Consider the following 130,976-nt stretch of genomic DNA (forward strand, 5'->3'; position numbering starts at 1 on the left):
CGCACACGTGTTTCTAGTTTCCTTCAAGCCCCATTAAAATGTCTAACCCGTCTCCCAGGCTACCGGTTCTTTCTCTTTCGAAACTGTTCTGAGTTGAGGGGTGGGAGGAATGAACACGCATGTTACATTGTTACACGGAACACATGTATGTAACTCGTAAGTGATAGAAGTTACTTCGTCGCCTTGTAAAAGCCTTTGTCTCACAGTGACTTTGTCCCATTGCCCGGTTTTACGGCCAAGGCCAGCTACTTGCCGACGGCTCCACAACTTAACCTCGAGCCCCGTCCTTTTCCTCGACACCGCTCGAAACGCAGGTCCTGAAGAGAAGGGACCTACTGGGGGTGGCGCGCATTAGGCTCATTTAAGAAAGTTGCTTCCCCGGAACCTGGTCCTAATTCTACCTTCACTGTCTCCCTTCTGATTGATGCTGACCCCCTTTCTCTTGAATTCTCCCGCCTCGTCCTTTCAGGGTGCCTTGGGAAACGGTCTCTTTTCATAGAGCTCTGGCGCTCTCTCCTGGTTGGAGGGGGCATAACTAAACTGCTCTGTGATTTCCCTAAGCCCTTAAGAGGGGAGAAGGGATATTACTCTTACTTCAGGTTCCTCAAAGCCTGACTACTATCCCCACCTCTACTTTGGCCCCCAAAGGCATGAAAACTCTTACTCCACTTTCCAGGAGGAATGAGAAGCTCCCTGCACAGGATTCCCCATTAACAAGATTATAAAACCTTGAACTTTCACTCAATCCACAGATTATTGCATACCTACTCATTTGTGGCAGGGCCTTAGAGGGAACAACCCTGGATCTGGAGTCAGAAAACTGTGCTAGCTCTGCTACTTATTAATTGTGTGACTTTGGTAAGGGGTCACTTCAACTCTCTGTGCCTCAGTTTCCTTATTTGTAAAAATAGGTTTTTCTAGACCATTTCTAAGATCTCTTTCTACTCAAAATCCTATGAAGTTGACCCTTGGGGCTTATATTGTTCACTCTGCTTCACTGCCTTGCCAGTTGGGTGGGCTACTTCTCTCATAATGCCCTTTCCACCCAATTTTTTAAAAAGCTGTTCTAAGGAAAGCTTTGGTATGTGCATTCACATGATATGTAAAATACTTAAAGTGTCTTATGGTAAGAGGAGAGTTGCATTTTGAGGAGAGATAAAGATATTATATTATTTATACTATTAAATTTCAGGGCCAACTGAATGCTGAATTGGATGTTGTGAGACTGGGAAGGTATTGGGTGGAGGTAGGGGAGAGAAAACATACTTAGCTCTGAAATCACATTGTTCCTCATTCTCTTGTTCCTCAGCACTCTTTTCTCCCTTCTGCTTAATATCACTCTGTTCAATTTTATGAGCCAAGCACTCTGCTAAGTTACAAAGAAAATCAAAAATATGGTCATTGCCTCGAAGACTCTCACATTCTGGAAGAGGGGTGGGGAGCAACATGAAAATGACAATGCATTTCAGATATATAAAGTGTAAATAAGTGAAAAGTAATCTTGATAATAATGTATAATATATAACCTTCTGGAGGGACAGAAGGTCACAATATGTTGCAAAGAACTTGAGAAAGAAGGCTACCTAATTTAGTAGAAAGAACCTTCGCCTGAAATCTGAAGACCACTAGCCCTGGCCCTAGAGGAGACTCAGCTAGTTTGATGTCCCTTTGGAAAGAGAGCTCTGCTGAAGGGCCTCCAGGATAGGATGCTTGCCTCATACAAACACTGTTTTTTGGTCACTTGGATAAAAGAACAGAGGGTTTGCCTCTCAGATTGGCAGAAGACACAATGATGGGAGGGTTGACTTTTTGTAGCAGAGAATGATGATAACAATCTAGATAGAGAGGACTGGTCTAAATCTAATGAGATGAAATTTAATAAGGAAAATATAAATTGTTTTTCTTTATTTCTATTTTCCCCCAGATACATGTAAAAACAATTGTTAACATTCATTTTTAAAACTTTGAGTCTCAAATTTTCTCCCTTCCTTGCTCCCCAACCCTTCCTCCATTGAAAAACCAAGCAGTTAATTATAGGTTATACATCTGTTGTCATGAAAAACATTTCCATAGTAGTCAGTCATATTGTGAAAGAAAATGTAGTCCAAAAAATACTCAAAAAGTAAAGTAAAAAGTATGCTTAAGGGGTGGCTAGGTGGCGCAGTGGATAGAGCACTGGCCCTGGAGTCAGGAGTGCCTGACACTTAATAATTACCTAGCTGTGTGGCTTTGGGCAAGCCCACTTAACCCCATTTGCCTTGCACAAAACTAAAAAAAAAAGTATGCCTCAATCTATATTCAGATACCATCAGTTCTTTCTCTGAGAATGGAAAGCATTTTTCATCATTGTCTTGGAGCACTGTATTACTGAGGATACCAAAGTCATTCACAAATGATCACCTTCAAGAAAATATAAATGTTTACACTAGGTTTTTTTTAATCTAGGGAAGAATGGTTAGACAATAGTTTATCTATAAAAGATTGGTGACATTCAGTGGACTACAAGCACCATATGAGTCGACAATATGAATTGGTAACCAAAAAGCTAATGGGATCTTGGGTCACATGGAGGTAAAGAAGCAACATGATCATAGTTAAGGGGTGATGATACAGAGTTCTGCTGTTCTAGTCATACCACTTATGTCATATAGTGCTTATCCGCTTCTACATGCCAGATTTTAGGAGAATACTGATAAATTGGAGAATGTTCAGATTGGGGAATCAGAATGGTGAGTAATCAGTGCAAGCCAACAGCTAACTGTGTTGGAATGGGGGTGGGGTGGGGTGCTATAATGTTTGGTCATTAGAGTTGTGTTTTCACACTTTGTGACTCCATTTGGGCTTTTCTTGGCAAAGTTAATAAAGTGGTTTTTTCATTTCCTTCTCCAGGCCATTTTATTGATGAGGAAACAAGGGAAACAGGCCTAAGTGACTTGCCTAAGTTATACAGCTAGAAAGTGTCTGAGACCAAGTTTGAATTGAGGAACATGAGTCTTACTGATTCCAGGGCCAGTGCTCTAATTACCATACCGCCTAACTACCCTACTGTGCTGGACACTGTTAAGTGCTAGGGATACAAAGAAAGACAAAAATTCACACAAAAACAGCCTCTGCCCTAAAGGTACTCACAGTCCAAATGAGGAGGCAACATACAAATAACTATATACAAACATCTATACAGTAACAATTGTAGGTAGGCTCAGTTGGAAGGCATTATAAAATAGAGGAGAGCTAGGAAAAGCTTTTGGAAGAAGAGACGACTTTAGCTGAGACTTAAAGGAAGCCAGGGAAGCCAAGAGGTGGAAATGAGAAGAGAGTTCTGGACATAGAAAGTCAGTGAAAATAGTCTAAAGATGGAGTGTTAGGTCTGAGAAACTGAAAGATGCCAGTGTTACTGAATCACAGAATAAGGTTTAAGAAGACTGGAAAGGTAGGAAGGTTATGAAGAATTTTTAAAAACCACAAAGTTTTATATTTGATCTTGGAAGCAATAGGGAACCACTAGAGTTTCTGAACTGTAGGTTGCTATGGTCAGGGAGGAGAATGGTTTGAAATGGCAAAAGACTTGAGATGTGGAAACCAACCAATGGGCTTTTGTAATAGTTCATCTATGAAGGGAGTTGGCAGTGTTATAGGAGAGAAAAGCACACATATAAAAGCTGTTACAAAAATATAGCAGAACTTGGCATCTGAATTGATATTGGGAGAAAAGGGATGAGATAGGGAGGAATTAGAAAGACACATGGGTTAGGAATTCAGAAGACTTTGAGAATAATGGGATCCTTGAAAGTAATAGAGAAACTACAAAAAAAGAAGGAGGTTTGGGGAGGGGAGGGAAGGAAGATAAGTTCCATTTTGGACATTTTGACTTTAATTTGTCTGTGGGATATCCAGTTTGAGATATCAACATAAGCCATTGAAGATTCAAGCTGGGCAAGCAGATCATCTTTTGCAAAGATGATAATTAAAACCATGGGCACTGATAGGCTCACCAAGCAAAATAGTCTGGAGCATGGGTATCTAAACTTTTAGCTCTTCTGGGTCATATGGCCCAACAAAAACTTGTCAAGGGTCACATATAGAATTTAATATTTATGACTACAATGTAACCCATATTGCCAATGTCCGTAATAATAATAATAATAATAATAATAATAATAATAATAAAATATTATAATGCCACATGAATGAACTTTGAAGGCCACATGCAGTTCAGTGAGCTTCTAGTTGGACACACCTGTCTAGAGAGAGAAAAGAAGAGGTCCTCGAATGGAGCCTTCATTTGAGGGACCTGGTCAATATTCAGTCTAGGGAAGAGAAAATTTGGGGGGAAAGATGCCTACTAAGCTGTCCTGAAATATCTGAAGTATACTTTCATATAGAACAGGGATTTCACCTGTTGTTTGACCTCAAAGTGAAAAATGGGCAGAGGTTACAAAGAAATCAAATTAGTTGGTATAAGGAAAATCTTCTCAAAGATTCTAACAGGAAATGGATTTTCTTGGGAGCTTGTGGATATGCCATCAATGGACTCATTGATGTCTTCTTCAGAGACACATTGACTAACCACTTATCAGGTGTACTGTATCAGGAATTCTTGTTCACAAAGGTCTTAAACCATATTATCTATGAGATCTCCTTTAAATTTCAGCTACTGTGACTGACGAATCAGATGATCTTGGCCATTTGACTTTATCTCTTTAGATCTCAGTTTTCTTGTCTGTAAATTGAGAGTATTGGACTAGTTCAAGGGTTGACAAATTATCAACCTTGCACTAAACCCATTCCCTATTCTGTTTTTTCTAGGGGTGCTAAATTTTTTAAGTAAAGTAGTTTATTGACCTCTTAACCAGATTTAGGTCTTCTTTCCAGCTCCAGTTCTTTCAATCTATTTGTCTTCCTCATCCTTCAGCATTGATAATCATCTTATTTCTTTTTTGTGGTTTAAGCCTGGAGTACAATGTGCATCCCAGGGAAGAGGGAATGTAGAGAATTCCAGGGCCTACATTTTGCTTTCATTGGGGCTTTATTTTTATTTTTATACTTTATATTTTATTTATATTTATATTTTATATTTTATTTCTCCATTTTCTGCCTCCCAGATTTTTGTTTCTTCCTAATTGTGCTAGCCTGTTCTCACTGACCTTCACCCCCTTTGCTGTTGTTTGCTCTTACTTAACATGGCCATATTATTGGATTCTTTCCCTAATTGATGTTGGCAATCAATCAATCAAATGGTATTATTTTCTCTTCCCAACAACTACTTTTCAGAAATCCCTTGCCTCTACCAAGGCTGTTGTCCTTTACAAATTCTGAGGTAGTCAGGCATCAGGTAGTGTTTTAAAGTAGTTGAACCCTCAAGTCTATTCCAACTCTGCAATCCCATGATGATGATGTGAATTCATCCAGGTTGTTAATAATGACAACTGCTACTGAGAATCTCTTTTACTGGGTCACAAAGCACGTTCATATCTCATTTGATTCTTACAACAGGCTTGTAGGTGCTGAAAAGCTAGCAATGATGTCATCTTACAGATAAAGATATTCAGACTCAGAGAGGCTATGTGACTTTCTCCAAAATTAAGAAGCTAGCAAGTACAAGACTAAGTCTTCTTCTGATTCCTAGGGCAGCATTCTTTTCACTGTATATTTGCTCACCTGGGCTCCCTCCAGCTTTTAAGGATCCCTCCCACAAAGACCACTGTCATAGTTAAATAAGGAATATTTAAATCTATCAGGCAAGGTGTACTTTCACCTTCTTTAAGTCCAGTAAAGTGGAATTTAAAACTATATCTAAATTTAATGCAATTATATCTCTTTATCCTTGCTTCCTATTCCCACTGGATTTTACATTTTTTAACCTTCACAAAACTCTTTGCTCTTCCCTCAGACTTCCTTGACCTTTCTCTCATGACTTCATAAAATTATCTTCATCAGCTTCAACCCATTCTCCAAGTATTTTACAGTATATATATGAGGAAATGAGGTCTCAGGCAGGAAAGGAAGTAGACAGATACAGTCCTATTTTCAGTAGTCTTCCTATGCTCCTCATGGAATAGTAGGTAGAAGGCTAGTCTCTAAGTCAGGAATATCTGGGTTCAAGATGAACTTTTGATTTTAACAGGCTCTGAAGCCTTGGACAAGTCACTTAATCTCTCATTGCCTCAGGAAATGCACTGAGAGTGTTTCCAAATAGGTACCAATCTATGTGGTAAAGCAAGTTCTTACACTGATAAAATCAAAAGTCCAGTCAAAAATATAGTGTGAGGAAATGGGATCCTAAGAAGAAAAGAAACCAAAAAAGATATATTCTAACCTGCAGGTGTTTTTCTTTTCTGTGCTTGCCTCCATCACTACTACTGCTGGTTCCTCTGAGTACCTTATATGAGAGCACCTTCATTTTCTAATTAGGCCACCATTTTGTGCTTGACTTCAGCATGGATGAATCCTTTATTCCCTCTAGAGTTCCCAGGATAAAAGTTCAAATTTTCAAATAAGGTTTACCAGCATTTAAGGAAATTATGTAAAATAAAAGCACGTTACAGAGCACAGAATTGTCCAGTCACAAAACATTGGAATTTTTCCTAAAACAATTCCTTTATGGTCAGGATCCCTGCCCCAACCTAACTAAGCACTTGCTGATTTGCCTTCCTATGTGGCCAACTGCTAAACTGCTTTGGAAGAAGATGATAGATTCCCTTCCCAGAATTCTAGATCATCCAATTACCTCTCTTTATTCCAAGTCAACCAAAAACCATATATAAATGCCAGTCATTGTGTTACATGCTGGGACAAAAGTCACCACCATCAATATTATGCATTAGCAAGACTTTATCCATGAAAGGAAAGGAAAGTATTATTTCTGTCCTGTATATCATCTAACACAGCTGTTCTGAACACATTCAATTCAGCTGAGTCATCTTCAATGAGTTCCTTTATAATATCAGCATGACTTTCTGCCCTCCCATTTCTAGAATGAATATTCAAAAATATTCAAATGTGTTTTGGGGAGAAGATAGCATTGTATATAATTATATAATACACCTATAGACTAAGCACCCATGGACTGACTCCCCAGGTGGACAGAGGGTCAGAAGGAGGAGAAAAAGAAGAAATAGCAACATTGTCAAACTTCAATTGATCAATTGGATGGCCAAGGAAAGATACCACTACTGACAAATTGTTGTCTGTCTTTCATTCTCAGGGAGGACCAATGACATCATGAGAGTGATGTCTTGATTTGTAAGTGAATTGGAATAAAGTGAGGAAGAGCTGAGCAGAATCATCAGCCTCACTCTCTTCTCTGGAGTCATCAAGTCTAGTGATAAGTTCTAAGACTATACAACTAGCAACGGACCAAAGAAATATAATTTTTGATCACTTATACTTTACAAAGTATCTTGGAGTTTAGGGGACTAGATTTCCCCCTTATTTATTTTATTATTTTTTTCCAAAACACTGAGACAGTGAATTCTTTGTGTCCTGTTATTTTCATTTATTATTTCTCGAAATATAGCTTTGAAAAAAACAGACATTGAAAACATCCCTTTGGTTCAAATGGAACTACTTGACCATGCCTTTAAACTCAAATTATTTGCTCAAAGTGAGTGTAAATTATTTTTATTCTGGTCAGAAACACTGAGGATCTTCCAGATTGATTCCTTTGTGATGGTAAACTCTTACCTAGCCCTTACTCACTGAATAGGCATTGTCTCACACTGCATTCTAGGTCATTGCCAGTTGTCTTGATTTATGTCTTACCACTGAACTCTGATGATTCTGAAGGAGAGACAGAGGCTGATGATTTTGCTTAGCTCTGCCTCATACAAATTCAATTCACTCACAAGTCAAGACATCACCCTCATGATGTCATTGATCCTCTTTGGGAACAAAGGATGAACAACAAAAATATTAATAACAACAACAATAAGAACTGACAAGATTTGCAAAATGCCTTATTTTTTCTTTCATTTGATCCTCACAATTCTGTGAAGTAAGTACAATTATTATCTCCATTTAACAGATGAATCCACTGAGGTTAAGAAAGTCTGAGTAACTTTCTCAGGCTCAAAGAAGTAGGTATCTGAAGCAATAGTCAAATGTAGGCCTTCCTGAGTCCAAATCCTTAAGAATGTCTTATGTTATGCTTCTGGGAAGAAAAATTATGGGTTTTTTTACCTTGATCTTTCTCTTAAAAACAAAATTTTTATTACTTTGTACTTTGCAGACTTTGGCTTTTCCATTTTTGTCCTTCAAACTCTTGCCATTTTACTGCTGAAGAAACTGAGGTTCATAGAGTACACTCAGATGGGCTCTTATTTGAGCCTATAGCATGTGGTATAATGCACCTAGGATGCTAATGAGATATCCAGTGACTGCTTAGTCATTCAAAAGTATTTATGAATCATTTCAAGCTAAAATTTCCAGGTGTTACTCTTTTTCCCAGGGTTACATTCCCTTTCAACACCACTTCCTCCCACCTACCACAAAATGTTCCATGACACAATAGTTAATATAGTGAAAAAGCTTTAAATTTCAATTCAGCTACTTGCTACCCATGTGATCCAAGGTCTCGGTTTCAGCCATTACAAAATGAAGGGATCATAGATTTTGAATTAGAAAGGGACCTTTGAAATCAAAGAGAGCAATCCCCTTCATTCTACAGAGCAGGAAATTGGGGCATAGTGAATTTAAATTACTTTCTTGGGGCGGCTGGGCAATGCAGTGGATAGAGCACTGGCCCTGGAGTCAGGAGTACCTGAGTTCAAATCTGGCCTCAGACACTTAATAATTACCTAGCTGTGTGGCCTTGGGCAAGCCACTTAACCCCATTGCCTTGAAAAATATTAAAAAAAATTCTAAAACAAAAACTCAGGAGAATATTATATAATTTTTTTGCACATAAGAACAGAAAAGGCAGAATCAGTATCATTGAGTTAGAGATGAAGTAGCCATCCTTATCACTAATCATCCAACTATACTTCAACCTATCCATGTACATTAGGGTTTCAAAATAAATCAGACTGGAAACCCTGAGATTCATTCCTATAATTATTCTGTATCCCAGTCTAACCCTCTTTTATTTTGTACATTACTCACTGGACCCCAGGAAATAGACATTGTGAAATGTGGGAGAAGAGAATTGTAAAGATCATATATAAAACCCATCCACCAACAAATGCCAATTTTTGCAAAATGGTAGCAATTTAAGTGTAAAAACCCAATGCTGATTAGATGGAAAAATCCCAGACCAAGATGGGTTGGCTGATTTGAAATTGGAAAGTTTTGGTGTAGGCCCTAACAAGAAGATTGTTTAGGGGAGAGTTGTAGCTAAATTTCCAGCTCCTAAATGATTACTATCTCTTGTAGGTTGTACTATGGGAGAGTTTGTTGGAGGGATAAAATTGTAAGAGACCTCAGTGGACAGTTGGTCCAACCTATACCTGAAAGAATTCCCATTGCAATACACCTGACAAATGGTTACCCAACCTCTGATTGAAGATGGCTAATAAGGGGAAACCCATTCTCTCTTTGGGGTCTAGTGCTCTTGACACTATTATTGAACCTTCTTGTCCACTTCCACTCCTATCCTAATTCCTACCCCACAGAAGAAAAATCATATTGGATACTCTGGGACAACCAGACCTAGAAACAGGTATATTCTTTATGAATCACTTGTAGAATTGCATCCTGAGCCTAATTCCCACCATCAGATTTAATCTCAGCTTTTAGAAAAAAATAAAATATTTTTAAATTTTTGACAGGAGACTCAAAACAAAGCTTTTACCTTATTTTAAAAAGGTTTGTGGCAAATTTATCTATATCTTGAGCATATCCTGTCCAAGAAAAGATATAAATTGTCTATGTTGCTACTCCCTTTCTCATTAGGATGCATCTCCTGAGCTATCAATGCCTTTTCCATCTCTTTGCCCCACTGCTACCCCTTTCTGGATCAGGTATACTAATGAAAAACTCACTGATGTGAGTCTCTGAGGAAGAGGAAGGAGCCAAGAGCAGGGTGACCAAGGCCCCAAGCATCTGGCTCTTTTTTTCTGAGAAGTGAGAGGAGACCAAGTCGCTTAGCAACATAACAGGAGGTTGTCAGGGAAGCTGTGAGCAGCTTTGTACTTCTCAATCCTGCAATATGGAGAGAGTTGGGGGAGGGGTGTTGTACCAGAAAGGCAATGGGAGAATGGGGGGAGGAGGAGATCAGAAAGCTTGGAGAGTCACAAAATGTCAGAGCTGGAAAAGACTTTGAGGTCACCCAGTCAAACTGGGTTGCTCATACATGGACAATAATTACCTTCATTACATGTTCCACAAATTTTGGGGAATCAAAGCTTCCTTCAGAAGAGGAGGAAGAAGAATAGACTGACATGATAACCTAGCCTTGAGAAATGTGGCACTTGTAGAATCTGGAATTAGCATTCATGATTAGGTGGGCTTCAAAAGCTAAAGACCCTAATAAAGGACAATGACAAAGGTGTTCTCAGCCATAGGCAGAAGGAAGATGACCACTTCTTAGGTACACATACATAGAATATAAACACAGTAGGATGTATCTGAAGCTCTATGAAATTATCTACACTCCAGGAACTAGAAAATGAAGAGGACCATAGATTTAAAGCTAGAAGGGACCTTATTTGACCCCTGACATTCCACTTTATAGATGAGGGGACTGAGACCTAGAAAATAGAATGCTTTACTTAAGTAGATAGTAAGTGGCAGAACAAGGATTTAAACCAAGATTATTTTCTTTAAAGTCCAATAGACTTTTCACCATATTTAGCTATTTCAGTTAAAAATGTTGAAGTTTTGTCTTCTTTTCCTTCACTTATATTCTCTCCAGTTTCTCCAGCCCTTTTACCTTCAGTTTTGCCTTATGCACACTCATGTATGTATGATCAAATAGGAGAAATCTAAAGTGAACATATAGGGGAAGATCTGAGTTCTAATTCCTATCTCAGACACTTTCCACCTGTGTGACCCATCACATATTTAACCTGTTTGTTTCAGTTTTTCTCATCTGTTAAATGAGGATAATACTATCAACTCCCTCTCAGGGTTGTTGTGAGGATCAAATAAAATAATATTTGCAAAGTGCTGTGTAAAACTTAAGATACTACATAAATAACACTAGTTATACAGTGATATTCCAAGATCCATTTTTTTTACAGACATAGATAGTGCTCTTCTACCCACAACAGCCCTGTGAAGTAGTTGATACAAATATTATGATTCAGTTTTGCAGATGAGGAAACAGGAAAGTTAGGCACATAGAAATGCCTATGCTAATGAAGCTCGTAAGAGTTGCAACCAAGACTAGAACCAGGCATTGACTTCAAGTTGTTTTCCTGTTCTACTGCTGTACCCATCGGTCCGTGGCTAGATGCGCTTAATTAGATACACACATACACGCACATGCTCGGGCATTTAGGGTCATGAAATCCTACTGACACAGGCACAGATTCAGTCTTATGTTCTAGCAAACCTGAGTACTTGTAGGTTCTCAGGCATGGGATTCTAGTAACCCATACTGATCCTGGATTCTATCTATATATTCCATTTTACTAGTCCTGGAGCCTTTCAAGACTAGTCCTGGTGATTGGTTAGGGATTGCACTATGTCCTTCCTAGGATAGAAGTCTGAGTCAATTAGGGAATCCCAGAATCTCTTTTCCATTGGACAGAGCCAGAGTCAAAATATGTACCCTGACAGCTGAGGTAGATTTCATGTCTAGTCTAATAGTGAGAGACTCTTGGGCTCTGCTGGGACTGAAGGCCTGAAAGGAGAATGTTCTAGCAGCTGAGGCACAAACAAACATCACCCAGGACACAAGATGACTCAGGGGAGGTCTGTGTTCCCAGGAGCTTTTAGTGTGCCAAAGTCAGGTATAGATAGGCAGGTTAGCCTTTAGTCTCATTCTAGGTTCTGCTTTTAAACCCTAAGATCAGAGACATCTGTTCCAGAATTGATGGATCCCTTCCCTCACTGGCACTTAGGCACTTGGATTCCTGAAGATTCTTTTTTAGATATAGAAAGACCTAGTCTAATCTGAGAACTCCTCTCAGGAAGACAACCTGCCTGGGTTTTCTTGGTTAACTTCTGCTCTGGTGTCAGTACTTCTCACTAACTCTCTCAAGACAAGCCAGAGTAACTAATCATAGAAAACTTGGGGAGTGGGTGATATTAGTGAGTGACATTTCCTTTCCTTTCCTTCCTCAAAGATCCTGAGGCTATTGTGTATAGCTGGGTAAGATAGGACAGAAAGGACAAAATGGCTTAGGATCATTGGATCATAGATTTAAAGCTGGAAGAAACTTTAGAGGACACTGTAATCCAATTCCTTCATTTTAAGATGAGAAAACTGAGACTGAGAGAAGTCCTACCTTGCTTAGGATCTCAGAGTTATTGTTTAAGACAGGATTTGAACTCAGATCATCCTGACTCCACAACAAATGCTCTCTTTTCATTGAGACAATTATTCTGAGATGCCCAGTCCAATCTGGTGTGATTAATGGGAGAGCCTGGATTTTGTGTGTCTAGAGGAGGATGTCCTGCTTTGTACATTCTTCATCCCCCCATCCAGAAAGCGTCAGTGTATGGACCTGGAAGATGTAGAACAAAGTGTGGTAAATGGACCTTGGGGATGGGAGTGAAAGGTTAACTTTCTTTAACTTTCCTCATAATTCACTTTTCTGTGGTTCTTTAAGTTTACAAAGCACTCTTCTTTCTGTGAAGTGGATGATGCAAATGATGTTATTTTTATTTTAGAAATAAGAAATCAGACTCAGAGAGGTTTAATGACTTACCCACAGTTGCACAATTAGAAAGTATTGACAATAGGACAGAAATTCAGCTTTACTGATTCTCTTGCAACTACACACATGATGTCTTTCTTCAAGGACATCTTCAATCATAGAGTAGCAAAGGCATAAGAAGCCCCTAAACTGTTGACTCTGTGGCCCAACTTAATTGTCCCTATTTGAAAAGTCAGATGAGAAGCATAGTATATGGGAATATAGTTTATGAAATGTGATCAAAGAGAAATATACAGAAGGATCATGAATAAAATCCACATACCACATCAGCAATTCAAGGGAAGATAGAACTTCTAGGTGGTGTCTCAAATGAGTGGTCATTCCATGAGTCTAACAAAAAGGACTGAGATGAAGAGTTAGCCAAATTAAGAATGGGGAAAGCAGAGAGACAACTCTAAGAGCCTGGTCATTGAATAAAGTCAGAGCATAATTATTTTAGAAATAAGCCTATGTACCTCGAGTATATCTACAAATAATTTATAACCTCAAGTTTTCTTGCAGTTTACTGTCTGAACTTATATTGTGCCAAAGACTCATGGATGAGAGACATAGAAAAGAAATAAAAAACAAAGACTGTATTGTCCCCAGGTTTGTGTCTTTGGAAAGGAAATATCAGAGATTCTGGGGGTGTATATGGGGGCGTGTTCTGACCTATTTTATATGTGACACTGATCAAATATTGAGGTGTTGGGTAGGCAGGGACTATATGTTACATGCCCTGTAGAGCAAGGTACAAAATGCATTAAAGGAGTTTAAGCCTACTCTAGTTGTTGGTTGGTCCTTGGGACTTTTTAACATTGTCTTTATTATGGAAATCTTCCTGGATTGTCCATATGGATGACCCACAGCAGGTGCCCACCGGGTAAGAGCTCACAGGACAGCTTCATGACTGCTGCCAGATGCTCTGGTTGCCAGGCACCTTGACAAAGTGGTTACCATGGCAACTTCTGGGACACGTCTGCAGTTTTTACAGACTTTCCCCTCCCTGCCATTCCCAATAGCTCATTCCTGATATTAGGATGCCTTTGTGCAACACCTGTTCCAGGTGGGTGGTGAGGATATCAAAAGAGTAGGACAGGACAGTCTCCACCCTAGAAAACATGTTTCCCCCCATATTGAAATAATCTGTTTGTCAGTGTAAATAGGTAATACATATGTAATTTGTTCCTGTACATATTTCTATATTTGATGACACAGCATTAGTTTCCATGAACTTTCTGTGTCTCTCTTTGTGTCTCTGTCTCTCTGTCCCTTTCTCTCTTTCTTTGCATCTATCTGTGTCTCTCTGTCTCTGTCTCTGTCTCTGTCTCTGTCTCTGTCTCTGTCTCTCTCTCTCTCTCTCTCTCTCTCTCTCTCTCTCTCCCCTTCCCCTTCCAGGGAAGAAGAAGAGCTATATACCTTTGTTTTGAGGAATGCTGAGTCATGGCTGAGACAGTGTGTCTGATGCAGATTGCAGCCCCATCCTATTCACTCTTCCCCTGGTTCCATTAATGTTCTCCTGCCTCCTCCCCAACCCTCATCACACCCCTCTTTCCTTACCCTATCTCTGAGTTGAGTTCTGGTAGAATAGTGGGAAAGACTCCTATCCCCAATCCCACCCAATCCAGGGTGCTGATCATCAGTCCGGGCTACTTTGCTCTTCAGTACAGGATTTTGTTGCTTTCCCCTCTCTATTTCTCTCAACTATGCTCCAGAAATACAGGAATCTAGATTTGCACTCTTTCCTGAGTCTCTGAGAGATTAACCAGCTTTCAGGATACCTTCTCCATCCTCATGCTGATTCCTAGCATTTGCCTCACCCTTGCTAATCTGATTAGGGAGGGCACAGGGGACAGTTGCTTCTCTCCTAGACAGCCTTTGTGACATGGCGAAGAGAAAAAGATTTGACCTTCCACTTGGGCCTAGGAACTTAATGTCATTGAATGGGTCACACAGACAGTTAAAGAGAATGGGGGGAGAAGTATGGAAGTCTAGGTGCCTTGGTTACAGTCTCAATCACTGAAGCTGAGTAGGGTCTCTCATTAACTGAAACTATCCAGGGATATTTTAGGGATTATAACTGTTCTTTGACGTGTGCTGGAAGCAGGTGAGCTGAGGAGAACAGGCAGGTGCAGTTACAGGACTGGAACTCAGTTATCGTGCCTCCTCATTGAAGCTTCTTCTGCTCCAGCCCTCTTCGTTGCAGCCAGACATTTGGCTTCTTCTTGGTGGACCAGGCCGAGGACCTCCCTCCGCCTCCCCCAAACCCCTCCCCACCCACCCCCACACTAACCCTCACAATGGCAATCCAGGACAGTGGCTCGCGCAGCCTAGCCACCTAGAGGGATAGGAGGGCAAGCCACGCCCAGCCCCGTCTGGTTACCATGGTGACAGCCGCAGGGTGACCCGAGTGTTCTTCTCCTCCTCCTGACCACTCCCCCCTCCCCCTCGACTCGGGCTTGGTAAAGAAGATGACGGCGCGCTGCTGACTGCGCCAAAATCCAACCAATGGGCGCTTGCGCCCGTCTCTCCTCCCTCTCCCCCTTCTCCCAAGATAACTCCCCTAGGAACTTGATTCACAAATCTGTGCTAGGGATTTCCGGCTCCGGGGAGGTGGTGCTGTGGGGGATGTGGGATTGTTGTAGATGGGGAAAGCTTGCAAGTTGGGGAGGAGCAGCTCCTTTTTTCTCCAGGGATAGAGAGCTGAGGGATGGGGAGCTAGGAGTCGGAGTTCAGGGTTCTCTCGGTTGGCCTTGATCCCACCTCGAGCCCCCAATTTCACGAGAATACCAAGACAGAGAAAACAGGTTCCCGTTGATACAATCACACACACACACACACACACACACACACACACACACACACAAACACAAACCGCGGGGCTCTCTAGGGCTCTCTAGGTCTCGCCTGATATTTGGTACCATGGACAGCGGTGCCAGCTTCCAGTACCTTGCAGACCCCATCTCCCAGAATAGGCAAACCAGTCCTAGACTTGAAAGGGTGGGGCCCGGGAGGGTTGTTAGACAAAGAGAATGACATAGCGTTGACTGAGGTCAGAGATGTGGATGTTTTCCCGAACCAGTTTTCCAAGGTCAAGGGAAATGGATAATAGAGACACCCTCTGGGCAACTGAATCGAAAATGACAATTGAACTCCTCCTGTCTGGATGTGTGTCTCTGACTACTTTCTTCTTCTTCTTCTTGTCATTTTCGATTATATATATATATATATGACTGAGTGGCCCTCATAGCTTGAAGGGTCTTGGCAAAAAGGATGGGGACTCAAATAGTGGGCCGGATAATTCTACTCTTCTCTTGACCGTATGTAAAGGCCAATAATGAGGGTGGAGGAAAGGGGAGAGGGAGTTAGAAACTGGTCAATCTGAGTCTCATTTTTCCCCTAACCTAAAATGCCAATGTTCTATTTTCTAACCTCTCTTAACAGGGAGTATGGAGCCAAATGAGCTAGAGGGGATCTTTTCAGGGCTATTGGATTAGGAGTCTCCTCTTATCTACACCTCCCCCATCTACACGTTCTGCTGCTTCCCCATATGACCTAGGCCTTTGACCAACTTTAGTTTCCTCTGTGAAAAATAGGGGTAAGATGGAGGATTTAAAAGGACATTGATTTGTAGATTTCTCTCCCACCTCGGGTTTCAATTTGTTTCTCTCTACGAGTGCGGATCGCCTCACTCTCTCCCCCACTCCCACCCAGTCCCCAAAGAAAGGCAGTCGCAGAGCCTTCTGCAGGCGCTTCCAGCGCTTTATAGCTCCCTCAGGGACAGACAGACAGTTCAGCCCGCGCCTTCGGTACGCAACATTGGCACGTTGGACACGGCCCCCAGGCCCAATCCGGCCTTAGGCCCCCTCCCCAGGGAGCTAGGCCCCGGCTCAGCACCTCGGACAGCTCCCGGCCCACCAGCCCTCTCCCTCCCTTTCCCTCCCTCAGGGATCACTTCCTGAAAACATCCAAATAAATAAAAAAGGGAAAATAAGGTGGTAAGGGGGATCTGAGAAGGGGGAAGACCTCTTCTAAAATAAGAAGAGTTTTCTTTCTCTCCCCCGCTTCTGCTGAGCTGTCGCCGGGGCCTCTCCCAATCCACCCTTTTTCAGGACTCAGGGCGGAATTTCTCCCCCCCGCCCGCTTTACCAGCACAACCCCCTCAGCCCGCAGCACCTCCCCCTCTCCCGGCATGCACCGCGTCAGAAAAGGTGGGGAGAGAACAAGGGGCATCCTGGTGGTTGAGCTCCCAAGACCGCAACTTTCTGCTGCAGGAGAGATAGCCCCCAACCACAGTCAATCCAACCTTCTTCCAGGGGAAAGGGGGGGAGGAAACGGGGCGAAGGGGATGTAGAGAGAATAGAGAATCAGAGATTCACAGACATGAGAAAAGGCAGACAGAGAAAAATACATGTAGAAAAGGCGAAGAGATAATCAGAGAGGACAGCGATACATCCAGGAAAAAAATGGACTGGGGGGGGCACACAGTGTGAGAGAAGGAGAGAGAGAGGGAGAGGGAGGGAGGGAGGGAGAGAGAGAGAGAGAGAGAAGAAGAAGAAGAAGAAGAAGAAGAAGAAGAAGAAGAAGAAGAAGAAGAAGAAGAAGAAGAAGAAGAAGAAGAAAGTAGTCAGAGACACACATCCAGACAGGAGGAGAAACAACAAAACAGGAGAGATGGGCATTCTTACTTCCAGACAGAATAGATGGACAGAGACGTGTTTCCAGATAAGAGGAGAGATGGGAAGACAAAAGCATCTTTCCAGACAGAAAGAGAGAGGAGATATGGATAGAAACCACACATCCAAACAGAAGAAAAGGGCAGAGATAGATACAAGTAGAAGGAGAGATGGATAGACACGAACACATAGAGGAGAAAAGAGACATAGACAGGAGAGGTAGACAACAGACACATAGCCAGGAGAGATGGTCAGAGACATAGAGACAGGAGAAAGGGGCAGAGAAACATACTGGCAGGAGAAATGGGCAAATAGGTACAAAAAGGAGGAGAGAGAAAAGACACAGAACAGGATGACAGGCACTCATACAGCCAGAAATGGACAGACACACTCAAATAGACGAGAGAGGAGGACAGAGACTAAAGCATGTAGGTAAGAGGAAAAATGGAGAGCTACAAATAGGAGGAGAGCTGGGCCGAGAAAGAGATGGAGAGACCCATAGGTAGAAGAAGAGAGAATTCAGGCCCCTCTCCCATTTCCTCTCCTCCACTCTTCCTCTCCCCCCCCCCCCGCCACTGCTCAGCTCTCGCCCCCCCCCAAATCCAAGACCAGCAGGACCCAGGTGTCCCATCCGCCATACTCCAATGGGTGGTGGCATCTCCTCAGTGGAGGGAGGCAGTTGGGTGGAGAAGCAGCAACAGCAGCAACAGCGGCGGCGGCGTCCCAGGGGCTCCGTGTACGTGTCCGGGGGAGGGGGGAGGGCACCCGGTCATCCCCTGTCTCCGGCCCAGGTGCCCCTTGGCGGTGGTGGCGGCAGCATCGCCTCCTAGCGGTCCAGATTCATAGTCCAGTGCTTGGCTCCGGCGTTGCTGTCCCTGGCGTTGGTAGCGCCACCGCCCGCGGGACCCCCAGCCCCCATACCGACCTCGCCCTCGTTCTTGAGGTCCTGGAAGACCTGGGTGAAGAAGTGGGGGTCGGCGTTGAGCCGTAGCATCTGCGCGCTGAGCCTCTGGATGAGCCGCAGGCAACGCTGCCAGAAGCGCTCCTTGTCCGGCTCCACTAGGAAAGGTTTGAGCGGGTAGGAGATCTCGTTCCCCATGTAGGAATAGGCGAGGTAGAGGCAGGTGAGGAAGGCGGCCTGCAGCTCGGCGGCCGAGCCCAGCTCGTCCCCGCGCAGCGCCTCCCGGCACAGCAGATACACGAACACCAGGTTGGCCGGGGTGATGAAGGCCTGGTCTTGCCAGCCCTGCAGCAGAAGGGACCGGTCCACCCCTCGGAACCAGCCCACCAGCTCCCCGGGGCTCAGCTCCTTCAGCCGGTAGCAGCGCCGGCACACAAAGTCGCCCAGGCAGCGGAGCAGCTCGCCGGTGGAGGCCTGCACGATGACCCGTCTAGGAGAACCCCCGGGGACCGAGGGGGCCTGGGGGGCCGCAGGCGGCGGCGGCGGCGGCGGCGGCTTCCCTCCTCCCCCTCCCGAGCCTGGCGGGGCCGAGGTGCTGACTCCGGAGGACGGCTCGACGGCGGTGGGCACGGTGGGCACGGGCACAGGCAGGGGCTTGGCGCCGCCGCCATCGGGGGGTTCCCGGCCCTTGCGGAGGAGGTTCTCCCGGTTGCGCTGCTGGACCAGCAAGTCGGGGCCGGCCTGAGAAGGTTTGGGCGTCACCTTCTTGCCGCCCTTCTTCTTCTTGGCGGACGCGGCCACCAGGCGCTTCCAGGTGAGCGCCGAGATGAGCACGGACGGCCGCTTCAGCCGGCTCTCGCCCTTGCCCCCTTTGCCCGACGGCAGCTGCCCGTAGCCTCCCAGCGACTCCTCCCCCGAGGACGGCTGCGGCTTCTTCTTTTCGTCGGGCAGCCCGCCTGGCCGCCGGCCCTTGGCCGAGGAGGCAGGCGACAGAGACAGCACCGTGCCCATCCTGTGGGGCAGAAAGAGCTCACGGGGCCCCGAGCGACGCTCCCCGTGGGGGAACCAGGAAAGACACCGCCGCGGCTGCAGCACCCGGGGCCCGGGGCCCGAGGAAGGGAGGAGACCCCGGGCTCGGGGAGGGAGGGGGGGAAGAGGAGGGGGAAAGGTAGCGGCACCGCGGCGGCGGTGGCGGCTGCTCTCCGGGTCTGAGCTGCGCCAGCTGCTGCGCCAGCCCCACCCCTCGGGCCCCCTCCCACTGGGCGCCGCGCCCCGCCCCACGCAGCCAATCCGAGCCTGGGCTCCCCCCAAGACTGGCAACCCCTCGGACCAATAAGGGCTCGCCTCGGGATTCCAAGTCCCACCCTTTCCCCCCCACCTCCCATCCTTCCCCCCACCACCTTGTTCCCTTCGCTCTGTGGGGGGGCGGTTGGGAACCTGGGGGTTTAGAGATGCTATTTGTAGGAAGCCGAGGCAAGGCCGGGGGGTTGGGGCTGGCCGTAGTGGAGGGTGGGAAAACGGTTCTCCAAGTACCCGGCGGCCGTCTCCGTCTTCCCACTCCTCTGCGGTCCGTCTTCGGCCTGGCTTGTTTTGGTGCAGTGGGGCCGAGTTTGCGAGGAGGCTGAGGGGGAGCCCGCGCTGGGGGCCCCAAGGCTTGGGGTAGGGGAGAAGAGTAAAGGGCTGGCGCTCCTTTCCTAATAATGCCCTGCCCCCCCAAGGTGCGGAGAGGCAGGTCTCTGAGGACCATCCCTCTCCCTTACCTCCTCCAACCTTCCCTCTCTTCCTCTTCCCTCCCGCCATGAGAGCCGCTGCAGAGGTTGGGAGGGATATGAATTGTGAGACTCGGTGTGTGTGTGCGTGTGTGTGAGTGAGGGTGGGTGTGTGTGAGCGCGCGTGTGTGTATCCTCGCTTGTGTTGTGCAAAAATAAGTGTATGTGTGTGCATAGGTGTGCATTGCGGCCACGAATGCAGGTCTACGGATTCTTGCATGAGTTTTTGTTCCCCCGCTTTTCTTCCCCATATCAGAGGATTGTACTTTGAGGCTGATAACTGATTCCTTATCTAATGCAGGTACTTCCTTTAGGGCTTGCTGAAAGATGGCTCAGCAGCCTAGAGAAACAGTGGGTTTCTCCAGCGGGGTGGAGATGAAGTTTGACTGCTCCATGTTGTGGCCCCAATTTTTTGACTCCAGAGGCTATGGGTCTAGGACTCCATATCTCCAGGAGGTCACTATACTAGTCTCTAATCATCTCTTCCCTGAAAAACCAAGAAATTGTCAATTCATGATACCTCTCCCAAACATGCATCTACTGTCATATAAAGCACACACTTGGGGATGAGTTGCATGACCATTTCCCCCCCATTCCCTCCTCACCACACTGGGTTGGGGTATACCTTTATGATAGTTTTAGTAACGAATCTCTGATCAATGCTGTCAGCATCACTGTCTCACAGCATTCTTCTTCAGCCATGTCTATGATCATGCCATTTCTATCATTAGGGTCCCATTGATCAACTGTCAAGGGCCAAGAACTCTATCCTGATTCATGGCTCTCTAATTCTTTTCCTTCCTCTATCCCCACCTCTGTTCCTTTCCATATTAGGGCTTTCTGCTCCCTTTCCCCAATTATGTCCCTTCTAGTTAGGAGTCTTCTACATTGAATCTACCTGAGATATCTTATTTTCCACAGTTGGCCAAGCAATTCCTGAAATTTCAGCTCCTCCAAGAAACCTAATTTCAATAGATTTACCCTTATTTTGACATTGTCACCTCCAAAAGAAAGCTTATATTTTATGTTTATTTTGCATAGCTGTTTTTGTTACTGAACAAAGAGCTTTTAAAGTATTTCTATGTTTTCGAGTCATAGGATTTAGAGTGAGAAGGCACCTCAAAGATCATCTAATCCAACCCCATAATTTTACAAATGTTGAAATTGAGACTGAGATGAATTAAATGTCTTGCCCAAGGTCATTCAGTTGGCAAGTAGAAGAGACAGATTTTGAATTCAGGGTCTCTGACTAATCTGTGCTGTTTCCATAAGACTACACTAATTAATATCTCAGGAAGAATGGAACTTTTAGTAGACACAATTCTTTTTTTAAAGGAAAATTAACCACAGAAAATTTATTTCTATTATATGCATGGCAAAATGAAAGCTTTTGGGAGCCATTAGGTATTCCATGCACATGTAGAGTAAGGGGCTAGGGGAACTATTTTTTTTAACAAGTTAGGAAGGTTTTATGAAGGATGGAAGATTTCATGAAATAGTCAGGAAACTTCCATTACTTACCATTCCTCTGTTTCCTTTCAATTTGTGTGTAATTTTAAATGTCTGTTGCCTATTTATAGGTTCACTTAATCAACACCAAATATTTATTTGATTTTTGTGAGGAATTATTTTTTAGGTTCTGGAGATGCAAAGACATCAGTCAGTGGCTGACCTCAAGGAGCTTGCATTTCATTAGGAGAAACATGTGTAATCTAAATATAAAATATATGCAAAGAAAATTCTAGTTAATTTTGTAAAAGAAGGCACTAGTGATTGGGAGGATCTGGAAAGGCCTCAGGAAGGACGTGGTGCTAGCACTGAGTTCTGAAAGAAGCTAGGGATTCAAAAAGATGGAGGTAAGAAAATGGGATATTTCAGGCAAGAAAATCATGAAAAGTAATGGGATAGAATGTTGCCTGTGAGAGAGGGGGAAGCAGGGGAAGTGATTTGTAATAAGTCTGAACAAAAGACTAGACTATGAACAGAGGAGCTTGGATATGATCCTTCCACAGGAAGCAATGGAATTTATTGAACAAGGAGAATGGCATGGCCATACCTATACTATAAGAATAATAATTTGACAGCTGTATGGAGAATGATTGAAGAGGGGAGAGACTGGAAAGAGGGAGATCAGTCAGGGTATTGCATTAGTCTAGTGAGAGGTGATGAGAACCTGAACTAGGGTCTCTGTGATGGGAGTAGAGAGGAGATAAATTCTAAAGATGCTGTAAAATGTAGATTCAATGAGACTTGGCAATTAGATGAGGGGTGTGTGTGTGTTTGTGATGTGATGTATGTGTGTGTGTGTGTGTGTGTGAGAGAGAGAGAGAGAGAGAGAGAGAGAGAGAGAGAGAGAGAGAGAGAATGAGAGAATAAAGAGTGGCATCCTTTTATGTTTTGAGTGTATGGAAATTGCTTTTTTGATATTTAAATTCAAAATAATTTTTTTAATTGAGTATGACTCTCAGGTTTCAAAACTGGGTGACTTGAAGAATGATGATACCCTGGATAAGAACAGGAAATTTTGGAACAGAGGTGGGTTGGAAGGAAGGGCAAAAAATATTTTTTTTAGATGTTTGAGATGACAATGAAATATCTAGTTTGAAATATTCAATTGACAGTTGGTGACATGGGAACAGAGATTAGGGGAAGGACAAAAGGATAGAAAGATGATGATGATGATGATCAGAAGATAGAGTAAAATATATATAGATATAGATATAGATATAGATATAGATATAGATATAGATATAGATATAGATATAGATATAGATATAGATATAGATAGATAGATAGATATAAATTTCTAAGATTTAGGTAATTTGGACTGGACAATTGTTTGTTTCTTTTATTTTCAAAGAGAACCAATAACATCATGGGACAATGTCATAACCTATATGAACTGGATTTAAATGTGGCAGAGAGGGGCAATTAGAAGGTTATTGGTAACTTTGAAGATGGTAATTTCATTTGGAAAAATTAGGTTGGAAACCAGAAGTCCAGGAGTAAAGTGACTGAAAGGATAGAAAAGGGAGAAGAGGCAGTTAGTGAAGATGGAAATTTTTTAGAAGTGTTATCATGAAAGGGGAGAAATATTTAGAAAGACAATATGGATGCTATAGTAAATTAAAGAAAATTAAGATGATGGTAAGAAATTTTGAGATAATTTAGGTGGGGAGAAGAGGGAGCATATTGTAAATGGCTCCTGTTTTTTCAATTACATGTGAGGCAAGGTCATCTGCAGAGAGGGTGGGAGTCCTAAAGGGATAATAAATTCCCTGGTGAATTCAATTGAATATCAATTAGGATTCTTTGCAGCTGTGAGGACCCAGTTCAGATTACATGACACAAAATTGCAGAGTACCTATTTAATATAATTATCTGACTCCTTCAGTTCCCTTCCCCAGCAGGGAGATTGGATGGATAGATAGATAGATAGATAGATAGATAGATAGATAGATAGATAGATAGATAGATAGATAGATAGATAGATAGATAGATAGATAGATGGTAGAGTATGGCAGGTAGAGATGGTAGGAGAAGGTAAGTCCGGCATTAGGATTTAGCAAGGTATGAGTGTAGAGGGATAATGAGACTAAGGACTTAAGAGTAGAGAACAGTGTAATGTCAAAATGATTAGTCAAGAATGAAGAGAGAGTAAAGTGAAGACAGACCAGGCTTGATGAGCTGGGAGAGCAGTAAACAAAAAAAAGTATGCTGTAATGAGGATGAAGACTGTATGTGTGTCTGCTGCCTGAAACCCAACAAGTTTCATAACTAAGGTGTCTGCAAGTTGATGAATATTTTTTCCAGTCAAAGTAACCTCCTGCTTAGTTATTAAGATCAGGTCTCCTAGGTGGAAGGAATACCCCTTACTGACAAAAATGGAAGTATTATTTGCTCAATGATCTTTTCCCCTCTAACTCTGAAAATTCCCCTAAGGCAGTGGCAACTGACTGAAAGAACTTACCTTGTTTGTCCTTCATGCTTGAAGAGGACCAATAATATCACATAGTGATGTCTTGATTTATGTGTGAATTAAATTTAAGTGAGGCAGAGTTGCACAGACTCATTAGTCTCACTCTCTTTTTCAGAGTCATCTAAGTCTGTTGGCAAGACAAAAGTCAAGCTGACTGGTTATGGGCTGGGACATAGTGGATGACCTTGGCATCTTTGATGTCTGATTTTTCTAAGTGCTCCACAGTTCTTGGTTGGGGAAGTCTTCCCATACTTGGGAGAGACACTTCCCTAATTCACTAATGGATTTGAGTCCCTTTGGTTACCCTCAGCTTGGTTTAGCCTGTCTGCCAAGATAGTTTCCAATACCTTACTTTTGCATATAACCTAGGAAGAAATGAGAAGGAGTCCACCCTCTCTGACTCGTGAAAGCTCACCTCTTTATTTTCCTCCACAAAAGTTGATGTATTTTTGTGGCATAGATGTGATATTGAGTCCTTGAAGGCTATGCCAGCAGAATTTTAATTCTGATGGATTTTACCAACTATGAAAGATCTCAAATCACAAAAGATTATTTTTATAATTCTTTAAAATGTGCAAAGTACTTTCCATCCATTATCTTACTTAACTCTCACAATAGCCTATGGAGTAGAACCTACAGGAATTGTTATCCTCATGATACAGATGAGGAAACTGAGATTCAAGCTGAGTATCAAAGACTGAATTTGAAAGCTGATCTTAGCCAATTCAAAGTCTGGCAATCTCTCTATTGATAGCATGTCTCTTACCCAAGGAATAATCTAGCCAAGTTCAGAGTCTCCTCACTAGAAGGTAGACTACAAAGTGATGAATTCTTTCAGCTCTACAATTCCTAATGAAAATCGACAGAGGTATAGTAAGGATATCCATATCCTCTCAAATTATAAATATTCAAACAATTATTATTATTATTATTATTCCTTAGGACGTACCTCTATACTGTTGTGAATTCTTTGTAGGTCAGAAAACCATTGCTCACTTTTTTGTGAGCCAGACTAATTAGGGTCAAAAGCATTTGCTTCTGGATATATATTTCTCTTCAAAACATTAATAAGAATAAGGGAATAAGAGGGGCGGCTAGATGGCATAGTGGATAAAGCACCGGCCTTAGAGTCAGGAGTACCTGGGTTCAAATCCAGTCTCAGACACTTAATAATTACCTAGCTGTGTGGCCTTGGGCAAGCCACTTAACCCCATTTGCCTTGCAAAAACCTAAAAAAAAAAAGAGAGAGAGAAAATGGGGGAAAAGTGAGAAAATAAAAAGAAAAGAGAATGGGTAAGGAATACATTTGAGGAATGGTAATCCACTCTAGGGAGTAGAAGAACAGAACCTGATGAATACTAAATTGTCCAAGATGAAAGGGGAAAATTCAGAGATCTAAGAGTACAGTTGAAACTGTACCACACCCCTTCCCATGTGTCAGGAGTTGAAATTGTATATTACCACCTCCCAACTCCTTCCTATGTATCAGGCTATCTCTGTATCAAAATCAAGGTCCTTCACCTGAGATCTTTGGTAGGAGGTTCCTCCTCCATAGAGGGTTTCTTGTAGATGAGAGTTTCTGGAACTCAAAGAATGTCTGGTATCAATTTCAAGGCAGATTCCCAACTCAAATTCTGATTGACCCTCAATATTTTCTCTTTCTTGACCTGGCTTCCCCAGACTTTCTTATCTCTGAGCTATTTATTACCTATGTTCCTCTGTTGGGACTGGTGGGGCAGGAAAACTGGCCTTGGGGGTGGCTAGGTGGCACAGTGGATAGAGCACCAGCCCTGGAGTCAGGAGTAACTGAGTTCAAATCCGGCCTCAGAAACTTAGTAATTACCTAGCTGTGTGGCCTTGGGCAAGCCACTTAACCCCATTTGCCTTGCAAAAAACCTAAAAAAAAAAAAGATCTGAATTCCTAAACCTGCCTCAGACACTTATTAGCTATGTGACCTTGGCTAAGGCACTTTTCTCAGTTTCAATTTCATCATCTTTAAAATAGAGATGATAGCACCTACTTCAACAGGATTATCGTGAGACATAATGACCTTAAAGTACCACACATTTGTCAACTCTTAATAAAACCATCTCTGCTTTTTCTAGTTCTGTGGCCAAAGATCCCCTGCCCAGATCCTGGCTCTCCTCTCTTTTGTTTCCTTTTCTTTTTCTTTCTCAGCCCCCTGATTTGACAATGCTTTCCCTGACTTTATGCTCCTTTTTCTTCTTTTTTTTTAAATCCTTATTTCTTCCCTACCCACCCTACTGCTCTTCTCCTGAACCCCTGATGGTTCCCCAAATGACACTCAAAATGTAGGAGCATATACAAGAAGAAGGGGGTGGCGACTGCTGCTTCGCTGGGATATTCTTAGCCCTCTCTGGGGGCTGGAACCAGAACTAGTGTTTCCATCTCAACCAGGAAGGTGGTTATGAAAAAACAGTCTCCATATCTATCAATGTGTCTCACTCTCTGACTCCTCCCCCTTTCTCTCTCTGTCACCATCTCAATCATTCTGTTCACAGTTTAAGGATTACAATCCTTGGTTGGAGTTCTATTCACCCTAGCCTAGTCACCATTGTGAAAAAAAAGAGGCCTGTGGACCTCAGGGCTTCTCTAATCAAGGGATTCCTCTGGTATATGTAGTTGAAGAATTAGTGGGTGGTGAGAAAGAAGGCAGGGAGATTGGACAGGATGGTTTGGGGGCCCCTAAGCCCCCCCTTGGGGATTTGGGGAATGGGAAAAAAAGGACTTGGCCTGGAAGTGCCTGTAATAGAGATGTTTTGAATTCCATAGGCACCTCCATTCTTCTTTAACTTCCCAGTCCTTCATTCTGCTTTCAATTCACTCTATCCAATGTTCTCCCAGCCCAGTCTTTTGCCTCCACTAGGGGTATAATTCAAATAATGTCTACATCCACCACCAGAGGGTGCATGGTTTTCATGATCACACCATGATCTTGATAATAACCTTTAGGTACCTCCATATCCCCTAAACCTCACCCCCACCCCACCTCCCAGGAAAAGTGTTCCTCCTAACCTCTCACTGAATAGCCTATTCTTGGGCTGAGGTTGGGGACCAAGACTGCTTTCTAATCTTCATTATGTACCTTATTTCTCCTTTATTGTGAAGGGAGAAGTCAAATTAAAGAGTTTAAGAATCATTAGGAGCAAAGGAAAGGTTTAGTACCCAGAGAGCAGGGGAGAGAGAACTCCCTCAGCCCATGTCTCATTAGAATGACTTCTCTTATTAGAGCATTCACCATTAGAGACCAAGCTTTCAAAACTCTACTTCCCTCAAGACTTCTGTTACAGTTGCTGCTCATGTGCCCAGAATTTCCATGGGACTGTTGTTTAACGTAGTCCCTGTTGTGACTTTTTCATAAAGGAAGCAGAAAACCAATAAGTTAAGCACTAGTTTTTAAGTTCCAGGAAATCCATTCATTAATTCTGAAGAAATCTAGTGCATAATTGCCATGTACAAGGCAATGTGATTTGGTGAGCTTCTATTCACTGACGACCCAGTCCCTCCTCCTCCTACTTCCAGAATATTTGTGTATTTTGATTATCCAAATCCCTAAAAATTGGAGGAAATCAACCTTCAAGTCTGTGAGGTATAAGGAAAAACTACTATAAGGGTATTGGATAGGAAAGGTTGGTGGAAGACCCATCTCATAAGAAGGCAGATTACAGAAGTAAGAAAGATAAAGTCCAAAATGCAAAGATCCTTCTTATCCCACTACAAACTGAAGAAAATTTCTGAATTGAATTGGAAAGGCAACTTGTCATTGGATAGATGAACACTGACCATGCCCAAATATCCATTAAAAATGTCTTGGTTTCTTAACTATGGAATCAGTCTGAATTGAAACTGGGACAGGTTTGTGAATTGTATCTCCTCTGCCTCTACCAGAGATAAATGGGAGTAAGGAAGGGCATTTCTTTCTCTTATCTCCCTTCACCCCAGTGACACCTTCATAGCAGTTACTTTCCCTACTTACTGGAGGTGACACTGGAACTGTCAGGAGAGAAGAGAGAGTTAGTAGAGGTTTCTTCAAGTAATGTGCCCCTAACAGCAACCTAAAGCAATCCATAGAACCTAAAGTAGTAGCTGATTGTAGAAGACCTAGAGTGTGATTTGGGGGAGGGAAGTATAGTCCCAAAGTCAATGCTATTCTACATGTTTAGAAAATTAATAGCAGTACTAAATATTAGGTAATAGGGAACAAAGACAACACACATTTCCTACCCTCATGCCATCTACAATCTAATTAGGGATATTGTACCTATCAAAAGGTAACTGTCTATACAAGGTAAACTATAAAAATGCCAGATGTTTTGCTTAAAAGATAAGCATCACATTCCCCAATTGACAAATGGTCAAAGGATATGCAAAGCCAATTTACAGATGAGGAAATCAAAGTGATTCATAGTCATAAGAAAAATTGCTCTAAATCATTACTTATTAGAGAAATGCAAATTAAAGCTTCTCTGAGGTACCACCTCACACCTCTCAGACTGGCCAGTATGACCAGAAAGACAATGATCAATGTTGGAAGGGATGTGGGAAATCTGGGACACTAATACACTGTTGGTTGAGCTGTGAATTCATCCAACCTTTCTGGAGAGCAATTTGGAATTATACCCAAAGGGCAACAAAAATGTGCAAACCCTTTGATCCAGCAATACCACTACTGGGTCTATACCCTGAAGAGATGATGAAAAAGGGTAAAAACATCACTTGTACAAAAATATTCATAGCAGCCCTGTTTGTGGTGGCAAAGAATTGGAAATCAAGTAAATGTCTGTCAATTGGGGAAATGGCTTAATAAATTGTGGTATATGTCTGTTATGGAACACTAATGTTCTATTAGAAACCAGGAGGGATGGGAATTCAGGGAAGCCTGGTGAGATTTGCATGAACTGATGCTGAGTGAGATGAGCAGAACCAGAAGAACCTTGTGCACCCTAACAGCAACTTGGGGGTGATGATCAACCTTGATAGACTTGCTCATTTCATCAGTGCAACCATCAGGGACAATTTGGAGCTGTCTGCAATGGAGAATACCATCTGTATCCAGAGAAAGAATTGTGGAGTTTAAACAAAGACCAAGGACTATTACCTTTAATTTAGGAAAAAAAACTTGATATTTTATTATGTAATTTTGCTATCTCTTATACTTTATTTTTCTTCCTTAAGGATATGATTTCTCTCTCATCACATTCAATTTGGATCAATGTATACCATGGAAACAATGTAAAGACTGGCAAATTGCCTTCTGTGGGGGATGGGAAGGGAAGCAAGATTAGGGGGGAAATTGTAAAACTCAAAATAAATAAAATCTAAAAGAAAAAAAAGATAAGCACCAGAGATTCAAATTCAATTAAATTTAGTCCATATTTATTAAACACTGATACTGTTAAGGCACTGTTTGGGGTCTTGGAAATACAAAGATAATTTTGAAACAATACTATGTAACAGTTATACAGATCTTAAATACATAAGATATATATTTTTAACACATATTAATTAATACATAATTTAATATATAAAATACATAAGAATGTTGCTTAAAATATGAAGAACTCAGGGTTACTCTGTGGTCATTTGTGATCAGGTTAAAGAAGCTCAAAGAAAATGCAGTCAAGGCTTGGAACTCCAGTCTCAGAAGCACTCAGATAGCACATGCTCTCCCTGTTACATGCAAGTAGCTCCCATAGCTCCCATGGGAAGTGAAGAAGAAATAACTATCTCCTTCAAAAGACATCCACAAGAGAGCAATTAGAGTTCCAAGCCAAACATTCAAAAGAGGGAAAAGGATATTGGACCAGGAATCTGGAAACCTGCATTGTCATTCTGTCTATGATGGTAGGCTTTTTTATTTTGATGGCAATTGGTCATGGTTATTGTGGGTAGTGGTGAGGAAAATGAACTCCTTCTCCCCACTTCAGTGATGGCTGCAGGAGAATTAAGGTGGAAGCAATAAGGGCATGGATATTCCCAGAACTCTTGGATTCAGGGTCCTGAGTTGTCTGAGGGAAGAGGGTGGTTCGGTTGATGGCAGTGGCACAAGCCACTTCTTGTCTCTTCATGAGATAAAGTGAAAGAGAGAGAGAAAGGGAGGAGAAAGGGTTAAGGTAGGATTCATAGGATCTTACTAAGCTCCTTTTGAATACTACCTCATTTTTCTAAGAGTGTATTTGTTATATTCCCTTCCCTGAGGGCAGGCATTATGCCATTTTTCATCTGATTTCTAATATTTAACATCTGTGTGATTCTGGCTTAGTCATCTAATCTGTCTCTGAACCTCAATTGCCTCCTCTGTAAAATGTGAAATATTTAAAAATAATACCCATAGAGCCTGCCTCAAAGAGTTGTTGTGATGATCAAATGAGGCAATGTTCATATTTATGAATCTTAAAACACTGAATAACTTTTACCAAAAAGTTAAAGTAGCCACATGAAGAGGGGGAAAAGGCTTCCAGCAACTAGAAGCTGTGAATTATATTCTTACCACATGTGTTCTCTAAGCTTGAGCTAGCTTTCTCTTGGTCTTCATGTGAGTGATGAAAGGATATGTTACAGACTTTGGGAAAGGGATGAATATATATTGTACCAATTATTTCTTGCTATAGTTAGTAACTACCCTTAACTAAATACGACTTAGGTCTGACTGGCTAATTGAAAATTATTTGGGGGGCAACTAGGTGGCACAGTGGATAAAGCATGGACCCTGGAGTCAGGAGTACCTGGGTTCAAATCTGGTCTCAGACACTTAATAATTACCTAGCTGTGTAGCCTTGGGCAAGCCACTTAACCCCATTTGCCTTGCAAAAACCTTAAAAAATCATTTGGGAGGCATAATGGTGGGGGTTCATGGACCTAAAAGATCATCCCCTACTCCCTTGGTTGAGAGAATCAGCAACTCTGGAAACCTGTCAATTTGAGTGAAGGTTAGGACTATCTCCAGAGTATGTACTAAATTCTCCTTAAAAGATACAATAAATTATTTTGGGGGAGGTTCTAGACATGAGTCAAGCTTAAACTTTAAGAAAATTTCCCCAAAGAAGATATTGATAACTCATATGATCTTTCTCATTTATAAGAGCTGTTAGAAGGAGCATATTATAGACAGGGCATAGGAAGGAGAGGAATATAATGGTATGATGTGGTAAAGAGATGGAGTCAATGAGCATTAGGGGAAAGTACTGGAAGGAAGGAAAAGGAGATGAAGAAGAAGCTGAGAGATTTCACATAAGAGTCAAGAAAAAGCTTTTTCAGAGGAGTGGAGGCGGGGAAGCAAGGGGGAATGAGTGAGCCTTCATTCTCATCAGAAATGGCTCAGGGAGGAAATGACATACATACTTAATAGGGTGAGAAAATCTATCTTGCCCTGGAGAAGGATGGGAGGAAAGGGACGGGATGAAGGGGAATGGGGAGAGGGAAGGGGGTGAATAGGTGATAGAAGAGAGGGAAGATTGTGAGAGAGGGTACTCAGATTCAACACACTTTTGGACAGGGCCAGAATGAAAGGAGAGGGAGAGAATAGAATAAATGAGAGTGGGGAGGAATAGAGTGGAGGTACAGCTAGTAATAGCAACTGTGGGAAAGTTATTGAAGCAACTTCTCTGGTGGACTTATGATAAAGAAAGCAACTCACCCCAGAGACAGAGCCATTGAAATCTGAACACAGACTGAAGTACAATTTTTTTTCCTCTCTCTCTCTCTCTCTCTCTCTCTCTCTCTCTCTCTCTCTCTCTCTCTTTCTTGAAGTTTCTCATCTTCTTGGGGGGAAGGGGGTTTGTGTTTATTCTTATGTTTACTCTTATAATTTTCAAATTACATCAATGTATGGCATGGAAACAATGCAGAGACTGTCAAACAGCCTTTTGGGGGGGAGGGAAGGGGGGGGGAATTATACAATTCCGAGCCTTGCAAGAAATGATGGGTACATATTACTATTGTATATAATTGGAAAACAAATAAAATGTTTAAAAAAAGGAAAATTTCCCCAGATCCCACAGTAGGAATATGATAACCTACAGGATCAGACAGAGCCTGATTCCCTTCTTTGGGACAGGCTTGTTTGGTATCAGACTTGGTCTATGTGAGACCAGAATTGTATTTTTTCATGGAAAGGTTAAGCCTGGGATTTTGACACTTTTTTTAGTCTTTGTTACAAAAGTATGGCTCACTGGGTAGGGGGGGAATCTATTCTGATATGATGATGATGTAAAACAATGTTGACAAAAATATCTAATCAAATAGCATCAAAGCTAAAGGATAAATCAATGGAGAACAATGGATATCAAGAGCAGCCCTAATGAGGAAAGAAATTGCCAAATGAGCCTGAGGTACATGAGTGTGGAGGAGCAGACTCTCCCTTTGCCTCAGTAACAGAGTACACATGCTATGGACTAATTCTATATATATGAGCCTCAAATCATTTTTAGCATCAGATGGCAGAGGCACCTCCTACCTACCAGCTGCCTCTCAGAATCTTTGCCCATCCAAAAGCATCATGGTCCAGTCCAAATTTGGGTTGGCTCAATTCCCCATGCTTTAGGGGCAGCTCTTGTGTTCTCATACACTAACCCCCTGTTCCTCTTGATGCTTCACTCCTGTCATTATTTTTCTCAGGGGTGGTAGAATGGATAAGAGGATTTGATGCTCAACAATAATTTATCTGAGTACTTGACCAGTTCAATTCAACAAATAAATTAAGCCCATGCTATGTTCGAGGCACGAAGTATGCAACGATAAAAAATGACCCTCTTTGCTCTCAGGGACATTGCATTTTAATTGCAATTCAATGTTAATTCAACAAATTTTACTAAGGCTTTGGGGTGTACTAGAGGGGATAAAAGACTGCCCCTGTCTCAAGAAATTTTCATTCTGTTGACTAGACTGTTGTGGTCCATTCTGGAAGAGGACTGATAGTATCCCAAAGTTGAAGTTTTGACTTGGAAGTGAATTGTATTTAAGTGAGGCAGAGCTGGACAAAGTCATCAGCATTACTCTCTCTCTCCTGCGATCATCAGAGTCCAGTAATTAGACATAAGTTAAGATGACTAATGATGGCCCAGGATGACTAGACACAATTTTGACACAGATAAGTTAAGGCAAGCTAATTTGAGAAGGGACAGAATGAAGAGATAAAGACAAGATTTTATTTATTTTGAATTTTACAATTTTTCTCCTAATCTTGCTTCCCACCCCCTCACAGAAGGCAATTTACCAATCTTTACATTGTTTCCATGGTGTGCACTGATCTAAGTTGCATGTGACGAGAGAAAAATCATATCCTTAAGGAAGAAACATAAAGTATAAGAGATAGCAAAATTACATAACAAGATAATGGTTTATTTAATTAAAGCTCTTTGTTCAAACTCCACAATTTTTTTCTCTGCATATAGATGGTATTCTCCATCGCATATGCATCAAAACTGTGTCTGTTGCACTGATGAAACGAGCAAATCCATTAAGATTGATCATCACTGGGGTGGCTAGGTGGCACAGTGGATAGAGCACCGGCCCTGGAGTCAGGAGTACCTGGGTTCAAATCCGGCCTCAGACACTTAATAATTACCTAGCTGTGTGGCCTTGGGCAAGCCACTTAACCCTATTTGCCTTGCAAAAATGTAAAAAAAAAAGATTGATCATCACCCCCATGTTGCTGTTAGGGTGCATAAAGTTCTTCTGGTTCTGCTCATCTCATTCAGCATCAGTTCATGCAAATCCCTCCAGGTTTCCCTGAATTCCCATCCCTCCTGGTTTCTAATAGAATATTAGTGTTCCATGACATACATATACCACAGTTTGTGAAGCCATTCCCCATCTGAAGGACATTCACTTAATTCTCAATTCTTTGCTGCCACAAACAGGGCTGCTATAAATATTTTTGTACAAGTGATGTTTTTATCCTTTTTTCATCATATCTTCAGGGTATAGACCCAGCAGTGGTATTGCTGGATCAAAGGGTATGCACATTTTAGTTGCCTTTTGGGCATCATTCCAAATTGATTTTTACAAAGGTTGGATGAGTTCACAGATCCACCAACAATGTATTAGTGTCCCAGATTTCCCATATCCCTTCCAACAATGATCATTGTCCTTTCTGACCATATTGGTCAGTCTGAGAGGTGTGAGGTGGTACATCAGAGGAAAGTAAAGGTTTTAAGAGATGGAAATAAGGAGGGAATGGATTTCTGGCAGAGGGGACAACCTGTGGGAACACAAAGAGACCAAATAGAGTTGAAATGCTAAGTTTGGAGCATCTAGGTTGGTTTATCTAAAACACTGCATACATAAAGAAGAGACATGTAATATATTTGAAAGGGTTGACTGAAGCCCAATTGTGAAGGGTTTTAAGAATCTAAGTTTGTATATTATCCTAAAGACAATAGAAAACCATCAAATATTTTTTGAGCAGAAGAGTGACATTTGGAAGACCATTTTGGTATCTGGTATTTGGTATTTTGTGGATGGATTGAACATGGGAGAGACCAACAAAAAGAAGACTAGTTAGTCGGCTTTTGCAATATTTCAGGTGACATGCATAAATTAACCCGATGGCCATGTGACTGGGTAAAGGATAGGACAGATATTGGGGAGACATGAAAATAGAGGAATACACAAATAAGACAATTAATGATGATGCCTCAGAATGAACTTAGACTGTATTGATGAACTTGTATGTCTACTGTGACATAAGATACATATCCCCTTCATCATAAGCTTGAAGGTGAAAGAGGAGAACTTGAAAGGAAATTGTAGTAGCCAGGACTAACATACAGGTTTATTTATCCTCTGATAGTCATCTAAGGCACATTTGAACAGTGCCCCTTACTTCTTTGCCATGAAGGAGGAGACACGTTTCATTATCTCTTAACCAGTACCACTCCTGCTTTTTCCATTCAGTTCAACTTCTCTTTAGGGACCTTTTTGTTTACACTGCTAGAGAATTATTTTCTTGGTAATACTTACTTTGTTTGCAGAAGCTCACCCATATCTTCCCTTGTTTCTCTGAAGCCCTCATACTTGTCATTTCTTACTGTCAGTTAAATTCAATGCTGGGAAAGGCCACATGGTGATTCAGGATTGGTGCCTTTCCCAGCTCAGTTGACCGGACTTCTACTCTTTTTACTTTTGGGGGATTTCACAAGGTCCTCTCCCAAAGAAAAGAAGGGAGAAACAGGAGAAATACCCATCCTGGACACAGGTTTGCCTACAAAGATATATGCTCATCAGTCTGGCAAGTATGAAGGTCATTGGCCCTTTGCAGATCAAAGATTTTTCCTAATACTGCATGGCCAACTAGAAAGAGGGAGACAAATTTTTATCCCTTGAAGTATGAATATTCAGTTCTGCCTACTCAGTCTATTAAAAGGTTTTTTATCACCTTAAAATAAACAGATAGAAAAAAGTCATAGAATATCTGTCTTGCCTTGAAGTGGTATCTATGTCCAGAGACATATTTCTCCTGTATCAACAAGGCTTAGCACCAAGTAAAGCAGATTACACACACTTAAAGGACTGTGGGCCTCTTTTGGTCAGTCCCCCATGACATATACACATGCAATAGTCATTGTTTAATCAATGGAGACTTACCTTTTTCATTTCTAGCACAAAGAGCAATGCTATAACTATTTTAGTCCACATTAAACCTTTATTTCTCCAATTTGCTTATGGTAGATGCCTAGTAGAGAAATCACTATAGCACAGAATGTGGTGAGAACGGTCTCTTTTATTTCTATTTTGCAAACTTCCAAATTGTTTTCAGAATAGATACACAACTTCTCAATGTTACTGTATGCCTTTCTTCCCACAGCTCTTTCTACATGGACTATTTTTAATTTTTGCTTCTTTGCCAATTTAAATGGTGCTAAGTAAAACATTCATTATTCTTTTTAGGGATATTTATAGAATGTTTATATGTGGTCATTTAGAATAATTGTTTTCAATAAATAAATGATTCCTATTAACTAATGATGCAGTATACTTGTGTCAATTCTAGATGAAAACCAGACTCGACACATATTGAGTTTGATCCTGAGCTGACCCCACAAAGTAATTTTGTTTCATTGCCTTAAACTTAAGTTCCTCCAAGAAACTCTTCTAATTTATAATTTTTCCCAAATGTGAGTAATAGAATTTTCCCAGCTCCCTCTATAGGTACTCTAGGTAGCAATGCAAAAGGAAAATAACAAGAGTCTATAAATAAACACAAAAGTACACAAAACACTCTAATGGTACTGAGGTTGCCACTGGGATAGCACTTTAATAAGTCAGAGAGTCTTTTCAACAGTTATTAGCATAATCTTCTCAAGATTCATACTATTATCCTATAGTTTAGACTGCCCTCACAAGATAATACTTTGGGGTCTGCATAGGAAATAATCACCCTTTTATAAGACCCTTGTAGTCTAAGTAATTCATTGACGTGGCTTTTCAAATGGGATGCTTCACCAGAGCCATATAGAAGAGTTGAGTCACCAACAGTCATTTATTAGTATTTGACTTTGTGCCCAATAGACCTGCACTAAAGTGCTTCAGATACAAAAGCAAAACCATACTATAATGAGGGAGATGGTGTGTAAACAAGACATACTTAAGACATATTTATCTACATATACATATAGAAAGAGAGAAATGGTGAGAGACAGAGACAACTGGAGAGACAGACACACAGAGTCAGAGAAAAAGAGAATGGCAGAAAGACAGGCAGAGATAGATACAGAGAGATATGCAGAGAAATAGAGACACACAGAGAAGACAAAGAGAAAGGTGGAGATGGAAAGACATAGAGAAACAGAGAATCAGAGAAAGACATAGAAACAGAAAAAGGCAGAGAGAGAGAGAGACAGAGACACAGAGTGAGACTTAAAGAGAGATAGACAGAAAGACAGTGAAGAAGGAAGATGCATTGAGAAGAGAAGGCATTAGCAGCTGAGGGGAAGGGAATCCTGGATGAATCCTTCTAGAGCAGATGAAATAGGAGCTGAGTCTTGAAGGAAAACAGAGAAACTCAAAGGTGGAGGAGAAGAAAGAACATTCTAAGCATGGGGAAACTATAAAATGAAATGAATGAAAAGGCATGTAGATGGAAGCTGAAACATCCTTTTTAAGATAGTCTAAACAGGCCAAGATAGCTGGATTATAATGAGTGGAAGGATATGAGTAAAGTAAAATATAAGAAGATTGGAAAAGTAGTAAGGGGTCAGGTCATGGAGGATTTTTCAGTGCCACAAAAGAGAGAGTTTATATTTGATCCTGAAGGTAATAGGAAGACCAGAGTTCATTGAAAAGAGATGAGGAGGCAGTGTGGCATGTACAACCTGTGCTTTTAAAAAAATCACTTTGCCACTTTACATGGGGAGAAATTTAAGAGAGAGAGAGAGAGGATCCTGTTTTTCTTCTCCAAGGAGCAAGCTCTGTTAGGAAATACTCTGCTCTCTTAAAAAGGTTTGATTGCCAAATTCTGGAACTTGGGAATTCCTGAAGGTTATGCTTCTCACAAGACAGCTCTCAAAACTGAAGCTGTACATGAAATATTCCTTCTCTGACAAGAATAAATCCTGCTATCATTTATTCTGGGCAACCCAAAATTCTCCCTTGTGGGGTTCCAGCCTCCACCGGGGTCCTTGGAACCTGACAGGAGGGATAGAGTCATCGAAATGAGTTGAGTCAACAAGTGGGTATAGGCAGGAGCAGGTTGACTGACTGTCAGCTGCTTGGATTTATTTTTATAGTCTCAGAATCATGTATGTTTCAAGCAAGCAGGCAAGCTGAGATCATTTCCTTGGTTGCAAGAGTGGACAATTTTCATCATCAATCATATAGTTCATATGGTTACAAGTTTTAATCATGTGATTACAAGTTTAAGTAATAATCATATAGTTCATTGATTTCCCATCCCCACTCAGACCACGATGACCTCAACCTGTCTGTTACCTTATTTGTTGCTACATTGTATAATTGTTAGTTCATTTAAAGTTATTAATTAAGCAATTCTTTTAATGGAGAGTTTTTTATATGTTTTGTGTAGGTAATGGTTTTCGATACACTTGCTTAACAATCTATAGTGAGGGTCTTTATGCTTGTCCACCCATCCATTAACTCTTACAATAACCAATTTTTCTTTCTGGCCTAGTTGGTAGAAGCCACGGTTTCTGTGACTTTTTTGTTCTTTCCCGTGAAACTAAGGTCTGCTGGAGTTCACATATGGGTCACCTGTACTGACTATTTTCTCACCCTCTTTTTCATATATTCCTGTATATGGTAAGGGGGGGGGGGCAAAACTATTAATTTCCCTGGAATTCTATCTGACCCATCTTGTATCTGTTTTCCCTGTATGTATTCTGGCATCTCCTTGGAATTCCCAGTGTTGGGTTTTCCAGAGATTTCATAATGTTGAAGTCTTTTGTATACTTCAGAGAGAGTCAGTCCTGTTAAATTTGGACAGGGTTTACAATCTGTTTTATTCAAGGAATTTTTCTGAAATCCTTCCTTTATAGTCATTCCTGTATTAGGGTGAGTAAATATTGTAATTAATAATAAACCTATGAATATTGGTATGCATGAAATCCCTAATAAATATTGAAGAAGGAAATGTTGTTCCATCAGGCAGTGTGACTGCCTTGAGTCTTCTTGCTGCGACTGTGTCAAACAGCTTAGAGACCCTTGCTCCCAACACTCCCTCATCTTCATAGAAATTAGAGGTCAGAAGTATGTGACCCATTATCTCAAGTGTTTTTTAAACATGTACCTGCCTCTGATATTTACTTCTTTTTTATATTGCAAATTTACTTGGTTTTCAATTCATGGAACAACAGTATAATAAAAAAAGAGGACTGCACATGAATCTGAAAATGTACCATATAGAACATACTATACCCTCCAAATATACAGCAAAATTATCATGTACATTTCTTTTTTCCTTTTTTCTTCCCTCCTTCCTACTCTGACCTAGAGATGGTTGCCATTAGATACAAATAGTTCTAAATACATATATGTGTGTGTATGTTTTGCATGTGTGTGTATATAAATATATTCTATTTACATGTATGTGTATTGGTATATATACAGATATGTACATGTATGTAACATCATTTAATACATATCTGCCATATACTTCTACTGCAAATTGCAATACACTATTCTTTAAAAAGAAAACTGCACATGGGCTTAGTTTCTCCCATCCTGCCTCCCTAAAACATAGATCAAATCTGCTACACTCTCTTCTGTCTTCTCAAATTCTAAGATACTCCAATGAGGCTGCTTCTTTTACTCCAAATGAATTCTTTAATTACTTTATTTAGTTATTTTTAAATCTAGTTTTCATTTTGCTTATTAGTTTTTCAATATTCCCTTTTTAAATTTTGAGTTCTAAATTCTCTCTTTATCCTCAACCCCTCCCTCCTCTTTGAGAAAACAAGAAATTTGAAAGCTATTTTACATGTGAATTCATGCAAGACATTTCCATATTAGTCACATTGCAAAAAATAAAGCTAGAAAAAATAAAGTTAAAAATTAAGCTTCAATCTGTGTTTAGCATTCGTTGATTTTTCTCTTTGGAGATAGAAAGCATATTGCATCATGAGTTCTTTGAAATTATTTATTTACATTTGGAATTATTTATGTCTAAATCATGTACTTATTTTGACCTTATCTTGGTACATGGTATGAGATGTTCTTCTATGCCTTGTTTCTGTTGGGCTACTTTCCACTTTTTCCAACAGTTTTTGTCAAAAAGCCAGCATTTCTAGAATAATGATGACAATGGCTATTGTTGTCTTGATCTTATTGGAAGGACTTCTAGTTTATTCCCTTCACATATAATACTTGGTTTTGGTTTTCTAGAGTTACTATTTATCTTTTTAAAAAATAAAGCAGATAATTAATTGGAATAGATAACATCTTTTATTTTTGATCATCTTTACAAAATTACAGTTATTGTGTACAATAAGTTATTGTGTATTATCTTGGTTCTGTTCACTTCCCTTTGTATCAGTTCAAATAAATCTCAGGTTTTTCTTAAACTATCCCACTCATCATTTTTTATAGCATAATTGTAGTCTATCACAGTCACATAATACAACTTTACTCAGCTATTCCCCAATTGGTGGGCATTCTTTCAATTTCCAATTCTTTACCACAACAAAAAAAGTGCTACAGATATTTTTGTACATATAAGGCCTTTTTCTTTGATCTTTTTGGAAGACAGGCCCAGGAGCACTATTGCCTGTATACATTTGTATAGCCCCTTGGGCATAGTTCCAAATTGTTTTCCAGAATGACTGGATCAGTTCTCAACTCCATCATCAGTGTATTAGTGTCCAAGTTTTCCCATATCCCCTCCAGCATTTGCATCTTCCTTTTCTTATCATGGTAACTAGTACCTTAGAGTTGTTTTTATTTGAGTTTCTCTATCAGTTATCTGGAATTTTTTGATATAATTATTAATAGCTTTAATTTTTTTCTTTTGAAAACTGCCTTCTGAAAACTGACCATTTATCAATTAGGAAATGGTTCTTATTCTTATTTTTTATAAATTTAATTCATTTTCTTATATATTTTAGAAATAAAACTTTTATCAGAGAAACTTGATGAAAACATTCTTCCAAGTTTCCTTCTTTCCTTCTAATCTCAGATGCATCTGTTTTGTTTGCACAAAACCTTTTCAATTTTATGTAATCAAAATCATTCATTTTACTTCCTTTGATCCTTTCTATCTCTTGTCTGAGCATAAACTCTTCCCTTACCTATAGATCTGACAGATAAAATATCCATGCTCCACTAATTTGCTTATGATAGCATCATTTATGTCTAAATCATGTACTTATTTTGACCTTATCTTGGTACATGATGTGAGATGTTCTTCTATGCCTCATTTCTATTGGACTACTTTCCACTTTCCCCAACAGTTTTTGTCAAAAAGCCATCCTTTCTAGAATAATAATGACAATGGCTATTGTTGTCTTGATCTTATTGGAAGGACTTCTAGTTTATTCCTTTCACATAAAACACTTGTTTTTGGTTTTCGAGAGCTGCTATTTATCTTTTTAAAAAATAAAGTTCCATTTATCACTATGTTTTATAGGATATTTTAAAGGAGTGGGTGTTGTGGTTTAGCAAAAGTTTTTTCTATTAATATAATTATATTATTTTCATTGTTTTGTTATTGATATAGTCAGTTATGCTTATAGTTTTCCTGAGTCCTGCATCCCTGGTATAAATTCCACTTGAGCATAATATAAGATCTTTGAGACATATTACTGTAGTCTCCTTGCTAGTATTTTACTTAAAAGTTTTTCATCAATATTCATAAGGGAAATTGATTGATAGTTTTCTTTCTCTATTTTTGCCTTCCTTGTTTAGGTATTAAAACCATTTGTATCATAGAAGAAATAGGATTCTTTCATTATCTAATTTTCAAATAGCTTATATTGTATAGGAATTGATTGTTCTTTAAATGTTTGATTGAATCCACTATTAAATCTAATTGTTATGGGCAGCTAGGTGGTGCAGTAAGATAGAGCACCGGCCCTGGAGTCGGGAATACCTGAGTTCAAATCCGGCCTCAGACACTTAATAATTATCTAGCTGTGTGGCCTTGGGCAAGCCACTTAACCCCCTTCCCTTGCAAAAAAACTAAAAAAAAAATCTAATTTTTCCCAGGAATTATTTCTTAGGGAGCTCATTTATGACTTGTCCAATTTTTTTTCTAAAATAGGTTATTTAAGCATTCTAGTTCCTTTTCTGGTAATTTGTACAAGTTACCTTTTTTGTAAATATTCATTTCACTTATATTGTCAGTTTTTTTAGCCTATAATTGAACTTTTGTTCATAATTTTTTCTACATCCCCTCCAATATTTGTCATTTTCTTTTTTTGTCATGTTAACCAATCTAATAGGTAAAGATCAAAGCTTTTGGAACAAGAACTGCTTGGAAAACTAGAAAGCAATCCAACAGAAACTAGGCATAGATGAACATCTCATGCAATGTACCAAGATAAGGTCAAAATGAGCACATGACCTAGACATACAAGGTGATATCATAATCTATTTTTTTTAGGTTTTTGGCAAGGCAAATGGGGTTAAGTGGCTTGCCCAAGGCCACACAGCTAGGTAATTATTAAGTGTCTGAGGCCGGATTTGAACCCAGGTACTCCCGACTCCAGGGCCGGTGCTTTATCCACTGGGCCACCTAGCCACCCCTATCATAATCTACTTAAGCGAGTATGGAACATCTTACATGTAAGATCTATAGAGAAGGGAAGAGTTTATGCCAGAACAAAAGACAAAGAGGATCACAGGAAGTAAAATGGATAATTTTGATTACATGAAATTAAAAAGATCTTATAGAAAACTCAACCAAGGGAAAGAGGAAAACTGGAGGTGGGAGGATGGGTGAGATTTACCACAAGTTTTTCTGATAAAGGTCACATTTAAAAAAAAGGGAACTGAGTCAAATTTATAAAACTATGAGTCATTTTCCAATTGATGAATGGTCCAAGAATATAAAGAGGCAGCTTTCAGAAGAAATCAAAGTTATCTATAGTCATATGAAAAAATGCTCTAAATCATTATTGACTAAAGAAATGTAAATTAAACAACTGTGAGGTAACACCTCATACCTATCACGTTGGCTAACATGACAAAAAAAGAAAATGACAAATATTGGAGGGGATATAGGAAAACTAGAATACTAACATAATGTTTGGCGTTATGGACTGATTCAACCATTCTGGAGGACAATTTGGAACTATGACCAAAGGGTTAGACAACTGTTTATCATTGATCCAGTAATACCACTACTAAGTCTATATTCCAAAGAGAACAAATGAAAAGGTAAAAGAAAAAGATCTATATATTAAAAAATATGCATTTCTTTTTATTAGTGGCAAAGAATTGGAAATTGAGGGATTTTCAATAAATTGGGGGATGGCTGAACAAGTTGTGGTATATGATTGTAAAGGAATACTATAAGATCACTATTGTGATAGAATACTATAAGGAATGATGAGCAGAATGGTTTCAGAAAAACCTGGGAAGACTTATATGAGGTAGAGTGAGGTGAATAGAACCAGGAGATTTGATTTTTTACAATCATTTTATACGCCTTTAAAAAAATCTCTTTAACTCTTCCAGGAATTCTTGTAGGTTTCTGTCCAATCTGCATTTTTCCTTTGAAATTTTGCTTGTAACTGTGTTATATGTATGTTATGGAACACTATTGTTCTATTAGAAACCAGGATGGATGGGAATTCAGGGAAACCTGGAAGGATTTGCATGAGCTAATACTGAGTGAGATGAACAGAACCAGAAAAACATTGTATCACTAACAGCAACATGGGGGTGATGATTAACCTTAATGGACTTGCTCATCCCTTCAGTGCAACAATCAGGGACAATTTTGGGCTATCTGCAATGGAGAATACCATATGTATCCAGAGAAAGAATTATGGACTTTGAACAAAGATCAAAGACTATCTATTACTGTCAAATTAGGAGAAAAAAGTTATATTATTATTTAATTTTACTATCTCATACTTTAGCTTTCTTCCTTAAGGATATGATTTCTCTGTCATCACATTCAACTGAGATCAATGTATAACATGGAATCAATGTAAAGACTAACAGAATGCCTTCTGTGGGGGGGAGGGAAGCAAGAATGAGGGAAAAATGTAAAACTCAAAATAATTATTTCTTTAAAAAAAAGAAATTTTGCTTGTATATATTTTCAGGTCATTTTCTTCTTCTGAGTTTGTGTCTTGAGTTTCCCTATCACCATAGAAACTTTATATGGAAGGTTCCTTTTCTGTGTGTTTTTGTTTATTCAATCTATTTCTTAGTTTTGATTTTATATTAGATTTGGGTTCTGCTCACCTGACAAGAGGAGAGTTTATTTTTCCTAGCTTTAGGTTTTTTTTTTATCCTGATGGTTTCACAGTTAGTTTTGGGGTCTATAAGTTTTCAGTGCTTCCAGGGTGGTGTGATGTAGGAAGAAGTATGGTCATTGCTCTCCTGGTCTATGGTCTTGGTCCTTTCCCAAGTATGAACCCAGATGCCTTGCAACCACAGGTGCTAGTGCTCCCCTCTGACCTGAAACTGCAACCAGGAACTGGATAACAGGTAGTAGATTTGCTCACTAGCACCTAGTACTGCATCCAGTGTTAGCATAGGCTTTCCCTATAATCCCTTTCTGACCTGTTGTCCAATTCCTTTACCATCTCTGGACAGTTAGAGCTCCCAAAACTGCTGTTACTTTTGTGGCGAAAACCTCCTAAGTCCAAAGTTGCTATAGCTGCCACACTGTACTCTTAGCTAGCCTGCCTTGCAGTATCACAGACCTCTCCTTCCAACCTACTAAACTGTCCTGAGCTGGGAAAATCTACTTTCCCTAACATTTTGTTGGTTATGCCACCCCAGAATTCAGTTTGATAGATTATTTTAAATTTGTGTAGAAATGTTGGAAAATCTAGCAAGATACTATTACTAGGTCTGTATCCCAAAAAGATCATAAAAGGGGGTAAAGGACCCACATGAACAAAAATATTTATAGCAGCTTTTTTTTGCAATATCAAAGAATTGGAAATAGAGGTATGCCCCTCTTTGGAGAATGACTGAGTAAATTGTGGCATATGAATGTAATGGAATAATATATAATGCCATAAGAAATGTTGAGTAGGTTAAAACAACCATGAGGTTCCACTTCACACCTATCAGATTGACTAAGATGACAAAAAGGGAAAATGATCGCTTTTGTAAGGGTTGTGGTAAGATTGGGACATTAATACATTATTGTGGACTCATGAATTAATCCAACCATTCTGGAAAGCAATCTGGAACTATGCTTAAAGAGCAATAAAACTGATCATACCCTTTCACCCAGCAATACCAATACTAGGCCTAAATCTAAAAGAAATTTTTAAAAATGGGAAAAGTCCCACATATTCAAAAATATTTATAGCCCTTCTTTTTTGTAGAGGCAAAGAACTGGAAATTGAGGGGATGCTCATCAATTGGAGAATGGCTGAATAATGGTATATGAAAGTTATGGAATACTATAGTTTTGTAAGAAGCCATGAACTTTGAAGAAGCATGGAAGTGATGCTGAGCAAAGGGAACAGAACCAAGAGAACATAGTAAACATTAACAACATTGATCAACTATGAAGGATGCAGCTCCCCTCAGCAGTTCAGAAATCTGGGACTACCCTGGGAGACCTGTTATGGGCAATGCCATTCATATCCAGAGGGGAAAAAACCAAAAACCACAGAATTTGAATGGATACTATTTTTACTTTTTTAAAACTTCTCTTATGTTTTTCCTTCCTATTCCATGGTTTTCTTTCTTTTTCTTAGTGGTCCTAATTCCTCATACACAAAATGACTAATATGGGAAGGGAGGATGGTAGAAAAATGTGTAACATAAATATGCAAGTGGATGAATGTTGAAAAACTTCCATAACATACAATTGGAAAAATAAAATAGCAATTAAAAATATAAAAGAAATGATGAGTAGGCAGATTTCAGAAAAACCTGGAGAGATTTACATGAATTGATGCTGAGTGAAGTATGCAGAACCAGAAGAACATTGAACATATTAACAGCAACATTGTTTTATGATGGACTATGATAAGACAAAACTCTTCTCAGCAATACAGCGATTAAAGACAATTCTTTTTTTAAATTCATCTATTTTATTTTTTTAGCATTCACCCATATGCATATGTATATTTTTTAGTTACAGAATTTCCTTCTACCCTCCCTCCCCACCACCCTCCTCTCAGTGGTGAACAGTTAACAGTTAACAGGTTAACACTGCACATACATATTTTTGATAAACATGTTTATACATTAGTCATTTTTCAGGATGAGGAATTAGGATTAAGGGAAAAAGATACATGAGAGATAATTTTTATAAAGTGTTCATCAGATTCTGAAGGGTTGGTTTGTGTGTGTGTGTGTGTGTGTGTGTGTGTTTTGTTTTGTTTTGTTTTGTTTTGTTTGTTTTGTTTTTCTTCCTCTGGATGGGAATAGCATTGTCCATAGCCAGTTGAATATGGTTGTCCTAGCTCTCTGAACTGCTAAGAGGAGATACTTCTATCAAGGTGATCAAAGACAATTCTAAAATACCTGAGATGGAAAAATGCCATCTACATTCAGAGATCAAAGCATACTATTTTCATTTCTATTTGGTTTCTGTTTTTTTCTTTCTCATGCTTTTATTTCCCTTTTGTTCTGATTCTTCTTTCACAATATAACCAATATAGAAATGTGTTTAACATGATTGTGCATGTTCAACTTATATCAAACTTCTTTCTGTATTGGGAAGGAGAAAAGGAAGACAAAATTTTATAAAAATGAATGTTGAAAACTACATGTAATTGAAAAAATGCCATTAAGATTAAGAAAAAAAAGATAAGGAGGCAGATTTAAAAAAACTAGAAAAACTTACATGAACTGATGCCGAGTGAAGTGAGCAGTCAGGAGACTATTGTACACAGTAATATTGCGCAATGATCAACTTCTTCTCAACAATAAAACAATCCAAGAGAATTCCAAAAGACTCATAAAAGATAATCCCATCTATATCTAGAGAAAAAACTATGGAGTCGGAATGTAGATTATAGCATACTATTTTCATTTTTTTAAATGGTCTTTCCCTTTTATTCTGTTTCTTTCTTCACAACATGACTAATATGGAAATATGTTTTAAATGATTGCCTTTATCAGATTGCTTGCTATCTTAGGGAAGGGATGGGTAGAGAGGAAGAAAAAAATTGGAACTGAAAATCTCATAAAAATGAATGTTGAAAACTATATTTACATGAATTTTGCAAAACAAAATACTATTAAGAAAAAAGAAATATTGGAAAAGTTTAGGTTGAGTGCACCCTCCACTGTGCCACCTTGGCTCTGCCTCCATCTTTATTTAGTTCTACAAAGTAATTCTTTGATAACTTTATTAATCTTTAAAAGAATATAATCATTTTTGTTATATTTGTGTAACCCAACCACAAATAATATCTCTCCAATAGCTTGTATCCTTTTTGTAGCACTTGAACCTTCTTAATGTGTGGATTCCAGAAAAATACTCCAGGTTTAAGTCAAAAACCATGGCTCATAAACCCTCAGCTGGATAATTCAAAGCAAAAGGCATTGAATTGATGAATGAATGGAAGAAAGTGTTTTGGTTGCTTATTAAGTGCCAAGCATAATGTTTAAATGTTAGGGATTCAAGTGCTAAAGCAAAGACAATCCTTGTCCTCAAGGAGTTTATATATTCTAAAAGGAGACAATACACTCAGGGAACAGTGAGTAGAATGTGATAAATTTCTTGAAAAGTAAGTGGGCTGGGCGGCTAGGTGGCGCAGTGGATAGAGCACTGGCCTTGGAGTCAGAGTACCTGGGTTCAAATCTGACCTCAGACACTTAATAATTACCTAGCCATGTGGCCTTGGGCAAGCCACTTAACTCCATTGCCTTGAAAAATAAAAAAAAAAGTAAGTGGGCCCAAAGGGAAATAGATAGGAACAATGACAGAAGTTGATTTGATTATGGTTCCAGAACTGAAGATGCAATAGTGAAAGGGTATACATGTGGCAACAGTGTGCTTGTTGAGGTTTTAGAGAAAATGGACAGGTATTAGGGAAGTAAATCATGCTTGGAGCCTCCAAAACATTATGAGATATATTTGAAAGGTATCAAGGTAGAAGTTCTAAAAATGAAACCTTCAAATAGTCTATGGTATAGGTAGAAAGTCAGTTGGTAAGCTCATGGCTGAGGAATAGGAAGTGAAATGAAGTATGATTGAAGAAATATCATTTCATTAAATAATCAATTTGTATTTCAAAACTTAGATAAGTATTTGTAAAAATACTACTGAGAAAACAATTACTATGTAAGATAATTAGAAGAAAACCCATGTGCTCGACTGGTATTTCAAAATGCCAAAAGAAATTAAGAAAGACACCCCATCCCCAGCATGTTGGGTAGATAACTTGTGATGAACTTTGGGAGAATGTAAACAAAAGTTATACAGAATGTGCAGAAGTGGAGGAATAGAATATCATATGAATGGAAAGCACCAATCCACTTGAGTATTAAAGTGTATGGTTAATTGTGCTAATAGTATTCTTCATACTAAACTATGTTTGCCTCTCTGACAGGATTGCAATTTGACCGTAATAAAAACTCTAAACATACAAAGTATTGTTTCTTTTCTAAGATTTTATTTAAAAAATTTTACATATATAGCTATTATTAAAATTGGTCTATAAATCTAACAATTTATCACTGACCGGTTTGTATATGAGGACAATATGTGTCTCCAAAAATAAATGCTAGAATTTTTATTCTTGAGTATTTAAAGATGTTTATAGCATAGGATATTACTAATATCTCTTAAATGTTTGATAGAATCAATTTATAAATTCATATGGATCAGGATATTTCTCTCTTCAGTGTTTCATTTATGGCTTAGTCAGCTTCTGAGATTGGGTTGATTAGGAGCTAGATTTTTTGTTTTGCTAATCTGAGTAGTTTACATTTCTATAGATAATCACCGATTTCCTTTATTTCTAAGGGTTTGGGGGCACATAGATGTGTACAGTGTAAGTGAGGATTGTACCTGTCATTTCATTGCTATTCATGAATATAAACTCCACCAGTGCAGGTCAGCTCTTTCCTTCCAATTTATAGTCTTAGAGATTTGTATAAGGAACAAAGAGGTCAAGAGACTTGCCAGGTTATGTAGCAAGTATGTATCAAAGGTAGTGACTTGAACCCAGGTCTTCCTGACTCCTAGCCCAACTATCAATTATGCTACATAATTTCTAAAAGGTCTCTTTGCTTCTTCTCTTTTGGTTGTAAATTTATCTTTTCTCATTTTTACTTTATTTTCTTTTTTTTGATCAAGTTAGCTGAATTGAAATTTAAGTGGAAGGAGTGGAATAAATAAAAAGTAAAGAGACAGTAAAGGACAAACCCTATTTAAGGAATGAGTGGTACAGTTTGTCATATGTAAGACTGTGTTTAGGGGAACTGTGGAAAATGAGTCTAGAAAGAGAGATTGAGTCCAAATAATGGAGGGTCTTGAATACAAAGTTCTGGTATTTGAATTTTCACCATAGAATGGCAGTATCTCAGAATTAGAAAGTTCTTCCTGAATCTTGCAGATCGTAAGATCATGCAGCACTAGAAGTCTTCCAGCGAAAGGAGAACCACTGTCTGCCATGGTAGCCCACTCCATGCCACTTCATTATGCTGATTATTTGGCATCATTTTAATAGGCATTTTTTCTTTGCATCAAGCTTAAATTTGCCCCTTTTCAACCTATCACACTATGGATTGAGCAAAATCAACCCAATTTCTCTTCTATTGTCAGTTCTTCAATACTTGAAGACAACATGATCCCTGTCATCCTCCAGTTCTCTCTTCTATAGGCTAAAAATACTAAGTTATTTCCACCAGTCTTCATGTGGCACAATAGAAACGCCTTTATGATTCTGATCAACCATTCCTTATAATGTGGCACCCAGAAATGAACACAGTATTCTAGACTGGTTTGACCAAGTTAAATGAGAGCAAAATTACCAATGTGGTAGTGGAAGAGTACTAAAATTAAAAAATAAAACTTGAGTTCACGTTCCACTCCTGATATTTATTAGCTATGTGGTACTGGACAAGTTACTTAATCTTTCCGAGTTTCAGTTTTCTCAACTGCAAGATGTGAAGGTTGTATTAGAAAGTTTTCCAATTCTAAATCTATGATTTCAAGACCTTTCTAGTAATGAACATCCAAAGATTTCCTTTGTTTTTTTGACTTCCACGTCAAAATGTTGACTCATAAATTGAATTTACAGTACACTAAAAAGTACAGTTCTTTTTCATTTAAACTGCTGTCTAGTCCCCTTCCCAATCTTATACTTATAAAGTTAAACATGTTAACTCAAGTGTAAAACTTTCTAGGCAAAAAGGAATTCATTTAAGACTCTGAGCAAGATAGTGAAATGATTGCATTAGAAGTTTGGGAGCAGTTGTTTTGGTTTTTTTTTTTTTAAGGTTAGATCCAAGATGACAGAATACAGAGAAAATGAGACCAAATTAGGAAGATGTTTCAAAAATCCAGTTGTGAGCAAGATGGTGGCAATGTAAGTAGAAACTCAGTTGCCACCTCTTCCATGAAACCTTCTTGGTCTACCTCAGTTATTAGTATTCTCATTTCTTAAATTATCTTGTCTTATACTTCTCTATATGCATTGTTTCATTTTTGTCTTTGTATACCCCAAACCTAAAACCATGCCTTTTGCATTGTAGGCCCTTAATAACTTTAATTGAATTTATTCTACAAAGTACATTTCAAAGGAAGAATATGAGAAAATTTGTTGATTGATTAGCTAGGGATGATGTGAGAGAGGATGAGCAAAGTAAGAAAGGGAGAGGGAAAGAGAGAGAGACAAAGAGGCAGAGAGAGATTACATACATAGATAGATGATAGACTGATAGACTGATTATTGGGTCTCAATATAACTCCTTATTTTGCAGGTGAAAAAATTAAAGCCCAGAGAGTGAAATAAATCACCAAGGATCACACAGATAGCACAATAACAGCGAAAAGCATAGAATCTAGGCTTCAAAATTTCCAGTCTCTTGGTGACAATAGAGATAGGTGAACCTTCAACAAAATTATTTATCAATTAACCTCTCAGCGCTATGGGTAGCTCTTCCAAGCTATGATAAAGAGAAGGCTGATGATTTTCTTTGATAGTTTCTTCACTGACCTATCTCTATCCCATTTTTAAAAGAAGAGATGGCCACTTAACCCCATTTGCCTTACAAAAACCTAAAAAAAAAAAGAGATGGTCCCAGCAAAAAAAAAAAAAAAAAATATATTAACTAAAGATAGGAGAGCAAGAAAATATTTCTGTAAACTGACATGAAAAAAGATGGAATATAAGATCAGAAAAGCAGCATTGAGAGAGACTAAGCAGAGAGGAATGAGAAACAGAATAAGCAGTAGGATGGACTTTGAGGAAGAAAGAGATAGAAAATACTGTTGGGGGGGGATGAAGGTAGAGATCAGAGGACAGAGAAGGATTTGAGTTCAAGAGATAGTAACAGGGGCGGCTAGGTGGAGCAGTGGATAAAGCACTGGCCTTGGAGTCAGGAGTACCTGGGTTCAAATCCGACCTCAGACGCTTAATAATTACCTAGCTGTGTGGCCTTGGGCAAGCCACTTAACCCCATTTGCCTTGCAAAAAATAAAAAAAAAACCTAAAAAAAAGAGATAGCAACAATCATCAGGAGCATAGTGCATAGGACATAGAAGGGGGGGAAGGGCTTGGGGTGGGAGGAGTTGGGAAGGGAGAGGGAGGATGGCCAGAGATGAGACAATAATTCTATTCCAGCTTCTGTCCTTCCTCTTTCAGGGCCTCCAGCAGAGGGCATGTTCTCCCCAAAAGTAGTAAGTGGGCGGCTCCCAGCTGCCGGCCAGATGTGGACAGCTGGACTGCGGGAGATGGGAAAGAGGACCAGAGTTCCTGGGGCACTGCATGGGGTGGGGAAGGGGGGGGAGAACGAGAAGTAGAGAGCAAGGAAGATAGGGGGTGATGCCAGGGCACCCACACCCCTGCTCTTCCCGACCATCTCCAGGGAACTCCAAACTATCTCCTGGGTTTTTGACAATTCCAAGCTAGACTGAGGGAGGAAGGGGGGATAGTGGGAGAGGAGGTGGGTCCCTATTCTGTAGGGAAAGAAGTGACCTCTGTGGGCAGACCTAAAAAGGGACCTTTTTGCCCCTTAGTTCAGTAATAACTCTTCTCTTTCCCCGGCCCTCCACTCTTCCCATTTTCATAAGCATTACTAATCCCCCCCCCCCCCCCGTCGAAGGTAGGAGGGAAACTGAGGAAGCCCAAGAGGGAATGTATGTCTCAGAACTGTCATCTTAAACCAAGGTAGGGGAGTCTCAGGACAGGCTGCAGTCAGAGCCAAACTTTACTGGGGCTGGAGTGGGGAGGATGTTAAGATTGAAACTCAGATTAAGGACACGAGGGACAATGGCCAGGGAGGGGCAGAGGCGGAGGGCAGTGGGGAGCTACCAGGAAGCAGAGTGACCCTAGGAGACCCCCCTCCCTGGGCTCCCCGGCCCCTCCCAGCCTCTGTCCCCGCCCTTGCCCCCGGCTCCCCGGGTAATCAGCCGCTGCGTGGCTGTAATTGGCGGTGCCTACCGGGCCTGCGGAGGGCGACCGAAAGGGAGGATGAGGGAGGTGGGGTGGGGGGATGAAGGGAGGTTAATTGCAGGGCTGCAGTCTCAGCTGGGGCTCTGCTTGGCTGGGGTGAGGATGGAGGAGGAGTCCGAAGTGGGGGGGCAGAGGTGGGTGCGCTTGCCTCTTGGCAGGCCGTGGCTGGAGCGGCCTGACCCGTCGCGTGCGGTGGTCAGGAGGTCACCTCCCAGAGGAGAAGGGGACTGAAAGAGGGACCCAAACGCAACATATGGGGAGAACCGGAAGGGGGGGGAGGTGGGGGGAGGGGAAGCGGAGTCTGAAAGGCTGGGGGGTGGGGACCGAGGTTGGGAGAGAATCCTTTACTCCAGAGCCATGAGACGTCTCCGATTCTTGGGGGAGTGATGGGCCATTTCTGCAAGGCTGGATCCCCGAAACAGCTGGATAGTTGGGGGCGAGGGAGGAGACTGTCCTGGGGGCACCTCTCTTCTGGATTTCTGTTCTGGACTCCGCCTTCCATCCCTCTCCCCTGCCTCGCCCCCCTCCCCCAGTGTCCCCGGGGCCGCCCCCACCCTGGGGAAGAATGTGCCCTCCTGGCGCAGCCCTTGCCATGGCAACGGCACACCCCCACCCCCGCTCACCGCAGCGGAGGCTGGGGTGGGAGGGGAGATGGGGAGGGGGGAGCAGGAGCCTCCCTGCCCCGGGGAAGCTTGTCGGCTGCCCTTGTTGTCACAGCAACTGGGGTGCCGCTGATGTGGGCAGCCGCCTGGGAGAAGATCCCCAGGTTCCAGGATGGCTCTCTCTCCACTTCCTGACCCGGGCACCCAAGCATCCGGAGACAGGCCTCCTCCCTTCAAGTCCAGTGGGGTGGGGAGGGGGAGGGGAGCCAGAAGATTTCTAGGTCACTCTGGAGCAGGGACTACAATGACATCAAGAATTAAATTCAGGAGTCCTGTCCTTTCATAAGACATCACTGTTCTTGATGGAGAGGGAAGGAACCCCTTCTTCCCCACCTGGAGAAGAGGAAGAGTCCTAGTCTTAAACTAGCCCTCTCCCCTTCCCCTGCCTAGAGAGAACTAGGGGCTACCCAGGGAGGGGTCCTGGGAGGTGTGCATCTGGGGGAGGGGGTGTTGCAAGCCCTGCAGCGAGGCTGTGATTACAAGGACCTGTCCCTCCCGCCCCCAGCTCCCACTCTCATTAAGTCATTTTTTCCCCTGTTGGAAAATCCCTGTGCCCAGAGCTCAGGGGCTGGGGCGACCGCAGGCAGCTGCCGGCAACCACATGAGAAAGGGGGTGGGGGGGACAGAGCTGGCGAGGCTGGGGGCGGGGGAGGGGGGTATCCTGGACCCGCTCCAGACATGAAAGGCTCTGGCCCCCCTTGGGGGCTCAGCTGTGGGGTGATTAAGTTGGGGGGAAGGAAGGGGGGTGACTCCTCCTTCTCCTTGATGGCAGTTGCCTCCCTGCTTCCAGCCCTGGCATCTTCCGGATGCTTCTCTTGACTCCTTCCCTCAGCTTCATTCAAGATATCTCTCTGACCTCTGCCCCTAACTCTGCTTCACCTTCTCCTCTCTGGGTCTAAGAGGGGTCTGGGAAGCAAGATGCCTAGGTTCTACTTCTCAGGCCTCTCTTGTCCCAGCGTCTTCCCTACTTTCTGCTTCTGTTTTCCATTCTAACTCCATCTCTCCACTTTAGTTTCAGTTTGGTGTATATCTTAGTGGATTTTGAGCTATGAAGGACTTTAGAGATCATCTAATCCAATCTCATTTTACAGTAGAAGAAATTGGGGATCAGAGAGGTTAAATGTTTTTCCTGAGGTCATAGAGATCTCCTCTCAATCCAAGATTCTCCCACTCTGCCACAATGCCTCATTTGACACTTCTTGACATGCCCTAATTGTCTTCCATTCTCCAGTTCACTCCATGGTCTGACTGGGCTTTCCAAGGTAATCATATCAGTTCTTTCTTCTTGGAAGGATGAGCAGGGCTTCTCAATCAGATGAAGTGTATGAGGAACATAAGAAGCCTTTTCTTTCACTGACAGATTCTGAGCAACAGAGATTCTATCACTTCATCGATGTCATTTCCTTTTATTCCTCCTACCCCCCCACTTAGTTCATAAATTCATACTGACATCTAGATTCTACTTCTCTTACTCTTAGATGACTTTTTAAATAACCTTTAGACCCCATTCATTCAGGCTCTCTTTAGCCTTCCTTCTCTGAACTAAACCTAATTCCCCCTAGATCTCATTTTTTTTGCCCCTCATTATCACCATGCCTCTCTTTACCTTTGCACCTCCCCCAAATCACTTTTTCTATTGTGGAATCTTGTCCTGGTCTCAGGACCCTGGCCAGTACCTGTACCCAGACAGGAGGATGAGTGGGACACTTCATCATTTACTTCCTTAGCCCCATCTCTGGAAAACTCCCTCTCCTTGCCTAATGTCTTCAAATAAATATTCCTAATTTAGTTTTGTAACCCACTGGGGCCCATCAGTTCTTTCTGTGTGACAATCAGTGGTACAAAATCACATTACTGATGCTTCCCCATCTTGCACCTCTAACTATATCCACCTCTATTCTTCCTTGAATCTCCATCTTGACTTTTCCTTATTCCAGTTTCCCTGTACAAATTCAAAGTTCTCTTTGAGTCTGGAGTCAGGGTTTAGTCCGTCCAGGAGATGGAATGAAACTTAGAGGTCATGGACAGCATGGAGCAAAATTCTGCTGAGAATGGCAATGGCCTACCTAATCCTCACTCTTATCCTTCCCCTATCGTCTGTTCCCCCTCCCCCTAGACCAATGATGGCAGAGAAGGATTGGGAGTGGGGGGGAGCCCAGCCCCATAGCTTCCTCCTAGATGAGCAAGAGGAATGGAATGAACCAGGTGTGTCTGACTGCTCCTGCCCCCCCTCCCCACCCCTCTCCCCCTTTCCACCTCTCCTTCCAGGGGCCCCACAGTCTTCTGTCTTCCTGAGTTTTCTCCTGGAGGATAAAATTTTGGAGATTTGTCCTCTTTAAGCCTTATCCAGCCAGGCCTGGGAAAACAGGTATTACTGAAGTCTAGGCAAGTCAAGTGAATCTATTCCTTAGAAAATGCAAAGTTACAGGACTGGGGGAGAATCTGAGAGTAGTCCAATAAGGGTTCCTCTCTTATTTGGTTGGGCGAGGTTAGGATGGAAAGGGTTAGAATGTGGACATAGCCAAAACAAGAACCACAGTCATCCAAACATCTGCTTTCCCTCTCACCCAAAGGAGTTGGCCTAGGTCTTTGGTGGGGACATGGTTCACCCTATTTGGATTAGACTAACCTTTAAAGTAAGGGACCAGATGACCTTTAGCCCTAGATCTTGGGGGGGAGAATATCTATTTTAGGATGAAGTGAAGCTGGCAATAGGGCTGCTGCAGTGGATAACAGGAAATTTAATAAAGTGGCCTAAGACTCCTGGATTCCAGTACCCTTCAAAAAAGATGGATGTCTTCCTCCCCCACCTTTTTTCCTATCTTGACCAGGTGTTGGGTTTAGTCCTGGAACCAAATACCTCTAGTTCCCTTTAAGACTAGAAGAAAGGAGGGGAAGAGGGCTAGGGAGGAGAAAATTTTCTGCTCAATTGTCTGAACATATATGAATGGATATCTATAAACATACACACACATACACAAGTGTGTGTTCAGCGGGGTGAAAAGGGGAATATTAGGATGAACTAGATGACTAAGGCAGACATGGTGGGGAATAAAAAAAGACATAAGGAATGGGGGACCTTCTCTAAGCACTTCACTCACCTCCCTAGTTCTCCAGTCTATCATACCTAACTCTAGTCCTGGGAGTGGAGAATCTAGACAGTAACATTCCAGACAGTGAGTCTCCCTAGCCCTCCCCTTGGCCCCACCTCTTGGCCCCACCTGCTCCCTGGGGCTCTGGGCTCGGTTATGCCAAGCCATGCCCAGGGATTACCAACGACCCGCCTTCATGGGGCCATTCCTCACATGGGTGCCTCCTGCCTGCTCTGTTAAGCTATTGGGTACTCCCCCCTACTAATTTCTACCTCGAGGGTATAGAGAAGGAAACTGAGGCCTGGGGTAAGAGTTCCTGGGGTTGAAATTGGTGTATGAACCCAAGCATCCAGGTTCCCAGGTTGGAACCCTAAAGATAATGCCAAGAGAAGGGGGAGAAAGCAAGGAAGGAAGCACATGACCCCTTTATAGAATTTCTATTGCCCAAGTGTCTCTATGTCTTCTTTTTAATAAACCTCTTCATTCAACTCAACAGAATCAGTGTTTCCTAGGAAGATTTTTGAGGGAAAGAGAGAAGGGAGAGCCTTCTGCACCTTCCCATCTCTCAGTACACCCCATTACTCCCCTTTTCAGAGCCCTTTATCAGCAGGACTGTTTAGGAAGATGGAATAGGGATTAGCAGAGGGTGAGAGTCCAGTCCCGATGACCAGGGGGGATGACTGTGGGAACAGGTGGGCTGCCTGCACAAAGAAGCCCCCCAAAGCATTGGTTGGAAGACCCTTTAGAGATGGTGGAGCCCAGCCTCTCCCATTTGACAATAAGGCCCCAAGAAAGTAGGCGACATGGCCCAGGCTGCTCAGAGGACTGGGGGGAGGCCCCAGACCTCTTTGTCCGTGAGACGCATCGGTCGAGGGTCACTTGCAGACGCTGACCCACTCGGTGATGCGGCACTCCTCGCAGACCACGAAGCAGCACCAGTGGAAGCGGCAGTGGCACCGCTCGCTGCGCGTCTGCCGCAGGATGTTGTGACCCCGCCCGCAGCAGAGGCTCCCGCAGCTGTCCGGCCCGGTGCTGCTCTTGTTGCAGAGCCTCCCGGCTGTGCCCGCCGAGTCCAGCCGCGGCTCCCGCTCGCAGAAATCCGGGGACTTTTCGAAGTAGACCAGGTCTGTGGGGCTGGCTCGCCGGCGAGCTGGGGGCGAGCCCGGGGAGGGGAGGGGGCCGCCGGCCGCGCCCAGCTCCAGTTGACCACCATTGCGATTGTGGGGCCGGATCAGGGTGGCGCGCTGAAAGCGGGCTCGCAGGAGGGAACCCACCGCCCGGAACTCGGGGGTCACCTGCCAGCAGGTCTTCAGCTGGCAGCTGCCCGACGTGCCGTGGCATTTACACTTGCGGCGCATATTCTCCATGACTGCCTAGGGGGAGGACAAGGAGGTGGGTATGCATGAAGTGGGTACCAGATAGCCCTCTGCCTCCCGACAGCCCCTTAAAGCATCAGCCTGGCCCAGCCCTGCTGGCCACCCCAACCCTGCGGGCTGCTGGCCCTGCCCTGCTAGCTACCCCAGTCCTGCTGGCTACAATCCCAGCCGTGCCAGCTATTATCCTGGGCCTGCTGGCCACCCCAGTTCTACGGGTCCCCCTGGTCCTGCTGTTCATCTCAGTCCTGTTGCCCCCTCCGAGCCCTATCAGCTACCCCAGTCCCAGTTACAAAGAGGTCCTTTTCAGGTCAGCTGAAATTGGTACAGGCAACATGGTTCTCCTAAGGTTGGTCATGCCTAGTTCTCTGGGCCCCACCCATGCCAGAGCAAGCTTTGCTGTCTCCCAAATCATCAGAAGCATCAGAGGGAGGAACTGCCCACCATGGGACTCAAGCTGATGCTTCAGGCCCACTTCTTTTACACACATACTTTTCCTTTTTCAACTCCCCCAAGTCCTATATTCAGCTGATCCCTAATTCTGTTCCCACAAGACTAGACCCCAGGGGAATCCCCTGCTTCCTGCCCCCTCCAGTCCCTCTGTACCTCTAACGGTATGAGGAGCCCCTGCTCTCCTCCCCTCCCCACCACTGCCCCCCCTCCACAGCAGCTGCAAGGGACCGTTGGGACTGGGGGGGTCTCTTCCCCACACTTCAGCCTGCTCTTACTTCCTGAGGGGGGATCCCCAATCCCCAGGGAAATCCCCAAGCCTTCCTTTCCTAGGTGGGGGGCAGGAGCTGGAGGGGCTGGGGGTGTGGGCCCCACCATGTCCCAGCCCGTTGTTCTGATGGCCTGGCCTAGCTCCAGGATGCGAATGAAGGCTCTGGTGAGGCAGAGAAAGTCCCACTCCTTCCTTCAAACCTTAGAGTCCATTTTGGGGATACCTTGGGTAGGAGTGGAAGATATTTTCTTCCCTTAGAATGGTCAGACAACTTTGACTTCATCAAATCTCCAATAGCACCTATCATACTCCCAGCCTCAGTTTCCCCTCTCTGTAAAGTGATGTTTGAGTGAAGCACCACCAGAAAAAAAATTTCCTCAGGCTCAAAAGCTGAGGGCAAGGCACAGGAAAATGAACTTAAACTGCCTAGCTCCTAGTCTGCTCCCTGATTCATTCCAGAATTGAAAGAGAAGTGAGGTTGGAGGTAGGGGAACCAATTTGTCTTAACTCCAACAGATCTGGAAGACAGGCAAAGTGATATAACAGAAAAGACCACCACTTGCACTTGAGTGATTCCCAGCTCTGCTATTTACTGCCTATAAAATTCTGAATCACTCAAAATCTCAGTGTTTCTTCATTTGTAAGATGAAGATTCTAGACAAGATGGCTTCCAAGTCCCTTCTCATCCTGACTTATATATATTGTCACTGGACTGAGATACCTCAGGAGGAGATAATGAGGCTGGTGACTTTGCATAGCCCCCCCTCTCACTTAAATCCAATTCACTTGCAAATCTTAGATCTAATAGAATTCCTTCTTCATTCCATAATATTATCCCAGATGAGAATAACTGTGACCCATGACAAGGCTCCAAGGACAAAGTCCACCCCGACCGCCATCAGGGCTCTCAATCTTTCCCATATCAAAGGAGAACCTTAGATTCCCAGGGCTAGGAGGTCTTAAAAGTCCTTGCAGCTGAAGCAGGCAGCATTGGGGTTCTAGGGCTGGGCTAGGAATTCTCTTTTTTTGAGGTCACATTAGAACCAGATTTGATGCCTCCCAAGTCCGGCACTGCTTCCCACCAACAGCAGCCATTAATTAACCAGTTTAACAAGAAGTTGAAGCCATTGGTTTGGGGGATGGGAGGGCAAAGGTGTTAAAGCTAGGAGGAAGATCTGCCTGGGTGGAGTATGATTGGGAGGAGTTTAAAACTTAGGGTGCACCCCCTCCTTTCCCACTGTGCCTCAGTTAACTCTCTCAGCGTCTGGGAGGCAGAAAGGATCACTCTTTAGCCTTCCAGTGATAGGAAGGGAATGGAGGTGACAGAAAACAAGAGAAAAGGTCTAGATGAGAGGAAATCAGAGAAATGGAGGCATCAGAGGTTTTCACAATGGTGAGAAGTTGGAAATTAAAAAGGAGATGGTGGGAAGAGAGAGAGACTGGACTGGAAAATAAACTTGAAATTCTCCAAAAGCCAGTGATGCCTGGTGGCCTGCAGTATATCAAGTACCTTGAGGAGGAAAGGAGGAAATAAGGCAAGAGAACTTAGTGGAAAGTAAAAGGTCTGAGTCTTTAGGGACCTCAGTCTTTAGGTCCCTTCAGGGACCTCTGAGTCTTTAGGGATCTCATTCAATTCTTACTACATACCAAACCCATGGTCACCCACTTTTGCCATGGAAAGGGATGTCACTCCTTCCCAAAGAAGCTCACTCCATTCTGTACTAACTCCCATAGTTAAGAAGTTTTTCTGACATCAGGTCTGAATTTGTCTCATTAGCTCCAATTGTTAGGAAGTTTTTTTACTCACATCAGGACTGAATTTGTCTCATTTTCACATCTCCCTGTTGCTCCTAATTCTGTTTGCACTTTGGGGCTAAGCAGAACGAGTCTAATCCAGGTGCCATGATCTAACCCTTGGGGTACTTACAGCCAGATATCACAACTTCCTCCCAAACCTTCTCTTTCCAGGATAATTATTCCCAGTTCATTAAACAGAGCTTTAGCAGGATCTGTAGGTCCTTCATCATCCTGTTTTTCTTCCTCTGAACATGCTCTAGTTTATCAAAGCCTAGAATACAGTACGATACTATAGGGGTTGGATCCAATAGGACAAAGATCTGAGTTTGGATCCCAGTTTTGCCCTTTGGGACACAGTCACCTTACTTCACTTCTCTAGGAGTTCATAAAATGAGGTACAACTAGGAAATCTAAATCTCATGAACCTAAAAGGACTTTCTGGCCCTGGTAACTCTGCCTACTGGACTGGTGTTATGGGAATTCACCAAACCTATTGGAGGATGGTAGGGGCCTAATCTCCTTAAAAGGAAACGTGGTAAAAAAAAAATCTCATTGTCTATGTTAGGGGGTAAGGTGGGGGCATGCCTTTGAGATCATCTAATTCAAGCAAGAAAATGGAAGAGAGGCACATCAACTTGGCCAATAACACACAATGACAAGGTAGGGATGGAAACCAAATCCTCTGCCTCCAAGGCCAGTGTCTGAAGCTGTTCCATCCAAATAGGTAGTGGGTAACAGAGAAGAAGAGAACAGCAGGAGCAGAAGGCGGGGGGGAAGAAGGGGAAAGCTAGTGGGACCAGAACAGTCCTTATGTCCTAGAGCCTTCTGAATCTAGTAGGTGTGAAGGAGTGAAACAGAGTCCCCATGATCAGTAGATGCCTAGCCAAGAGGAAGAGCTCCAGGATTTGGGAGTTGGGCTTCTCACCTGCCTCCCAACACGGTTATTATGGAGCCGCATTCTGGCGTGAATATCCCTGTGTGGCTCCCTGGAGTCCAAGAAGTCCCTGGAGAACCTCTCTCCAAAGCCGACATCTGGGCTGCAGCCCCCCCACTCCCAGGCATCCTGGAGTCCAGGGGCAGCAGGGGGCAAGGCCGGATGCTCTGGGACCCCATGGCTCATGCCCTTGCCCCTCTGTAAAGCGTCCAGTTGGAGTTGGTGCAGCTTCTGCCTGAAGGCCTCCTCATCCCCACGTCGAGCTTCATCACAACCACAGGCCCTTAACTTCCCCAGGGCACAAGCATTGGACACAGCATGAACCACACCAGCTGCTGCAATGGCGTAGGCAAAGGCACTCTCTCGGAAGCCTGGAGACAGAGATGGGGAAAGGGGCACTGTCCAATCAGGGTCTTGGCAAAATGGGAAAAGAGAAATTTTTCTTCATCACTGCAAAGAAATGCTTTCATCACCCTCAGAGTGAATTCAACGGTTTTTTATTGTTTTTGTGACCTGGACTATTTTGGGAATCTGATGAAACCTATCAACCCCTTCTCAGAATGAGTAAAGTAAAAAATTTAAGGTTATAAGAAAACCATTGTATTGAAATACTGTAATTAAAATATTTAAAAATCAAATTCACAGACTTCCTGAAATCTATCCACAGACCCCATCCCAAGTAAAGGAGCCCTTCTTGATTCTCTAATCAACTATACCTTTCAACTGCTGGCCCCCCTGTTTTAACTGTCATTCATTCCTTCCAGGCTCCTTCTAGGTCTGGGCTATTTAACCTGTGATCCACAGAATTCCATGGGGTCCATGGCTAGATTTCAAGTTCCCATGAAATTGGATGGAAAAAAAATTGCATCTTTATTTGCACTAACCTCTACTGAAATTTTGCAATTCCTTCAATCACAAAAGTGGACAACAAACATTATTCTACAAAGGGGTTCATCACACACACACACACACACACACACACACACACACAGTTAAGAACCCCCACTCTAGGGTATCCCTATTCCCTTGACTTCTCCCGACAATAGACAAAAGACCTTCCACCTTCAACATAGATGAAAAAGAATAGTTAAAAAGATACCAAAGTTATTAAAAGGGAAAGAAATACACAGCAAAGGAAGCTACAAAGGCCTAAACAGTCACCATTTGCAAATATATTGAATTGTTTGATTTTGCAAAAATCAGAGACAGTGTGGTCTAATGAAATGTTCCCTGGGTCTACAGTCAGAATCTAGGTTCAGATCCTCTCTGCCACCTTCCATCTGTGTCGCCTTAGGTAAGTGACTTGACCTCCCCAGCCATTAGTTTCCTCACCAATAAAATAAAGGATGCCTGAAATCCCTACCAGCTTCAAAATTGGAATCTTTGATAAGTTTAGAGTTCAGCTGTGGGTGCTTTCCTTGTGGAAAGCCCTTTTTCCCTCCTGGTGAAAGTGTACCCAAAGGAGCTGTTGGCAAAATGACTGGGGAGTTGGAAAGTGACCAAGAAAAAAAAAGACCTGATGGATGAGGAAGTGGGAAAAACCCTTAAGAGCAGAGAGATAGTTCACAAAGACCACAGGATGAGCAAAGCCTAGCTGGTCCAGGTGTACTAGGAAAGAGGCATGTATGTCACAAAAAGCATGGCCTGACCTGGATCAGATCATAGGAGGATCTGAGAGGATTAAGCAGAAGAACAGCTCCCCATGGCTTTGTAAACTTGACCAGCAGAACTTTGTGCCTCATTTTTACTTTTGATGCATTTTTTTCCTAGTAAAGTTTTGTGGGTTTTCTTTAAATTCTACTAAGTCACAGTGGGACTAAGGAAAGTCAGGGTTATTTTTATTTTTGTTTTTTGTTCATTGCCTAGAGATGGAGAGCTGGGAGGAATCTGGGTATTCTCGAGGGTCAAGGGAGGTTCTAGTAACAATGGAATTTTGAGGGGTTATCCCCATCAGATCTGGGATAGGCTTGTTAGAGAGTAAGGAAAATATCACATAGAGAAGACTAGAGAATAATATGTATGTTTGAGACCTTTTCTAACTCATTTTTATTACTAGCCAAAAAAGATTCTAATTTCTGCATATTTTAAATACTATGTAAGGAGTCCAGCCAGACCATGTTCTGAGTTCAGCCAAGCCTTGTCCTCCATTTCCTATTGTACTCACTGATGAAATTTTGTTCAGACAGGTGATGTTCTCTCCTTAACAAAGTGTGAAATTCCCATCACAAGTAAACACCTTTGTGAAATGTTCCTTTCTTACTATAGTCTTAAGCACATGGAGGAATGATTAACAGTTGATTGACAATATATTCATAAATCTAGACTTGACCTCTAAGAAACAATGCCAGGTATATTCCAAAGAGGAAGGAAGGAAGGAAGGAAGGAAGGAAGGAAGGAAGGAAGGAATGAAGGAAGGAAGGAAGGAAGCAAAGGACTTATGAATACAAAAGTATTTCAAGTTGCTCATTCTGTGGTGATAGAAAACTGAAAACTCTGGGGATACCCCCCAATCATATTTTAGAATGGCTGGACAAACTATCATTATAAATGTGATAGGATATTATTGTGCCTTAAGACATGATGAATGAGAAACCTGGAAAAATCTGAATGAACTAATGGAGGGTGAAGTGAGCAGAACCAACAGAATAATTTGTATTATAACAACAGTAAGTAAAGACAAACAATGTTGAAAGACTTAAGAACTCAGATCATCACAATGACCAACCAAGATTCCAGGAGGAATGATGAAACATACTGAACTGATATAACCAAGATGCAGAATGGAACATATATTTGTGGCCACCACCAATTCAAGAATTAAATTTTCTTATTTGTCAAAGGATTTTCTTTTCTTTTTCCAAATGTGAGGAAAGAGAAAGAGGGAGGGAGAGAAAATAAATTCCTGTTAATTAAAATTTAATAATAATTTTTAAGGGAGTGGAAGAAATAAAAGAGAGGAGAGAAGCTGGACACAGACTGATTCCTATAGAGAAAAGCATGGGTACCCAGATGGTGGCTTCAGGAAATTATACATTCTGGGGAACCATATAGCAACTGAGTTCTTTGACCAGCATGTCTGATCAAAATGGGAACTGGGGTCTAAAATCAACCAGGAAGAGTGCCATGATGTGAAGGAACAGACCCAGCCCTTGCCTTCAATTTGAGTTATGAAGACTATGCAGTTCAACTCTCTAGTGACCCCAAATTCTTTCCTTTTTGTAGAGGAGCTTCAAGCAAAGGGTGGAGCAGCTGTGTGGGTCCCTGGGAGAGGTAAGACTCATCAGAGGGGGAAGCCTGTTGGACAGTCTCGAAACTCCCTTTGGGAGGGGAGTGCTCAACCCCAGAAGAGTAGTACAAGTTGAAAAGACTAAATCACCTTTTGGGGAATGTGGAAATTACTTGAGAGGGCAGAAGAGTTATTATGAGTGTTTATTGGCTTGGGTGTAAATAGTGGGTTTCTTTGTGGATTGTATGTATCTCAAATGAAATAGCATGTATGTGATAACTGATGTTTCCCTAGTCTGAGTGTTGCATGAGATTTAAGGGGTCCTTATCTTTTGTCATAGATGTCCCAAGGAGAAACTCTGGTTGGGGCAAAAGCCAAAAAGAAAATTGTGAGAAGAATCACCAAAACTGAATCCAGTCTGTGTAAACCCAAGGCTTCAGTTCTCCTACATTGTATCAAAAAACATTAATCTCCTATTGTGTACAGAATATCCCTGGTAGACACTAAGTGGGGGGGGTAAATTTTAGATGTCCCCTTAACCCCAAGGAGTTTCATGCAGGAGGAAGCTATGACACAAGCATAGATAACTACAAGACAAATATCATATGATAGATACATTAGCAAGACACCAATATGTCTCCCTTTCTCCCTTTTTCAACACCCAGAAAGCTAATTCTCACACTAGGTATTTTCTGGATGGGTAGACAACAACTGAAAAACTCCCATACCTTAAGGTTAAGAAATGTGGGGAGGGGGAAAAGAAGGAGGAAGAGAAAATAAATTCCTGTTAAGTAAAATTTAATGATAATATTTAAGGGTGTGGAAGAAACAAAAGGGAAGAGATAAGCTGAACATAGAGTAATACATTTAAAAGGGCATGAATTGAACTGATGCTGAGTGAGATGAGCAGAACCTGAAAAACATTGTATACCCTAACAGCAACATGGGGGTGATGATAAAAATTGATGGACCCTCTCATTCTATCAATGCAACAATCAGGGACAATTTGGGGTTCTCTGCAAAGGAGAATATCATCTGTATCCAGAGAAAGAATTGTGGAGTTTGAACAAAGACCATAGACTATTACCTTCAATTTAGAAAAAAAAACCCATTATCTTACTATGTAATTCTGTATCTCTTATACTTTATTTTTCTTCCTTAAGAATATGATTTCTCTCTCATCATATTCAACTTAGATCAATATATACCAAGGAAAAAATGTAAAGACTAACAGACTGCCTTCTGTTGGTGGTGGGAGGGAAGCAAGAATAGGGGCAAAATGTGTAAAACTCAAAATAACATCTTTCTTAAAAGGGCATGAGTGATCCCTTCTTTGAAAATCTGGGGTATTATAGGTGCGGGATATTATATACACCATCAGACTAAGTAGATGTGCTTTTTGGTTTGGTTTGGTTTTTTCTTATTTTAAAATTCTTGGTTACAAATGGATGATTAAGTAGAATGGTAAATAGAGTTCTAGACCTGGAGTCAGGAACACCTGAGTTCAAATTCATCCTCAAATATTTATTAGCTATGTGATTGATTCTGGTTAAGTCCCTTAATCTTTGTTTTCCTTAGGTTCCTTATCTCTAAAAAATAAAAAAGTAAATGATCAAAGCAAAGAGAAGGCACCCTTGGGGCAGCTAGATGGTTCAGTGGACAGGACACCAACCCTAGAGTCAGGTGGACCTGAATTCAAATCTAGCCGCAGAAACTTAATAATTACCTAGCTATGTGGCCTTGGGCAAGTCACTTAACCTCACTGCCTTGAAAAAATAAAATTTAAATAAAAGAGAGAAAGTATTGTTTAATTTAAAGAACAAATAATTAATGGTGGGATTTTAGGCATTTGTAGAAAAGAGATTTTTGAGCAGAGAGGCCTTCTTGGGTTCCTTGAAGGACTGCTTACCATGAAGCTACTTCTCTGGCTAACCCTTTCCTAATTCATTTTATACCTCTCTTATGTCAGTTTTCACCCACAAAATATCTCCTTGAAGGTCAGACTTAACAGGCAAAGAGAGAGGTACTACAGTATTCTCTGTGACCTTATTCCCCCAATGGAAGCCTAAACTTGTAGAGAAAAATATTCCCCTCATTTCCTGCAATCACCCAAATTCCTACCCTACATTTAGCCTGGCAACATGAAAGGGTCATGTCCTAAAGAAGTTGGTTGTAGTCTCCAGTTCTAGTCCCCCACCCACCCAAATGATCCTACTCCTAAGTGCTTTCAAAATACCCTGAATTTTTTTACTTTGTATTTTTTCCAATACATACATATATATATATATATATGTGTATATATATATATATATATATATATATATATATATATATATACATGTATGTCAACATATTGCCTCTCTTGGAAGACTATTTATTCCTTGGGAATAGCTTTTTTTGGCATTTTTTTTTGTTTGTTTGGTTGAGATTTTTCCTGTACTTGTTCATGAACTCAGAGGCAAAAACCTCTTTAGTTTTGATTTGAATTCTTACTTCAGTTTCCCCAGTCCTAGGAAAGGGGGGGGGCAAAGGGAGGGTTTCCCTTGATCATGAACCTGATAATTTGGGGTCAGGTAAGTGTGGAAGGCCAGAAGTGAGAGAGGCAGAGTGAAAAGGGGACCAAACCCCAAATCCAATTTCTGCTTCTCCCTTAATTTTGTAACTGAGAAATTACTTTCTGTTCAGAGTAAGCTCTAAGGTTTTGCCAAATGATCACTCTTTCCACAATAACTTGCATCGAGTTAGATGAGAAAAGGAAGAACAGTTAAGGAAGTAGGTCAAAGGTATTGGAGAATAGTTCAGCTGAAATAGTCCTAAATTGGGGAGGGGGGATTGGGAGGAAGCTAAGTGGGAGGAGGGATGTGAGTGCTCATAACTTCACAGAAATACCCAATCCATTCATTAGTTCATTCATTCATTCTTATTTATGACGTGCAACTTATGTTTACTCCCTTAGGATTGAAATGAGGCTCCCTGTCTTTTACATTCTCATACAGCTCTAAGATAACATCATGGAAACAAGAAAGTGATTCCCAGAGAGGCTCCAAAGTTAGCCAGCAGTCAGAAAGACACAGGACTGATGGCACCCACACCTCCACTTTGGTCATAATCTGATCTCTGCTATTTCCTAGAGCAACTTTTTAGGTTATTCCCAGGTTCAAATCTCCCAGATCTTCCCAAGAGCCTGGGAATGATGAGCAGAGAGTAACCATTGAGCCCTAGAATTAAAGACTATCTCCCAGGATGATTGGAGAGGTCACCCCATCCCTCTCTGATCTCCAGACAGAATGGCCCCCAGTGTTGAGCTATATCACACCCAGAGGCATCTCCAAAAAGTTTCCACATTGCTCCTATCTTACCCACTAGGTCTCAACCCTCTCTGGGGATGTTCCTGCTATCTGACCTCATTCCTTCCTGCTGCAGTTTCAACCTATTTAACCTATTCCTTCTTATTCCATCAGCAACTGTCTCTTTTGAACAGTGAATTGCCTTTTTAGTAATTCCTTACTACTTTTCTTTTCTCCAAGCCGAAAACAAACAAACCAAAAAAAAAAAAATACCAGCTCCTTTTACCTTTTCTCATAAAAGGGCAAGGAACAAGCAACAGGGAGGGGAAGTAGGGGAAAGGACTAGCAAGAGAGCCTCCATGCAGAGGCTACTCAGTCAACTGCCCCTAGGGTGCTGGGCTGGAGGAGTCTAGCTCCCAGTTGAGTACACCTAATATTTTTCCCATGCTTTCATCTGTCAGTCTCAAAGAGCCTTCTTGGACGCTGGCGGGCATTGAGAGCCTGCTTGACAGGCAGAGAAAAACATGGGAAATAAACTTTGAGAGCAGGATGAAACTTAAAACTAATCTAATCCACCCCCCCCCCATTTTACAGTTGAGAGAAATGAAACATCACACATCTAGCTAGTGACCAAACATATAGGTAGAGAACTCAGGTGTCCCCAGGAAATGGAAATATTCAGTTTACTTTGTGTTCTTTCTGCTGCATGTCTACATTTCACTGAGTCGATGGAGGCTCAGATTCCTTGTATGTTCTTAGGGATATTTCACCCAATTGCTACCGAATATCATATCTGGGATTCCCAGGTTGCTTTGGATGTACCAAGGTGCTTTTTAGGAGGAGTGCAGAAGATAGTGAGTAGCTGTAGTTGAAGGGGGCTTGGGAAAATGATATGAGGAAGATTGCCTTCAACTTTGTTTTTATATTATCCTTTGGATGGGAACCTGTTAAAATTTGGAGAATATGGCAGGCAGAGAAATAAAAGTGGGGTGGGGGGGAGAATTTCAGCCCTAGGACCCTGGAGACTGCCCTCTCCCATTCTCTGTAAGCCAACCAGTCTGAGAATGAGAAAGAAATATGGGGACTGTCATAAAGAATGAAACACTGTGAGACATAAACAGAGATAAAAGAGCCAGGGAGAGGGAAAAGAGAGAGAGGGAGTGAGAAGTTTCCTGAGTCTACTGAGAGGCCCCAAACTGCAGGGGTATCCTTCCTCGCCAAGATCCTTCCTCCCTAACACATCCCTTCTGGCCTCAGGGATTTAACTCCATCCTGAGGACTCTGTCTTGATTTTTCTATCATTGCTAAATGTGCTTGGAACCCACTTAGATTGTCTTCAGGTGTCAGTGTGTGTGTGAGGGAACCATTGTGTATGTGTTTGAGTGTGTGAGGTCTCTACTTCTGGTCTTTGACAGGAGAGTCTGATGTTGTAGCCTGGCTAGTCTGCCCCAGCTCCGGTCCCTGGGCCCCAGTCCTGGGCCTGGACTGTCTGGGGCAGATACAGGCAGAGGGCCAGCAGGCCAGCTGGTGGGGGAGAGGGGTGGGGCAGGGTGGCCAGCTGGGCTGCCGGGAGGGAGAGGGGGAGAGCTCGTTAAGACGCACAATTAGCTGTCCTGCCTTTGATCTGGGACAGGGACTTGCCAGGATCTAAGTAAAGTCAGCTGCAGCTTCTAGCCCCAGCCAATAGCCGGGAGGAAGGGGGAAGGGAAACAGGCTAGTAAGGAGAGATGAGGGGACAGGGAATGGACAGCTGGGGAGAGGAGGTCAGAGAAAAAGAGACCCTGACCTCACCTTCCTGCTCCAGAGCCAGGTCAGAAGGAGTGGAGAGATGGAGAACCCATTCCTTGGTACTGATCCTTGGTGTGTGTATATGTCCCTGCATATCTCTTTGGTCCAACATGTGGGGATACTTAGGCATGAGAGAATCCTTGTAGGTGGAAGCATGCATGTATGAATGTATGCAACCATGTGGATAGATTTTACTTTCAGATCTGATGCTTCTCTTGCATATCTTAAAGTAACTAATAATAGCTAACATTTATATAGTGCCTACTCTGTGTAAGTCAATTAGACTATGACAATGAGTACATTGCTACGAAGGAAGGGAATAAATAGAATAAACATTTCTGTAGCACTGCACTAAGCAAAAATGATCTCATCTGATCCTCATAATAACCTTTCAAAGTAAGTATTATTATTATTACTATTATTATTATTATTACTATTATTATCACCCTTATTTTATAGCTGAGGAAATAGAGGCAAACAGAGATTAGATGACTTGTCCAGGGTCACACAGCTATTTGAACTTAAAATCTGAACTCAGGTCCTCCTAACTCCAAATTCAGTTTTCTATGTATTAGTTTTCTATGTATGTAGAAATCCTGAGTTCAAATCCCTCCCCAAAAAAGTAATATTTGTGGGACCTTAGATGATTCACTTAAACTCCCTAGGTTTCAGTTTTCTCATCTATAAAATGAAAGGATCGTTTTAGGGGGCCTTGGAGATCCTTTCCAGGTCTAGAGGGATTGGATTAAATGATCTTTCACTCCTTTTAGTTCTCCATCTATGATCCTCCATAACTATCCCAGTACCAGAACGACTGGGACTGGTCCTCACTTCAAGACTTGGGAAAATCCTCAATGTACCTTAATCCCCCTTCCCAAGAAGATTTTACAATTTTGATAGAAAATAGAAGGATTCAGGGTGGCTAGGTGGTGCAGTGGATAGAGCACCGGCCCTGGAATCAGGAGTACCTGGGTTCAAATCTGACCTCAGACACCTAATAATTACCTAGCTGCGTGGCCTTGGGCAAGCCACTTCACCCTGTTTGCCTTGCAAAAACCTAAAAAAAAAAAAAAGAAAAAAGAAAATAGAAGGATTCAAAAGAGTTCTTAGGGGAAGTGAATCAAGACCTTGATGAAGCCTTAGGCCTCTCTCTTCTATGTTCTTAGATTGATGAGTCCCTGAATCTACCCTCTTAAGAGTAGCCTGCCAGTTTTTTTCCCCTTCCCTTGCCTCTTCTTCCCTAAAGCTTCTTACACTGCTCCATTTCCTCCAACTTGAAAGGGATTAGGACTTGGGAGGGGTTAATCCCTGTGCCAAAGAAAGATCACCCACAAAGAGTGGACTGGACATATTATGCTACCTTATTCTGGGAATAGTAAAGAGATCCCTGTAATAGTTAACCTATATGCAATTGAGGCATTGCTAGAGGGAAGTATTTACAGCTGGGGAAGGGCTTTCAAAAGGGGAATAATAATTGCCCCACCCCACTTATATCCTGGGCTACAACGCATTTTAGGTAGGTAGCATGGTTAAGTTGTTCCATGTTTTATTAATGTAGTGAACCCCAAAGGCAGAACTGCAATTGATAGTTTTAGAGAGTTGGTTGCCTCTTCAGGGCTACAAAGACAGCATGTGTCAGACAGAGGTAGAGCTTGAACCCTTGTCTCCCTGTTAGGCATAGCCTGGCATGGCAAGATGTTCTAGCCACTATACCTGGCTATACAAATAGAACAAATGACATCATTTTTATTTCATAGATGAGAAAACTGGGGTTCAGTTTCTTTAAATGATTTGCAAAATGAAGCTATATTTTAATTCTAACTACTGTGCTCTTTCGGCTATAAATACAAAACTGCCTGAATGACCATAATTCTGGTTTGTAACCCATGTTGTATGTCTGTTTCCTCACAACCTTTTCTCCTTTGATTCTCTATTCTTTTTTTTTTTTTTTTTTTTTAGGTTTTTGCAAGGCAATGAATGGGATAAAGTGGCTTGCCCAAGGCCACACAGCTAGGTAATTAAGTGTCTGAAGCTGAATTTGAACTCAGGTCCTCTTCATCCAGGGCTGTTGCTCTATCCACTGTAACACCTAGCCACCCCTTCTCCTTTGATTCTCAAATCTTATACTTCCTTTCACTGCTCCTTCCTGTTTATGCTGGCCACAGATTGACCCTGACTTTTGTTTCTCTCCTCATAGCTTTCTCTTATTCCTCATTCCCTTCTGACTCTCCCTCCAGTTTCTGGATAGCCTACAGTAATCTTCAAATTAGATGAGGACATCCCATTCTCCCACTTCCATCCCACATCATGTGCCCAGCACCTAGCAAGGGTCAGTATGAATGCCAAAGAACTGGAGACCTTGGAAAAATCATAACTTCTATTTTTTCCATCTGTAAAATTAAGGATTTTAACTAAGTATCTAAGGCCCTCTCATGGTCAAACTCCTAAGAGGCTTTCTAGGTCTCTAGTCTTTTTTCCTTTTCTAATTACTGACTACCCCCAACCCTCAAACTGCTCTCTGGATACCCCAAACTTTCCTTTCGTATTCTACAGTATATAGACTGCCCTCCCCCAAGTGATCTGTGCACAAAATTAACAGCACTCCTATTCTCCTGTTTCATTAAAACTGACTTTCCCTGTCAAGTGGATTTCAGGAGTTAGGGTAATTCTTACTGGGGTGAGGGTGATTGATAGTCCTTAATTTTACATTTAAAAAAAGGAATTTGTGAATCCAAATGAGTTTTGGGGAGAAGCTATAAGCCAAAAGGACAGCAATCAGTTACTGACCATTCATTCCACTTCCCTAAGCTTGTGACCCCATGTCTTAAGAATTGAAGAGTTCAGGCAATATTCAAAGTCAGGATAAGAAAAGAGAAGGAGACAGACAGTAAGAATGACCTTCAAGTTCCAGCTTCCCAGACACTATGCATGGGCAGCTTCCCCACAGGAAATGAGTTCAAAAGTAGCAAAGAAGACCTCTTGTTGGGACTGACCACCAGATGTCAATGAAAGTTCTAGTTAGACTTGGCCAAGAATGGCCTTCAGGGAAGGCAAAAGGAGGAACAAAAAGCAAAGGCCTTTTAGCCCTCTTGGAACCCCAAGAATCTCCTCTCCCAAAATTCTTCCATTGGACCCTTGGTCTAAGGTGGAGTCAAAAAGGGTCTCAAATAGAGAGCAAGAGACTCAAGATGTTTCGGGATAGGGCGGGTGCTAGGGGATGAAGGCACCCAAGGGAGCGGCTTCCTCCCGGCTCCCCAGCTGGTTGTCCAACCCCCTCCTCGATTCTGGGTGCGGCCCCCCTCCCTGGCCAGCCTCAGCACGTTTTGTACCCCCCCCTTAACCTTACCCCCCCCCACCTCAGCTTGCCTCCTGCTCAATAAACTGCAGGTGAACCCAGCAGCATCTGGCACATTGCCAACCCCCACCCGACTCCACAGCTCTGGACTCGCCCCCATGCTTCAAAGCCACCGCTTTTCCCAGACCCCTGTACTCCAGCACCCAAGAGCCATATGGACTGGATCTAAGTGAAGTAGGATGCCTGGATTCATCCATCTCTCTCTCTCTCTCTCTCTCTCTCTCTCTCTCTCTCTCTCTCTCTCTCTCTCTCTCGTCTGCCTGCCTGTCTGTCTCTCCAACTCTCTGTCTTTCTGACTCTGACTGTCAGGTGTGTGTGGCTGTGTCTCTTTCTTTGTGTCTCTGTCTCTCTATCTCTCACCAGATTAAGAGTGGGCTAGAGACAGTCACCCCATCCTGTGCTTCACTTCTCAGCGGGCCTGGCCTCTTCAGCAGAGTGGACACTGAGGGACTGGCAGAAGAGAAAGGGGGACTGGGAAAAGTGGACATAGAAAGTCCAAGGCAGCCTGGTGTGTGGCTTGGGCTGTCAGTTTTTTCTCCAGTTTCTTCCGGTGTACCCGGATAATCCGAAGACAGTTCAAGGTCCTGGAATTGGAGACATGTCAAAGGAGACATGGGAAGGGGGGGGGGGGGGGAGAAGACCGACCCAATCTAAGGCAGGGAAATGGCAGGAGGGACGTGTGCAATGAGACAGAGGCTAGCAATGAAGCCCCAGGAGGAACGTGGAGGGAGGAGGGAGGGATCCAGAGGCAGAGCCCGCTCCGGAGAGGGGAGACAGCCTAGACCATCTGGGCTGGGCAGAGAGGCCTGGCTGAGCTGAGCGGGGTCCGAGAAGGGGGCTCCGAGAGGCTGAAGAACCTGTCGCTCAGCGTTGGAGAGCAGAGGCCACAAAGGGCGGGGAAGCAGGAGAAGGTCCCAGAGGTGGGGGCGAGGAGGCCGGACCCTCCGATGGGCCGTGCGGGAAGGGCTGGCCCAGACCGGGAAGGGCAGCGGGGTCACGGCCAACCTCCTCTCCGCCGGCCCTATGGGTCCCTGGCTTTGCTCCGCGCGGATTGGGTGCGGGTGGGGGGAGGGAATGGGAAGAGGGGGAGCCTTTGAAAGCAGCTTGTCTGGAGCGCGGGAGCCGTCTGGATCGGCCCCGGGGGGATTAGATCGCGGCTACATGCCGCCACACGCGTGTCGGGCTGGGCTCAGCCGGGCAGAAACACAGCCCCGGGCGGGCGGGGGAGGAAGGCGGGGCAGGAGGAGGGAGGCGGGCGGGGCCTGGGGCTGGGCTTGGGGGGAGGCTACGGCTGCGCCCCATCCTAGGGGTCGGAGAATGGCAAGAAGCCACCGGAGCATCGGGATGACCGGCCAGGCCCAGGGGCCCTTCCGACGACCAGAAAACCTAGGGCTTGGCCTTTCCATCTCGGTCCAGTCCAGTCTACACCTCCAGGGGCTAGTTTTTCACCCCAATCCGCCGTTGAACCAAATTTGATTGGCAAAAGACCTAACCTGGCCTAATGCACCGGTGTACTGTTCCACCATACTGTCCGCCCATCAGTTCGCTGATAAGAGGGGACCACTTTAACTAGCCAAGCCAATGAGCCCGAAAGAACTCGATCAGGTCCGAAACCACATTAGTCTGGGAGAAGCAAGGGTGAGAAGAAAACCCATGAAAACCTTCTCCTAGGAACCTGGAAGCAGAAGGCTAAGTAGGAATCCTGGCTAAATTTTCCGTGGGACCTAGGACGAATCATTTAACCTTCATTGGCCCCTGCTTTTAGCAAGAAAATGAGGGGAATTGGTCTAAGAATCTCTCAGGTCCTTTCCAGCTCTAAATTCTATGTTTCCAACTTCCCCCATTGGGTTCTAGCCACTGTCAGAGGGTGTCCTGCAATTCAGTAGAGAGATGTTTTTCAAAACGAGACATCTATGGATAATAATGTGCAGAGAACTGCAGAGTCATCTCTCCCAACCCCTGTTGAAGCCTAAGAATTTCTCAGCGAAGTTGAGAAATTTGTACACTAGGGTGAGAGAATTTATAGATTGAAGGGCCTTGAGGCCCAAATAAAGAGGCTCAAACCATTACCCCACCTCTTATCAAACTCCCAAGTCATGAACGGGAGATTATCACCAAATTTCAGCTTCTATGGTTCTATCTTGGCTCTAGACAAAAAAAGCTAAAGCTCCCAGCTATCTCATTTTCCCTTCTTTATTCCCTTCCCCTTGCAAATAGATCTCTTTCCCTACTTGATTCTAAGAGAGCCCCCTAGGCCTGAGATTTATTGGTTGAGGGAATAGTAACCAACTTTCCAGAGCCCTACCCTCTCTATACGCATTTTAAGAATCCCAAGCTGGTTTCATCCCCCCTCTAGGGTTGTTATTCAGGATACCTGGGAACCTAAATCCTGGATATTTTATATATCCTTGTTCTTTTATGGTTAGTAGATGCCCCCTCCCTTCAATCCTCAAGGTCAGAGTTGCCTAGGATAAGAGAAGGAGTTGAGTAGGGGAAAAAAAACAGGAAAGAAATAAAAACCTGAAGCTTTGAAAGGCAGAAAATATGGAAAGTGTGAAGGCCCAGGAACTAGGAGAACTGACCCACTAGGAAAGAGTCGATGGGTCTGTGGAGTACGCAAGGGTGTGGGAGCAGTAGAGTGGTGCTGGGGGACAAGAGGAAGGCCCAGTTTACCTCTGCTGAAGATGGGGCTTTCATAAGGGATTTTGTTTCTGGTCTCTAGGCTGGAGCAATTCCAGCGCTGGTCCCGAAACTGATGCTGGCACTCATGTATGGCAATCTGGATGCCCTGGATGGCAGAGGCTGCCACATCCGGGTGGCGCACACATACTTCCAGTTGGCGACGGCTCAGTCCTGGCAATGTCAGACATACCGTGTTGGCATTCAGCACAGGCTCTGGTGGCAGTCGAAGGCCCAGAATGTCATTTGGTTCTGACCTGCAGGTATGGGAGATTTGGGGAAACGTAAGTACAATTAAGTAAGGCCTTGGACTGAGCAGGGGAGCTGGGAGGGCAATGACATGAACTGTCTCTTAGGTTTCTTTATCTCATATACATACATACACACACACACATACATATATATATTTATATATACATATACATAAACACACAAAATCTGTTCCCTCTCTCTCCACTCCCTTTTCTTCCATTTTCCCCCCATTTTCTACTTTTACCTCTCCAAAGATAAGAACCTCATTCCTCATATCTCACCTAGAACTTTACTTCTCCCTCTCCTGTGACATTGTGCTCTACAGTTCTCTATGTTGGTGTAATCCCTCAGAACCAAGGGAAGGTTGGGAGCATGTCTCATTCCAAATTGGGTTTTCTCCCAGTAAAGCTCAGAGCTAACAGTGTTTTCCATGCTGTAAATGTTTAATAAAAGATGCTTTGAAGAATGAATGAAGCTTCAGCAGAATCCCAAGTAACTCCCCCAACTCTCCCCTCACTATAACTTCTTTTTCCCAACCATTTCCCCCAAATACAGTAGATAGCTACAAACTCAGCCTCATTCTCCTACTGATCAACTCTCACTGATTCACATAATTCACACCTAAAGAGTACAGATAACATTATCTCACATAGCTCCAGAGACCCACAAAGATTTTACATAGGGGATGGGGGGGGGGGGTTAGTTAATGCTATTCTTAATATCAGCACCCTGACTGGATTCTGAATTTAACATCTGAAATCAGTATCTAACACTCACACACTTGCAGACATAAACAGAATGGAACTCTCCCGGGCTTGAATAATATACTACTCACACGTTTTCAGAAAAACTCTCACAGACATCTATTTTCAGAAACACAAGGAGCCAAGCCACACTCAAAAAGGGAGAACTCCCTTCTGTGGCCCCTTGTTGACCCCACCTGGAGCCGCCTCCTTTACACCCACCCCCATCTACTGATCCCACCCATGGGGGAGATCTTCACAATGGGGAGGGCGGGATTGTTTCAGGGTGCCTTTCCTGAGAGTCCCCCTAATAGGAAGACATGAGCTAGGCACCATGAGGAGACTGAATTTGGCAGCTGACCCCAACGTCGAAGGATCTGTCGCTGCTCTTGGCGTTGCCCCCGCTGGAGCATCCCCGGAGCGGTCCCCTGTCCCCAGAGGACAGCTCCTCCCCTCCGGTCCCCCAGTGCAGTCGGGCTCCCCGGCGCTCGCTCCGGAGCAGCCCCGTCTCGGGGGGGGGGGTCCTCCAAAACTCTTCGGGAATGCTGGGTGTCCCAGAAGGCGGGGCGGGAGGCGGGAGGCTGGAAGCCAGGGGGAGGGGGCGGGGGGCTCACCTGGGCACGGCCGCGGCCAGCAGGAGCAGCAGCAGCAGGAAGGCGCAGAGCGCCGGCCGAGGCCGGGCCCGGGGCCGGGGCCGGGGCCGGGGGCGGGAGCGGGCGCTGCCCATGGCTGGGCCGGGGCGAAGGGCTCAGAGCCCGGCGGGCGGGGGGCGGCAGCGCATGGTCCGCCGCTGGGCAGAGCGAGCGGCCGGGCGGCCGGCGGCGGCTCGGACCCTCGGGAGGCTGCGCTTTGGGCTGGAGCTCGGGTCAGGGCTCCAGGGGCAGACGCCGCCCGCCTCCCCGCTCCATGGGGCAGCGCCCCGGGGCACCGCCCTCCGGGGGGGCGGGCGCGCGGGGCACCTCCTGGCAAGGGTGGACGAGGGGATTTCCCCCTTACCCCCCTCCCCTTCCAGCGGCTCCTGGCAAAGCCTGAGGTATATGTCAGGGGAGCGGGTGGAGGGGGGTGGTGAGGAAGAGCCGTCAGGCACAGCTTAGGCTGGCAGAGGCAAGGGGCAGGGAGCCGGCAAAGAGCTGGAGGCTGGACTTCCTAGGGACTCTCAGCTCCGAGGGGCGTCGCTGCCTGTCCCCTAGTCCCTCTGTGCCGAAGCCCAGTGTATGAGTGACTGTCCTGGCCCAGAGGAGCTCCACCGCCTCAGCCTCCTCCTCCCCCCACCCATCCCCCCTCCGTCCACCCCTCCTCTCCCCCTCCACCCTCAGCACTTGGAGCTCCGGCTCTACCTCCCGGTGACGTCACCGGCCGGGATGGGGGGCGGGGGCGGGGCAGGGGGAGGAGGGAGGGTGGGGGTGTGTGTCCGAAGGCCGCAGAGTCGCACGTGTAGAGACTCGGGGGGTGTTGGCATGTGGGCCGACGGGCCTGTCTTCGGATTTATGACTCTGTCAGTCTGGGACTCAGAGTCCAGTCGGGGGTTGGGTCGGAGTGTGGGAGTGTGATGTCAGCCTGCGTGGCGGGGGTGCCTGCGTGTGTCCTCCAGAATGCAACTGCCGAGGTCAGCCTCCCCCTGCCACCTGCGGGCCCGGGGCCGGCAGTCCGAGCAGGACCAGCGGCCTAGACGATGTGTATGTCCACCCCCCATCAAGCCCCCAAGCCCCAGGCCCGCCGCCCTCTAGTCAGGGTCTGGTTCAAGAAAGCCCATAGTGTCCTAGGTGGTGGGGTGACCCGCCTCTGATGCATAGGGCTGATTCTGCTGTAATGTCCAGGGGACGTCACAGGGTGTCATAGGAGCAGAAAGAGACCACTGAGACCTTTCTCTCCCTCTCCATGGAGGTCCTCCACATCAACTATTAGTGATTTGTGTGTTTGTTCCCAGGAGGTTAGGGAGGCTAAGAAGGAACTGATTCTCCAGAATCTAGGGACAAGAGGGGCGCTAGCGCAGTGGATACAGCACCGGCCTTGGAGTCAGGAGGACCTGGGTTCAAATCCGGTCTCAGACACTAAATAATTACCTAGCCGTTGGGCCTTGGGCAAGCCACTTAACCCCGTTTGCCTTGCAAAAACCTAAAAAAAAAAAAAAATCTAGGGACAAGGAGGACAGAAGATCTGTTTTCTGTTTCCAACTTGATCCCCAATTTACTTGGTCCCATTTTTCATTCTGTTAACATTTGCCCTCCTTAAATGGGGTTGACCTACCATAGCCATCCCACATCCCTTCCTGACCCCTCCCAACATCACCATCTTTTTTCTGAGAAGCCCCTCTTGGCTTAGCGAAGGGACTGCTTTAGTCTCTCGGCTCAGAGACAAAAGGGGCCCATTCCTGGAATCTCCCTTCCCTAGGGAATTGGTTGGGGGAAGGGGGGAGGGACCTTCCCAGTATCCAAATCATCAGGTGGTAGGGGCAACATGAGCAGGGAAGTTTCCTCCATCCTCCCCTTCCCCCGCCCCATCAGGCCCTCCAGCCACAGCAGCTGTCAGGAATTAAGGGCTTGAGGCTGCTGGGGGGGGGGGGGGCAGAGGGGGAGAGTGGTGGAGGGCAGTGGTTAGGGAGAAGTCTGGCTGGACAGCAGGAAAACAGCTGGGGGCTGGAAGCAGTCTGCGTCAGCAAGCCTTGTCTGACCTTGACCCAACTTTCTGCAGACCCCCCCACCTACTTCTCCCAGCAAGCAGGACAGTGGCATCTTAGGCCTAAGAGGCTGAGCATGAGACTGGAATGTCAAAGAGAAAGGAGAGAACAAAACAAGACAAAATAGTACAGGACACAATTCAAACAAAAAAGTCTATTTCCAAGCCAGGAGGGAGCATTGACAGAACCTTGTCCCAATCTAGTCTCTTTTGATCCAGGCAAAAGCAATATGGTTTGGTCCTGGAGATTTGGGATTGTGGTTCACTTATTAGCTGGGTAACCTTTGAAAAGACATTTAAGTGATTTGACTCTTAGTTTTCTCATCTGTAAAATAGACAGAGGGAGTGTTATATCTACTTCATGGGGTTGAGAAAAGATCATTTGAAAACCTTAAATTGCTTTTTTGTTGTTGTCGTTGTTGTTCAGGCAAAAATATCCAATATAGTTTGGTCCTGGAGACATGGGATTGTGGTTCACTTATTAGCTGAGTGGCCTTTGAAAAGACATTTAAGTGATTTGAGTCTTAGTTTTGTCACATGTAAAATAAACAGAGGGGTGTTATATCTACTTCATTGAGTTGAGAAAAAGATCATTTGAAAACCTTAAAATGTTTTGGGGGGTTTTTGTTCCAAGCAAAGGCAATGTGTTTTGGTCCTGGAGACATGAGCTTGTTGGTTCGCTTATTAGCTGGGTGGCCTTTGAAAAGACATTTAAGTGATTTGAATCTTAGTTTTCTCATCTGTAAAATAGACTGAGGGGTGTTATACTACTTCATTGGGTTGAGAAAAAGACAATTTGAAGATCTTAAAATGTCTTTTTTTCTTTTTGTTTCAGGCAAAAGCAATGTGTTTTGGTCCTGGAGACATGGGTTTGTGGTTCACTTATTAGCTGGGTGGCCTTTGAAAAGACATTTGAGTTATTTGGGTCTTAGTTTTCTCATCTGTAAACTAGAGGGGTGTTATTATCTAATTCATGGGGTTGAGAAAAAGATAATTTGAAATTCTTAAAATGTAGTTAAATGAATCTGAATAATTATTATAGAATCATAGACTTTTAGAGCTACAAGTGCTTTCTAAATCACCCTACTCATCATATAGCTAAGAAAACTGACAGTCAGGAAGGGAAGTAATTTTTGCCCAAGATTGAACAGCTATTAGAGGTAAAGTCAAAACTTTGAAACCGGATCTCTCCTCGGGTAACTCAAGGAGAGTGGTCATCTTGTCATTTCTGTTTCCTTCCTAGAGATAGATAAGTGTCCCTCTTGCTTCATTTCAATAATCCTTGTAGGTCTGGAGTAGAGGGGGCTCTATCAAACTTCTCTACTGAGGTTCCAGTCAGTAAAGAAAATAAAGACAACCCCCCAACATCCAACCTTGAACCAATCCCTCCCCACACACTTGCTAGAGGCTAGAGTCTCTTAAGGATTCTTTTTTACTCCTTTACCTTATCCTTACCCCCAGAAAGGAGAAAAAATTGAATCTAAATCGAGGCTTTGGGGTACACTCAGGTTCTAAAAGACAGGAAGTGAGGCTCTGAGAGAAAAGTCCAAGACCCAGGACCCCTGATGTTATATAAGCCATTCCATATCCCAATCATATCCCCACCCTCTGTCCTTGCCTTGTGCTCTGGCCCCAGTCCCAACTCCAGCCCCCAGAGCAGCAGCAACAGCCACCGCCTGAGACCACAATTACAGGGGCCACTGGGGGTGGGGGTAGGAGGGATGAAAGGCAGCAAGGAGAATGGTTCCAGCTGTGCTCAGCGGGAGGGGGGATGCTGTATGCAGGGGTACTCTGGGGCAAAGCAGAGAAGTTGGGGAAGGGGAAACAGGTGGGGAAAAGGAGGACCCTACCCATACTCCCCCAGTACACAGTCCATCCCACAGGCACACATCATATCATCATGCTGGGTTCTGGGAGTTAGGAGTAAGAGGCAGTTCCATTTGCACTGTCCCTCTGGACTCTGAGTGTAAATTCAATGGTTTGGGGAGGAAGGCAACTTTATTTTTATCCTGGGAGACAGTTGCTTTAGCTTCTAAATCACCTCCCTAAAAACACAAGAAACAAGGGAGTAGGGGGGTCCTTGAGCCCCAAACCCTCCTGCTTTCCTAAACTACCCCCTGGGCCTTCAGCCTCATTCATGTCCTTGGCCCTGTGCCTTGGCCTCCCCACCCCCGCCTGCTTGCATTCTCTGCTTTACATGATGTGGTCAGACACATCTGGGGCTGCTCTGTTCTCTTCAACCCCCTTCACCTCCCTCATCCCCCCCAGTCACTGAGGACTGGGAATATACATCAGGCTCTTGGGGGGGGGGCAGGGAGATGGGAAGAATTGGGAGGTGGAATAAGAGGAACAAATCTGAGATCTAATTCCTTCCTTTACAGATAGCAAAGGGAAAGTTAGCTGATGGTTTCTTACATCCTCACATTTAAAGGATTAGAAAATGACCCAGACAAGAGTTTACCTAATGGTCCCAGAGAGAGAGAATAATAGCAAAGCTCTTACTCCTCCCTGGGCTCCAGTTCCATCAGCTTCCCTCTCCCTTTCTCTAAGTAGGGGAAATATGGTGTAGGATCGCAGACTACACCTGAGACCCTTAGGCAATCTTCTATATTAATAAAGTGGCCTACAACTCTTGCTTTGCCTCAGTTTCTTTCCTTAAAATAGGGAAGGTAGCATCTTGAGGAGGTTAGGACTCTCAGGGATAGACAGTAGAGAAGCTCAAGAAGTTCCCTGGCTCCTAGTCCCATGCTGAGATGATCCTGTAGTACCAGATAGAATGGAGACAGAAGAGACCAAGAGGGACTAAATCATATTCTCTCCAGACTAGAGATCTAAAATCAGGCCCCAGCTATAGGGTAACCTGGGTCAGGGCTCCCTCTGGTGACACTGAAGGGAGGTGCAGGAGATTGGTTAAGGAAATGGGCCATGGTGGGGGGGGGGGGGGTAACTTATTTCTTTCTCTTATACGACCAGGTGTTGCAAGTGGTCTCTTCTACCTAGAAATGGTTGCCATCTTGAAAGAAGGAGGCAGCAGAATTCCACAAGGGAGAGAGTTCTAGATCCCACCCTCTCCTTGGCTCTTCTCCTGACCTTTCCCCAAGGCCAAATGTTCCCTTAGGGAGTTAAAGCTAATTCAGCCTGAAACATCTGGAATGAGGGGGCAGAATCCTCCTCCTCTCAGTGGGGGATAGAGACTAGTGCCCCCACAGAACTCTGGACCAAGGCCTCAGGTAGAGGAGCCATCTTTTGTAAAAGGTCTTGACTTAATAGATCAGTCTATCCTGATAGCCAATCCAGAGTCCAGACAGGAAGGATTCTGGAATTCCCTACCTAGAATTTCTTTCCCCTTTTCTTCTGACTTCAGCCAGGTGATATCACCATCCAAACCCAACACACACCTCCTCTGATTTCTTCCCACACACATACACATCTCTCCTACTCCTTTGAGTCTGGGGCCACAAGGATCCTGGAGAGTACTGACTGGGGTGCTGCTGGTGCCCAGGAAGGATTAAATGAGTACTTGACTCCTCAGATCTGATTCTGTTTTGGAGATGATGTGCATTTGAAAAGAAATGGTAATATTTTGTATGTAGTAGAAAGAGCACTAAACCCATTTGAAAGGAATGGGTTTAAATCCAGCTCAGCAACTTATCGATAGTATAACTGACACAATTCATTACTTTCTCTGGGCCTCATTCTCTTCATCTGTAAGAATAAATGAAGGGATAACTTAATCAAAATTCCCTAACTCATAGTTGGAATGGGCTCCTAGAGGTCATCTATCCTGATCTGAACCTGAAAATCTGTTAATCTTATCTCCAGTATCCTTGACAGGTGGTATCATTTTGAAGCTCTCCAATGAAGACAGACACATCACTTCCCAAGAAAATCCATTCCACCTATAGACAGTCCTAATTGTTAGGAATTTTTCCCTTCAGTAGAAAAATCAATCTCTGTACAAACATCTGTTTGATCCTAGTTTTTCCTCTGTGAAGCCATTCAGGACAAGTCTAATCTCCCTTCAGCTGAACAGTCTTTCAAATATTTGAAGACTATCCTATCCCCCCCCACACACACACACATACACACTCATTCCCTCCAATTCCATGTTTCTAAATCTAAGTAGGGAAATCTATTCCATGTTTCTAAATAATCTCCATTTTTCTCAAAACCCAAGGTACCTTACTGAGGACATATTTTGTCAATGCCTTTCCTCAGATATAGCCTCCAAAACAGAATACTTTGTCTGACTGGGGCAAGAGGCCTTCAGGACTCCCACCTCTCTCTTCCTGGACCCTAAGACCTCTACCTTAAAGCAATCTAGAAATCTCATGACTGGGGGGTAGGGCAGACATTTCATTCATGGGATTCACCAAAAGCCTTAGACTATAAGATCATAGAATCATAGATTTAAAACTGGAAGAGATCCTTCATTTTACAGATGAAGAAACTGACCTAGCTTGTTAGGAAGAATTTGGACTCAAGTTTTCCTGACTCAAAGTCCAATACTTTATACTACTATGCTGCTACTTCTCTCTTCCATACAAACTGTTTGATCCTAAGATCATAGTCAGAAATCCTGAATACCATCCCCGCCCCCCCCCCCCCCCAGTGACCAGGCTCCTCATTCTTTTAACGTTTACTGTGAAGAGAGGAAAAAGGGACATGGAACTGACCATCAGAGCCCAAGGGCCTGATTTCTGGTAAACCCTTCTCCTCCCCACTCTTTTACCAACCCTACATGGCCTTTTAGGGAATTCACTTCTGGGACTATTGAGGGACCCAAAGAGAAGGAAAAGAATGTGAATGCAAGGAGTTAGTCAGTCCTATGATAAATCTGCTTGTTTGTAAATAAAAATACTTTATTGTCAGGCTGTATTTTAATTGTATTCAAGTGATGAGTAAAACTTAATTTCTGTATCAAAAGGTGTCATAGTCATGAAATTGGGGAGGGGTGTTAGGGTACCTCAGATTTCATAAGAAAGAAGGAGGAGAATTAGAGCTACAAAATTTTGGTTGAATTGAATTAAATACAGTCTAGGAACAACCAATAAGTGAGAGAAAGAATGAGAATAACTCCATCCTTCCTTACTAGGTTTCCTCCTTGTGGCTTAGGTTTTATGGCTGATGGGAGGGAGGAACCATAAGAACATAGGAAATACCGCAATGGGTGAGACCATGATCCACAAATCCCAGTCTTCCATTTCTAACTAGGGTGCAAAAGGGTGGTTGTGGGTAGACTTTGCTGCCTTTCTTGCCATTGATATAAAGGCAGCTCCATGTCAGTACCTTTCCTTTGCCCTTATCACATGCTACCTTCATTTATAGTCATCACTTCTCCCTCCCATATTGGATTGTAAACTTGGGGGCAGGAATTATGTCACTTTTCATCTTTGTATCTTTGGTGCCCAGTGCAACGTATTTAATAAATATTAAGTCAAGTGTATTGAATGACAAGACTCAGAAACAGCTGGGTCCAAATACTGGCAACTCTCTAAAACTATAAAGTTACTGAGGTAATGAACTTTATTTGTAGAAGTTTCTCACTGGGAATCCCCTCCATTGATCAAATCCTTAGGTCCTCCTATGACAAAGAGGTCTACTGGTAAAAGCCAAGAATTTAAGATAATTTGGGAATTTAAGTCATTTCACCTACCAAGGACTCAGTTTCCTCATCTGTAAAACAAAAGGGTTGTTGGACTGGCCAGTCAAATACTGTTCTTTTTTTTTTAGCTGTAAGACACTGTATATTCCCTTAATAATAATACTCTATAATAATAATAATAATAATAATAATAAACTCTCTAATCTTGTTATAAAAAAGTCAAGTGATCAGCTATGATGGATGGAGCTCCTCTCAGCAGTTCAGAGATGTAGGACAACCTAGGGAGACCTGAGATGGACCATGACACCCACCTTCAAAGGAAACCAACCACAACAACAAAAACCACATAATCTGAATGGATACTAGTTTCACTTTTTTTAAAAACTGCTCTTGTGCCTTTCCTTCCTATTCCACAGTTTTCTTTCTTTTCCCTTGATCCTAATCCCTCGTACACAAAATGACTAATATGTGGGCATATTGAACATGGGTGTATACATTTACAGCTTTTACCAGACTGTTCACTCCTGGGGGTGAGGGTGGGGGTGGAAAGGGAGGATGGTGGAAAAATGTGTAACTTATGAATATATGCAAGTGGATGAATGTTGAAAGGCTTTCATGAAACATAGTTGGAAAATAAAAATAAAATATTTTTTAAAAATTGAGTGTAGATTGCTCCCCACCTCTTTAGATGCGTGGCTGGAAAGAAGTCACCTGCCGCACAAGAGAGGAGGAATAAAAGAACCCTCAGACCTAATGTCTTCCAGAAAAGCGGCAACCAAGGCAGCACGGATTTGAAGTCAAAAGATCCTGATTCAAATCTCAGTTGTGCCCCAAATATGGCTAAACTATTTCACTTATCTGAGCCTCTAGTCGTCCTCTGTAAAATGGGGGAGTTAAACTAGGGCATGGCTGGGAAGACCCAACCAATTTCCTAAGGAAGGAACCCCTGGAGCTCAGAGGGTGGTAACCCTCCAGGGTTTCCACTACAAATGAAAGCTTCTCTCCTTCCCTCTTTCCAGTCCTACAGCATGATGCTAAATATCACTTCTTTGACTGTGCCTGGAGAGACTGGCTTCTCTTCTCAAATCCCCAACTGAGTCTATTTTCTTTAAATAACTTTATTAGTACCCAAATTACCCCACTGACAGCTCCTAGTGCCCTCCCCAACCCCTGTCATGAGGGTGCCCCCCCTCCAGTGTTGTTCCCCTGGGCTTTTCTTAGTTCCTCCCATTCCCCAGGCAGTGCTTTAAGATCACCCTGATCCCCATTCCGAATCTCCATCATTATCAGGAGATGCTGAAGGAAGTCAGTCAGAACGTAGCAGGGCAGGGAGCCCCGAGGCATCGGCAGCATCAGCCGGGAGGGACCCTTGGTCCCCTCGACGGTCCCTTTCCCTGGATGTCCCGGTCGCTGCTCCTGGACCACCGGGCCGCGGGGCTGGGGGCACCGAAGCCTCCGCCGGCCCCCCAGCAGGCTGTCCTCGGAGGGGCGCGGGGCGCGGGGCCGGCTCAGAGGCAGAGGCTGAGCTCCTTGCGGACGCGGCAGCGGTGGCACTGCACCACGCAGCACCAGTGGAAGCGGCAGAAGCAGTTTTCCTCCAGCTGCACGCTCTCCTGGCGGTGGCCGCGGCCGCAGCACAGGAGGTCGCAGCCGCTCAGGTCCGGGGCGCTGCTGTTGCAGGCGCGGCCGCGCGTGCCCGGGGAGCCCGTCCGCCGGTTGGCCGAGCAGAAGTCGGGCGAGTCGGCGGCGTAGAGCAGGTCGGCGCGGTCCGGGGGCTTGAGGCTGTGGCCGGCCGGCAGCAGCGCCTTGCCGTCGTTGGTGCCCATGACCCTGGAGGCGCCGTGGAAGCGCTCCAGCAGCCGGGCGCCCACCTCCCGGAACGGGGGCAGCTTCTGCCAGCAGGTGCGAAGGGCGCAGGAGCCCGAAAGCCCGTGGCACTTACACTCCGTGCGCGTGTGACTCCGCACCGCCTGCGGGGGGGGGGGACATGGGGGGAAGGTTGGGGGGACAGTCAGGTGGGAAGGAGGTGAAGAGACCCAGGGGGACATGGAGGGAGTCAGAGAGTGAAGGAAGTGAGGAGACCCAGGGGGGCATGGGGGATGAGACAAGGGGCACACAGAGTCAGGACATTAGAGAGACAAGAAAAAGCCCAAAGGCAGCAGGGAGAGGGAATGGCCAGTGGGACATGAGGGTGGGTGAAGTGGGAGGGAAGGATAAAGGAACAGACGAGGGGGGCATGGGAATAGGGCAGGAAAGTAAAAGTATAGATATGTGAAAGGCAGCCAGAATAAAACATGGAAAGGGGGCAATGAGGAATGGGAGCAGCCAGGGTGATGAAGGGAGATACCATAGAGATGTGGGAGATGAGAGAAAAGCAGGGAGAAACATCCAGGGAACATGTCAGTAATGGGAGAGATAGGGGGATGGGAAAGGGGAAAAGGAAAAAAGGAGCAGAAACACCAAGGGACATCAAGGGGGGGATGAAATAAAAAGAAGGTTGGGGACAAGATGAGAAAGATGGAGTGAAAATCAATGAAGAAAAAAGAGAAACACAGAGATACATTTTGACAGAAAGAAAATGGACAGAGAAGTTGTATGGAATAGGAAAAAAGGCAGGAAAACATGGAGAGAGGAGAGAGAAGGAAAGAGGGTAAGAAAAAAGGAAAAGAGTTTGAGGAGAGGATTAGGAAAATGGAGAATAAAGAGAGTAGAGGAAAGATGAGGGTAGAAATAGGTTGAGAAAGAAGACATGGGAAGAAGAAAGAAGAAAGGAAAGGAAATAGATGAGGGGGTAGGTAGATAAAGACAAACAAGAAAAAGGAAGGAATAGAAAAGAGACATGAGCAATGATGAAAAAAGTTAGGAATGCAGAAGTTAAGTGTTGGGGAGGCATGGGGGCCATGGGAGTTGGTGGGATAAAGAGAAAAAAATTAGAGGGAGATGAGATTTTATCTATGAAATGCTATAGTTGGGAGTGGAAAGGGAAGTGATAAGGTGTCAGTCACCCCCATCCCCTCCTCCCTTTTCTGCTCTTTCATTCCAACCCCTCATGTCCCCAGGCAGGGACTGAGCATAGACTCAGAGTGGGAACAAGGCTGACTGGGCTGCTCACCCTCCCAACAAATATGTGGGCCTGTCCCAACACCACCTTCTAGTTACTCCCCCTTCCCCTCTATCCCCTGAGCAGGACCACAAGAGGCCCAGCTGTCATTAATGGGAATGTAAGAGGAGTGTGTAAGGGAAAGTTCCAAGGCATCTTGGAGGTATGGAATAGGGGTAGGTCCTATAACCTGAGATAGAAATCCAAGGGTTCTAACTTCTGGTCCTCTTAAGGTGGGAGTTTATATTTGAGGTTGTGAGTCTGACTAGAGGGGATGAGTGATGGAAGACTGGATGGGTTGTAAAAGGGCAACCACGTGAAGTGAGCCTGTGGACTAGCTAAACTCTGATGGTTCCAGAGGAATTCCAGCAGAGAAATCTTAGAGCCTGGTACTTGTTTTCCATCTACTTCATCTTCCCTCCCCTCATGCTAAATTCTTCAAAAAGCAAAAATATTTCATTTCTCTCTGATTGACTGATAGTCCTTTGGTGCTCCCATTATGGGAGATGATTAACAGGACAAATGTTAGGAAGTAGAGGGAGGACAAGGGGGACACAAGGGTTTGCCTTGGGAAAAGAAGAGTTTAATGGTAGATTGGACAGCCAGAACTGGAATGTAAGGGAAGCTTTTTAAGTGTAGATAACATTGGGCTAGATTATACAATACAAATAGAAGGGACTTTTGAGGCCAAATGCTTTATTCTACAGATGACAGATAGGCTTATACAGAGTTTAGGCAACTTGCCTAAGGTCTCATGTGTAAGAAGAAGTTGATTTAATATCAATCATACCCGGATTGGATGCTACTTATACCAAACGCAGCATCCTGGCTTCCCTCGAGATTCACCTCCAACCCCACTTTCTGTGGGAGGTTTTTCCCAGTCCCCCCACCTTCTATCCTATAGGTATTTTGTATAAATCTAGTTCTCCATGCTCTCTCCTTCATTAGAATTCAAGTTCTTTGAAAACAGGACCATCCTAGGTAGAGGGTGGGATTGGAGGGGGTTGCCTTTCTTGGTAGCTTCAATGTTGCCTGCTACATAGTGGTACATATTAATTAAATGCTTGGTGACTGATTGATTAATTGACTGCCTTCCATCAAGGTAGGCTTAACTTGACTGGGATTAAACCCATTGCTCAATATCGCAGTCCTTTGTCACACCTCAAAGGTTCAACCCAGCCCCGAGGTCCTTCTCTTCTCCTCCCAGGTTCCACCCCCAATCCACAGCCCCCTCTTTTTCAGTCTAAACCTTTCCTCATTTCCATACTCAACCTGGTTTCTCCAAGATCATTCCCTAAATCCTGCCCCAGACACCACCCCTTATTTCCTAGCATTCCACAATGGCTCCCACCACCACTTTGCCCTATTCCAATTCCTCCTGGAAGCCTCACCAGTCGTCCAGCCTCATTGTTGTGTAGTTGCACCAATGCCCGTATATCACCCCGGCCTCGCTTGTGCTGAGCATCCATGAAGAGCCTGGACTTCTCATCCCCAAAGTCCACGTCGTCTCCACAGCCCCCCCACTCCCAGGCTGCATTGCCATCCAAGGAACTCCCAGGACCTGGAGGACCCGGAGTCCCAGAGAGGTTGGGGATCCCAGGGGGCCGGGGTGGGGCCCGTCCACGGGGGGCTTGACAGCCACACTGCAGCAGCTCTCCCATAGAGCAGGCCTGAGTCACTGCATGGCTGGCTCCAGCTGCCGTGATGGCAAAGACAAAGGCCGTTTCCCGGATGTCTAAGGAAACAATCAAGGTGGGTAATAGTAGGGGGGAGAATAGTTAGGAAGACAATACTGTAGGGGGGGGTCAATCTTAACCCTTTGGGTGAAAGAACTCCTTCCTCTTCCTCTTCCCCTTCCCTTTTCCCCCCCACTCCTTCCACTGGCCCAGAACTCTCACTGACCCTGTTGCAGGATTCGCCCAAAGGCTTTGCTGTGACTGGAACAGTTCCAACGTCGGAATCGGAACTGAAACTGGCACTCCCTCACACCTAGCCGGGCACCTCGTGCCAACTCCGCCACCAGCTCGGGCTCAGCCTGACACAGTTCCGCTTGCCGTCCCGCTAGCCTCCGAGCCTTCCGGCAGATGCTGGTGGGATCCATGACCAGGGGGCTGCCCACAGCCCTGCAGGGGCAGAGAAGCAGCTGACTTGGAGAGGTGCAAGGACAATACCTCACCCCCAAGGCCCACATCCCTCTCATGGAATCATGGGTCATAGAAGAGGGATCTTAGAAAACATCTAATACAGTCCCAACCTGTCACAAATAAGAAACTGAAACTCAGAGAAATAAGAGGATTTATTCAAGGTAGAAGTGGATGGGGAAGAAGTGAGATTCAAAGTCAGGATCTTTGATTCCAATGCCAGTGTACCATAGTGCTCACTCTCTCTTTTCTTTGTCTCTGTCTCTCTCTTTCTCTCTCTCTCTGACTCTCTCTTTTCTTTCTTTGCTAACTCAGAAACTAGTCCTGAACAATGGGATATAATGGTTGGGGTTCTTCAATTGCTAACACTGGCCAAAGTTTTCTGTCTATCTTCCCCAGGAATCTGGAAAGGAACCAATAGCAAAGAAGGTTTATTAATAGGTAACTCTAGGGGAGATTGGGGGAGGAGAAGGAATGACATACAATTTAACACTTGGATTTTATCCATATCTATAAGAGGTTACATCCAATTATATTGCCTATATTGTTATTCAATGCATGCATTAATTTAAAGGCAAGAGACTTAAGTTTAAGCCCCTACTCTATTCCTTATTAACTTATTAGCAAGTCTCACCTCTCTGGGAATCTTCTGGAAAGTGGACTAATTTCTAAGGTCCTTTCCAGCTCTATAGTGATACATAGCTGTGACTCATGCACACCACAGTCTCAAGAGAATTAAAAGAAATAGAATAACCAACCTGGAGGCATGATGACCATAAATAGAACTGAGCGCTGTCCTTTCTAAATTCTCAGTGACTTCATCAGCTCCCATGAATTCAACTAACATCTCTGGGCATGACTTAAGGCTCTACAGCCATGAGCTCTTTCCTAAGCTGTGATTCAGCATCTCCAATTTTCCCTCAAAATCAACATGTCCAAAAGAAAACTCAATACTTTTCTCCTAAGCCCATTTCTCTTCCCAGCTAACCTATGTCAAGGACACCACCATTCTTCCCACCACCCCCAATTAACAACCTTCAAATCATTCTCTGCCAAATCTCACTTGGCACTAGTCAGAGCCTTCATCACCTCTCATCCAGCTTTTGATCTCTGTCCATTCACTTTTTCTAGTCTCCAATCTGTGCTTCACTCAGATGCAGAGTAAAAGTTCTAAAGTCTGACCACAGTGTTCCTCAGTTCAAGAAATATCCATGATTTCCTGTTGTCTCTAAGTTAAAAAACAAATTCCCCTGTTTGGCATTTAAGCATTAATGTTCTTTTCCAGCCAAATTAGCACTTTTCCTTTTCCACAAAATGACATTCCATCCATCTCTGTGCCTGTCACAAATGGTCCCCCATATTTGGAATGTTCACTCCCTCCTCATTCCAACCCCTTGGAACTCCTCACCTCTCTCTAGTTTCAACTCAAGTTCACTTCATTCAAGAGACTTTTCCCAAGGCAACTAGATGGTACAATGGAGAGAGCACTGGTCTTGGTGTCAGGAAAAATCCAAATTCAAATCAAGCCTCAGACACTGACTGGATGACCCTGGGCAAGTCGTTTAACCTCTATCTGTCTTAGTTTCTAGGGTTCACAACTTTGCCTACCTGTCAGGGATATCATAAGCATCAAATGATATATCTGAAATATATTTAGCATAGTGCCTAACATAAAATAGGCACTAAATATTTGTTTCTTTCTTCACTCACAGACTAGTTCGTGCCCTCCAACTCACTATGCATTTATTTTAAATGCATGCTATATTAGTAGAATGTAAGTTCCTAATGGGCACTTTTGTATTGAACTTCCAGCATCCAACATAGGACCTGACAAATACAATAAGACACTCGAATGCTTATTGATAGCCTGAACACATAGCATATTATCAGCAGGTTGCCAATGATGACTTGCACTTGAGAAATGGTGTGAAATACATGGTGGAAACATCAGGAATGGAAAAGGAGATGAGTCATGTTGTGAAAATGAAGATTTTTTTTTAGAGAAGAAGAAAAGTTTATTGAGATATTGCTGTGGTTAGCAGAAGTTAGAGAAAAGAAAGATTAGCAGTGTCAGCAGCAACAATGACTGTAGCAACTACCATTAGAGAATAAGCAGGAAGGAAAAGTATAGAAGCATGAGAAGTTATCTGGAGGGATGACACTCTCCCAAAGTGGACTGGTTTCCCAAAGGATGACAGAGAATGCAGATGAATAGTGCTACATCAGTATCTTGAAGATACAAAAAGACCAGCCCTAACCCATATAGCACATTAAATGGATCTTTTAAAATTTCTCTGTGTATATGTACTTGGAAAGTCATGGAGGAGGTTAGCACGATTTACATAACTACAACCTCCCTAGCATTTTGAGGTTTCCAAAGCACTTCTCTCACAATTCCTGAGGTAAGTAGTACAAAGCATATTATCCAACATCTTTTTGGGGATGGGGAAACGTTAGAGTCAGTTTTCAAACCAAGTCTGTATATGTGTGTGTGTGCATATATGTATATGTATGAAAAGACTTTGGAGTCAAGGGACCTTGTTTTGAATCCTGGTTCTGCTTCCAGTTCTATGGCCCCTTTGGATAATCACTTCATCTTAGATTTTTCAACTTTCTGAGACAAAGCAATGGGATTAATTGGCTTGCCCAAGATCACATAGCTAATAAGTATCAAGTGTCTGAGGTTGGATTTGAACTCCACTAGGGCAGCTAGGTGGCACAGTGGATAGAGCGCCAACCATGGGGTCAGGAGGACAGAAGTTGAAATCAATTTCAGACATTTGACACTAGCTGTGTGACCTTGGGCAAGTCACATAACCTTAATTGCTTCGCATCCAGGGCCATCTCCAGTCATTCTGATTCATATCTGCCCACTGGATCCAATTGACTCTGGAGGAAAAAGTAAAGCACAGTACTTCCTTCAATCAAATCCAAATCATATGCTTGTCATGGCATCACCTTTCCTGACATCATGCTCTTCTTCAAGGATAAAGGACAAACATCATCATCTCATCTTTTTTTTTTGGCCTTTGCAAGGCTGTGAGATTAAGTGACTTACACAGCAAAATAATTATCAAGTATCTGAAGCCAGATTTGAACTCAGGTCCTTGACCTAAGGCTGATGCTCTATTTATTGCACCACCTAGCTACCCTGTATCATCTCATCTTTAGAGAAATACATGTAGATGGTAGACTCATTCAGCTCACATCTACTACACTGGATATGAACTTGTTTGGGTCAATTTTAAACAGAAACTTCATTAAGTTTGAATACACTCTGCCCAGATACTAAGGTGACATACATATTCCATTGTACTAAAAGGAAATGTTTGTATTTTGGTTCTTGCTGTATCTTTGAAGTATCTTTATAAATACTATTTTAAAAAAGAATTGTCTAGATTATCACTAAAGTCCTTTTTAGCTCTAAAAATCTATGATCCCTTAATCACAAATCAATGCAAATGATGTATTTTTTTCTGATTTCTTCATATGTAAGTCAAATCCTCCCAATCAGTCCATAAGGACTTATATTATTTTTACCATCTTCACTGAATAGAGCTCAACCCTGGGGCAAGCAACAGGTGCTCAATAAATGTGGCTTGAATGGCATAAAGGGATCACATTTTGGAGTCATCAATACCAGTATAAGGGAGAAATGTGGGGAAACTAACAAAGTTGTTAGGAACAAAGGGTAGGACACTCTGAGAGGTCAAAAAAGAGGTCCTGTTCAATTTTTAAAAATATTTAGTTACTATTGCTTTGAAGGCAGTACAAGGACTTGAGAGACTGAAATTTTGACAAATAATCCCTGCCCTTAAGGAGCTTAGGTTTTATCTAGCAATGTCACATCTAAACAAATGTAATTTGAAGAGGAAGAAACCATTAAAGAATCAGAGGATAATTGAGAGGGGAAATAGCACTATATCTGGAGCCTTGAAAGAAGCTATGGATCCCAAAAGTAAAAGGTAAGCTCCTTGAGGGAAAGGACTCTTTCAATTTGTGAACTACATCATCTAGCAGAGTACTTCGTACACCTCATGAGTACTTGAACACACAGTAGGCATTCAATAAATGCTTGCTAATTGACCCAATCCAATAGGATTAATAAGGGGAGGAAGGGAACAGGCATTTACATAGTACCTACTATATATCAAGCATGATACTAAGTGCTTTTACAAATATCTGCTTTAATTTTCACAAACATCTTGCATCATCATTATTATCTCCATTTTACCCTTGAGGTCATCAAGGCAAACAAAAGCTAAGTGACTTGACCAGGACCACATAGCTAGTAAGTGAGGTCACATTTGAACTCAAATCTTTCTGACTTCAGCCTCAGCATGAAATTCACTGCACCACCTAATTAATTGTCTCCAAATGGTTGAGTATTCCAGGCAAGGGAACAACCTTTGCAAAGGTAGGAGATGGACTCCTAAAATGGAAACTCTACAGGAGATAAACTGATTTGCTGAAAGGAAGTAATGTGAAATATCTAAGGAAGTAGACCAGTCAGGATGTAAATGCTTTTAACCATGTTAAGAGTTTGTATTTTGTCTTGAAGGGAAGCACAGAAGATTTGGTAAAGCAGGAAAGTGATGTGGTCAGAGCTGTGCGACTCTGATTTGGCAAATCTGCAGAAGATGAGAAAAGTTAGAGAAGGATAGAGACCAAAAGCAAGGGAAATCAGCTTCAGGAGTCTGGACTGAGATGATAGCCATGTGGATGGAGAAAAAGGGATCTGTGGAAAAGAATCCAGATTGGATTGGATTGGATGAGGAGGAAGACTCAGTGATGATTCCATGGTTTCAAACCACATTCTCAGTAGAAATAGGTTAGTTTAGAAGTGAACCAAGGGGGCAGCTAGGTGGCGCAGTGAATAGAGCACTGGCCCTGGAGTCAGGAGTACCTGAGTTCAAATCCAGCCTCAGACACTTAATAATTACCTAGCTGTGTGGCCTTGGGCAAGCCACTTAACCCCATTTGCCCTGCAAAAACCTAAAAAAAAAAGTGAACCAAGATTGAAGGAGAAGATAATATTTAAAAACTGAGTTCCCAATAGAATATCACCCACAGGTAGAAATGTTCAGCCAGCAATTGAAGTTAGTAGAATTCTTAGAGCTGGAAATAAAATTTTAGGAGTCCTCTGCATAGAAATGATAACTGGAACTATAGGAGCTGAAAAAATCAGCAATAGAGTTTATAGAGAGAAGGGTCCAGGAAAGAGTCATGGGTAACATTAACAGTTTTTGTTGTTTAGTCTTGTCCAATTTCATAACCCCATGTGGCAGAAATACTGGAGTGGTTTGCCATTTCCTTCTCCAACTCATTTTATAGATGAGGAAACTGAGGCAAACAGGTTAAAGTGATTTACTCAGGGTCACAATAAGTATCTGAGATCAGATTTGAACTCAAGAAAATGAGTTGACTTGACCTCATTTGATCCACTTCGCCACCTAGCTGTCAGTGTCTACAAGGGATAAGAAATGGATAATGACCCAACAAAAGAGAATGGGGAGCCGTCAGACAGGTAGGAAAACAAGGAGAAGGTAGGGTCAGGGAAGTCAAGGAAATAGTTATAGAATAAAAGAGTGACTGGCAGTTTCAGAAGCTGCAGAGAGGTCAAGTAAGGACTGGAAAAAAGGTCATCAGGGAAATGAGTTGAGATCACTGATAACTGATCGGGGCAATTTCAGTTAAATGGTAGGTTCAGAAGGCAGACTGCAAGGGCTTGAAGAAAGAAGTGAAAAGTAGATGGAGCCAATAAGCACAGAGGTCTTCTTAGAGGAATTTGGTGAGAAAGAGAGAAGACATAGCTTGAAAGGATAGTTAGAATCAAGAAAAGGTTTTTCAAGAATGGTAGAAATTTGGGAATGTGTATAGGCAATAGGGAAGTAACCAGTAGATAAGAAGTGAATGAGGATGGGCAGATTTTGAGAAGAGGAAATGAATTGGAGAATGAGCAAGTGCTAGAAGAGCCAGGAAGGGAGGGGATTGAGTACAAGTAGACTGGCCCCCAAAAGAAAAAGGGCAACCTCTTCAGCAGAGACTGGAGTAAAAGAAGGCGAATGGGAAAGCAAAGGTTGTATATAAGAATGACAAAGGAAGATCTTGGACAGAAATAAAGCAAGACAAAGAAAACTCAACTACAAAACATGGATAATAATAATAAGAGAGGGATCCTGTACTTATTTATAGTGATGAAGCATGATGGAGCCCTGAGGTCAAGATATATATGTCTGTGTGTGTGTGTGTGTGTGTGTGTGTGTGTGTGTGTGTGTGTGTGTGTGTATAAACATTCTGGCCTGCATATCTAATGAAGGCAGTAGATAGGGATCAGTAGGAGAGAGGGACGACTATACTTCCCCATGTCTATAACTATTCCCCTTGGGTTTCTCTTCTCCAGACAAACTCATCCTTCTCCCCTACTACTTCCCATCTCATGAGAAAGACTAGACCTGGGTACCAGGACTGACAGAAGATTCTTCCAAAAGGATGGTGACCTCAGGACTCCATTATGTTCCATTTCTATATATAAGATGAAACATGTCCCTTCACCATCTTGGACCTTAATCCTAAAATGAAGGCTTGATTCAATGACTTCTAAGGTTCCTTCCAACTTTAAATCAATGATCCTTTGATTCTACTTACAAAACATACCCTAATCTTTCAATAAGAGACTTATTGGGTATCATCCTTTTTCCTTCCCCAGAGCCCCAGTTACTAGTGCTTCTCCCCACTTCAGGGTTTTGAGAGTACCTCATTCTCTCCACCTCCTAATTTATCTGAGTATATATGGATCCCCATCTTCATCCCCAAGACTCCATGAATGTTTGTTGGATTAAAGGAAATAGAAAAATCTCTCTCATATAAATTCTATAGATTAGAATTACCAATTTCCTTATTTTAAAATAAAAATGACAGAATGAGCAAATCTAACCCTCATTCACATCCTAATGTGAATTACTTTAATCAGATATTCAGATACCATCTCCCCTTCCTGATTAATGGCTGAAAATATATGTACAGTAAAAATGGAAAATTTGACAGAAAAAGGGGAAAACTGAGAGCTAAGAGCTAATTTGGAAGCTTAACATGGTAATCATAAAAACACCATGTTCACAGAGATTCATAAATATGAACATATGCATATATATATACAATTCTCACAAATATATCTGTATGCTTATAGATTTATGTTTGCCATTAATAGAACATTTTCCTCACAGTGATACTCTAAATTAAATACAACCTACATTATTAGTTCCATTTTGAAGATAAGAATACTAAGAATTAAGGAGTCTAGGATTAGACCTATTTACCTACTTGTAGTGGGGATTCAGGATATCTGAAAGCCTAGGTTAGTTAGGAGGTCTTCAGAAGCATAGAGACAGGATAGAAAATAAGTGGGAAGGTGACAAACAAATTTTCATTACTTAGCAATTTTTGGTTTACACAATTTACACCAGTAATTTGTATAAGAACTGTGGGTTTCTCCACTGAAAATAGAAAGGCAAAATTCGTGTTTGTTGTATTAAGAAACACAGGTCTTTTTCTTTCTTTTCTGCAGAAAATATTTATTTTTCCAACTACATGCAATGGTAGTCTTCAACAATCATTTGTTTGCTAAATTTTGAATTTTACATTTTTCTCCCTCCTCCCTTCCCTCCCCCTTTCCCCTGATAGAAAGCAATCTAACATAGGTTATACATGTATAGTCATGCTAAACATAGATCCATACTAATCATGTTAGAATAAAGTCTTTTTAACACTATGAGATGCTATAAGATGTGGACACAGGAAGTTACATCCTCAAATCTTCTCTCTAGACTCATATCTCTCTCCTTGGCCCATTTATACCCCTCATCAAACATCTCTCAGCAAAAAAGAATTCTGCACATTGCCTGACCGATGTGTGGTCCATGGTACCTAACTACTGAGGATGGTGGGGATGATTTCTGAAGGGCCCAGGCAGACTTCAAATGTTCCATGGCTCTGAGACTAATGAACTAAAGAGTCTAAGAATATGTTCAGATTCTAATCCCTAGAACAATTCTAAGGATTTTAGTTCTAACCTTAAGGAACAGTGTATACGAGGATAATTAAAATATAAAAACAGGCCTGGAAAGTTTCCCTTTAGAGTCCACTTGACCACATTCTTAAAGGTCAGAGTAGTCTGACTTCGGAAATAGGAGAGCCAGGTATGGAAAAGTTTCTCCCTCCATTCTGGTTCTTGCTGACATTCTCTACTCCCTGATGACCTGGCCCATTCCTCCTAATTTTCCCCTTTTTCATTTGAATGTAAAAAGCATAGAAGATGGTCTCTCAGATCTTTTATCTATGCTTGAGATGGTCCATCCATGAGAGTTTGAACCTGGATGGCCACGCCTCTCCTCACCTCCTCCATCCTCCCTACTAACACTCTCCTTCCTTCAGGTCCTCATCATTCCCCTGCTCCATCCCCCACCACCACAAACTCCCTATTCTCCCAAGGTTAAATTGTCTTATCTTTTCAAGGTCACACTGCCCCAATTTTCCCCTGCTAGAATCAGGAGATGGGAGGTGGGAAGGAGGAGGGCGTTATCCATGGTTATTTCAGCTCTCTGAGTGCTATGGGCAGAGGAGGGTGAATGGGGGTCTGCCCTGGCAGGGGAAGGAAGAGGCCACACTCAGCCCTGGTCCTGCCCCCTAAACTTGCAGGCTGGCTGGCTGGCTGCCTGGGAACAAGAATTGTTTACCAGCTGTGGAGCCCGAGGGTAGTGTTGGAGGGGGGGGAAGGAGTGGAGAGCCTGCTCCTAGGAAGTGCTGCCTTGGGGGAAGAGGGGGCAGTGTTCAACCCCTCCAGGATCCCAAGATAGACACCATTCCTACCTTCCCAATCTTACTCTCCTCTTCCATTAGGCAGTCACAGGAGGGGAGAAAAACTGTCTAAGAGAAGAAGTAGAGTATTTTACAATGAAAAGCAAATCTGTCTAAGGGTCAAGAAACCCAGGTTCTAGACTTGCCTCTGAAAGACAAACAATAAGAAATTAGCTAAATTACTTTGGACAGGTCACTCAACCCCTCTGAGCCTCAGTAGCTATGTCCATGAAAAAGGGGAGTTAGTTGTTCTCTACAGCTTCCCTTCAGCTACAAGATTCTGTTCTATTCTAAGAAGGAATAACATCCTTTTTTCTTCTTCCCTGCCCCCCCTCAACTTTCCACTTCCTCTATCCCCTTCTGCATCCCCCAAGAGTAGTGAATGAGTTATTGCTCTGTCCCACAGATACGGAACTAATAAGGCAGAGGGTCTAAATCACAGATCTAAAGCTGAAGGAGAGCTCAAGGGTCATCATTTTTATACTTGTGACCATCTCAGAGGAGTTAAGATCACTTTGGGGAGGTGAGGATGCCAGGCAAGGTCCAATGAGTCCAAATAACCAATTAACTTAGACCTGAAAGAAAACTGGTAAAGTCTAAACAAAAGGCAGTCAAGACAGGATTAGAAGGAACATGGCAGCAGATCACTACCTCTGGGTATAGTCCTGCCCATTTCCTTTGGATCTTAGCAAGAAGATGCTGAAAATTGATCGTCTCTATCTTGTCCCCAGGGATATTAGCCACTGTGAATCCCAAATGATAAATTTATAGGGTATACTGAAAAACTCATTGGACTTCGAGAATCTGGAGACCTTCTCCATTCAAATCCCAACTCTGATTCTTATTAAACTTTGTGACCTTGGGAAAGAGACCTCCCTCTTCTGAGCCTCTTCCCTCATATGTAAAATCAGATTAAAAATCCATATCATAAGATAGTTGTGAAAAAAGTATTTCATTGATAGAAATGAGTTATCTATAACTATAACTCTTATTTTTATAATTATAAGGCACAGAAAAGTTTTTCTGGGGCAAAGAGGAATAACAATTATTTGCACAGGGACACATAATTAGTATATATATATATCAAAGGCAGGATATGACTCCACGTCTTCCTGATCATAAGCAGTTTTCTGTTCACAATATCTTAATCTCTCTCTTTCTCTCTCTCTCTCATATATGAGGTATATATAATACACATGAAATAATGTATATATTTATATACATATATTTACACATGTAAATTTACACATGTACATATAATATACACACATACACATGGAAAGACTTCAATCACTTCCCATTGCTTATAAGAAAAAATTCCAATTCCTTAGCTTCAATATTCAGAGCCCTTCACAGGTTCACCAATTTTCTTGCCTTTATGAATTCTTAATCTCAGTCATAGAATATTCTTAAAAGTGGAAAAGGAACCTTAGTTATTCTGTGACTAGATTTGCCTAAAGTCACACAGGTAGTAATAGTTTATTGGGCTATGAATTCAGATATATAATGAATGAGAAGAGTGTAGGCAGGTGTTGGATCTGGCATCAGAATATGTGAATTGATAGCCCAACTCAACTATTACTATCTGTGTGACCTTAGGCAAATCATTTAACTTCCCTGAGACTTAGTTCCTTATCTCTAAAATAAGGGGGTTTGGACTGGATAGCCTCTACAATGCCTTCCAGCTCTAAATATCACATCATCTAGTCACAGAACAACCCAGCTAGAAGGGAGCTCCAAGGTCAATAATGAGAACCTATGCCTGAACAACAAACCCCTCATTTTACAAATGAGAAAACTGAGAACCACAATCATCGAGTCATTTGTGATAGGTGTGAGTTAGAGATATTAAAAAGAAATACTGAGCTTGAGTATCTTAAATTTAGTAGGAAGTAGCTGTCTGAACACATTTATAAAAAATACAGAACAACTAAATAAATACACTATTCCCCAATACTCTTTAATGAGAATTGGTATATTAGAGTAGTATATTGAACTAGGAGTTGGGAATTGCTGCTGAGATGTTTCAGTCATGTTTGACTCTTCATGATCTCATTTGAGGTTTTTTTTGGCCAAGATATTGGAGAGGTTTACTATTTTCATCTCTTTATCCACTGTAGCACCACCTAGCTAATTCTACCTGGAGTCAAAAGACCGGGGTCCAAGCCCTGCCTGAGACACACACACACACACACACACACACACACCCTCAGTGTCCTTAGTTTAACATAAACATAATTGTTGTAGTACCTACCCCCTCCAAGAGCTGTTCTAAGGAGAGTGCTGTAGAAAGTTATTATTAACACAAACCTCCCCCCGCCCCAGCTCCATTGGCCTGTTCATTACTTCCATGATACAACTTATGTTTTCCTAGCTCTGAGCTTGAACCTCTGCTCTCACTCCCACTATCAGCCCTCAGCTTCTCTTACTAGCAGCTAGGTGGCACAATGGAGGACCACACTTGAAGTTCAAAGACTTGAGTTCAAATCTAACCTCAGATACTTACCCAAAGTATAACACTGCCAATTAACTTCTGTCTGCCCCAGGTTCCACAATTGTTAAATGGGAATACTAATAGCTATCTTGCCCGAGGTTGTGAGGAACAAATGAGATAATATTTGCAAAGCACTTAGCTCAATGGGTACCACAAGTTTTATTATATCATTTTAGAACCAAGGAGGCTGAGATTGTGCTGACACAATGTGAAGCAGTATTTGGACCCAGGTTTTTTGACTCCAGGAGGAATTAGACAGGTATAGATGTAGTACATAGAATACCGGACCTGAAGTCATAAAGACTCATCTTCCTGAGTTCAAATCTGGCCTAAGATACTTACTAGCTGTGTGACCCTGTCACTTCTCTCTGCCTCAGTTTCCACATCTGTAAAATAAGCTGGAGAAAGAATGGCAAACTCCTCCAATATCTCTGCAGGAATACCCCCAAAAGGGGTCATGAAGTGTCAAACATGACTCAATATAGCAGATGCTTAATACATTCTTCCACCCTCTCACCCTTTCTTCCTTCTCTCTTTCCTTTTTTCCTTCCTCCCTCCCTTCCCTCTTTCTTCAGGACTTTTTGACTATCCAAATTCTACCCATCCTTCAAGCTCAGTCCATACCTCTATAAGAAGTCTTTCCTGGAGAGGAATATGAATTGATAGAATCAGCAGAAACAATATAGACACAGACAAAACCTAGTCAATGTAGATGAAAAGATCACTAAAAGGAAGTTGAGAAAAAGCCAAGAATGGTCCTAAAAAACAAACCATGAAGCATTCCTCCCTTCTCAGAGCAGGAAGGTGGGAGACTAATAGGAAGGAATGCTATAGACACCCCAGAAGTTATTGCATCTTATTTACTATAAGGGAGAGTTCAATTTGAAGGAGAAAGAGGAAGCTTCCTCTCAGAAATGGCTGTGATATGAAGTCAAGAAATACCAATAAAATATTTTTAAGATCTTTCCTGACTCCACTAGCCCTCAGTCTTGACATCTCCAAACTCCTTTCCTTCCTCACATCTTTTCTATTCCCATCATTTATCATTAACATGTGCCAACAAAATTTGGGATTTGAGGTATTAGTTTTCCATGTATCTGTCTTATTTCCCCAAGTAGCCCATAAGATCCTTAAAAGTAGGATAATAGAATAGAAAACTGAACTTGAAGTCACTGGGGTCCTGAGTTCAAATCTCAACTCTTCTATTTACTACCTGCATGACCTTAGGCAAATCACCTCTCGGATTCCACTTTCTCATTGGTAACACAAAGGGATTAAACTCCAAGACCTCTAAAATCCTTTCCAACTCTAGAGATATGATTTAGTTATCCTATGATTACATATATATATACAATCACAAAACACACACTCCTAGCAGAATATCTTTCACTGTTTGATGAGACTTATTGTTGAGGATGATACTATACGAACGAATACTTAAACCATTCCATCTGATTCCTTGCCTCCCTCTAGTTCAGATCTATTTATCTCTCTTTTTTCCACTTTTCCTAGCCAACCAAGTATTCCTTGTACCCATCCCTGCAAGGGAGGGAGTTCAACAGGTGGAATAAGGGCAGCAGTAAAATACTCTATTGTAATATTTTCAGTATAAGCATTATCTGAGCTTGATTTACTGTTTTGTTTACATTTAATGATGGAGAAAATGTTAATAATGTAGGTTAAAAGTAAAAATGTGTTATGCCTTGGGGAGAGCTGGTTGGTAAACATTTACTAGTACACTGGTGGATGGGGAGAGTCCTCCCCAGACTTTCAGAATAATGAAATAATAAAGCTAAAAGAGAATAAAGAGAATCAGAGAATTATATATTCTAAGAGTGGATCAGGATCTTAGAATCCATTCAATTCAAGTCAACATACCAGAGCAGGAGTCTTCCTCCCACCCAATCCCAGTATATTCCCCAAATAGATCATAAGATTCTTAAAGGGAGTATGGTAGAATGGAAAGACAGCGGAGTGTTGAGTCACCTGAGCCCTGAGTTCAAATTCAGCTTTTGGTTAACAGAAACCAGCCACCTCCTAAGGCAGCTTATTCCATTTCTGGGAGGCTCTCATTGTGAGGGAGTTTTTCTTTACTCCAAGCCTCAGTTTGCTTCTATTTATATTCCACTCAATGCTCCTAGTACTTTTAACTCTAGACAAGCAAAGTAAGTGGAACAACCCTCCTCCTGGTGAAAGCTCTTCCCATTTATTTCAAGCATCTGCCTATGTCTCCTGGTCTTCTCTTCCCCAGTCTGAATACCTACTTTCCTTCAATTCATTGTCCCGAGTCCCAGTCTCAGAACCTTTCCTTCAACCATCCTGGCTGTCCTCCTCCAGACTTCTAGCAGCTTCAACATTGGCACCAGGGCCAAGGACAGTGAGTGAGATATTTGGGACATCTTCCTCCAGGTCAGTCCCTTTATTTTATAGAAAAGTAAATTGAATCCTCTTGAAGTAAAGGGTTCAAGGTCATGCTATCCTAAAGCTTGAACTTGAACCCAGGGTTTCTGATTCCTGATTTCTTTCTCTTTCCCATTTAAGAAGCAGCTCTTGGCTCAGTGGGCCTGGAATTAAAAAGACCTGAGTTCACTTCCTACCTGTGTGACCTCAGGCAAGTCACTTAAATGTTCCCTGCCTCAGTTTCTTCCATTGTAAAATGGGGGTAATGCCAACTACAAAGGGTTGAGGAGATCTAATGAGATATTTGTTAAAATAATATGCATTTAACTCAGTGCTTATTTCTTTCCCTTCCAAGATAGAAGGGTGAAGACACCTCAGCTTCTTCTTCCAAACACCAGTGACAAAGAAAACTGGCTCAATGTAACCAAAACCCTTTCCCCTCAGTTTACTTGGCTATAAAAGGAGGTGGTTGGACTAGACAATCTCTAAATCTATCATCTTCCCAGGAACTTAGCTGTCCACCTCCTCCCCTTCCCCCCCATCTCCTCCCAGGGTCCCCTCCCTGGCTCCCACCCCCTTGGAGCCAGCAGAGGGAGCCCTGAGCCCTGGGGCTGTGGGTGGGGGCTGGGTGTGGGTGGGGGAGGTGGGGGGCGGAGAAGGGGCAGAAAAATGTTGCCTGACTGCTGTGGCGGCAACAAGAGCAGCGGCGGCGGCAGCAGTAGCAGGCTGGGCCCGGGCCTGTGCCCACCCGCCCATCCTGTCCTGTTCAGAAACTCAGTAATTACTGCTCCCTAGTGCCCCCCTCCCCCACGCCCCTCAGTCTCCCCCCACTCCCACCTCAACCACCACATTAAAGCTAAGAATGCCCTGTACTCTATTAACCCCTGCCTCCCCACCTGCCTGCCCTCATCCTCCCCCCAGCCCATGATGCCCCAGAAGAGCCGCTCTTTGCCTGTCCTCAGTACTCTTTCCTCTCTTCTCTTCTTCTAGTCTCTCCTTCCAGGTGCCTCACGCACCCTGTCTTAAGAGTCCTCGCCCAGAGAAGAGAGCTCCGAGGACTCAGCTGACTGGACTCCAGCTCTAGGATTATGAGGCCCCAGGTCCTCAGAGATCACCTGGGTCGGGAGGGTCTTAACCTGAGTGCACAAGCTCGAGGCCTTCTGACTGATTGCAGGAGGTCTGGGCACTTGCATAGGGGAAAAAAATGAACTCTTTTCGCTAACCTCTAACTTTACAAATGTAAGTAATATACATCCTGAGGAGGGGTCCCTCCGCTTCACCAGACTGTCCCTGGGGCAGGGCACGAGAAGGGAGCCAACCGGAGATAGAACAGCACACCTGGGGAATGGGGACAATGCCTCAAGAGGGATGGTCAGTGGGACCGTAAGAAGGTGATTTCTTCAGAGGCTGAGACATATCTCATGCCCCTGCTGGGCCCTAATATAACTTCTTTCTCTGGAAAAAAGTGCCCAGCCCTGAACATGTTAAACCAAAGGGAGGTGCTCCTGTAGGTCTAGAGCCCTAAAAAAGCCACTGAGAGAAGCAATGGACAAGATTCTCTCTCTCCTCTCTCTCTCTCTCTCTCTCTCTCTCTTTGTGTGTGTGTGTGTGTGTGTCTTTATCTCTCTGTCTCTTTCTCTGACTCTGTCTGTCACTGTTTCTGTTGCTCTTTGAGGGTTTGTCTATCCCTGTCTCTGTCTGTCTCTCTATTTCTCTGCATCTTTCTGTCTGTCTGACATTCTGATTCTCTTTCTCTGTGTTTTATCTCCCTCTGTCTCTGTCTTTATGTCTCTCTGTCTCTCTCTATGTTTCTCTGTCTCTGTTTCTGTGTTTTTCTGTCCCTCACTGTCTCTGTCTCTCACTCTTGTCTCTGTCACTCTCACTCTGTCTCTTTCTCTGTCTTTCTATCTCTGTCTCTGTCTCTGTCTCTCTGTCTCTCTTTCTCTCTCTCTCTCTCTCTCTCTCTCTCTCTCTCTCTCTCTCTCTCTCTCTCTCTCTCTCTCTCTCTCTCTCTCTCTCTCTCTCTCTCTCTCTCTCTCTCTCTCTCTCTCTCTCTCTCTCTCTCTCTCTCTCCATCTCTTTCTCTCACCCTCCTCTTGTCCATGTAATTCTTGGATGGGGTGGTAGGTTTACTGACAAGGGCTCCTCCCAACCCCAATTCTCCCGATAGCTGGAGAAAGTGAGACTGAAACACATGCATTTTCAGAGGATGCAAAAAATGTATCTTCCCCTCTTTTGGCCCTGTTGCCCACTCACAAAGCCATGAGCCCTCCAGGCAGCCTGGCCATGTCCTCTGAGTGCCCCCTCAGACCCAGCCGCAGGGCTCAGTTAATATTCATCCTCTGGAATCCCCCTGACTGGGCCCTGGTGTTTCCTGTCACCCAGGGGCCTTCTCCTGATCTCCTCCTCCCTCCCCCCCCCCACAGCCACCTCCACAGCTTCCTCGGATAAGGATTGGGGGGGAGCATGAGAGGGGGCCCAGTCCATTCCCTGTAGCAATGTCACAGTGCCAGGACTCTAGTGGGTATAGGGCGAGCTCTGGTCAGCCTCTGGCTGCCCCCTCCCGACCCTGCCCTTTCCTGCTCACAGCCCCATTGTCTCCCTCCTTGAGAAGCTGCCAAGGCAATGCAGGGAGGTGGGGGGGGGAGGATGGCCACCTCCCCCACCCCCTGACTATCACTACCCAAGCTGGGTGGGGCTAGCACCAATGCTACCCATGTTGTGCCAGGGGCCCCAAGCTAGGACAGGATATGAAAGGGATGGCCAGGCCTGGTCAAGCAGGGGAAAAACTAAGGGCATAGCAAAAGGAGGGGGAGAAGAGAAGAACAAGGATGCCTGGGTTCTAGCCTTGCCTCCCTAGAAGGCCAAAGATGAGATCTTTCCTCATCTGTATTTCTGGTTCAGATTTTTTTCCATGAGAATTGGGGAGGAAGAGGGTGGGGGAAGGGACTGGGAATGTTTCTTTTTTCTAGTGGCATAGGGAGAAGCTACTTCATAACAGAAAAACAGAAAGGAAATAAAGAGGAAAGAAGGAAAGAAATCAGAAAGAAGGGAAAAAAGCCAGTTTGGTCATTCTATGAGGATAAACTATTTTCTTTTTTCCACTGGAAAGTAACAATCAAGTTCATCATTCTTGCTCAAGGAAATGAGCAGTCAAACCTTAGAAAGCATTTAGCAAAGATGGCGGGGCAAAATACTTTGGAGGATATGATAGGAATTCAAGGCACCTGGTTCTTTAGGAGAATTCCCTTAGCAGAGAAGGAGGTGTCTGTCTGGGCTAGTGGGCTTGGAGATGCTGATCTGAACAAAATGACCCCTAGATGGCCTGGCCTGCCTCCCAGAATTTGTGATTCTCAGATGCACAGAGATAGAGTCACAGAGGAGAAAGGCAGACAGTCCTTGAGGCTGAAGCATACAACTGGGCAGGCTGGGTGGGAAAGGAGGTGGTTGGAGGTCAGGGTTGAGAATCTGCCCTGAGGCCTCCCACATGAGGCCATCCATGGGGGCCAACTCCCCAGAGCTGACCCTAGAGCCAAACCTGTTTCCTTAGATTACCCCTTTCCACCAAAGCCCAGACAAGTGAATCTCTGGTCAATCTCTCCTTCTAAATTTTTAGAGGAACGTTTACTTTCTTCCTTCTCAACACCTTGCTCCATTGGGCAAAAGAAACCATGAAGGAAGAACCACCATTCTAGGTCAGGGGGCTGTCTTGCTAAGTCAAACTGAGAATGGCCTGGCTGGAAGGGAGGGAACAGAGAATAAGAGAAGTGCATTCTGCTTGGAGTTAGAGAGGAAAATCTCCAGGGGATCAGATCAAGGACCACTTGGATCATCAAGTGCCTCTGAGACTGCCATTCAGCCTATGAATGATGAGAGAAAGGGTGCAAGTAGGAGACTGTTAACAGAGAGGAAGGGAGGTTAGGATCTCACCAAAGGAATGAAAAGACAGAGATAAAAAAGGAGAAAGGGGGAGAGAGAGAGAGAGAGAGAGAGGAAAAAAGAGAGGACAAGGAGAGAAGAGGGAGAGGCAGAGGGATGGGACAGAGGAAGAGAAAGAGAAGAAAGGGAGAGGGAGAGAATAAAGACTGAGAGGACACAGAGAAAAAGAGGAAGAGAGGAGAGAGCCAGAGGGGCAGACAGGGCGGGGGGAGGGAGAGAGGGAGCGAGGGAGAGAGAGAGAGAGAGAGAGAGAGAGAACGAGAACACAGAGAACAGACACACACAGAGCTGCTATATAGGATGGGGGCAGGGGGAGAAGGAGAGGCAATTTCTCTCAGATCTCCTTTTTCTTGAGGAGTGTCTGAATTTCCTAGCCCAATCCCCTTATCACTACAGCCCCTCTGTCCTCGCCATTCTCTCGCTGCAGCTGCAGCTGTGAAGGTTTCTCTGTTCTCCCCACACCTGCCTCCTTGTCCTACCTCACCCCACCCTCCCCCACATCCCTTTCTCCCAGCCATCTCCCACTCCTCCACTCCTCCAGCTTTCCAAGTATTCAGGGAGAAACCTACCTAGTAGACTCAGCTCCACTCCCCTAAGCAGTAGGCCACAAAGATCTCTCTGCCTTCAAGATGACCATATTTTCTCCATTCCTCAGTCAGTGTCTTTTCTACTAAATGGGGAACCATACCCTCTAAAGAGCTGAAAGAAGAGGTCTCTGCAAGATTTTTCCTGGGGTCCTGGATTTTAAATTTTATATCACCTTGCTTTGCTTAGCCTTTGGAGATCCTGAGCAGGTCAACATAGGGGAAATTGAAGTCTAGTCTGTGGCTGAGCTAGGAATAAAGTCAAAGCACTCTATCCAAGAAAGACCTGAAAGGTCAGAAAACCTGAATTTAGATGTGGCCCTAATCAAATCCTTTTGCTTGGGGTTCCTCCTTTGCAAAATATAGGTAATAATGCTTGCACTATCTACTTGAACTGTCATCATACAGAAATGGCTTTGTGACCCTTAAAGCACTCTACAAACATAAATGGTGTTTTCTGTTCCCTACCCTGGGCCTCTAAGTCTTCATTTTGTCCCAGGTGACACCAAAGTTACCAGAGTCCCAGGGGACTCTCTGTTGTATCATAAAGGAGCACAGGCCTGACAGCTCTCACTTTGGTCACTGCAACCTTCTTTCTCAAAGAAAGATCTGCTCTTTTCTCCACCCCAAACCACTGAGGTGGGGGTAAGAGGGAATTACATTCCAACCAAAGACACAATGATCTGCAAATGAATGAGAATTCCTTGTCCAAGGACTGGATGACCATGTCCTTCTATAGACTCCCACAATTCACTGAGCCCTTCACATGTTCTTTCCTTTCCACCAAATAAGGAAAAAAAACCTCTTTAACATTAAAGATGTCCATAACTGCCATAACTCCTACCTGACCCAGGACCCCTAATCCCTCAGTCTTCTCCACAGGTTAAGACTCACTAAGCTCAAACCATGGAGATAAAAGCTTCTCTCTGAGTTATCGCAAGCATCAGCCAGTAATAAAATGGGGAATACAATCTCCACCTGAAGTTACTCTTAGACTCTCAGAGCAGGCCTCAGAACATAGAAAGCAAAAGCAAAATATGTAAAATGTTAAGAACTGGAAGAAGCACTCAAACCACAAAACTTAGAATGTCAGAAGATAGAACATAAAAGATCAGAGCTACATGAAGCATAGAACATTAGAATATGGAAAACCCTGGCTAAAAGGCTCCCTAAAGTTTATCTATTCAAGCCATTTATTGCCCATTCAACTTCACTAGCTCTCCTAATCAAATCTGGGATTGATCTTTTGGCATGACGCTTACTCCTTGTACTGGGGGAATCCTGGCCCCTTAGCTTTTGCTATAAGACCTCAAACTGGTAAAAGATTGTAAACCGAGGAAGGAAACTCAAGAGAAGTCCAGGATCACAGAAGTTAAAACTAGCATAGACTTTAGATTAACTAATGACCAAACTCCTCCTCCTTTTAAGGATAAGGTAAATGAGGGCCAAGAAAGTTAAGGTTTGCTCAAGGGTTAAAGTCAGGAGCTTAATTTTCTGATTCTAAAGCCTTTGCCCTTTGTTCTAGGACGTGATCCAGGTTCTTTTCCTGAATGGTTTATCTTTTTCAAGCTAACAGGGAAGCAGTAAGAGCCAGGGGAAACCCTTGGTTATAGCCAATATATTTATATGCATGCTTCTATGTAGCTTTTGTTTGGATTTTTATTTAACATTTTTTTTGCATCAATGTTTATTAACAAATATTGGTCATACTAATATGAAAATACATTAAACATGATTGTACATGTACGACCCATATCAGATTACTCACTGTCATGGGGAGGGGGGAAGGAAGAGTGGGTGGCAGAAAAATATGGAACTTGAAAAGCTTGCAAGAATGAATTCTGAAAACCACCTTTACATGTAATTAGAAAAAAAAATTAAATTTTAAAAATTAAAAAAACAAATATTGGTCATAGGATCAGAGATTAAGAGCCAAAAGGGACAATAGAAATCATCTATTCCAACCTCCTCATCTTGCACAGGAGGATACTGAGGCTCTTGAGAGATTAAGCAACTTGCTCAAGGTTATTCAGGGAATAATCATCCCAAGCAATCATTTAACCCAGGCCCCAAGGGTCATTTTTTTTTCTTTCTAAAGTTATGATTTCATTGTGTAAGGTGTTCCTAGAGAGGAACTCCTTTTATCAATGCAGATCAGCATCTACTCCAGGAAAGTAGTTTAATAGTATTAAGATTAAATCACTTGCCCAAGCTCACACAACCAGTATGTGTCCAAGGTAGGACTTGAATCTAGGTCTTTCTGATCCCAAGGGATATCCATTGAGTCATGCTGCCACTCTTTTGGTGACAGGCTATGTTCCAGTTCTCTTTTTCTGCTTTATTCTTTTCTAGTTTAGGAATTAGGACCAATTTTTGTCTAATAAAAGGAATTTAATAGTTCTTTTTTAATTATTGGGAATAATTTGTATAACATAGTTATTAATTACACTTTACTCATTTGATAGAAAAAATTCATCTGGATCAAGGATCCCCTATTGAATAGGGTTCTAGTGTGGGATTGTTGTTTTGTTTTCAGTATTGGAAATTGATAGGAACACTGAATTTTTAGTCTGGGGACTTTTGCTCCTAGTGCTACCTTCGGGATATATGTCTAACTGTGGAATGATCATTAACTCTTTCTGGGCATCAGTTTTGCAATCTCTAAAATGAAAGGTTTGAACTAGACCTGTTGAAACTCCAAATTTCTTATGCTATGTTCCTTCTGCCCCTCTCCCTCCGCACTGGTGTGCAATCTTTTGTAGACTATGGGAAGCAGATGAAATAATAAGAAGCCTTCCAGGGTGGGACATCAAAGACACTACATTAGAGGGCTTTTCTGTTTGACCTCAAATGTGGTTCTTGGATTTAAACCTCTCTACACACTTAGCAGGTATACTGTTATCTCTGTTTATGTCTCATGTCCCTACTTGACTCCAAAAGGTCACTCTTCCATTGCATGTCCCTCAACACCTTAGCATAGTGTTCTCCACACTTAATAACAGGGCGAAATGTTTGTTGAATGAATGGATGAATGAATCTTGCTTACTACCTCTTACTTAGGCTGCCTTTCATGACCACCCCTTTTCTCTTCTTTTCCCAGCTCCTCCCCTTCAACCTCTCTCCAAAAAGGAGCTCCTCCCCCAACTCTCTCCTGGCCTCTAGTCCTATGGGTCCTGGATTCATTCCACCACTACCTTATCCTTTCGCTCCGATGTCTTCCTCTCTTGTCAAGTATTGAGCCCCAACTGGCCTGGAGCTTTGGAGCAAGCTTTGGGGGAAGGAGAAGAAGGTGGCCATGTGAAGGGGGGGGGAGGCAGGGGAAGAAGGGAATAGAAAGAAGACAGAAGTGAAACCTGGTTTCTGCCCTGGAGGGACTGCCAAGGTAGTAGAGCATACAAAACTTCCATGAACAGGACGGCTACCCAGCAGCTCACTCACGATGGCTGCAGAGTCTCCATCTCTGTTTTCCCCTGGCCCCTCTCCCCGCTGCTTCTCGTCCCTAGCCAGGAGTTGATCTCTCTATGTCTCTGCGGAGACCCGGAGCCAGGGTGTTTCAGGTTGGCACTAGAAAGCTAAGGAGATGAGAAAGGACTCGGCAAAGGACTGGGCAAGGGAGTAAGGGGCTCCGAGGCTGCTCCTTCTGCCCCACCCCCACTGCAGTGCTCTCCTCCAAGACTGCCCGTCCCCCGGGGCCCCCCAGTCTCAGCCTCTCTCCCTGGCTCCAGTCTCCATCTCGCCCGGCTCCCCAGCCCCCCCTGCGCTGCACGGGCCCCAGGCAGGACCCCTCCCCAGGCACTCACCACCAGAGCCCGCCGACGTGGGCGGGACAGAGCAGGAGCAGGACAAGTCCTAGTCCAGTGGGAGCGGGCGGGAGCATCTCGACGGCGTCGGGGGCTGCCTTGGGGAGGGGGGGGGCGGGCCGGCCGGGGCAGCCGGGCCCAGGGGATCCCGGGCTCTCACGGGGAGCGGCGGGGCAGCCCGACTCCGGCAGCTACACCTCCCGGCCCCATCCCGGGAGAGAAGGGAGAGGCAGAGGCAGGGACCGGGCGAGCCCGAGCTTCTGCCTCCTCCAAACTCCGGAGACGAAATCAGAGCCGGGGGCGGGGGTGGGAGGGGGCGGGAGAGAGGGGCAGGGGAAGAGTGGGGGGGTGGCAGTTGCGACAGCACGGCGGCGGAGATCTCCAGAGCCTTGCGCCCCGGGGCTGCGGGAGGAGAGGGGCGGGGAGCCGGGGTCTCGGGGCGGGGCCGGGGTGAACCGCCGGTCCAGGGGGGCAGGTCCCTCCTCCGCCACCCCAAGGGCTGGCTATCTCCTGGATCCTCGAGCTGCCCGGGCTGCTCCCAGCTCCGAGCTTGGGAGGAAAAACTGTGTGGGAAGGGGGGCGGGGAAGATCTCAGAAGAGGAGGGAAGGGGAGAGGAGAGATGGGGAGGGGGGAGGAGAAGTTTGACAGGTTTGTTGACTGTAAAGAGAGAAAACTTCCCAGGAATGAAGGAGTGGGGGGGGGGGGAGAGGAATATATAGCCCTAGGGGCCAAGAGAGGGAGACGGGGTGGGGGCCTAGCAGGATAGGGGTGCCTAACTTAGAGTCGCAGACCTCCCGAGGCTGGCTGCTCTCGCAGAGGTCATTTGTTCCCTCCCTCTGCCTCCGGACTGCTTGATCTCCTATTAGCCAAAGCTCTCAGAAGTCTCTCCCGGAGCAGAAGCATCCCCAGGGAGAAGAGTCATAGCTTTAGAGTTGGAAGAGAATCTAGAGACGATCTAATAGACACACACACTCTCATTTTACAGATGAAGAAACTGAGGCCCAGAGATGAAGTGATTGCCCACGGTCCCATCGAGACTCGAACTCAGTTCTGGTAGCACCAGATCCAGTGATCTATGCGCAAGCTTCCTCTGGGAAGGCAGTTGCATGGTCCTCACTGCCAGGGAAATTCCTATGACCTCCCTCCTGAGAATCGAGACCCTGCCTTAAGGGTCCCGCTGCTCTCCCTCCCGCCTTCACTGGAGAGGGGGACGGGTCGGTAGGCTTCAAAAATAGGCGTCCGGGGAGCCCCGGCTCAGGCCCAGCGGGTCCCTGGGACCCTGAGCCTGCCCCTCCACCTCCCCTCCCACCCAGCATCCGCCCCCTGGCAGCCGCTGGGCGGTAGGGTGGGGGTGGGGGAACCCAGCTGCAGGTGAGACTGCGTTTATCTGATTCTCTAATGCCACAAAAATGTCTTTGATGCCCCTGGCCCCCTCCCCACTGGGAGAGATCAAAGGGCCCTGTAGGGAGGGGGCCAGCAACTGATGAGGAGGGGGACAGCACCATTCATCACACCTAGGTTCAGGGGAGGGGAGGGCACTGAAGGGCTCACCTCCTCCCCCTGCAGGCAGGGGACCCTCAAAGTGCCCCCCGATGGGTGCAGAGAGATGGATGGAGATCTGGATTCCAGAAAGCAACGGCAGTCCCTGGCTGCCCTGGCCTCAGCTTTAAGGTACCTTGGTGCTTGGGGTTGGGGGGCAGGAGAATATATTTGAACTCAGTTGATCCTTGGGATAAAGTGGGAAAGCGATATAAAGAGAAAAAGTAAGGCAACAGTGAAGACCTCAGCCAACATGGGTGGGAGGAAGATCTAGGGAATATTCATTTCACCTTCAGGAGGTGGGGTGAGAGCTGGGGGGCAGGAAGGGGAGGAAGGAGCCTTCTGAATCTTAGTGAAAGAGAAAAGAGCACCAGAGAGTAGGACCAACAGTGACATCCCCACTGGCTTGGGGATAGGGAGACAAAAGTACTCTATGGGGCCTAGGGATATCCAATGGGGAAAGAAGGGCAATCCAGAAGAAGAGAGTTGGGAGGGAAAGTCTGCAGACAGGACACAAGGAAGGAAAGAAAGCTGGAGAATGAGGAAAGGTCACATACCAGGAGGACCTAGGAAGGAGAGAACAAGATAGAGCAACTGGGGCAGAAGCAAAGATCCAGCTTGGCTGTATTCACAGCTCATTGCCCCCAGGTACCAATCTTTTTAATGGATTCTGAAAGAGTCAGAGAACCATAGATACAAATATAGGAAGGAAACAGACACTGAGGACATGAAAGGATGGTAAAATCTAAAGGCTGAGGACCTTGTAGAATCAAGAACAGAGGTTGTTAGACAGTGACCAAGAAAAGTAAGGTATGAGGCTGAGAGATGATGAGGGGAAAGGGGCAGGGGGTGGTTGGCTTTGAAGGGGCAGATAGGGAGAGATAGTAAGGGATAGTAAGGGCCAGGCCCTCTATGCTCTCAGAGATCTGGGGGGAGGGGGTATTTCGCTTAAACAAGAATATTTTATTAATGTAAAAAAAATTTGTACAAAATGAGAATAAAAAAATAAAACAAACAAAAAAAAGGTGCTGGGAGTTGATCCTTGGGATAAAGTGGGAAAGCAATATAAAGAGAAAAGTAAGGCAATAGTGGAGAAGAGGAGCAGGGGGTCATAGGTATACTGAGAAATTAATATTGAAAAGGGGGATATTAATAGTCAAGGGAAGAATCTAAAAACAAAGGGTAAGAAACTAAAATAGAAGAGACAGAAAAAAAACAAAAAAACAAAAAAAATAGAAGAGACAGGCAGAAAGAAGATGGGGAACATTTGGGGAAAACAGCAAGGACCAGGAAGAACAGTGGGAACAAGGGGCAGGGATTACAGAGACATTGAGGGAGAGGGACAGGGAAAAGGGAGAAGAGTTGACAGAACATTGGCACAGGAATAGGGACTGATGGGAATAATGGGAGACTCATGGAGTCCTAGGTCTAGAGAGGGAAGAGACCTTAGAGTTACTCAAGTCAGGCTCTTCATAAGCCCAAGAATGTTAAATGACTTGCTCAAATTTCCTATAGCTGTAATCATAGATATAAAACTGGAAGGGGTGTCAGGAACCATTTAGTTTAACACCCTCATTTTATAGATGAGGAAATTAAGGCCTGAGAAAGGTAAGTCATTTGCCCAAGGTCACACCAGTAATTATTAGAAGCAGAATTTGAACTGAGATGCTCTGACTACAAGAATAAGTTCTCTCTCCACTGTACAAGGACCACATGAGATATTTGTAAACCATTTAGCATAGTGCCTGGTTAAATAATAATAAACAATAAATGCTTAATCTCTTCCCCTTGCATATGAGGGAACAGAGGAAGATCTTGGGAAATCCTTTGGAAAGGTTAAGATAGGAATGAGGGCACACTGAAGGAGGGGGCAAGGGCTGATGGACATCAAGAACAGAGGGCAAGAGTTATGGGTTCACTGAAGGGAGAGGAGCAGGGGCTAGGAGAACAAAGCAGAAAGCAGGGCAGGGGCTGAAGGGGACATTAGGAGAAATGGAGTCAAAGTGGAAAGGATCCAAGGGGAGAGAAACAAAAGCTTGTGCAGATTTGGAAAGGGTTAGAGGCAAGTGAATACTTAAAAAAAAAGGAGTTGGGGGGGGACATTGGGAGAGAGGCAGCACAGGACAGGCAGATAGGGATGAAGTTTAACATTTAATGAATAGAATTCAAAGAAAATGCAAAATAAGCCACATGAATTATTTTTAACCAATGTTTTGCTATGGTAGAGCAGTATTCACAGAAAGAGATGACCCAAAACATGTACAAGAGATAAACAGACATAAACAAACTAAGGAACATGCAGACCCAGACTGAAGCACAGGTGGATAGAAGGACTTGGGGGTCAGCCCCCACTAACACCAGCACTCCTGAGGGAAGGCCCCAGGAGGCCCAAGGAAAAGCCTGCAGTTAAGGCCCACTCCCTCTGTCCAGAGCCCTCCTTGACTGCCCCCTGCCCCCACTCACCGCTATTATTAAAGATTATGAAACATTCTCCCCATCCTGCATTCTTCTCCTCAGTAAGAATTTTAATATATTTGTCTTTGCTGTCAGGGGACCAGGGCTCTGGGACTGCCCTGCCCCAATCTAAGCAGCAGGGTACCCCAAATCTGCCCAGGGAAGAATTAAACTCTAATTGAACATACTCCTCTGTTCTCCAACAACCCTCAACTCCTGTACCTCTCCCCACTGTTTCCCCCCTCCCCATGCCCCCTACCACCACCCCCAAGTCCCTGCTCCTTCCTTCTCTGGCTCTCAGACCTCTCTGTAGGGGGGACAGAAATGATGTTATTGAAACAACAAAGATGGGGGGAGGGTGGCAGGGAAAGGGGATCAGTTCAGGAAACTGGGGCTCCTGCCAACAATCCTTCTCCCCTGCAGGGGGCCTTTCTGTTGCCCCTTTCTCCCCCACCCCTTCCTTTAAAATACACATTGCTACAGTCTAGCAGCACATAGGACCAGACTTTAGAGCAGAATTGGGAGCCTAGACAGAGGGGGGCAGGGTTATCAGCTACATTCCAGAAGTTCGTCCTGAGCCCCCCTTCCCCCCCAGTTAATCAAGTTTCCACTCTTCATTCTCCTAGTCCCTAGTCTATCGACTCCCCTCCACATTGGTTGGAATAGGGAACTGGAATAGGGGAAGCTCTTGGCCAAAGGGTGAGCAAGGATCCTTGATATCCAGGCTTCCAATGAATGAACAGTGAATGAAAAATCAGTCAGTAAACTCTTAGACTTGGCTAGATGCTGGGGACACAAATGGAGAGGCGAGTCAGTCCCTGATCTGAAGGAGATCACTCCCCTTCCATCATCACCACCACCAACTTCTTTGCCTTTCTAAATTGGCCATGGCTATAACCTCTGCACTTCTAACCCTACCCCCTTTTAGAAGAGATAAGTTCAAATGTTCCTAAGAGGTCAGATTCAAGACCAGTTAACCAGTGATACCAAGAACCACTATACTAAGTAGTGGGAATGGGGGGTGGGGGTGGAGGAAACATAAAGATTTTTGACCTAGGTACAAAAAAAGGAGGGGGGAACCACAGAATTAATGTATCCTGAGAATGAGATGCACACACCAACCACATATAAATATGTATCTCAGCACTTGCTCCTGTTCTTGTGATTTTGTAAACAACCATCCTCTGTGTCTGAAGGCATCATGGTACCAAGGTTCAAACTTCCAACTCTGCTAGTGGCTATCTGTGTGACTTTGAACAAGTTATTTAACCTAAGGTGTTCCTCAGATGCAAAATGAGGGTGCCCAACTCGAGAGTCCCTAAGTTTTTTCTAACTGTATCTATGATCATGTGATTTCCCCCTCCTCCAACAATCCTCTCCTGTTGACATCCTTCCTTTCCTTCACGGCCTTCCCTCAAGTATCACTTCTTCCATTTGTCCTCCCTGATTTCCCCAATTAGACACAATCCTTCCTTTCTTGAATCCCTCCTACTCTTCTGACTTCTAAGATTAACTTGGGGAAAGTACTTTATAAGCTTTGAAGCATTATATAAATGTGGGTTATACTAATAGTATATTGTCATAATAATGGATACTATCCATATAATGCTTTAAAATTTGCAAAGCAATTTACATGTATTATCTCATTTGATGCCAATGTATAATTATTCATGTATGTGTCCAATTCCCCTAATAGAGTGAAAGCTCCTTGTGGACAGGCCTGAAATTTTTCATCTCCACTTAGGCCCAATGGCTGGTACTTGCTTGTAGTGATTCCTTAGAGAAAAAGGTAAGAATTTGGGGGGGGGGGGAATGGGAGAGAAGCAATTAGGGACTCATTTAATGTTTAATAAATAGCATTAGGTTCTCAACATTTTCTGTGTTATAAATCCTTCTTCAAAATCTGTATACCCGTTCTCAGAGAAAAAAATCATTTTATTTTTTTAAATATTTTTTAAATCTTAAAGCATCTAATAAATAAAATAAAATACATAGGATTACAGAGGAAGTCAACTATATTGAAGTATAGTTACCAACATATATTTATAAAAACCAAGTTCATGGACCCCGGACTAAGAACTCCTATTTAAAGGATTTTTAAAAAAATTTCTTCTTTGTGGGTACTCCCTTCACTGACTCAGATTGAAACCCCTCCAAACCTCAGTGGATGGTTTCATGTGAGTGCAGTGGCCAAAAAATTTCATCACCTCTTGGTGATGTACCTCTCTCTCTAAGTTTAGAGAGTCTTGTCCTTGAGTGACAGTCTATCACCAGACCCATCTGTGTAGTTTCACAGCTTGGCAGGATCTGGCAAAGCCTGTGCTGGGCTAGCATCGCCTTCAGGAACTCAGGAGCACTTCCAGTCCAGTATGGAATATCAGAGAAAACCTTAAGGGATGCCTTCTGCAAAATATGAATTTAATCAATGTTTGTCAAATGGAGTTGAATATGCATGGACAGACACTCAGATTCTCAGATGGGAGTGGGTCACACAGAGATAAACACTCACACCCTTGACCACATGGGCAGATTCTCAGCAGCTGAAGCAAGTATGGAACAAAATGGCCTAGAAGGGAACTTTGGAGAGATTGGACCAGGTCTTTTTTTTTTTTTGCACCCCACTCCCTTGCTCCAGGGCCCCATAGAGTCTTTTTTTTCAGGCGTCCAATCCGTAGTCCTGGGAACCTGTTCGTTCTTTCTTGGAAGATGGGTGGATAGGAAAGGGCAGTGAGAAGGCCAGGAGGATAGACGGCAGGGCAGTAGAGGAGGGGCAGTTCAGGGAAAGCAGCCAAGAGGCAGGGGTGAGATAACATCAGGATTGCTCCAGGCTGAAAGTAAAACCCTCAGGCTCACTCTCTAGAGAGCTCTCTTCTCTGTTTTTCTTCTTTTTCCCTTTCTCCATTCTTTTTCTTGCTTCTCTGTCTCCTTGTCTCCAAAATTCAGTTTTTCTGTTCCTGTTTCTGCCTGTGTCTTTCTATCTGTCTCTATTTCCCAGAATGCCTAGGGCAGCCAGAGCCTGGGAATTTGGGCTTGTGACCCTTCTCCTCCCAATATTCCCCCTCTGTTCCTCCCTCCCTTTCTTCCCATCCTGTGACTGGCCCTAACTCTTTACTGTGGGACAGTGCTTGGGAATTTTGAAGGGATCCTAGGTCTTTAGATCCCAAGGGAATGGAGAAGGGAGGGACCTAACCCCCAGAGAGAGAGAGAGAGAGAGAGAGAGAGAGAGAGAGAGAGAGAGATTACTTATTTGCCCTTCTCTATCACAACCTATACTACTTCTGGCTTACTGTCTGTGCACCACTTAGATCCAATCCACCTAAGTCCCCAGAATGGGACTCCACCAACCAAGAATAGGAACTCAGACACCCAGGTTCCCGTACCTGGATCTCTGATTAATAAGTCTGTGTCTCTATTAAAAGGGCTGAAAAATTCAAGAAGGTTGGGATGATAAGACATTAGGGTTTACTCTTAAAACATTTACAGGACCTGAAAGCTGGATAAATCACAACCTCTGGCTCCCTCAGTCTAGCCATCTATAAAATGGGGTTAATAATATCCCAAATCCCAGGTTTGTTATGAGACTCAAATGAAATAATATTTGTTAAAGACTTTTCAAACCTTAAAATGCTATGATGTGCTAGCTATTATCATTCTTCCCACTGAAGCCACTGGTCTCTGGACTACCTTAACCTGAGGATTGTCCCACCTTGGGAAACATACTGTCCATAACCTCTTCATCTCTTATTCATCTTTACCTAGCTAGAATCTCAGGGAGGAGGGACTGAAAGAGGAGAGAAGGGAATGGGGGAAAGGGGAAAGTGGGGCAGGGGCTGAGGGAAAGGACTAGCTGGGAAGGGAGGGAGGGGCCACCCACCAGGGCTGGGTTGGGTTGAGAGCCAGGGAACATTTGTTTCCGCTTAACTCACTTTCCAGAAGGCTTGGAATGGGAGCGGTTGAACTCAAGGAGCATCTCTCAAGATTTTGCCCTTGGGACTAACTCCTGGGGTCACTGAAGGTGAGGTGGACACACACATGACATGATTTTAGGTGTTCTGAGTGTAGAAAGAAGCATGCCTGGAGAAACTGAGGCACTGGGCTTCCTGCCCTGGGAAGGGAGGAGTAAAGAGCTTGGCAAAATGTAGGGAAACAGCTACCCCTTTCCCCCCAAGAGGAGGTAAGAGATGATATGATGAGATTGTGGTGGGCTCCCACCACTTAGTCAGTCTTCCATGAGTTCAGTTGGTAACTAGGGCAGTCAAGGATCCCCCACCCCACCCCATCCCCTTCCTCTAACCACCCTTCCCGAGGAAATTAAGCACAGAGTCACAGCACAACCTCGTGGCAAAACTAGAGAACTGCCCAAGGTTTAGCTAGACTAAGGGCACCTTATAGCTAGCTAAAGGCACCTTTCTCACCTTCCCCAGGAGTCTCTCCCCTTTCCTCTACTCCCTCCTCCTTTCTTCATCCTGCCTTCTCTCTTCTTCCTTCTCTTTTAGATGAAATATTTATTTTTTTAACACAAATCTATTACTCCACAGGGTGGGGAGGGAAAGAGAAAAACAAAATCCTTATAATAAATATTCATAGTCAAGCAAGACAAATTCCCTCACTTACTATGTCCAAAAAGTACATGTCTTATTCTGCACGTTTGAGTCCATCATCTCTTATCTTTGGGTTTCCTCCCTCTTTCCACTCCTCTCTGAAATCTCTCCCTTTTCTTTCTCAGGTTAAAACAACTTTATTTAGGGGATGAAGACCTGGTGAGAAGGAAAATGAAATAAGAGGAAATAGTTCTGTTGATGGAAATTTCCCTTCAGGACTTAATCAATAGGAGCAGCTAGGTGACACAATGTATAGAGCACCAGCCCCAGAGTCAGGAGGACCTGAGTTCACATCTGCTCTCAGATACTTGGTAGTAGCTGGGTGAACTCAAACAAGTCACTTAACCCCATTTCCCCATTAAAAAAACAAAAAAAAAGACAATTAAAATATATTTCCCTATGCTCACCCAGTATTATTTGGCAGCTAGGTGGAGCAATGAGTAAGTCAGGAAGACCTGGATTCAAATGCAGTTCCAGACATTTACTAGTTGGGTGACCTTGGTCAAGTCACTGAACCTCTGCTTCTTCAACTATAAAATGGGGAAAATGGAGGTACCTACCTGTTGTGAGGATCAGATGATATTTGTAAAATGCTTAGTACAGTCTGTGCACAGGATAAATGCTAGCTGTTATGATTATTTAACAAATATTAAGGCATTGTGGTCAAGAAGATATGGATTCATTTTACCTCTGTCTTATAATTGCCCTGTGGCCCTGGGCAAATCACCTGACTTCTTCATGTCCCCAGCATCTCTCTAAGGCTGTAGATGTCAGAGCAGTCAAGGTTTAAGCACTACCAGGGGAAGCTTCTTCCACTGCCACTAGGGGAAGCCAAAAGAAAATCTACTTTGTTTTGAGTGTGTTAGAGAAAGATGGTCAACTTTTTTTTTTTAGTTTTAGTTTGTTTTTTTTTGCAAGGCATTGGGGTTAAGTGACTTGCCCAAGGCCACACAGCTAGGTAATTATTAAGTGTCTGAGGTCACATTTGAACTCAGGTACTCCTGACTCCAGGGCTGGTGCTCTATCCACTGCGCCACCTAGCTGCCCAAAGATGGGCAACTTTTAGAGAAGATAAGACTGTCCTGGCAACTTGTGGTTCTAGTAAGAGAATTTGACACAATTTAACACAAGCACCGATCAGGATCATAGATAATGAGCACACATCTTCCTCTGAGATCTGACAGGAGATGAGGTCCCAAAGATCTGTGTAGTAGTTCATCAGGATGGATAGCAAAATCTTCATGGACGTGACCTCTCCATCTGGTCTTATGGATGCCATCAACCTTGAGAAGACAGAACACTTCCTTCTTTTGTACCACAACAAAGATCCCATTTGACATTCATTGCATTACTTCTGGGGAGGCAAAGACCATGAAAGGTATCCTCTATCTTGCAACCCATAACACTGCCCCCATCCAACATTTGGATCAAAGTGAATGACACATTCAGATCAATTTGGAGAGTGACAAGATTACCAACTCCATCAAGTTAGATGCTGCAATGCATGCATTTAATATGGTGATTGGTGGAGCTGTCTTGAGTTAAATTGGCATAATCACCAACTGGGAGAGACATTCTGAGTCCTTTGATGTATCCACATGAAAGAAGGTACTAACAACACCTTTGCCACAAGACTTTCATTCATTTCAATTAGTGACCAAGATAACATGACTTGAATTTCTTTGCCCCAAGAAAGTGGCAACTATCTTACCTTGCCAAAGAAAGAGACAGAAGGTTGACAGTCAAACAGCAATGGATAAATTAATTCTGATCACAACAAAGTTGCTCTGATAAAATAAAGATATCGCAACATACTTCTAAAAATAATCAACCAGCAAACATTTATTGAATACTATGTGACAAAAATTGTTCAGTGTCGGGGATGGATGAAAAGACCAAAATCCTTGCCCTCATGGAGTTTATAATCTGCTCTGGGGACAATGTGTATAAGCTCTACTAGCTGGAGGAAATCAGAAAAGACTTCATATAGTATATATAGTACTTGAGGAATAGGCCAGCAAAGAGGCTGTATACTACAAGTTGTGTAGAAAGATCACTGGGGTTTTTTTAGGTTTTGCAAGGCAAATGGGGTTAAGTGACTTGCCCAAAACCACACAGCTAGGTAATTATTAAGTGTCTGAGGTCAGATTTGAACCCAGGTACTCCTGACTCCAAGGCTGGTGCTCTATCCACTGCGCCACCTAGCCACCCCAAGATCACTGTTCTTGAAGTCAGAGTTTGGGGTTCAAATTCAGCTTCTCATGTGTGCTTGTGATATACCACTTAGCCCTTCATTGGACCCAAAGAGCCTTTATCCTACAAGACCACATCAACCCTGAAAATGACATCTATTTAGTTTCTTCTGCTCCTGAGGTGGAGAAGATTGCTCCTCCTAGGTCCTCCATTTGAGGAAGGTGCCCAAGTCAACCATCTCTCTTCATTTCTCACCTAGATGTACTCCTTTGGACTTTTCCATCATTCTCTTTTTTCAGCTTATTTTTCTGTTCTGTCTTCTATTAGATTGTAAGCTCCTTGAGGAGCTTCTCTTTTTTGTATCTTCTTGCACAGCCCAGTGTTTGGCACATGACAAGAGCTTTAAAACATTCTTTGACTAACTGGCTAACTAACAACAGAGGTCTTTAAGAGCAGTAAATACAGGCAGAGATCATGAGAGATCAGAGAGGGGTGCAGACTCTCTTTTACTGGTATTCAAAGGTGTAAGGCAGATCCATTCTAGGAGAAACTGGCTAAAAAAAAAAAAAAGGATTTTCCTTTGAGTCCCAGAATCCTGCACAATGAACTTTAGACAGGATCTGGTCATCCTGGTGCCAAACAAGATGATGTTTTGGAAGGGTTTTCCAATTCAGTTCATCTACTTGCTTTATATGATCTCCAGCAAAACACTTACCTCTTCTAACATGTTTTTAATCTATAAAATGAAGGGGTCACACCAAATTATCTCTTAAGTCCCTTCCAGTGTTTAAATTCTACATTCTTCAATTGGCCATTCCTTGATGATTGGCTGGCTAGAAAGGAAGAAGACTGAGGGACCCAGTAGTTTTAGAATCCTGGGAGGCTAAAACCTATTTTCTTTTATTTTGGCCTCTTATATTCTACTTATTTTTCTATGTTTGTTGTTGTCTATCAGTTCTGATCTGAGCTTCTGGGTCAGTCTTTAAGTGAAAATTAGGAATTCCTTTAAGAGAGATGTCTTTTCAAGGTATCTGAAGCCTGCCACATTTCCCATGATTCACCAGTGGACAAGGAATGTAGGGCAGAATCTGGCAGTACCAAAGAGATGCTATGAGTCCACCAACTCCATATCAGCCCAGTTTCCATGTTATTGCTAAGAGATACTAAGTTCTAAAGAATTAACATTTAGTTTGTTTAGGTTTTTTTTAGATTTTTCAAGGCAATGGTGTTAAGTGGCTTGCCCAAGGCCACACAGCTAGGTAATTATTAAGTGTCTGAGGTCAGATTTGAACTCAGGCACTCCTAAGCCGCCCCAAGAATTAACATTTAGAAAGAAACTTTTACCATTCCATATACCTAAAATATCTTCCTATTTCCTCTCTGCCAGTCAATATATTTTAGTTCCTTCAAAACTCAAATCAAGACTCCTCTTTTCTAAGATGACCTTCCTCCTTAATGGACTCCATTCAATTCTACTTTTGCCTCTCTATGAGCTATATTCATTTGGGGGAATTTAGGTAAGTTTAAGAAATTGACCTCCTTGGGGTGACTAGGTGGCACAGTGGATAAAGCACCAGCCCTGGATTCAGGAGTACCTGGGTTCAAATCTGACCTCAGACACTTAATAATTACCTAGTTGTGTGGCCTTGGGCAAGCCACTTAACTCCATTTGCCTTGCCAAAAAACCCCTAAAAACAAAAAAAAAGAAATTGACCTCCTTAAATGCCTTCATGAAGGGATCATGGATCTAAAGTTGGAATCAAACTTAGACACCAGACTTGCCCAAGATCACACAGCTAGGTAATTATTAAATATCTGAGGTCACATTTGAACTCAGCTCCTCCTGACTCCAGGGTGGGTGCTCTATCCACTGTACCACCTAACTGCCCCCAACCCTCAATTTTTGCAAAATAAGAAACTGAGACTCAGAGAGATAAGTGAATTGCTCAGGGTCACAAAAGACTATGCAGTAGAACTACATATCCTTTTCCCCCGCATAGTGATTCTTATTGCCTCCACTAGAGACAGATTCCTTGACTACATGTTTTGCTTCAGTTTGGTTATTCTAAGGAACTGATTTTGTGCATATAACCAGAGCATTCAGGGATAGAGACAATCTATCTCATAATCTTCATTTTACAGATGTGGAAACCAAGACCCAGGGAGGTTAAGTGGATTTGCCCAAGGTCACAGAGTAATTCTTACTAATCCAATATATATTTACAGGCTTGTAGCTTTGTAAATAAATGTCTTTGTTTCTCTGTTATTGTCAATTGATTTGCTCCACAAAAATACAGAAAAAAAATTCCCCTAAGTTTGACATTTCTTTCTTTTTTAAAAAATTAAATTAAATTAAAATTTTTTAAGGAGATTTATTTATTTATTTTGAATTTTACATTTTTCCCCCCTAATCTCACTTCCCTCCCTCACCCCCCCACAGAAGGTAGTTAGTCTTTACATTGTTTCCATGATATACATTGATCTAAGTTGAATGTGATGAGAGAGACATCATATCATTAAGGAAGAAAAATAAAGTATAAGAGATAGCAAAATTACACAATAAGACAGCAGGGTTTTTTTTTTTAATTAAAGGTAATAGTCTTTGGTCTTTGTTCAAACTCCACAATTCTTTCTCTGGATACAGATGGTATTCTCTATCACAGACAGCCCAAACTGTCCCAGATTGTTGAACTGATGGAATGAGCAAGTCCATTAAGGTTGATGATCAACCCCCATGTTGCTGTTAGGGTGTACGATGTTCTTCTGGTTCTGCTCATCTCACTCAGCATCAGTTCATGCAAATCCCTCCAGGCTTCCCTGAATTCCCATCCCTCCTGGTTTCTAATAGAACAATAATGTTCCATAACAATAGTGTTCCACTCAATTTCCTATTCTTTGCCACCACAAACAGGGCTGCTGTGAATATTTTTGTACAAGTGACAACATTTCTTTCAAGAGGGAATCCTGGAGAAAAAAAAATGAGGAAAGAATGTAGGGATAAAAGGATGAGAGAGGTATTGACTGCTAAGACTGAATTTTATATTTGTCTCAGTGATTCACTGCATCAAACAACCAAATCTTCATCCTGGTCCTGACTTTTTGTCACTGGACCCCCAAGTCCAGTGGAGCACTCAAAGAGAGACAGAATAGACTTTTTAAGCATCTGCCCCTACCTCACCTACAAGTCTTCTCCAAGGGAGAATTCAGTTCCTGCCAGGAAAGGACACAGGAGATTGAGGCCAGAGGCTGGTCCCTCAATTCACTGCTGTGTTTGAGGTATTCCTATCTTTTCCCTGAAATAGTATTCCTCTAGAAGATGGAATTTTCAGCTTTAAGCTAAAATCCTGACTATGAGTTCTTAAGGGGAAAAGAAAGGATGGCAAGGATGAGTCCTTCCTATCAATGAGAATTCCATGATAAACACATAAAGCAGAAAGCAAAGGCCTCTGTTTATCCAAGTTGATAAAAAAAACAAAAAACAGAGAAAGTACATGCAAGAGAATATATTCTGGATAATGCAATATGAAGGTGCTTTCTCATTAGGAATGAGGTAACTCATTCTTACTCAGAGAGAGACAGAGAGCAAGAGTGAAATCAAAAGAGAGAGATAGACAGATGGGCAGACAAAGACAGAAACAAAGACCAAGTCAAGATATCACCCTTTGATGTCAGTGGCCTTCTTTGAAAACAAAGGACAAAAAACAACTTGATGCCTTGGTAGGTGATTCAAAAGTTGAACTCTGACCCTACCTTCAGGGATCTTACAGTCTATCAGGAAAAACAATGTGTATACATATAGTTATAAATAAGATGTATACAAAATTATTTTTTTTTCAAAAGATTAGGGAAGGTTCCGTGGAAAAGATAGTCTTTGAACAAAAAGAATTGAAGGAAACCAAAAATCCTAAGAAGTAGAGGTAAGAAAGGAATCCATTCCAGGTACATAAGACAACCTATACAAAGGAAAAGAGTTAAGTGATAGAGACACATGTGTGAAAAGAGCAAACAGGTATATTTGCTGGAAAGAGAAGTTGAAGCCAGGTGTAAAGAGTTTTAAAGACCAAATAGGGGCATTTGGATTTGATTCTAGAAGTAATCGGGAGCCATTAGATTTTTATTGAGAGTGATATAGTTAGACCTGAGCTTTAAGAAAATAACTTTGGGGGCAGCTAACTGGCACAGTGGATGGAGCACCAGCCCTGGAGTCAGGAGTACCTGAGTTCAAATCCAACCTCAGACACTTATTGAAACTTATTGAAACACTTATTGAGACACCTAGCTGTGTGGCCTTGGGCAAGCCACTTAACCCCATTTGCCTTGCAAAAAAAAACCCTAAAAAAAAAAAAAGAAAATAACTTTGGTATGTAGTCTGAACAGGTAGCCTTGAAGTTGAGAGCTCCTTCTGGGCTGAGCAGCTTGAATGAAGATCATAGATAAAAGTTGGATACCTGTCAAATCCTTTATTTTGTGCCCAAAACATTCATTGTACCCAAAATACTCACAACTTGCTGTAAGTTGCATAACTAATCAGTTGCCTAATTCCCAATAGTCAATGTACCCCTTGAAGTTAGTCCATGCTCAAGATATCAAATCTCAGGGTTCCATTGTTCTTACAGTCCTCAGAAAATGCCTAAAGGAGAAACTGAAGCACTGAAGGGTCATGAAAACTAGATCACAGTCAAATGTCAGCAGGGAGAGAACTAGGGATAAGATCTTGGAGTCCGAATTCCCAGATCAAGGTTATGAAGCAGTCTATTCTACTTTGGGGAATATTGTTGGAAATATTTTTCCTTAATATCAAGCCAAAATCTGCTTCTCTGCTGTTCCTATCCATTGTTCTTCATTCTGACCTCAGAGGCCATGCCCTAGAAATATTCTTTGACCACTCTATGTCTTTACTTCTTTAATTTCTCTAACTCATCCTCATAGTTTGACTTTAGCTTCCTTCATTATCCCAGTTACCTTTCTCTGTATGCTCTCCAGTTTATCAATGTCCTTTCTGAAATGTAGTGGGATATGTTTAATAAATTTATTAAACATGTATAACCTAGATCAGATTGCTTGCTGCCAAGGGGAGGGCAAGGAGGAAGGAAGAAAAATATGGAACACAAAATCTTACAAAAAATGAATATTGAAAATTATCTTTGCAAGTAGTTGGAATAATAAATAAATTGAAATTGAAATATAGTAGGAGGTCTGATCAGAACAGAGGACAATGGGACCTTATATCACAACAAACTTCCTGATCACTTTTTTCTTTTTTTTTTCTTAGTTTTTTTTTTGCAAGGCAATGGGGTTGAGTGGCTTGCCCAAGGCCACACAGCTAGGTAATTATTGTCTGAGGTTGCATTTGAACTCAGTTACTCCTGACTTCAGGGCCAGCGCTCTATCCACTGTGCCACCTAGCTTTCCCCCAGATCACTTTTTAAATTCATATGGAACTTTTTGTCCCTAATAATAAGAACCTTCCCTTTCCCCTCTTCTTCTCCTTGAATCTTTTTACTCAAATTAATATTTATTCATACTTTCCCCATTTTGTATTTGTAAAGTTTCTGGGATTCATTTGTTTGTTTATCCATTCACTCATTTATTTATTTGTTTGTTTATTCCTATTTCATTTCATTCCTTGAGAGTAGGAATTGCTTGATTCTTTGTGTCCCCAGTATCTAACACTGAGTCTGGCATGTAATTGGTACTTAATAAATACTTGTTAATTGACTGATCATATTTAACTTTCCCTGTTCTAGCCTAAAAGGATCTTTCCAATTCTGACTCTTTCATCTAAATCATTAACTACTCCTCCCAACTTTGTATCATCTGAAAATCTGACAAAGTGCATCATATATACCTTTATCCGAGTCATTGATAAAAGGGTCTCCAGTCTGCAATAAGCATTTATTAAGTGGCTTCTATGGGTCAGGCAAAGAGCTGAGTGCTGGGCATACAAAGAGAGGTTGAAGGAAAAGGAAAAAAAGACAATCCTTGCTTCCAAATGAACTCAAAAATGGAGAAGACAATATACAAATTAGCTAGATACAAACAATCTAGAGACAGGACATATTAGAGACTATCAACATAGGGAAGGCACTAGAATTAAAGGGGATCAGAAAAAGCTTCTTGCCATTGAAAAGAGTCATTGAGTATATATCTCTGAGTCATTCCACTCAATACTTCTCTCCAAACTGAAAAGGTCCAAAGCCCATTGGTAGGAAACCGTCTCCTGTTGGTGGAGATCAGTAGTCTGTGCCTGTGTGAGGGTTAGGCAGAGCTGGTAGAATGAGAGGGAAGAGAGAAGCTCTTCAGATTCTTTGGTTTTACTTTACTCACTGTTGAGAAGAAGACATGTGGGATTCCTACCTCCCTTCAGGGCCATGAAGGGAGAAAGTCTTTGGAGAGAAGTCAATATGGAGAAGTTTGATCATATCTTTATTCTCAGTTTGCTACTCTAGAGAATTCAGAGAATTTCCCTTTGCCTGGGATCTGGAACTCTCTATTTCTGTCTCTCCTCTCTCTTTTCTCTCCTTTCTCTGTCTCTCTGACAGTCTGTCTGTCTCTTTCCATGTGTCTCTCTGTCTCTCTTTTTTTCTCTCTCCCTATCTTTCTATCTCTGTATCTCTATCTCTCTCTTTCTCTCTGTCATTGTGTTTCTGTCTGTCTTTGCCTCTGTCTCTCTAATTTCTTCCTTTGTCTTCTCTATTTTCTCTCTTTGTTTTTATCTCTCTGCCTTTCTATCTCTCTGTCTGTCTTTTTATCTCTGTCTCCCCTTCTCTGCCTCAGTCTCTCTCTGTCTTCTCTTCTTTCTTCTCTCTGTCTTTGTGTCTCTACCTCTGCCTGTATCTGTCTGTCTTACTGACTCTATTCCTCTCTCCTCTTCCTCTTTCTCTGTCTTTGTTTCTGTTTTTGTCTGTCTGTCTCTTTCAATCTTAGTCTTGTTCTCTGTCTCTCTCTGAATAAAAATGAATAAGGCCTCATTCCCAATGGGAAAGTGCCTTCATGCATTATCCAGAATATATTTTATTGTATGTACTTTCTCAGTTTTCTGTTTTTATATCAATTTGGATAAACTAAGGCCTTTGCTTTCTGCTTTGCATGCTTATCATGGAATTCTCATTGGTGGGAAGGAAACAAATAAGTATAGAAAACTTGCCATCCTCCTTTTCCTCTTAAGAAATCAGTCAGGGGGGGCAGCTAGGTGGCACTGTCCACAAGCCCTGGAGTCAGGTGGACCTGAGTTCAAATTTGACTTCAGACACTTAATAATTGCCTAGCTGTGTGACCTTGAGCAAGTCACTTAACTCCATTGCCTTAAATAAATACAATTTAAAAAAAGAAATCACAGTCAGGAGTTTAGCTTAAAGTTGAAAACTCCATCTCCTAGACAAATACTATTTCAGGGAGAGGGCAGGTAGATGGCTCAATGGATAGAGCACTGGCCTTAGAACGAAGGGAGATCAAATCCAGCCTCAGACATTTGCTAGTTGTGTGACCTTGGGCAAGACACTTAAACCCTGATTGTCTCCCATCCAGGGCCCTCTCCAGTCATCCTGATTCCTAACTGGCCACTGGGCCCAGATGGCTCTGGAGGAGGAAAGGGAGTCTGGTGACTTAGCACAACTCCCCTCACTCAAATCCAATTCACATGCTTGTCATGGCATCACCTCCCTAATGCCATGGTCTTCTTTGAAAATGAAGGACAACCCTTATTTCAGGTTGAAGATAGATATACTTCAAACCCAGCAGCCCCTCTCTCAGAGGTGAGTTGAGGGACCAGTCTCTAGCCTCAATCTCCTGCTTCCTTTCCTGGAAGGAATTGAAGACTCCTTTGGAGAAGACATGGAGGTAGGGTGGGGGTAGATGCTCTCTTTGAGCCAAACACACACACACACACACACACACATACACACACACACACACACACACACACACACACACACACACTAGGTACTAGGTACTAGGTACTAGGTACACTAGACACTAGGAAAGAAACAAAGGCAAAAAACTAGAGTCCCTACCCTCAAGATGCTTACAATCCAGTAGTTGGTTTAGCACATGTATCCAAATCACTGTGAAACAAGGAAAAATGTGGCCAATACAAAGAAGAAATTCAGCCAAAGTGCCCGAGGAAAAATATAAGATGGGAGGAAGAACTCTGAGCTTCAGTCAATGAAGAATCTAAAGTGACAGGGACAGACGTCATGAAGTTGAAAGAGTGCCAGATGAGGCTTTGGGAGACACGAATTCCCCTTCTTCTTCTGTCAATAATTCACAGTAACCCTCTGGGCTTCAGTTTCCTCCCATATAAAACTGGGGT

At 43.2% G+C, this 130,976-nt stretch overlaps 3 protein-coding genes across 3 annotated transcripts; all 3 read right to left on the minus strand.

Annotated features, from left to right (window-relative positions):
* Positions 1-18,133: 18,133 nt before the first annotated feature.
* CDK5R2 (cyclin dependent kinase 5 regulatory subunit 2) lies at positions 18,134-19,388 on the minus strand. The gene has a single exon (XM_074192559.1). The coding sequence runs from the start codon at positions 19,386-19,388 to the stop codon at positions 18,303-18,305; it is 1,086 nt and encodes a 361-aa protein (XP_074048660.1). The 3' UTR covers positions 18,134-18,302.
* Positions 19,389-56,479: 37,091 nt separating this feature from the next.
* WNT10A (Wnt family member 10A) lies at positions 56,480-77,515 on the minus strand. The gene is made up of 4 exons (XM_074192560.1): positions 76,897-77,515; positions 75,282-75,544; positions 60,944-61,323; positions 56,480-57,500 (listed from the first exon to the last, which is right to left on the minus strand). Exons 1-4 carry the CDS (start codon positions 77,007-77,009, stop codon positions 57,003-57,005), a joined length of 1,254 nt encoding a protein of 417 aa, XP_074048661.1. The 5' UTR covers positions 77,010-77,515; the 3' UTR covers positions 56,480-57,002.
* Positions 77,516-83,720: 6,205 nt separating this feature from the next.
* Positions 83,721-112,184, minus strand: WNT6 (Wnt family member 6). The gene is made up of 4 exons (XM_074192561.1): positions 111,878-112,184; positions 89,566-89,786; positions 89,055-89,398; positions 83,721-86,533 (listed from the first exon to the last, which is right to left on the minus strand). Exons 1-4 carry the CDS (start codon positions 111,952-111,954, stop codon positions 86,072-86,074), a joined length of 1,104 nt encoding a protein of 367 aa, XP_074048662.1. The 5' UTR covers positions 111,955-112,184; the 3' UTR covers positions 83,721-86,071.
* Between the last annotated feature and the right edge of the window lie 18,792 nt (positions 112,185-130,976).

The sequence above is a fragment of the Macrotis lagotis genome, chromosome 6 (assembly GCF_037893015.1).
Source record: "Macrotis lagotis isolate mMagLag1 chromosome 6, bilby.v1.9.chrom.fasta, whole genome shotgun sequence".
Taxonomy (NCBI): domain Eukaryota; kingdom Metazoa; phylum Chordata; class Mammalia; order Peramelemorphia; family Peramelidae; genus Macrotis; species Macrotis lagotis.

Bases quoted from the DNA above. Each gene is read 5' to 3' on its own strand.
- WNT10A (XM_074192560.1), bottom strand. From the start codon at position 77,009: ATGGGCAGCGCCCGCTCCCGCCCCCGGCCCCGGCCCCGGCCCCGGGCC. The intron at 75,545-76,896 runs GTGAGCCCCCCG...CCATACCTGCAG, and splicing joins CTGGCCGCGGCCGTGCCCAG to GTCAGAACCAAATGACATTC. The intron at 61,324-75,281 runs GTAAACTGGGCC...CTCTGTCTCCAG, and splicing joins AAGCCCCATCTTCAGCAGAG to GCTTCCGAGAGAGTGCCTTT.
- WNT6 (XM_074192561.1), bottom strand. From the start codon at position 111,954: ATGCTCCCGCCCGCTCCCACTGGACTAGGACTTGTCCTGCTCCTGCTC. The intron at 89,399-89,565 runs GTCAGTGAGAGT...TTGTTTCCTTAG, and splicing joins TGGGCGAATCCTGCAACAGG to ACATCCGGGAAACGGCCTTT. The intron at 86,534-89,054 runs GTGAGGCTTCCA...CCCCCCCCGCAG, and splicing joins ACAATGAGGCTGGACGACTG to GCGGTGCGGAGTCACACGCG.
- CDK5R2 (XM_074192559.1), bottom strand. From the start codon at position 19,388: ATGGGCACGGTGCTGTCTCTGTCGCCTGCCTCCTCGGCCAAGGGCCGG.